Source organism: Strix uralensis, chromosome 9, assembly GCF_047716275.1.
Source record: "Strix uralensis isolate ZFMK-TIS-50842 chromosome 9, bStrUra1, whole genome shotgun sequence".
In the NCBI taxonomy this organism is placed as follows: Eukaryota; Metazoa; Chordata; class Aves; order Strigiformes; family Strigidae; genus Strix; species Strix uralensis.
This window is the reverse complement of record NC_133980.1, coordinates 21,572,620-21,716,798: the sequence shown is the minus strand read 5'-3', so window position 1 is coordinate 21,716,798 and position 144,179 is coordinate 21,572,620. Positions and strand designations below refer to the sequence as shown.

Genomic DNA, 144,179 nt, shown 5'->3' with positions numbered 1-144,179 from the left:
ACCTTCACAATTAGCAAACAGGAAAATAGAATGAGATCTTAGGATGAGCTTTTCAGTGTGCATTCTTCATCCAGTGCTACCAGTTTTGCTTCAGATCACACAGAGGCAAACGTTAAAGCCAGTATAATCTCTCATCTTTATCTCCTGCCTTGTTTTTCTTTCCTCTGTTCACAGTAGCAGCCTCCCCAGTGTGGAATAATTCCCTATAAAGATCTGTCTTGCTTTCTGTGTCCTGTGTTGTTTTTCTCTCTTTTCACACCACAAACATCCCTTGAGTGGAATAATGCCCTGTAAAAGCTTAATAGTACATGTGCTACATGTTGTCTATTTGTATTTTAAATGCCTTCCCTAGTGTGGTATAATACCTAGTAAAAATCTGTCCTGCCTTTATGTTCTGCATTGTTTTCTGATACCAGCAAATTCTGCATCTGACAGTGTCAGGTACCTTCTAAATGGCAACGTCATAAAAGCAGGTACTAATACCATGAAAACAAGTGATATTCTGAAATGTTTCTCCTTAATTTCTAGAACAAAATGTGCCAGTAAGAATAGGTGGTACTCTGCATAAACCATCACAAGTACGTACTTGAACTGTAGGACGCAGAGAGGTGTACTAAGAATTTGGGGACAGACATTCAAATCACATAGGTATACAAAGCTCACATCTATTCTCATCCCAGTTTCTGCAAGTAATAATAAGCAATAATTAAACACACAGTTGTGCTTACTCCACCCAGAGTGCAGAGGAGAAAAGAAGAGGGTTTGATCCGGGATGGGTATTTCTATCTGCTATCTTCTACAGCCTGCTGTTCAGGGAACAGAAAAATTAAGTGGTAGGGCTGTAGACAGACAGCTCTCCATAATCCAGAGTAGCAGGAAGCCTGGATACGATAGACGATGCAAAAGCATGAACAAAATAGGTGCTATATTCTGCAGAACATGGTGCTGAGACAGCAGACAAGCTCAGGTCCACCAAAGCTGCTTAGCTCCTGCTCAGCTAGTTCTCATATCCTGTTCATTCCACTTTGCTTTTTCCTGTTCTCTCTATCAGCACTATGCATGCTCATCTTCTTTTTAGCTAAAAACCCTTCATCACCACAAGTGTAAAAAACAAGTCCCAGCAACGCTGGAGTTTGATGATTGTTTTCAGTTACATGTTACTGCTTTATATATTTTCGGTGGCAAAACAGCATTTATTCACCAGTAATTTCCTGCTCTAAACTAATGAGCAATGAGTGTGACAAATACTGCTGTTAGTGATTGTGCATTTTAAGGCAATTTTAGAGTGCATGATCTCTGTGGGAATAGCCAAGTGCATTTTGCTTCTCATATATATATATAACTTCAAGTCTCAGTGATAAAGTCCTATTAAAGATATCCACCCTCTTGACTGGGGTTTTTATCTTTGCTAATGTAATGCACTAGTGGCTCTGATGCAATGTGGATGTCCTTGGACTGATTTAATTGGGCGGAAACCTTTGAAATATGCCACAGGCTAATTCACTTTGAGGGTTAAACCAATGAATCCCTGTAGAAAATAATATATTAGTGGGTAAAAAGATGAATTAATGGCAGTACTCGAATATCACCTCTACGGCAACCAGAACAGCTGAATTAATAACATACCAGGGTTTTATTATGGCTTGAGAATTACAGCTATGATGACACTATGAGTAGCTCAGCCTTCCCCTTTATTGGACCTTTGTAGTCACGGTAATCCTTTGGCCCCTGGAGAATTTGTTCTCTCGTGATGTTCAAGCAAGGTTACTCCATTTACATGATCATCTCCTTCCTTAACCATCTCTCTTTCACGTGCATTTCTCTCCCTCCTCCCTTTCTCTCCTTCCAGTTCACACACAGGTCACACAACAAAGTATCTATGTTATACCTGGACTCATGCAAATCAGTAGCTAGGAATTTGATTGCCCTAACTTCAAATCATAGTTTTCAAGGGAATAAATGAACTCTCATTCTACTCACAAAAAAAGTTTCTTGCAATGAATATATAGGCATAAAAAAATCCTTTCTAAGTAGTACTAAGAAAAAAGGAGGCAAACTCTCCTGTCATGTATGTTAGTAAAAGGCTGGCATGGTTGTCCGTACAGCCAGGTGAAGGATGCCAGATTTACACTGGAGTAACAGTGGGCAGACTGCACTCTGTGTTTCTATTTTTTTAATCTAACGCCACTGTTCAACAAAGAGGCCTCCTTGTGTGCATCTGACACTGGAATATTTATCTTAATGTACTTTTTTCTACAGCAAGAATTTCAGGGGGAAAATCCTTCAGCTACAGCGTTATCTTCAGTTGGCTAAGTGCTTCCTTGATTGATAAAAGTGCCATCTTGTATCACAGAACCAGGGAGACATTTTTACCAATATGTCTAGCTCTTGCAAGAGCAGGATGAGGCTGTTAAATACTTCAGACATCTGCTAATGTTATCTATCACTTTGGTCAAGAACTTCAGATTGTTTACTCTATGAAAATTGGTCCAAATGCTCAAAAAAAAAAAAAATAAACATCAAGTTTCTTAAGATGATTTGTTTAACTTGAGGGACCAAAGGGGTAAAAGGTCACTTATCATACTTTTTAAATCTTTCTTTTGGTCCGTTGGAGAAAACAAGGGCTTTGGGAGGGACTAAGGGGACCCGAGATTCTTGGCTAACTTGGTTTTTGGGGTATTTTTCTAATTAGGAGAGGAAATGCTTAGTGTATTTAGGAATCTGTGTAACTACTTTTGACCAGCTCCAAATCATAAATTGAGCTGGACGGAGCTGTAGGCAGAATCACCATTCAACTTCAAAATCCCTAGAAGAGCCTGACATGAAAAGGAGGAAAAAGACCTGAAAAAGCAGAAGAGGCAATGGTGGAAAGAAACAAAAAGGAGAGGCAAGGAATTCAGTGTGGTAGCTTTACCTTTAAAGCTAAAATTACTTTCTACCTCACTCAAACCCTTTTTACCACACAACGGTCACTTGGCCATATGTCTGGATATTTCTGTTCTATTTCATACACATTTCCTGTAAATGGGGATTGGGCCATTTCAATTGTGACCTGCTCACATAACAATTACTCAGGCAAAAGAGTTATTCAAATCAATGGGAGAGTTTGGCCCATTTAGAGAACGTAGAATAAAATCTATTACTGCTGGCATTTTCCTAAACCTATGTTGTTATGGGTACTGAAAGGAGTCTTTTACTGTGCAGGGTTTCATAGAGGAAAATCTCATCTGTAAAAGACTGCTATGCTAGGAACAGCTCAAAATGACTTGGGCAAAAGCGATGCCTAGAGCTCTCAGGGTAAGACCATGAAGCTTGGTTTGGATCCAGGTGTTTCAGATATATGTGTGCTGTCACTAACTTCTCTACAACTGGATCCCCACTTGCCTTTTGCCTTTACTGAGATTGGTACTTCTTCAGAGAGGAAACAGTGTTTGTCTACACTACAAACAGGTATGAGTTTGAAGCATGCATGGACATACAGGAACTAGCACCTACAGGAGCTAGCACCTACAGGAAAAAAAAGATCTAGTGGTAATAACAGGAGAAAAAAAAGCCATAAAGAAATGCAACAGCTAGAAATTAGTAATTCAGTTAATTCAGACTAGAACTAAAAGGCATATTTTTAAATAGAGTAGCTAATTAAGTCATTAGAAGACATTGCCAGAGGAATGGTTTAGTTTCTCAGTCACTTAGGTCTTTGAACTCTTTACATTTGAATATGTTTCCAGCACATTTCCCCATGTACAAATCTTTTCAGATGCAGTATCACTCAAACTGAAGTGGTAATCTTGATGTCAAAATTGCTAGTTCAAGTGCTCTGACCTACTTCAGCACGATACCAGGTACTCGTTAAAGGAGGACTCTTCTTACTTCCGAAACCAGGAATTTCCTGATTAATTCCTGAGTGAAGTTCCAGAGACCAAGTAGGAAAATATACTATCAAAAAATTTCTGGTCAACTTTGTAGATTGACAGTGCCTCACATTTTGTATAACTATCTGAATTCAGGATGTTTACGCTGAACAACGCCTTAGTAAATCTCATCAGTCTCCCACATCCATACAAGGAAATATCTCATTTAATTTTGCAAATAGATATATGCGAGACTGAAAATCACATTAGAATTGCTATCAATGGGCCCAACAGAGAGAGAGAGAGAAAACAAGAACTGTCACTCATTTGAGATAGGGCAAAAACTTCATCCTTTGCTATTATAAATACTGCCTGTGTCAAAGCAATGAAATTATATACCTTGAGAAGAAATGTGAGTTGTTATGAATCTGCCCCAGGCCAGTACGCTATGAACAGTGCATTGTCAGTGTTGTGAGTGTAGTAGGAGCCGGTAATCTTCAGAGATTACAGGTTAGGGGGGAGGCCTGCCATCTTAAACTAACTAAATGCACGTTGTCTTTAGCTTACAGTTCTTCACAAACACTACCCTACATTCATTTTCAAGCCTTCATAAATTTGACCCTCAAAATCAGGTTTTCTTTGAGGTCTAAAAGTTGAGTTATTGGCACTCCTCAGGGGAACAGGCTACTAAACTTTTGCATCAGAGTAATCGGGAGTGTTTTGCATGCTGTTTTCAGATCAGGTAGTTTGTCTAATGAATGAGATGTGAAATGAGTTCCTAGGGCTCAGGAGAAAGCTGAAGGAGGATTTCTCAGTCTCTCTGAAACTCACAGCATTAACCTTGCATACACTATTGCATGTCAGTGTGTAACAAACACCTAGACAAACCAATCCATCACCAAACCTTCTGCAAAGCATTAGCAGCCAAAAGCAAGAGAAAGGGCAGGATGACTGTTTTTTGAATTCCAAGAATTTTTAAAGAAAATAAAGCTTGACACATGAAGCTTTTGCCAGCATAACAGTGTCTGCTGAGGTTCTAAGTTTTCTATGCTGAGAAAAGCTGCATACAAACACAATGTAAGATATCCCTAGGGCTGTAAATTGTTTCAATCCCAGAATGATACACAAAATAAAGGAGCAAATGCACTTTTTTGATGGTATAAAGAGAGTCCAGACTATGCCTGTTTGCCTGTTCAGGCATGTCAGTATTGCTAAAAAACATCGAAGGCGTTTGAAACTATTTTCAAATACCACAGTCTGAACCTTTGCCACAGCTACATCATTGCAGGAACTGAACGAGGACTCAGACTAAAGAAAAAAAACCTGTGTCTCAGTTGCAAACTGCAAATGCTTTGTCACTTATTTGCATACATAAATATAGAGCAGAGCATATGGGTGCCACCCTAATATAAATGTTGCTTATAAATTATAATAACATAATGATTTCCATATATAATGTCCATATATAAGCACTGAAGAGTTTCTTCCCAAATTCCCAGGCCTGCCCCTACCAGCCAAGCTGGGCTCTTTCCTCCTCATGCAAATACTGTATGAAAAGTGTGTGAGCAGAGCAGGGAGATGCAGTAGAAAGATTCCCCAGGCCAGACTGGAACTTCACTAACATCTGTGACAACCCCTGGTTTTATGCCTGTAAAGCCATCCTCTTTGCTATTTAGCTGAAGATGCACACCATGTAAGAGAAAGCAGGACCTGCTGTTGGTTCTCTCTCTAGAGCTAATACAACTAACAAGGATGAGGACTTCAGAGAATTCATGGACAACTCAAATGAGGGAAGTCATCAGATGTGGGAAAAGACTTATTTTTCTAGTAGAATAGGAAGAAAGCAGGCTTTCAAAAATCAGAATGGCATAAGCTTGTGGAGAAAAAGGAGGGAGCCAAAGCTGTCATTACTGCTGTGTCAGGTATTATGCTTCCCTCTAATTATCAGAGAAATCGTTATCGTCAAGTGCCATCAATCATATTTATGCATTGATATTTCTAGATGAGCGAGATGCCCCTCTTTCTGGACAGTATAAAAATCGGATTATACCTTCACAGTAATATAAATATCTAAGAAGGCATTTCCCAAAGAGCAGATGGATGACTAAAACCTAACAAAATCATTTATTAAAACAAAGCTCCATCAAAAGCATCAGATTCACCCAAGGTTCATATTAGAGATTCTCCTGTGGCTATCACAGTTTTAGGATTTAGGGACTTGCATTCTGATATGGAACTCAAGAAGAAAAAAAAAAAAAAAATCACATCACTTTGTGAGCAACTCTGAAACCAAATCCTTTGAGTACTGCCCATCGTTTGAACTCTCTTACCACATAGTTCTTCAGCAAATAGCCTTTGTTACTGAAGTCACAGTTAAAGTGTTCCTATTTGTCATTTACACTTCATAGATATAAAGATGTATAGATAAAAATCCGTTAGTACTGTATGGCACCCAACCACCATTCACTGGCAGTAATTAAATCCTGCTGTAAAACTGCTACAAATATTTCTCAAAAGCAGGAACAGATGTTTTTTTGCAACCAAGCAATGACGAAAATCTGACAAGACCCATAAACCAAAGACATGGGCACTTCAGAGAAAACTTCCTCTATGATTTTACTACCATGCTGTCTCAATTTGCCAGCAATATAACAGAGATAAAACATGACCATTTTCTGGTATTATTATTCTTGTCTTTAGTAACACAGTAAGTGTCAAGGGAACTGTAGAGTAAAAAAAATAATAATCATAATAATGAGGCACAAAGCTTACAAATTTACTTTTCTGTTTCCAAACCATAATAAGTTAGCACAATCATTTAGACTTAGTTACGATTCACAAATCATATCCTCATGTGGCTTTTATGAACTATGATTGTCTAATTAATATTGGTACTTATAAACATCTCCTGGTTATTCAGTACTACCATTTTTTTTGGTAGGTATTGAAATTCAGTTACAGCACATGAGATGTTCTAAGCAGTGCCCAAACTGTGAGACAGTTAAATCTATTCAAGTTGTAGTGAGCAGGGTATATTTTGCATTTTCCTGGTTTAGGCCTGCTGCAAAGAGAACCTTAGTCTTTCCTTCAAAGCATGTCACTAAGCCACCCTGAAGAATTGCTTTACGATAAAACAAACCTCCCCTCCAGTTCCAGAGTGTGTATATTCACCACGGAGTTGTCATGATAGCTTGTCAGTACTGTGAGATGAAGAGAGCTATTTGATCTGCAGGGACGTAAATTGATAGCAGAGATACCATGTTCAATCAAGAGTCAGGTAGCGACTGGAAAGCAAAATTCTCAATCAAGCTGGCTTTAATCCAGTGAAATGCAGTTTAAACAAAGAGGGAGAAGACAGAGACCAGATTTCCAAGAATGCTCAGCACCCCCAACTGGGATAATATTTTTAAAGAAAAGGCTCAGATCTGAGATAGGCACCTGTAAAAACAAAGGATTCTGCTTGGTGTCAAGAATTTATGAAAACTGGGCCACTTGGACTAAATGTCGTAACAGCAGCTAGAAAATCTGACACATAAATTACCCAGAAAATATAGTGCCTGCATAGGTTCCTTGCTGAAAAGCACGATGACACCAGCTACCACTTATTTAAACTAGTGCATTTCATTATGTCAGGGCAATTGCTACCCTGGTACATATCTTATTAGCACTTATTTATTATCAATGTTAAGGAGGTTAACTGCACTGTTATTTCCTCTGCTACTGGGCTTTATTGCATGTCTGAGGCACAGCATTCTGACTAAGCTCAGGCAGCAAAGGAAATAACAGAGGCCGTGACTTAACAATAAATATCCTCTAAAGGAATATAGCAATCAGGTAGGGAAAAACAAAGCAAATTTCTTCTGATGAATATCGAGAGAAGAAACCTAAAGCACACACTCTGATGAGAGCTAGATGAATAATGCACAAAGGTCATTTATCCAAGAAATTGAATCTTTTTTTCTGTTGCAAAATATCTGTAGGGAGTGTGATCTTCACTTGCTTGGCAAATTCCCAGTATTCTTTGATTTAACATTATGGGTTGATTCCTATCAGTAGCTGTGGAAAGTCATTTCTCATTGTACAAGTAACATTAATTAGTTGCTGCCTGGTCAGAAAAGTTGCCATGCACTACTGCTGATCTATCATTGCATGACCTCAAAACCCCTTCCACTACTGATACTCATAGTCAATTGGAGTATTCACATGCTTAAAAGCTTTCCCATCACACCTTCAAACACTTGCCAATGTGATTACAAGGGATAGTGATATCAATAGGAGTCCATCTCTCAGAAGAAAATCATCCAAAAAAAAAAAAAAGGGTTGCATTAGTAGTAGCATTTTTGTTTTATTCATCCACTTAACAGGAGCTCTGGTACAAGAAAACAGTGTGACACTTAAGTTACCTGCACACAAGTAAAGGTACATTAAATAGACCATGAAAAATTGAAAAAAATAAGGAGAATAGCTACAATGTTAATCAAGCAGTAAACCAACAGCTGAAATTTTCTGTGCATTTCCAAACAGTTAATGGTGAGTGTTACATTTTTAATTCCTTTCTGTATTGATAAAATTAGATTAAATCACATAGATTTTTGCAAAAAATAGTCTTAAACAGATAGGAAAGCACAGACTCATCATTTCACAGAATAAACCACTTGTTTATTACACAAAATGATGCTTGCAGTCTCAAGTAATTTACATGATCATGGTTGGTCTGCACACACAAACAGCAATCCCTTCCCCACTCACTGTAGTCCCTGCAATATGTGAGTCAGGAGTCAGGCCTAGTGTTTCTTAAGGGAGAGAAAAGTCCCAGTTCTAAACAGGAGAAAGATTTGATGCATGATATGAGAAAAACAGCTTGCAGCTTTCTGTGTTTGCTGAGACAGAAGTGAATATGCAACACACAGATCAAGCAAACATACAACACACGGATGGGGAATCAGAGCAGCACCTTAGTTGTTGCATGCGGTTTCTGGCTAAATGGACATTTTCCTTTACAATTATATTGGGAACACTGAAGCCCAAAGCGCATATCAGCCAGCAGTTCATACAATGACTACTTTAGCTGTTGATTTTTACCTAACATAACATTTGGGAATATATTTGTTGGATTTACTGTTACATACTCAGAAAACACTTCACTTCTCTCAGCTTTCGATTCCCTCAAATACATGCGCACGTATACCCATGGATACGTTTTGTATGCATGTCTGTAAAATAGCTCTTCATTTTCAACACTGATCTCATCAAATCCTAGGAGCAATATAAACAGGAGTAAGTTCCCCCATCCTGAGGAGAGGCACCCACTGCTGGGGAAGACCTGGTGCCCCAGTGGAGGCAGACCCAGAGGGGTATCAGGGTTCAGTGCTCGTCCACGGCAACCCATGCACCCACTAAGCAAAAATAACTGAAATAGAGGAAAGAAAGCATCCCCTTTACCTTCAGTTAGTACCCAACCACTTTGCTGAATGCTATTTGCTCCTGTGGTTTGTTTTGCTATAGGGCTGCCACAAGCTTTCCACAAGTGGTGTTAGACTTGTGGCATTAATACAACCTCCCAAACAGCCATTATTGTTTCCAAAAATAAGGAAAAAAAATTACTAGGCTTGGAGAAAAAAAAGGATGCCTTGAGCAAATGAAATCACCACTTACCTTTCCTTTGTGTTTCACACAGCATGGACAGACCTTTCCAAAAGGGCGGGCAGTGGGTTTTGGTGGGAAGCACCCTCCTGCCCCCCAACAGCTTTGTCACAAAAGCACTCACTGTGCTTGTTAACACCAAACCAAAGACATTCACCCACCAGTAGTTAAAATACAGCTCACAAAAGAACATGGTGCTGCAGGAGGCACTGCGTCCCCTCACCACTGGGCTGGGCCCGCAGTGTGTTGCTGCGCCTCAGGCATGGGCCAGCAGCCATGGCCAGCCTGGGCAGCCCTGCCAAGGGCACCCACCATCACCTTTCTGACTGGAAACTTTCCACCTTCAGCTTTGTTTATTTGGGGTAGAAAAAGTTTCTCTCCGTTCCACCAAATTCTCCTGCTTTTTCCTGTCAAATCAGTCTTCCCGTCACTGCCTGTCATGGCGCAGCCAGTGTTGCCCTGGCAGGGTGAGGCTGCTGTGGGGCCGCTGGGCTTGAGGGCAGCAGCTGCCAGGCTCAGCGGAGTTCCTGGGCACTGCGGCAGGGTCCCCAGCTTGGCTCCCCAGGATGGGACACCCTGCACAGGCCAACGCCACCGCCCCAACCCTGTGGAAACTTTCCTGAATCTGCGGCTCACTTCTACTCAAAGGATTGGGTTAAAGGAGGGAGCGGACAGGAGCTGCAGCTGTGGGGGTTGCGGAGGGAGGAAGGGTTGCCAGGGCTCAGTCCTCTATGCCCGCTTCCCAGGGGCTTCCAGGCAGCGTTGGTGGGGACAGCTACGGCTGCACACATTTGCTCATTTACTCCCAAGCAGGTTTCTGTCACTTTTCCTCTCATTGTTCCTTCCCTTGTAAAAGCCTCTGCTCCACTTTGCTCTCTTTCCTTGGCACACCTCTTAAAAGAGTACTGTGTTTGTACCTTCTGCTCTTCTCCCCTCCAGATGCCTCTTTTCTTTGCCCTTTTCCATTTGGCATCTGCATGCTGGCTGACTCAATGTTTCACCGACAGCCAGGTTACCACCTGCATTGCAGACATTGCTACTGCTTTTGCTCTTTCATCTGCATAAGTCAGAGGTGGTAGAAACAAAATATATTGCACAGATCATTTAAACAATCCCTCCGGGAAAGATTAAGATTGCTGTCTATTGCAGGTTTATTGGTTCTTTAATTAATACCTATAGGATCAATTTTAAAGAATCCCCCACAACCTCACTTGGGATGTTATTTGAAAGGCTAAAGGCAGTCCAGAATATTTTTCCCTAATATTTAAATTAGTTTTTTCTTTTTATGTTCATTCTACTGCTCCTAATTATATCATGGCTTCTATGGTGTGACTGAATCCTTCCTTTTCGTCAATATACATCAATTACCTTATTTTGCTCCTTAGCTGGTATCCTGCTAAGCATGTAATATTTACCAGAATGTCTTATGTTTACCTCTATACAGCAGTCCTTCCAGTTCACTTTATTTCTCTGTTATCAGTCTTTTTCAGGTCACTGATAACTTTACAAGATATCCCAAACACAAGTACATGAGGATGAATGCGAAGATATCAAGGTCCCAAGATACCACTATGAAAGACTGAGGGCAGCTACTCTGGGGAAAGATAGATGGCATTAAAAACCCAAGGAGTTAAAGCAAGATCCAATCTATAGTTTATTTGCTCCAGGACACATTCCACTGAATACAGACCCAAACTGTGTTAGCCTTTCTTTCTGTTATAACATATTGTAGATCAAAGTTAATTTTATGAAAACAATCAATCGCAAGTCTTTTTACTACATCATTTCTTGCTATATCCCTCCCAGGTTGGAGCATGCTGTAGATAGGTTTTGTTCTCATATATATTAGTTTGCATTTTTCCACAATATATTTCATTTTATTTTCAGCTCTGGAGTCTTATCTACCAGTGGAATTAATAATTTTCACTACATAAATCAGATTTTTTTTCCATAGGCAAAAGTGGAGTGGGGTGGATAATGCAAAAACAGGAAAAGAAGATCTCGTAAGAAAAGAAAAAGAAATCTCGTAAGAACATTCGTTCAGATTTAAACACAAATTGCTCCAGTTATATTGGCATCCATGATACCTTTGTTTTCTACAAATACGATTGAATTTGAGTTTTATACGATTTTCTCTTAATGCTTAGGAAAGCAAATCTTAATTTCTATAACATGATCATTCACAAAGGGATCTGATTAGAAGGCTTATGTTCATCTAGTTAAGAAGTAAAAATAATAACCATACACTTTGTGGCAATCTGTGCTGTAGACCCATGCAGAACAGCATGGAAGTCAATTCCCTTCACTGCAGGACTGATATACAAAGTGAACAAACAGCCTGATAGGACTGCTGAGCATGGAAATAGTTAACTGAAGTGCAAACAAAATTCATTAAACGTTAAATCATTTTAAAATATGAATGAGCTTTAAAAATAATCAGAGACTATATCCAAACACTGTGAAAGAAAAAAAAAAAAAGACGTTGGAAAGATACTATTCCTGGAGATTTCAAAATTTTCTTCTGTGGGACGTTAAGTTGGGCTACACAGTGTTAGACAACAATCATATGAGAAAACTTGTGAGTTATGAAAGGATAAGACTGGGGAATAATAATCTGATCTACTTCATTTGTATGAGAAACGCAAGGAGAAATAGATGGGAGGAAAGTCCTTCTGGAAGTCTGGACAAGCAGTCCCACAGGGAGATTTCTAACCAAAGGAGATGCCCAGTCAAGCCCCATCATGCCAAGGAGCACAAAGATGTTCAGCAGTTTGATCTCACTGACATTGCAGGGATGCTGCAGTTTCCTCCCTTTGACCTTGCTTCCTGCCTGGAACATAAGAGCAGGGGTGAACCCTGCTCTGGATTAAAGCAGCTCAAATTTATGTCTAGATGCAGGGCCCAGATTTCCAAATGTCTTCTCTTCAGGATGCCTGTGTACCGCTTACCTCAACAAGCTGGTGGACTTCATAGCTTGCTTTCTGGGGACAGCTGCTCTGCAGCAGTTGAAATCCTGTTTTAAAGTAACAACTCTTTCTGGAATAATGCAATAGAAAAACAAATCTGGAATCAAATTGTTCTGTCAGATTCAAGGCTTTCCTTCCAACAGAAGCAGCCCAGCTGCATCCTGAGTCCCAGCGTATGGATAGTGCGATCACGTTGCCATTGTTCTCCTTCCCTGTTAAAAATGGACACTGGATACAGAAAACGTATCTCTCAAGCCATTATGGATACTATATGCTGTAATAGAATACTATTCCTGTAACATCTCAAAGGGGACATGAGATATCCCTTTCTTGCCATTCTTAGGTGACCTTTGTTAAATAATGTATGGGCAAATGGGTGGATTGCCATACAAGGAGGAAAAATATCTTTTTCTATGACTTCTAGTGTTACGTCAGTGAAACACTGGAAGATCTTATTTATTTGGGTGCTTTTTGAAAGTGCCTGAACACACCCCACCCGGGTTGAGAAAAGAATGAACCAGTGTCCTCTGGAAAAGAAGTTCCTGAACTAGGGTAATACCGGCTTTAATGGAGTTGTGCCTACGTTCAACATGTGTCCTGCAATTTTGTGTCTTGCCAGCCTAGCGGGAGTGCTTTGCATTGCCATACAGGTGATTCCAGGTTTTATTTTCATTTCCACTTCCCCATGTCAGATGAAGGTGCCAAATCTGCTTAAAGATAGTAATCAAAACCACATTCTCACTCCCAACCACATTCTCAGCTCATTCAGCCTTCAAAGACCAGCGTACCCCACTATGAGGTCAAATTGGCAGGCGCTCTAGGAAAAGGCCTGGCAGGATGAGAAACACCCTGCTCATAACAATCCAGAATCTGCCAGTTACTATAGCAAAAAGAAAAGCCCAGGAAAACTGAGGCAGCTCTCAACTCATTTTGGTACCTGCTTTGCTCTGTGCAATACAGAGCTGAGGAAATCCCTGCTTGGAAGCCCAATTGATAGCACATAGATTAATCACATGGGTGTGAAAGAAAATATCTTTAGCCGTGCTGTGCATTTCCCAGTGCAGACTTCATTCACTCTAATGCTGACAATCCGTTGATTTTTTTAAATTTTTAATTATGAACCAAATTCCCTTTTGTTATCAGTTATAAATATAACAAATAGTCTGCTGTTTAACTTCAAATTCCGTATCGCTCATGCAAGTTGTAAGTTCAGCCAGCTTAGTATCTCTGAAATAAAATATTTGCTGGCAGGAAAATGAAAGGTTATATTAAATAAATACATAGTGATATGACTTGCTAGTGAAAATTCCAGCCAGATGACTAGTGTTAATCTTCTAATACCATTAAACAAATCCACAGTCATAAAGAGTTTCTCAGCCCATTTCAAACAGTAAGAATTCAGGAGGAAAGATATCCTTGTGGTTAAGGAACAGGTTTGTCATTCTAAAGATCTGATTTCTGTTCCTGGCTTTGTCACATACAGTCTGGGTGACCTTTAATAAAAAAACTACCTCTTGGTGTGCCTCAATTCCTACTCTGTAAACTGGGGATAATGAAACATTCCCTTTTTTATAAATAGACAAGAGTATTTTTAGTAGAGAAACTGTAACTGATGTGTTTAAATAACACAAGGGGACCCTCAATGAAAGACTGAGATCTGACATCTTAATAGAACTAACCTATAAAAATAATAAGAAAGTTATCACTGTTTTCATCTGGGGAAGTTAGTAAACTGCTAAATGACTTTTCTTTTATTTGATGCATTCCCAGATGTCAGTGTCTGAGGCAGACTGATCCATTCTGCAGCTGCAGTGCTCACTGCTGCCCTGCTCTGAGAATCAGCCTTCCTCCTCCTCCTCCTTTCCCTGCCCTCCCCTCAGGTCCTTTACCTCTGTCTCCTTCTTATGTCTCCTTTGCTCTATTTTCAAGACTGTCAAGGCTACAAGAGGTTCTCATTTGAGAACCTCTGACACACTCAGAAGTCATAAAAAGAGGATGTCTGCCTTCTGCAGAGAAGCAGATAATCTTTCATTTTTCTTAGGACAGCAGTTTTATAAGAACTCGCTTTAACTCACCTTGTCAGCTACTGGGATCAACAAATCTGTGAGAAGAAAATGCTGTTACCAAAAATATATTTGAAAATCTGACTGGCCTCCTTTTTTTTTTTTTTTTTATTGGAGGAGGAACAGAAAAACTAGCCAAACCCTTTGCTTACTCGACAGACGTGCCATAGGAAAGAAAAAAAGTCTCCAAAAATGAAGCGCTGTTGAAAGGCGGTACAACACTCACAACTACAGCGAGTGGCAATAGGCAGCATGCAGGAAAACAAGCTTGTCTTGAATTCATGAAGCGACAAACTGGTTTTTTATAATAATTATGAATCATCATAAACTTCAAACTTCTAACTCATTATATATTATTAACTGCTAATTCAGCTCTTCTCTTTCTTGTCTTTTGTCTCTTGGGAGGAATGGGAAGGCGTTTCAGAGCTTCCTTGGAACCTATGCCTTATGGTTGATTACTTCAGTGCTATCCCCAGAAGCATCTAGTTACCATCTCAAACGGGGTTATTACTCTAATTTAGAACAGTATGAACAATTCTGTTAACCCATCTATGCTGCAAAAAAATGTGTCTAGATAGTAACTGCACACACTGATAAGGAAGTTTTTATAGCAGAAATATGCTTTCATATCTATTATTCTATTCTGAGCTTTTGAGGGTGGGGTAAAACTGTGGCTTTGTTATAGTCTTGAAATAGGAAATAAAATATTTACTAAACAAAGGCAAGCCTTCCTGGGAATACACATTGTTAGTCATCAAACCTCACCCTTGCTCCAGAGAATCAATGTCACAGAGCAGTTGAAGTTCTGTTTCAGTGAGAGCAAGGCATTATCAGGTTCACAAGGCCTCCTATAGCCTCAGCAATGTCAACAATCTGTAGCATCCTCTAAGTAAGTAAAATGTACAAACACAATAAAAGCTATCATTTTTACTGATAGTGAATGCATTTTCTTTAGAGAAAAACTACTTATAAGCTGAAGGTAAAGTCTGTAATTTTTGCATTTTAAAAAGCTCATCACAACAGTTATGCTCACAAAAGACCATATCCTGCCAGTGAAATCAAGCAAGACTATTTTCCAGTAATTTCAGTGAAGGGAAAGCAAGACCCAAGACCCAGATCTTACATTAGTTTAAGCATCTAACCCCAAAAATGTTGAAATTCAAGTGAGGTTCCTAAAAACCACAGAGGCACCCAACCTGAAATGTTCATAGATCTAAAAAGACATGTTTCTGATGAGAGAAACCATCTAGGTTCTTTCACTACCCATATTGCTTGGTAATGCTTTGATAACCTTAATTGTTCTTGATGCAGACCTGGTTAGAGATCTCTTAAAGGAGCTGGAAAGAGCCTATGGACTTGATTTCTTTGGATCTTGAGTAAAAGCATATAGCCTTTGCAAACAGCCTATTTAGAAAAAGTTACTAAGTTTAATTACAAGTTCTTATCCTGTCTTTTTAAAAAGATCAGCAACATAAAGTACTCAAGCCTCCAACCAAAAAATAAAATCAAAAGCCCCACAAAACCTCTTTAGTTCCCAAAGGCTATTTTGCAAAGTAAGACATGAAAATGCAGAGAATTATTTGGAGTAAGGAATATAAACTTTTAAATTGCAACTAGGGCAATATTGTTTGGGCCAATGGCATGAGCATGGCCATCTATCTACAGATCAAGGAATGAAAAGCTATTTTACAGGCTACTGGACAGGTAATTTCTGTTACATCAACTCAAAGATCAACCTTTATCTTTCTTATGGTATTCATTATTCTGTTCAGATAGTTCATAATACAGTCCAAACAGCAAAAAGATTAGCTGTAAGAAAGCATTACTTGTTTAAAAATGTTAGAACAATTACTTCTTCATTTCAAAATCTGTATGTATTTATCTGAATCTAATATATACCTGAGACAAAGTAGCTCAAATAGTATGCAACAAAATGCTATGCTTCTATTAAAGCTAGGTGAAAACAGAGAGGAAATGAAGCTAGCTTATCTCATTATCAGTGTGTGCTTCAACTGTATCGGGTCACAGCCTTGCCCACCTGTACCAACACTTCTGTAATTGATTCCTACAAGTCCTCATATGCTATGGCTTCCAGTTCCATTTAAATGCAGATGTAGACTAATGGAAGGGCTGCGCATTTTTGAACAGAAACTCGGGGAACATATTACTTGCCTATTCAGTGATCTGAATGCTTTTATTCTTTTCCTTAACAGCCTTTATTTTGTTGTGTGTACTTTTTTTTTAATTTAAACAACATGGGGTTTTTTCCACGCTCTGTTAAAAGAGGAAGGGGGAAAAGAGCTAATTATATCTGAAGTGTAACCATGGCCCTATTAAATAGGTAGCAGTTATGGGCTATTGATCGCAGTTCACAGGAAAAGCTTGTCATGTAGTGTCAAGAGGTTAATGTAATTACAAGAGCGGGCAGCAGGATCAGCTGTGTCCTCGAATAGGCGAATAACTAAAAGCTGCTTTAGAGACACATAATGTTGTCAAAGCATAAATAATTCATCCCAGCATTCGAGAAGAAATTACTGCTCCGTTCCAGAGTATTATTCAGCCATTAAAATCCTGCCCTTGTAAAGTCTTTTGATGTAGTCATATTTTCAGTTCTAAGAGCAGTTTTGGAGCATTCAGCTTTTATTAAGCCTTATATTGTGCAGTTTTCAAAGTATTAAAAAGGATATGAAATAGACTTACAATTTGTTTAATAACTGCATTGCGATTCAGATAAGAGGGAGAGCGCTGTGTGGATTTATGGAGTGCCTGTGCAGCGTAAAGAGGAAGCTGTGGCATGATGCGATGGAATTTTTAACTCCCCTAAGGTGGCCAGAATGAAATGGGCTTCAGCTATTTACTAGCATTGATAGCTGCAGCAGTCTTCACAGCATTTGGTGACCCATTCTCAAGAGCCAGTTAAGTAGAAGAGCCATGAGAAGTATTGGTGTGCCCAGCTGTTCTCCTGTTACAGCCTCTCGACTCCAGCTCTTTACTTATCCCTGCTAAGGTCTGTGGCAATTTAATATTGAATGGCTTGCACTCTGCATTTGTAGCCTGAACTGCGTCTGACTGTTGGTTGCAATGTCTACAGTTGCCCACATTTACTGTCAGGGGCTATAGTGCTAATTTATGTTAAATTACAAGAAAAAGACCCTAAGTAATTGCTTCTCTACCAGACTGCGGCTAGCCCCATGCAGATGGCTAGTTTGGTGGAATGACAGAAAAGAGAGAGAAAAGACAGGGTGTTACAAGGAATTACTCTCTCCTCAACCCTCTCATCCCCATACCAAGTTAATCTGATGCTCAGACACTTGTTACACAGCCAAAGCCCCTAGACTGCCCTCCGCTAACAACTCCTAAATTAAATTCCCAGTTGAAATTTGCAAATAAAAGAGAGCTTTGGGGTCTCAGGCCATCTATTCACAAACTTAGGGTTGCTGTGAATGTGACCGCACATGTAAAGGAAAAAAATGTGGAATCTGAATATATAATTTTTGTGTCTCTTATTTTTTTATTTTAATATTCAAACAGAAAAAAACTAATTGCTTGTTTGAGAACAGACTAAGCAGTTAAGAGATTTAAGGAGAAGCGATGTGGCTTGACAGAGAAAACAGGCTTTCATTTCAAGCTGACCAAAAGGAAAGTCATCCTCCATGCACACCCCCAACCAATCTTTCCCCACCATAATTATTCATCTTATTCTCCTGCTAGCGCCTAGTCCCAGTCCTTGCCCTGCCCACAAATGTGGCTAGAGCTGGAAAGCTACAGCTGACAGACATGAGCCTTACCCTCCCCTCTGCTAACAGCACTTCTGCAAGAACATTGCCAATGTTATGAAGTCTATAGCGAGCTTTCAGATAATGATGGCTGTGGACCACTGTTCATGTCTCATAAAATAAAGCAGCAGCCTGTATTTGGTATACAATTACAGAAACAAATCATAGAATTAAATAATACAGCTCTCAGATACTACAGTGATTGGCAGCAATCTGATGAAGAAAGGAATAAAAATTTAGTTACAAAGTCAGTACAGGAAAAAAAGGAAAATAAAACAGAAACTAAAAGTGAAGCTTAGAAGACCACAATGGCATGAAGTACAAGCTTAGAAACAATTCCAGGGAAATCTTCACCAGCAGAGGGAAAAATACAGAGAAAACATGAAGAAAGCAAAAAATACAGATTCTCCATTATCTTTTGCCTTGTGAAAGCCCTTAAAACACCACTATTCTGGCATAGCAGTTACTCTTCTGGCTTGTTTTCAAGAAATAAAAAACAAGTGAAGATCTGCCAAAAAATGCTATTCTAGTTTTAAATCAGTTTTTGAACAAGACATCCCCAAAAGTTAGACATTTTGACAACAGCACCTAAAGAGACCACATTTCTATGACAAAGAAGAGTTAGTTTTTATCCAGTCATTTCTTTTCAAGAACAAAAAAATAAACAAGTTCTCAGGAAGAAAAGACTCAGAACAAGCAAGTTGGTCCTCACCATGAATATCCTCATCTTTGAGCCATGTATATACTGCTTTTCCATGTCTACTTCCCATGCACAAGTGTGTAGATGTTTGCTGTGTTGTGAGGGGAGTTTGTCTTGGCTTTGTGTATATCTGTATGGTGTTGACAGTGGGATATTGATGTTTCTTGCACTATTTCATTCAGAGCCTGAGAAACAGAGCCAAGTTTATTCCTAAGGGAAGTTGAATTTAGTATCTTAAATTCACTGTACATGAGTAACATAATTAGGATGTCAATATTCTGTATCCACAGGTTACAACTCCACATAGTTAAATAGAAGAGGAGGAATGTTTGAAACTGCAAAACCAAGCCCGAATAGCAAATTAAATGCAGCTTTCTCACAGTTCAAAAGTTACAAACCATGGAAAAAACATAAAAGATGCAAAAATACGAGCTTTATGCTGGTTTCCTGTCCCTTAGGGTTTGCGTGGCCTGGTGCAGCCCTGAAATCACATCAGTGTGCATAGGGACAGCTAAAGGCCAATCCCACATCGACTCCATCAGGTAGAGATTTAGTCCAGCCGAGGACTGTACTTTTTGTCACTCCTGTCATTAATTCTCATCACCCCCAATCAGCTGGCCTGGTCCACACCTTACAGTAGTGTTTATCTTCCTTGAACTTACCCTGTGATAAGCAAGAATCAACACTTGCTTCCTATGCATGCCATGCAGTGAAAATGAGATCTATGCACGTGCTCGGTTAACAGCAGCTCGGTTGTCTACCATGACTATGTGAAAACACATTATTCATTGCCGTAGGTTGGACATAAACCCAAACTCTTCTTAGGAAACAAGACAAAACCTAAAGTTTTCACCTGGCTTGGATTTGAAAATTTGGTAGTTCAGGAGTTTTTAATAACATCTGCAAAAAAACATAAACTACTAAAATTAGACAAAGGCTTGTCAGAAGGTTTTTGACAATTTTTCCAGAAAGCTAGTTCCACATTTCTAGTTCGTAAAGCAGTCTGAACCCCATCCCTCCCGCAGGGGAGCACTGGCTGAGCTGAGTTCTTTTACTGTTAAGAGATTCACTAGGTGACAGAATAAAATAACACACAGGTTCAAATCTTTCTTCTTTTGAAGACAATGATAAAACTCCCAGTGGGGCTGGGATTTAACTTGAGGATTACAGCTGCTGTGAATCAATCCTCTACCAACGTTAGAGGAGTTAGGCCAATTAACACCAGCCAAGGGCACAGCCCTTTCATTTTACCCAGAAAGCAATAATATCCATTATTGTTTTTCCCAGCCAGCACTCTGTCATTCTTCTTCACCACAATTCCCCCTCCACCTCCCGCCTTTTATTGTTTTCCAGTTCTGACACTTGACTTGCAGAGCCTTCCGAACTCTTAAAAGTGTTTTCTCTCTAAAAAGTAATAGAAAGAAAAGTGTTTGGATTTTTGCTTTGTCAGGAATCTGCTTTACTCGCATCCAATTAAAACAAAGATAAAAAAGTAATCTCCTCATCTTCAGCAAGGAAGGACCTGGGGCTTTTAAAATATACAAATCAAGTAAAATTACAGCACAGACTGCCAGCCCCAAATCAGATGTGGAGGGATGTATGCAAGGCATTACAAACATCCGTTCCACATCTCAAGCCACATCCACGGACGTCTCACATCCATTGTTCATGTTCTGAACTTTTTAACATACAACAAAATTCACATTCTTAAATTATTTTTTGCTTCAATATTTAGTATAGTTATGCAGTTTTGATTCATCAAAACAAAGTGAACATTGTTAATTTGTGACTTTACTTTTCATTATGACAACTCTAAAAATGAGTAAATTCTCCTCTTGAAAAAACTTTGTAACATGCTTTTTTCCACATTTTAGTGTTACAAGTTTCTCCTCTGCTCCTTTTCCCCTCCTCTTTCTTAGCTTCCCTTTTGTTTCTCAGCCTGTCTGCAGCTCTGCCCCAGCTGCCTCGTCCTGCTTTCAGACAAACTTTTCACAGCCTGGAGCCCAGACTGAAGCAAAGACAACCTCCTAACTCATCAGGGCTGCGCAGATTTATACCTGCTTACAATGTTTGGTCTGAACTAAAGTGCTGTAAGACAAACTGCACTTGCTGTGTGCTATTTCATGCCAGGAAAACCCCAGCTGACTTCTTAAGCCATCTTTATGGCTGCTTCGCACTTCTAGAAGTCTGGGCCTTAGAATATGAACAGGGTTTTTCAGTTTTGTGTGTTTTTCTTTTAAATTACGGTTTGTCACTAAGAAAGTTTGATTGATTCAGGCAACATAAAAAAAATCCCATGCAACTCAGTTGCCCAGTCACACACTGAATTTCAAATAGCAATGAATCAAAGAAGACAGTTCGTGAGCTAAATGCTTGGCTGTGCTCTTCAGCAAACCCATTAAAACAATCCGGTTTGCTTTACAAAATGATATATAAACAAAAAGACCAACACCATCTATATCAAATATCATCTACAAACGAGCACACAGCTGAAATGCAGCTGCTTTAACTGGGTTGCACTTGAACCAAAGCCCCAGAATGCAACACTGAGGCCGAAAAGAAAAAGCTGTAAAATGAAACAAATGAAAAAGCTGTAGCTCCAACCCCACCAGTTCGATACTGCCCTAGGTAAATATTCAACTGCAAGTCACCTCATCTACGGCAATAAACGCTACTTCACGCAGGTACATATGGAAGAGGCATGGGTTTTTTTGCTCAGACTCAGACTTTACAAGGAACACACTTTGTTCAGATATAAGACCTCCAGTTGCTCAATTTAAGATTCTGTATGCTGTTCCTGCTGATAATGAGATATTAAAGATTATGAGATAAACCAACATGTCATTACGATTCAAAAAGGTAAGCTTCTAAGTCCATGGAAATCCCTTTTTAATACAAGCAGAAAGGGCTTATCATTAGTATAAGTTTGTTCGACAGTCAGTAAAAATTAGAACCAATAAGGAAAATAGTAGATGAACAGAAGATTTATAGTTCAGCAACAAAATAAGGCCTAGTGTTACAAAAATAATATGGTGACTTATCCTGTGCTAGGAAGCTTTTTGGGTTACATGAACAGTTGGGATTGCTTGGGTAGTCCTGTGCCTCTTGACAATACCACATACAGCTTCTCAGTCACCCACAAGAGGCAAATTCATCCTCAGAACACGAAGCACATGTATAGAAATGTGCACGATGTTTAACAATTGGGGTTTTTGTGAACAAAGGGAGGAAGCGCTCCAGTACCTGACAGCACATTGTCTTCATTTCCTCAATAATTTAAGTAGAGCTGCTTTTCATTTATTCCTGAAATATGTTTGCATCTGCATTAGATACTTCAGGGATGCTCTCTGGATGTGTGTCATTATGACAAGCACAAGCCTCTCCAGTCCTGTAATGAGAGCCAAGCTGCCAGGAAAGCACAGTGTGTTCAGGACTTGGGAAAATGGAAAATCCTCACCAGTGACAATTTAAGAGTGGGGGATGAGGGAGGTTTAATGGTGAAAAAGAAAAAATCCTGACATGAACGGGAGCTGGAGAATAGGAAATAATAATAATTTGGGATGAGCATAGGAAGGAAGCAATCAAAAAAACAATAAATCAGAACTTTATCAGACAAACTTTGACTTGAGGTTGTCTACATCAAGAATGAGTGCAGTGAGGGACAGAAGACCCAAGCACAGGTGAAGAAAACCAGTACTGGCACTGCTGATAACAGTGTGTGGAGTAAATACCAGCTAACGTAATTTTTCAAATGAAAACATGCAGGTTTATTGAGAGAGAAGAACAATTTCAGGTAAAACCTGCCAAGCGTACCTAGTGATTCTTGTGACAGTCTAGACTAGGCCCTTGCTTTATTTACTGCTCTATCTGGTTTCTTTGGTTAGTGCAATACGTATCTGATCTCAGGCTCAGAACCGGCCATATGCACTTCTGGAACACAAAACGATTCTGTTCGGCTTTTCTTCCTCCACTGTGAATAACAAAAGTTTATTTCAGTTGGCTCAGTGTTTGAAAACAATCAACTTTGGGAGGAGGGAATGGAGACCACATCATTTTTCAACAAACTGCAAAACTGTAACCTAAAAAGCTATATGTCCCTGCTTTCAGTTAAAATACATACACACACATAAACTTAACATGATTTTGCAGGTGTTTCTGATTTAAGCCACAGTTGTTTGTTGTTTGCTGCTTTCCCCCACCCCTTTAGTAAGCAAATGACAAGCTAAAGGCTTGATATGATACAAAACATACCTACCACAAAAGCACCAGCCAAGGCATCCGATCTGTTGCTCCTCAGAAATACCATCCCTCAGGATGCCCCAAGACACACAGGGCTCAGGTCCACCCCTGCCTGAGCCTAGAAGCACACGGTGGTCGGGAAGGGCTTGTGTCACTTCCACAATTAATTCACATCGAGACAGCATTTGCATCTCCTGATACTGTAACAACTCCCAGTTCTGCTAGCCAGTCCAAAGAGTTAAAAATTACTTTGCATCTGCAGGGAACTGGCTCCTTCTGAGTTCCTTCTCCCCTTCCAACCAGCTGCTGGCTAGCATGGGAGCACTGTAATTGTGGCTTGCAATTAAAAGAGATGTCCAGCAGCTGGGATACACCTTGGATAATTTGCACAGCTGGTAAAGGCTAGATAAACATTAACCACAGGTGGTTTTATACACCTTGCAAAGGCTATGCTGAGGACAACCACTTGCATTTACCTCAGATGGAAGCAAAAATAATATAGCTGAAGTCAGGGTAGCAAAAAGATGAAATGTCAGCAGTGTATTTGTCTTTTCTCCTTAACCAGACTACACCTATGCACAGGTAAAAAGCAGCCCCAGGGAAAGAATTTTACCAACCAAATCTCTATCATTTTAATATTTTGTCAGTCCCACTCAAACTCTTCAAGTCAAGCTCAGGGACAGATTAGTGTGATTTCTTTTATAAGAATTACGTTTATTTTTTTTTATTAAAATGTTCCCATGATATTTCTCATTGTTATTGGAGAAAAGAGGCTGAACCAGGAAGAAGCCTGTGCTTTATGGGGAAGGTGATTGCTCCCAGGGACTCTGATCACTTGTGGCAAAAATTCACACAGGTTCAGAAGCGTTTTTTTAAAATGTTCTCCATCAATCCCATGAGAGCCCTGGTCCCAACCCATCACCAGACACGTCTGAAAGCTGAGAGTGATGAGTGAGTCCTGGTGAATGAGGGCCTGTACCTTTGTCTGGATCTGAGTCACCTTCTGACAGGTTGCTCTGTGTCATACCAAAAACATCCCTGTGTACTATGCACATTTGTTGTCAGCTGGAGTTGTCTTATTGTGTTGAAAATAAACAATAACGACATTAATGATTTGCCCTAGAACACACACTGGTAGCAGCATTGCTGTGGTAATTGTACTTCAGCACTTGACAGGTTCATTTTCAGACGTGAAAGTAAAAGTAGTTGCCAGTAAAGTAAAAATACCAGTAAAAATCTGACACTGGTATTACAAAACCTATCTGAATTGTCTCCTAAGGGTGGTCCTGGGACAGGTAAGCCCATGCACACAGTGAGTTTATGGTCATGTCCTCCAAAGCAAGCTCTTTCACACCAGCACGCTTGGCATGCTAGTGCAATGTCAACCATGACTGCAGTGCTACCTCCAGCAGTTCAGCCAGACAGACCCAGGTGGCCTGGAGGTGAGAGCAGAGGTGCGGTGCTCAGCGCTGCACCATGACAGTCAGCCAGAACAACACTCTTTTCATGCACGTGTGTGTATACAAACCAATTTCATATACACATAGATAGAGATAGATTTTATACTACCTTGCTGGGACAAAAGGAGCCTCTTTTTGAAAACTCCATTGCCAGATGCTACCAGGCAATATTACAGGAACTTTTTACTCAGAAAAACTCCTCAAACTCTTTTCAAAGGATACATGAACTTATTCCTCCCACCATTTAGCTTGTTACTAAGCAAGAGAAAAAAACCCACCCACTCTTATCCAGCATAGCTCTTGCACACCCATCTGTGTATTTTGCTTGTAATACTCAGTACTGTTGAATTCAAACACAGGTTTAACACATAACTTACAAGTTATTCCCAGAATTGAAACAGTTGTGTGGACTTCCTTAGGTTTCAGAATAACTCCTTCATAGAAATGCCACAGTCAATCAATTAAGAAAGCTAAAAGTAATCAGTCACCCACGGTTGATTGGATTTAGCAGTTGGTGAATGCTTTTTGTTCTTGGATCAACTACACCCACTTTCAAAGCTGATTAAAAATTTTTGATGATCTCTTCCACCTGTTCAGGATGATAAAGTGGCTCCAAAACTAATCAGCCCCAAAACTAATCACCTCTAAACCCTGGGTAAGTCAAAAGTAGCTCTTAGCAGGCTGCAGCCTGGTGTGGAGACAAAAGCAGGTGAAAAGTAAAGCAACATCTGTGTAAGAAAAGTTTCTAGACATCAGTTTTTGAAGCCAGTAACACTCAAGAAGGCAGTATCCTTGGGCACGGTAAGAGCAGAGACACTGCCTGCAAATATTCAGTAACTGCCCCTGGTTTGGGCTCTCCTCTCTACCTCACCCAGGGCAGTAGGAAGGCACCACACAAGTGCACTGGTGTGGAACAGTGTCATCATGGGTGAATCTTCAAAACTTGACATGACAGAAACTGCACTGCTGGTACTTCTGAAAAAAATAACAGCCAGCTTATTACGTTGCTTCCCCTCTGTGTGGGATCAATGAAGTCAGAAAAAGACCCTGGATCCTGGCAAAAGCTGAGCTGCTGCTGGCCGTTTGGACTGTTGGATGATTGGGAGCATGTCATGTATGTGTGTGCCTGCTCAAGCCTGACACTCATTTAACGGCATGAGGGGGCTGTTTAGTTTTCCATTTCTTTCTTCCATCTGTGGATACTGGAGATCAAAAGTTGGTGAACGAACATGATGTCCTGCCTCTTCAACAACCATAGTGGAGCACTCTGAGAGAGTTTGCAAAAATGACAAAAAAGGTCTCTGAGGACGTCATGTTGCAATCCTAACCATTTGGCCAAACAAAACCCATCTGCCATCATAATATGAACCTGAAAACAAAGCTGACAAAGAGAGGAGTTGCAGGACCCTACAGAAACCTTCCTGTCTGTGGTACCATTATTTTGTATTGTTAAACATGTACTTCAAATATTTGCATGAGTAATGGCCACATAAAAAAATACAACAGACAAAAAGACCAACAGCAGTGTGCTATCACTACTTGAGCCATTGCCAAAACACTCTTTAAAATATATTTTCTGCTGAAAAATACAAATAAAAATTACCTAAAGTTTCATGTAGCATGTAGCTAAGGACTAGATCCTTAAGCTGATGCAAGTCAGGGCAGTTCCCGTGAAATCAGCTCATACCACCTGCGGGACCAGATCAACTCATTTATCCTTACGTTCTTATTATTGTCAGTGTCACCTTTCCTAGGCCTTTCACATTATGCTGCTTCAATCAACCCAGCAGCCTCTTTAAGTGGAACATCATAATTCAATTCTAACCTCACATTTTTTTTCCAGAAGCATTTTTTTCCAAGGGAGTTTTAACCGATTCTTCAAAAAGGTGAAAGTAAATGCTTTCATATTTGTCATATATTGCAAATCTGCTGGTTGGAAAGTCCCAGGTAAGCTCTCAGACACAGATTAATGAGGTAAGCAGATGAGTTGGGCACTCCCTCAATTCCCTGGGGATTTCCATTGAGTTTCCAGGTGATCCCATTGGCACATGGTAACAGAATGGCACCGAGCTGCATAGCACTTCTGAAAATTTGAGGCTGGAGTTTTTAAGGGACTTTTGGATTTAAACCTACCGAAAACTCTCTCTGATGCCCGCTCACCTCCCAGATGTTTGCATTTTCAAAGCATGTGTGACTTTGGCCAGCCAGAGTTGCTGAACAGCCTAAATGCTGATGCCGTCCCAGAGCTAATGACCTTCCCCCAGCCTTCAAATGAGTGGGAGCTCAGAGAGTATCTGCCAGGACAGGGGACACCCACCCATCCCCTCACTCGCTGAAGGACCCTCCCGTACCTTTGACCCTGCTCAGGCCAGGTGCCAAGATGCTCAGGTCAGACCACCATTGCTGGTGAGGAGGCAAGACGACACCTTTCATGAAAGCCACCATCCAAATAATATTTTTAGTGTCAGAGAAGGGCTGATTGTGAAGGCCACAGGAGGCAGGAATGAAGAAGGGCCTGCAAGGGCAGGACCTGCCTTGGGCAGCTCCCACGGAGGCTGGCTCAGGGCAGCGTTTGCAGCAGGCTCCAAGGCGTGAGAGGCACCAGAGCAGCAGAGCAGGTCCCTCCATGGCTTTCCAACCTCTCTGAGCTTACTTGGCTTCTTGCTGTGACAGTAGGCTTCTGAAAAATCCCTCCCCCAGGTGATTATGATGGAGACATTTTGGAACATTCATCAGCAAGACACTTAATGCAAGGCTGAAAATCCAACCAGGAAGCGGGAGCTCGTTACGTGAGCTGCTGCATCCCTCGGCTAAGCAGCTCCAAAGCAGCATTAAAAAGTTGGCAAGAGGCACCTACCTGCACCTGTAATTGCCTAACAGCCCTAGACTGCCCAGCCCTGGGATTTTAGTTATTGACCCCAGGGGAGGCAGGTTACCTTAGTAGAAATGGGAGGAGAGCAGGGTTCCTGACGGTGGTTCTGTTCTGCTGACCAGTGCTTTTTTTTTTTAAAAACAGTCTTCAAAAAATGTATGCCAAAATGCCTCAGCCCATTTAATTCATTACAAGATTTTATAGAACAGAATCATGAGTAAGTTCAAGAGCACTATAAAAACAAGGATTTCATTATCTTTTGTTGGTCTGGTTACAGGCTAGTAATCCACAGCAGATTACTGGAATATAATTGCCCTATACATATATGCATATATGTATAAAAGTAAGTTAGTGTAGTATATTCCTGTGGCTACTCTCTCCATCCACCCATGGAGAATACATTTTACTAAGCTGATTGGAATGGAATGCTTTAGGTTTTAATTTTATTTTTTAAAGAAAATGTCTACATATTCATGTAACTTTCTCAAAGGCTTCTGTAAACAAAGAATTATGTTCAGGGCCACTGCCAGAAATAAGATATGTCAGAGGTCTGTAACCCATTCAATAGAAAATCAGTCAGTGGCCCAAGGGTACTTCCTTGCAAGGGAAAGGGTAAAATAACTGAGGTCAAGGCCTCAAACGCAGCTCTACTTTTAATCATGTTGTTGCTTTAGAGCATAACATGCTTTTCTTTTTTTCTTCCCGATTGTCAAAAACCATTTTGTTTTTCTTGACATGTCTAGAACAGCCCCAATGTCTCTAGATAAACCATATCTGTTCTTTGCACTACTCCATACTCAGTCCATGGGCAGCTATATACATTGCCATTGAGATGCAAATATATAGGCTTTATATGTAAATAGACTTGCTTGCCTCACACTGTTGTATAAGTGAGTGGAAAGCGTTAGGGGCAGAGAGAGAATGAATGCATTTTTGGTAAGGCAATACTTCAGTAAAATCCATATACTTGGAAGAAAATTAAACCATTGGGGTAAAAAGTTATGATAGGATGACTTCTTAGATTTGAGAGCTAAAAGGGAAAAAGAACAGAGAACCAGAAAGAGAAGGGAGAGTACCCAAGTGTTCAAACCTCACAGGACATTTTAAGAAACAACTGTTTCAAATAGATGTAAAGGTTTGCCTTTCATTTCACAATAAAACTAAATAATTGGTAAAACTTCTTTGTGTGTATGAAATGGAATCTGTTTTTCCAGCCATAACACATTCTCTCTTAATACACCGACCGGCTGAATAAAGGCACCAGGAGAAACACCCAGTTGGCTGGTTTACTCTGTCAAGTACAAAAGGACACAATGAACTTGCTTTAAAAATTGTGTCATCATCAGGGCTTTCCTTTTCAGCACTGTACGATACGGTTCTGCTGGCATCACTGGAATCTTTCCCAAGAAGAATTTGGTTCAAAATGTTTTTCAAATAGACAAGTCAAAGCTTAAGAAAATTTGTAGAGGAGCCACCATCCTTTCTGCAGTACCAGTGAACTGTGTACATATATAACTCAGATAATGAAAGTGCCAGAAAACCTGTACATCCTAAACTAAGCAGCATCATTGTAAGGACGCGATGGTTAAGGACATTACACCCTCGGCACTCAGACTACACGGCACACGCCCATACGTGTGTTACCATTACACAGCAATATCCATCACACAATATCCACATTCTCAGTATCTGGCTTGGAGCCCTCGTCACAGAAACCGTCCCTCTCCATTTTCTGCCGCTCCCAACGCTCACACGGCTCCGGTTTGTGTTTTGTCCCTCAGCTTCTCCCTCCCCTCTCTCCTGCTCCTTTCACGTTCTCCCTCTCTGCCCACAAGTCTCCAACTCAAGCCCACCAACCCATGCCAACGCAGGCCACAGGCAGAGCAGCAAGTGCAGTAACTCAGCAGCAAGGTCACGGTTCCCACATTAGAGGCGAAACCCTGGCCCAAAGGAAGCTGCGAAAACCGTAGGATTTCTGCCAAGGTGACATCTGGCCCCAGGCAAAGTTCAGACAGCAGGAGACCAGGGAGGGAGACTATTCCCAGCCGTGCAAATGAAACATTATGATCCTGCAGGTTTTTCCCAGGCGTGGTGCCCATGGATACTACCTGATCTCCAAGGAGAAATCACTGAGATCGTTAACAAGGTCAGCCTGACTGCAGCACCCTTCCCACATTACAAATATTCAGCACACCACACAATCCGGGACGGCAACAAGAAAAAGTAACGTGCTTTAAGGTACACACGGGAGTTACGCACTTTAAATGAACTTGGGGAGTGCGTTCCTGTGAAATCTACTGAAGAGAATGAATCCCTTTGGGGCAAACACCAGGATTATTACTCTGACTTGTGTATTCGTATCTGTCGGGGAATAACACTAAATTAAAAAAACATGCAATAATTAGAAATAGTCCGTTTCAGGTTTGTACAGCAACTACTTTATTATTTTCAAATGCAAATGTTTGCATTGTTTGCTATTTTACAATTTTACAAACTAGGTATAAAAGACCATAAATAAATGACATAAGTTATGTGTACCTAAAATTCATGGAGGGGGAAAAAAAATTACAAATTAAAACAAAATAGAAAAATCTATATATCTAACCCAGAGATCGTTCAAATGCACGAACCAAGAAATGCTGTTAGATTTTTTCAGTATGAACTAAATTATAATATGCCTCATACATTCTAATTTTAACCACAGTCCTTGCATATTCCAACATACTTGCAGTGATACAAAAAAATAAATGCACTCTCTTTTTATTTGTCTGATTAGTATTTCAGATTTTTTTTTCTGGTTATGAAAATGTCACATAAAAGAAAAATACTGCTTTTTAAGTCCTGTTTACTGGTTACTTACCAGCCTTTTGTATTTTATACATATATATTTTGAATACATAAGATCCATCACAAAATTAGTACAGCAAGAAACCTGGACAAACATCAACCAGTGGTGTGTGAGCAGGACAATTTCGTAACAAACAGAGGCTGAGCATGCGGGACAGTGCTGGCGGTGACCTCTCCCGAAAGGGGCAGCAGCCGGCGGCCCTCGCCCCGCCCGGAGCAGCCTCTCGGGCAGCCCTGCCCGTGCCCACCGCTGCCGGCAGCGCCGCTGCCCCCCCGCGGGGCGGCCGCTCCCCGCCCCAGCGCAGGCCAAGTGCGGGGGGCAGCGCGGAGGGAAGGAGGAGGACGCCGGAGCAGCTCTGGGACGCCGCTGTACGGCTCTGGTCAAGGCTGAGCCTCTTCTAGCGGAGGGCACCCGGCCTCCGCCGGCTCTGCTGGAGCCAGCCCCTCGCCAGGGCTGCCGGCTGCGCTGCCCTGGGTGCCACGGCCGGCGCCCCGGGGAGCAGCGCCTTGTCCCCCCAGCGCCTGCCCCCCCCCCAGCGCCCAGCGCTCGGACCCTCCCCGGGCTCTAGCGCACAGCTCCGCTCAAACGAGCTGGCACCACGTTAACGGTGAATTCTCCAAACACAAAAAGCTTCTCTAGGTAGTAAGTTGCAGCTCTGTTCCTCGGGCCACGGAAGGAAGCGTGCCTTCCCCTGCACCTCACCAGCTCTCCATCACCCGCACGAGGAACAGGGCACATTTCACAACTCTCTTGCTAACTACTGTAACCTCGTTACATTTGTGTTCCTTAACTGTGCTGGGAGCAAATGAAGTGGTTTGATTATTACAAGTTTTCACAGCTTGCACACAGAGCAAGGTGCTTCTGTGAATGGAAGAATTGCATATATTTGTTCGCATTCAACAAGTCTTTAAAATCCTATTTTTGCAGATAAAAAAGACTACTTAAGAATTCTGTTCAGGGTTAGCAGATGGATGCCTCCATCACCTTGCCATTGAGACTGGTCGGTCTTGATCATAAACAGGGCATTAGTACGAATAAATGACACTTACGAAAATCTTTAGCACCCTTAGAAATCCCGTGATCCACAACTCCAAAACTAACTTGAAATTGCCCCTGTTTCAGGCTGCAGAACTACGCATAAAGGTTAGTGTGGCAGCTAAAAAATACACTTATAGATACAGAAATTTAAACATTTTTTCACGTGTGTGTTCTTGCTACCGTTGCAGACAAGAGCTACGGGCCTGCTCTCACATGACAGGGGACTCCTGCGCTTCCAGAGGTGTGTTCGGCACATTCACAGGCAGTTCTACACACGAGGTGACTCGCACACAAACACACGCACACAAGCACACATACGCACCTTTCAGAGGAGATAATAATCCATTATCCACTCAAGGAAAAAAAAATATATTTATATCACTGCAATGGCACGTTTTGTGTAAAATGTCACTTCAGCAATGTATATAGGCAGCTCACAGGAACTGGGTTCTTTGCTGCGGCACCTGGCCTGGCGTCCATGGTAAGATGTGTAGTGCTCCGTCATCTGCATTCGTCCGAGATGCAGCAGTGACAATCAGGGGGATGAGGAGAGAAAATAACAAAATGTATAAATAAAACTGAAGGCAGGAAGAGAAAGCAGAAAGGGAGGGGAAAAAAAAATCCAGAAGTCTGCACGGCTTTGACACAGTACATTCCTCAAGTGACAACTGGGTGCTGAGTCTTAACAACTTAGTTATCTCTCAATGAAGAAAAAAACAGAGTGGGTGGCATGGAAAAAGGAAGATAAAGTAAACGTCACGCTCTCTTCAGGGACCGATAACTGTTCAGCGTGTGTTTTCCAGAATCAGTGCTACGGAAGACGCAACTGTGGATCCAGAAGGCTTCATGTCTAGTCTATGTTCCTCCATGGTCAATATGATCAATAGGACGGGCTATGAGGCCGTGAAAGCAAAATCTAATTTCCCTGCACAAAGAGAAAACACAAATATATTAAACAACATGCAACAAACCAGACACGCACGCCTGCCCGTAATGCCTCCTCTCAGATTTCCCAGCAGAAGCACTGCTGCATGTAACCAGCCCCTCCTTGGCTGGCGCAGTTGCAGATCCACATCAAAGGAAAAGACCCGAACTCCTCTCTGCCGCGGTGAGGCAGTGACATGGCAGCAGGTTAATGGAATTAAACCTCTCCCCAGAGAGGGGAGAAGGACTTACTAAAGGACAGAGAAGGAAGTAGGAAGAGATGCAATTCTCACACAAACAGGGGGGCTGAGGGCAAATGCAGGAGGCTGCAGGGCCCTGCCACGCTCTCGCTGGCTGGTTCGGCGGCTGGGGACAGCGAGACAAATACAACCAGCAGTTCTCACAGGGTGAGAACCCTTTGCCTTCCTTGTCCCTTTGCATTCCCTCACATTATTTCAAAGTCTTAATTCCATGACATACCTTATAAACAGATATTTAATCTATCTATATATATTTATATGTGTCACCTATTTTTTTTAATCTGCTCCCCTCCACCTAAAACCACTTTCAAGAGGATGGCCCCTCACTGGCCAGATTTTATCACAGGGAACACAACCACCAGTGGCAGTTCTGAAAACCTGGCACCTGAGCTGCCTTCACAGTTTTCATTCTACAGGGACAGAGCTTTTCATTTTGTGTGGAAAAACATTGGAATGTTTTGAATTACTGTTACTAGACTCCAAGAAAGCAATTTTACAAACTGGCCAGAAAATTTGGTGTATTTTGTTTTTACGTAAAAAGACAATCTCAGCAGAATGCAACAGATTTACAGCATAAGGAAATTTAAAGTTTCTCTGCATTTAAGAAGCAAAAGAATTTTTGCCGCTGAAAGTACAAGTATCAGGTCTTTAAAATGAGTAACCACTTCTTATGTTGCCTGGTGAAATGACATTAAGACATGCTGGTTTAAGTAGTTTTTTTAAAGAAATCTTAAATTTCTTGAAAAGGAAAAGCCTTTATAAGTAATACTGCAGAACAGTTTTTACTAAGCTGTCATGACTTGACAGGATCCACATTTAGCATCCCATATTCTGAACAAGTTGTTTTCTGAGAAAGTTGGGGGTGAGGGAGAGTTAGTCGTTAAAATCAGCAAGTTATTGTTAAAAGTGACAAAAAGTGATGTGAGTGACGATACAGTAAGTGTGACTTGTCCAACTGAGTGAGCTGTTTTTGATTTAGAATAATTGCTATTATTAAAAAAATCTGGCATATAAAGCCACTAAATCTCTTCTGAATTTGTTGACAGGTGCGGAGTGGGACCAAAATACTATAGACCAAAGAACCAGTCTTAGCACCATCAAAATATAAATCTCACCTTTCTGACATTGTGCCTGGCACAGCTGAAACACAATGTCTGTTCTAGAGGATGTGTCATGAAAATCCTCCTCCTACCCAGCACAGCATTACTCAAAAAGAGTAATAAAAGCTTCAATGTAAATAAAATTCAAGCCTAAATGTGTTCAGAGCTTTACTGGATAAAGCGTTATCCTATGTGACCTAAGGAGGACAACCACATTCCTATAGCAGTCACCTCCACCCAGTGACCCAGGGGATGCTTTCATTCACTCAACTTTCCATCTGTTTCTCAGAGGAGTTGGAGGGCAGCTTGTCAAGCAGGTCATGCTCCATCTTGTTTGCCATACTTGCAGAGGGGTGCTGAGACCTCAGCCATGCAGCCTACACCTGGCACTCACACCCACACCCGCCTTGATAATCCAGCCTATGGGGCTGGTTTCAAAAGTGAACTTGGTTCCCACAGCTGATGAGACTGGATCACTGTGTCTGAAGTGTAACACTGATGCACAACAGAGCTGTCACCATGCCTGACACCCAAACTCTGCAAAACCAGGCAGGCAGCGTGCACAATTCCATATCTTTCTGCTCCCCCTCCCATAAAACCACTGGCACAGCAACCGAGACTGAGCTTTCTAAAATACAAATATTGGTTCTGCTGTTGCTCATGAGAGGGCAGAAAAAGTCCTTTGTTCTTCTTGGTACATTTATGAATATATGTACTTTACAAGGTTATTCTTACTTTCACGGGATCCATATGTGTGGGTTTTTCCACCCAAAAAATAAGGGCATCCCTGCTGCTCTCAGCGCAAAGTGGGGTCAAGCTCTTAGCACTAAACTGAGTGAGCCACAAGACACACTCCTACACCTTGTCTGCACATCCTAACATGCAACAGCTTGAGAGCAAGACCAGATTTTGAAACAGTGCAATTTTCACTGTCATCAAATAGAGCAAACAATGGGAAACACAAAGCAATTAGTCTGGGTAACCAGCACAAGTTTATACAAACGGGTTGGGAACCCCAAATAATACATACCACAGCACCTTTTTTTCCCCCCCAAAACAGTGATAAAATCCTAGCACAGTTTAAGAAATAAAGCACCATGAACATTTTGGACACTGTACTTCCACTGACCTTCTCCATGTGTCAAAGGGAACCGCTTCTTGAAAGAGAAAAGAAGTCTGAAAGCTCCACAGCCACGATTGTCACAGCTGACTACTGGCAAGATGTTCACAAAATGTCTTTAAGTGGTAGGCTTCAGCACGGCCAATAATCTCCCCAGTTTTGCCCAGTAATCCACGAGGTGGGTCATTTCAAGTCTCAAGCCCATAAATGGGTAGATCACTCATTGTCAGGCACTGATTAGCCAAATAATATTCTCACTGAGGTTTCTGCAAGGTATTAGTGATGCATCAAGTCTGCAAAAAATATCCTAGGGCAGATTCTTCATTCCAGTGAAAGATGCACAACGGTGGTTTCACCCACAAATAAAACACTATGGTTGTAATCCTACGGGTCACAGGGAGAAGGAAAGTAATTTTGTTTTTGTTTTTTAAGCACAGTATCTGTCAGCAAACATAGCATCAAAACTTGAATGTGATTTTATATTTATATAGATACATGTATTTTACATATCGTTGATCAACAGAGAAGTATGTTTCAAGAAACAATTTGTTCCAGGTCTGGTTTAAAATGACGGCTTGCCATTTCTGGAGGCCCCCCTCCCAACACACACGCTCGGTTTCCACAATCTGTACATCAAGCAATGCTGCAGATCTTAATTTCAACGGGCAAGGAGACGAAGTAAAAAAAGTGCAGTTCTTCAATTAAAGTGCATGGATGAGGTAAACTAATTTCAAGAGTTTTGAGTTTATTCAGTACTGGCTCAGACGGGAACCATCCTGCCGTGCATCTGTTGCATTTGGGTGCGCATTGCTTGAACGCTGCTCAAGATCTTGTTCTGGTGCGCGATGGCAGTGATCCCGATCCTTGCCAGGTCACTGTGGAAAGCAAGAGAAGAAGCAGGGGGCTGAGAATCGTGGATCAGACTCTGGTACAGAGAAAAGTATTAAGAGTCAACCGCAAGCAACAGCAAAAGCAAGGCAGATGTACAGAAATGTTTAATTAAATAAGTGAAGGCATTGTGGAGGCATTTTAAAGTTATCCTCCATCCAAATGAAAGGCATTCCATTCCTTTAATGAATGTAATGATATGCAGCACAAAGCAAAAGAGGCCGATTAAATCCAGATTTACCAGTTTTTTTGTTATATCGCTGAGTACTTACTCCTGGTTCATATGCACCACAGCCTCTAGGGTGGTATAGCCAGCAGCTGTGAAGTTATCCTTGTATCGCTCCATTTTAATGGCTTGGAGCCAGTCACCAACAGAAACAACCGCCGAGAACTCAGGGGAGCTCGGATCCAGCAGGGCTGTGCTAGGTCTGGATGACAAACAGTGAAAGACAGAGAAATGGTGTCAGCTGGATCATGAATTGCAAACCAAAGCTTGGTCTCTGTGACAATTACCCTCAATGATTAGGGAAAGTAAGGGATAGACGTTGGCCCAGAAAAACTGGTGGCTCTCTGTACAGCAACATAAATCAATGCAAGAAACTTAATGAAATGCAGAGTAATAGGCCAATTTTTGCAAAGAATGAATTTGACCTTAGGTTTCTATTTTTGCTTTCAGATCTAATTTGAACTGCAACGCTGCTTACAATTTCCACCTCAGATGCAACCAAGTTCATAGAAAATGCTTTTATTTCAAAAAACAAAGATGGCAAAGCTGGAAGGTGTTCAGCCTACTGGGTCTGTATCTCACAGGCAGCAATGCAAGACCTTGCCAATCCTGCATGTGTCAGACCTCAGCTCAGCAACTATAGAAACACTACTGAAGTATGTGCAAAGAAACTGGGAGCTCACAACCCGCCAGACTGGTTTGGAGGGCAAAACTCAGGGTGGGTTCAGATAAATCCTGTTTCTAGCCAGGTTCGAAGGCAAGCTCAGTGCATTCAATCAAACTCAGGACAGCAGGGAGTTAATCCCCTCTTTAATCAATCCATTCCTGACCGGCGCGTGTGCCAGGAGTGGCAGGAATCATGCAAGCTTTGATCTTTGTTTGCACTGTGGAATGTGCTTCTCATTTTCCCTTGCACAAATTTGTGAATAATTATTTTTACAAAATTTGCTTCTCTTATTAATATCTCATTTATTATTTCATGTATATTGTAAATCACAATTTTATTAAACCATTATAAATTACTACTATCTACCTAACCAAAACAATTATCATTTAGCAATTTATTTGAAAATGCGCATCATCAACGATTATGTGTGCAATAGCATAGTTATGTCTTGCCTAAGGCACCGAGTAGATGCTGGTAATACTTGGTACAACTCTTTTACTGTAGTATCTAACATAAGACCAACGATAGCAACCTAATTATATACAATTATGCTTCACATATAAAGTCATATAATATATTAATAATGTTACATGCATATTTGAAATTCATATTCCAAAGAGAAGAAAAATAAAGATCTATAAATAGCCATGAACATGAAATGACCTTGAATAAGCTATTAACTCACATACACACACACAAAATGACCCTGAATGGGCTATTAACTTTTCTAAAATCTATATATTTTCAAAGAGCACCTGTAAATTGGAAAGAAATCAAAATGGAGGAGTTCGTACTGTGATTCTCAAATTAAATTATCACAGCAGATCTTATTGTGATTCTCACCATGTAAATTATTTAAGCCTCAAGTGTGGATACACTTTTGCCAGGCTACCAATGCAGTTAGGGCAATCTGGAAGATATGTGGTGATAGTGGCCTCAGAGGGTTAATAATCTCTCTTCTGATAATGTACATTGTAAGCAAGAGTCACAAAGGGACCTACAAGTTTAAAAATTAAAGTATATTTTTCCAGGATGTTGTTCTGTTGGAGGCTGAATCAGAACCTCTGTTACTCCTTCACTGATTCAAGAAACTTAATTTTGTATTGCCCAATGGATATTTTTGTACCTTCCCTTCTACTGAAAAATATTTTCCCATTATCTTCCTCTTGTTTCTTTTCTTTTAAGCTTTTTTCCATATTTGCTGTAAGCAAATTTACCTGACAAAGCAAAGATATTTGAAAAAAATAGAACAATGCTGGTGTAAATTAGTAAAGCTCATATTACTTCAGTAGTGTTTCACCAGGTTAAACAAACTGCTGATCTGTCCCAACAAAGATATTTTGGTTTTACCCTACAACTCTGGGAGTTTCCTTCCTACCACACTTCTGCACGTACCAGGTATACCATGCTTAGCAAACAAAACAAAACACAAATGTAATGTGGGATCGGTGGAGACATGAAACTGGCTTTCCACAAAATTAAATTCAAATTCACATAAAAATTAATCCACACCTTCCCAATGCCCGCAAGGCGTTGGCTGTAATGCCGTAACGCTCATTTGCAAATCCTACACAAATCTAGGGTTTATAAAACTTGATGATGTATTTTTCCTGCAGAAAACCACATCACTCCTGTTAGCTACACTGCATTAAGGCTACCCACTCAAGCCCTTTCACTAGGGGGAGAGGGAAAAGACGCAACAAACTTTGTCTTCAGACAGAGCTTGCCTGCATCAGAACTTTTTCAGGACATGCTTAAGACTGTGCTATAAAACTGGCTAGCATTGGTGTGATAACAGCAACAGCTCTGCTCATTCAATTTTCCTTCTCACAGAGCTAGGAGAGTCTGGGGTGCCCAGCGGGGTTCAGCAGTGTGCCAGCACAACCCCTCTGCTCCCTTGCACCAACGTCCGCTGCGCAGTCTGGCTCTGCAGAGCTACAGAGTGCCCTTTAACGCCAGCGCAGAAGTTTAGGTGACTTGCATCTTTGCCAGTCATCTCCACTGTGCTCCCTCGTACATCACCATTACAAAAGCACAGCTGACCTGGAGCTCTCGCTGCCTGTCCTCTTCAGGCTGTTGGGGTTGCGGATGAGTTTGTCCAGCATGTTGACGATCTGTCCAAATTTAGGCCTGTCACTGCGTTCCTTCTGCCAGCAGTCTAACATCAGCTGATGGAGAGCAATGGGGCAGTCCATCGGGGGTGGCAGCCGATACCCTTCTTCAATGGCTTTAATAACCTATAAATGGCACAATTAGGAAGGCATTAGAGAACATCAGACACTACTCACATCTACCAGCTGAGTACCATTTATCCTAGGGCAATCCGAAGTATGGAAACAAATCCACAATTAAGGGAAACAACATGGAAAATTGCACTCAGACTCAGGCAGTTGGTGGTCTCAGAACTGTCATTTCTCCTCAGCAATTCAAAACTAAAAGGGTACAGCATTCAAAGCAGACATCAGATACAGCAGGGCAATGTATCACAAAGGAGCACATGGAATACAGGGATGACAAAATAGCCCAGGTTAGAATTAAGCAACTATCTTTGTTGGACTGGGCATTGGAGGAGCAACAGCTCTACAGCAAATTTTTAATATCTATCAGTTTTGGGTGTGATATGTTGAAGATTAAATTTTCTCCATCATTTTAAGGGTACAGCACATCACCCCCTCCTCCCTCTCCTCCTGGGCTAGCTCATCTCTGTCAGTAATACAGGCCTTGTAGAGAACTTGTTCTTTCACCATTGTATGCTCTGAACCAAGAAATGCATAATGTGCAGCTTTATCAAGAAAGTTTACAGAGATCCAACGCAGCAGCTTAAGTATGCATTTCGTGTTTAATAGAAACCAGAAAAACTCACAAGCTGAAGTCATTTCAAACCCTCCAAGAAGAGCTCCAGAGCTCAGTACTCTGATGGCTTCTTAGCCCTCTCAGGAGAACAGGACGTGAGCAGGACTCAGTTCTGGTATGACAGGGACATGACCCAAAAGCCTTCAGGTCTTCGTTAATCGATATGACTTTGCTGGCAGGATTCACCATGAGACTAGAGAGCAGGAGCGCACACAGAGTGAATTGCACTAAATTCCCTCTTTCTGGTCTTGTCCAATTAGTGGCTAAAATCCACTAGGGGACAGGGTGAGGGATATGCTTGCCCTATTAGCAGCTATTCAGTAACCACAAACAAAGTGGCTCTCACCGCTCCAGAAAGTATGAAGATCCTTTTGATTTCTCTTGATTCAACAGACACTGAGAATAATTTGAAATCTACTTCTGCTTTGTTGTGAAAAGCACTGCTCTCACCATGGTTAAGGAGAAAAAAATGGTATGTCTAATCATATGTTAAAAAGAGGATGCAATGACAGTAATATTGGCTCTCGCTGTCCCGTTCAAGCCAGGTTTTTGACATGGTCTAGCACCACACATTAGCAGTGTACACCAGCCTAATACACTAGCTCTGCGTTTGTCTGTGCTGTGTAGACATGCCTGGTACAACTGAGACACATCTGGTGTTTTATTTTCTTGCTAAGTCTTGATGACTTCCTGTTAGCAAAGGAAGGCAAGATTGGGTGCCAGAAGAGACATTTCACATCAGAAAGAAATTAAAATTATATCCCCTGTTTAGATTAAATGCCATCCGCATCTAGACGCTCTTTGAAAATGTTCAGCTCTACATAAGAAAGCAGATGACTTGTAAAATGACTTAACCACTCCCATGACCATATATTCAGATTAACATTTTCTGCTTCCTTTATATGTTTGTAAATCCCCTGGGAAAAGAATTATGGATAATCTATGCCTCATTTTCACTGGAATTTTTTTTCATTTAATAAAAATTCTATTAGCAAAACCTCTTATTAGCATTATTATTAAATACTCTTCTGGAATAGCAGCCATTGTGCATGCTCCCTCTTGGAAGACACTGAAGTAGTCCAGATGGTATGGTTAAACAGGACATGCATAATTTAAGAATGGTCATTTAGGAAAGCTGCTTTTTAATGTCCTTGGGGGGCAGCTATGCAATTGTCACAAGAATGCTCTGACTGATTATCAGAATTGGATTTCATATGCGTTGTTTTACATATCCTACAAGAAATAAAATCATCTGGAAGAATTATAAGCATACTGGGGCTTGAAGAATTAACTACTAACAGGAAACCCCATTAAATTCAAGTGTTTTTTCTTAAAGATTTTCAATAAAGTTAAGATTTAATATCAACATTGAAATCTTCCCTCTCTTGACAGTATTATGATTATTTTCTCCATTCTTCTTTCTTACTTTAATTGCTTATAATATTTTTCCTAAAATTAAAAAAAAAAAAAGAAAAAGAAAAATAAGGAAAAAAAAGGAAAAAAAAGAAAGGAAAAAAGATACACGCACAAGCTGCAAACCCTAACTTGAGAATCCCCTACTCCCTGACCATAGACCAGGCTTGAAGTATTCAAGGAATTAAGTGTTAGTTCCAGAGAGGTTCCCTGAGAAAACAGGAATCTACCACCCATGATATCCTTTTGAAAACCTAGAGTAAATGTCAGAAGCCATATAGTGATTGACAGAATTCAGAAGAACCATATAGTAATTGACACAGAAACACATCAGCAGACATCTAAGGACAAACGCACAGGGGGAAAGGGAAAGAAAAGGAAGAGGAAGCTCAGAAGGACACTCACATCTTGATTGGACATATCCCAGTAAGGTCTTTCTCCGTAGGACATCACTTCCCACATGACGATGCCATAGCTCCACACATCACTAGCTGATGTAAATTTACGGTAGGCAATTGCCTCCGGTGCAGTCCACCTGATGGGGATCTTTCCACCCTGTCACAAATAAAAGAAACCACAGGCTAGTGAGTCACCAACCCAGTAATGTGCGTGGCTGACACTGTTCTACACTGCCATTAAAAATACAAAATGATTTTCTGTATGCAATTCCAGAATCCTTCTTAAAAAGGCATCCACTTTCTCTTTTTCTTGCCATAAAACTGTCAGATCCAACCAGGAGGCAATGCTGCCCATCTGTTTTCTTTAGTCACAAGGAGGCAAACCAGTAAATTGTTAAATGTATTTTTATCAGCCCTCTAAGAGATCTCTGCTTAGGGCTATGCTGAAGCATGAGAACAAACCAGGGGTTTTACAAAGTATATATTAAGAGATTTAGTTGACAAAACAAATAAGTACATGCTGTTAATTACTATTTCCTTGCTTGCCTGTCTGACCTGTTTGGCCTGTTTCAGAAAAATGGGATTATAAACGTTTTGCTTTTCAAAAAGGTAAAATAAAGAGAGGATAAACTGGGAAGATTTATGAATACTGTGGTGTTTCCCATGGGCAATATCCCAACTCCTACCAGAGATGTGAGATGGCAAGCAAGCCTCTGGGCTCTCCCAGTCCCTGTGGGAGGAGTTCAACACCAGACCACGGTATAAGGCTGCTTTTGATACCTGTTGGAGAGAGCTGCCTCTTGCTACAATACTTCTTTTTAAACAAATAAAAATACTTGGGCATCTGATTTGGGCCACTGGAGTCCTGCACTGTTTTAAAAGGAACTCACTCCATCCTGTTTATCTGATATTGCCTTAGCTGAGTGATCCCAGGCCAGAGATTTCTCCTTTTGTTTATGCTAATATGCAAGGTGTTTTTAATTGAGCTTTTGGTTTCCTGCAGTTCCATCTGGGGAACGACTTAAGCTGAACAAAGGTTTTAGGGTTTTTTTCATTTGCTTTTATGCTTTTTTGATTAAGTTTATTTTGGTATCTTTTTCTCAGCAATCTTCTAGGTAGTTTTTATCCATAACTGAGTGCAGTGTGTGCATACTTAATGGTTTATTGTTCTAATATCTCTCTCAAGTGTTTAATATGGACTCGTGCCAAAGCCAAGTGAAATCAAAAGGGGTCCTTCTCCTGGCTTCTTTGGCCTTTGCATCAGGCCCTTTGTGAATCAGGTTGTAGCAGTATGTGCCTTGTGTGGATATAGGATGCTCTGTCTTTAATGAGTTATACTACTAATGGGGAACAGAACAAACCATTCTCTTAAAAAAGGATGCTTTAAAAATGTCCTCCTATTGCATAGTCTCTGGTTATGAAAAAGCTCTATTCCTCCTTTCAGGCACAGATGCATGGACATTGTTTATACATGGTTGTCATTCTAAAAATTGTCAATAAGCTCTTTTTATTTAGCTGCTCGAATTCAGTGGAGTTCATCCAAATTTTCCTGATCCTTCATTACTGATACCAAATGAAGACAATGCACTGTAAAGCAAATGTCATTGATTCCCTGTAGTTTACTCTTGAGAGCAAACATAATACTATATCTCCACTCATTAAATTCAAAGAGAAGCTTTTCAATCATTTCTGTCTTGCCCTTGTGTGTTTGTCTAAACTTTGATTTCCCTGAATACAGCTTTTCAGACCTCTGCTTCTGCTTCTTCCACTTGCCACCTTTATGAGTGAGAAATACCAAGGCTGGCCAGCATTTAATACTACATGAGTCTATCCTTCCCTGTAATGAACTGTGAATCCATTAAAGGATGAGTGTTGGGATTAAACTGCAAAATCTGAGTGCTGCAAACAAACTCTGCACTAGGGAGAACAGATGGAGAATGGCAGATATTTAAAAACGAAGAAAATAAGCAATTAAAAAAGGAGACTTTATAAACTCTGACTTCTTTTTCTTCGCATGCATGTTAATTACAGAGGTATTGGTACAAAGGCTGGTAATGGTTGGGATGTTGTTTCGTGGCCAGAAGTGCTTGCATTAGTACTATTCCACATGCAGCATATTAAACTGGCTTTAGCAAAATTAGTTAACAGTGGGATGCTGAAATACAGATAAAATGGGAAAGAAACAAAAAATGGGAATGCAGGCCTCATACTTTTCCCAGTCCAAATTATTTAGGTCAAATTTATGACTAACTTTGTGATGGGCAAAAGTGGAATTTTTTTTTTTTGATGGCATATCTACACTTGCTGTATCAAACCTTCATGGGACTAGCCACTTGGAAATTGTTATGCATGTCTATAGCTATCAGAAGGAATAGAAGCCCAAGTACTAATTTCTGGCATCAGATTCCTGTCATGCACTCCAGCACACTGAAGGAACCAGAGGACTAGATGCGTCACATCCTCAAAGGAGAAATACTGATGTAGCCACTGATGTAGCAATATCACTACATCAATCTATACTAGCTGTGGAGTCTGCGACAATGTTTATTTTTAGGTTGTGATATAGGTTTTCACTTGTGACTGAGATTATTTTAAAACAAACCATTGTCACCTCCCACACATTCAGACAAAACCAATATGTAGGCAAGAAAATCCACTGGATATTTTCTTTCCCTCCTTACCCGTGTGGTATAAGCCGCTTCAGGGTCATCTTCCAGGACCCGGGACATGCCGAAATCAGACACTTTGCAGACCAAGTTGCTGTTGACAAGTATGTTTCGGGCAGCTAGATCCCGATGCACATAGCTCATGTCAGACAGATACTTCATTCCTGAGCCAATGCCACGAAGCATCCCCACCAACTGGATGACTGTAAATCTGCCATCATTCTTCTGCATATGGGGAAAGGAAGAAAATCACAGAGCATTAAGCTAAGAGCTACATTATTGCCATTGCTGAAATTGGCAAAGAGTGTATCTCTGGATTCCCATCTTCTTTCAAATAAAATGCAATGTTATTTCCTCACTCTCCTGACTAGTGTCTATAATTCACCAGTAAAGTAAAAACCCAGAGGTTCTGTCACAGCTTCCAATGATGCAGTATCCAGTTTGCAATGAATCTGATTTTAATGAGTCTATAGCATTGCAATGCTTTCAAAAATGGAGCAAATCGGAACTGTTCCCATTAAACATGGATTATTTAAGACCCTGCTATTTTAAACATTACATTTATTGTATATTCTTCCACTTTACATTTATTCTGGTTTTCAATGGGAGCAGCACCAGAAAACAGAATTTCCCAAGTACAAACATAATTTCTTTGAAAATGCTGAATTTTCAGTATCTTTCTGGGAAAAAAAAAAAAAAAAAAAAAGAACTAGAATGAAAATCAGAAAATGTTTCCCAGTATAAAATCTCCTCAGCTTATTATGAAAAAATCACCTACCCTGAGGAAGGCATCCAAGGAGCCATTCTCCATGTACTCAGTTATGATCATTACCGGTTTACCTAGAGTTCGCAGAAAGAAAAACACAATTCCTTGATGAACACCGATGTTAATGGGATAAAAATGGGTTGCACATGATTTTACTGCCAAGACACCTGGCTTACACAATCTAATTTAATTTGAAAAGCACCGAGCTTATGCCTCAGCTGTGGGGAGCAAGAGAAGAAATATTATAGAACAGAAACATTTAAAGGGCCCCATCTGGAAGGTTAACCCTTTGGTTGACTCATTGACAAGGTCTTTAACTACCGTGGCTCCTGTTCTCTAAGGAACATATGAATTGATAATTGAGAGCTAAGAAACAAAGATCTGTTCAAACTTGACAAAAATCTTTAGTGTAATTAAATTGCTTGCAGACTAGCAAGCCTTCCTCTTTCAAAATGGAATTTGTGAATGTTTTGGTCTCTCAGCGTCTTTCAAAAGATGAACACTTTAGGTGAGGTAGAAGCTGTCAGCAGCTACAAGGTATTCCAAGACAACTGGATTCAAGAATGCAAAATACAAGCAGTTCCTCTCAACTTTCTCTGTCCTGAATTCGTATCCTGTGTCTCTCGTTATTTATAAATGAGCCAAAGCCATTTGCCTCATGAAGTCAACCACAGGATAAAAGATTCAATGAATTGTGTCACATGTGGGGCACAGTGATTCAGCAGCACTCAATTTTCCATGCTGCAATACAGAGAGCCAAGCTGGGCAATCTGAAGAGAAATGTAATATAATGTTACTGACATGGGGATGTTTTCTAGGCACTTTCCTGCCTAAAACAACAGCAAATACATAAATAATGATTGATGTTGTCTTTAAGAGCTTTACCAAGTCACACAATGCTGAAACTGAAAACGTTTAAGTACGTACAAGTAACACTAATTATTTCACAGGGTTAAATCATGCTGGATATTCAGCATCTAGATATTTGAAGAAATAGGTCCAATGTCATCTTCATTCTAAAAGTGAGCAATGGGAGATGTAGAGAAGTGACATACCAAAGCTCGAATGGCAAAGGTCAGGTCCCAAGATGAGCACTGTTAAGCTCACCTGAAGCCAAGGGAGCACCTGATGATCAGTGCCAGGCTGGCATGGCAACCCTTCCTCCCTCAACCCCAACCCCAACCCTTCCTCAGCTACAGGAACTACAGAGTTTCTTCCTAAATAAAAGATAGTGTCCCAGAGAAACTCTGCTTTTGTACTCCCTGGAGCAGGGAACATTAGGGGGAAAGAAGGGTTCAATGGACATGTCACCTAGACTGTAGATAGATCAATTCTGTCTTGGTATCAGAGGTATCAGAACTACTCAACATTTCCTTGCTTCTGTCACCAGCAAGTATCTGCTCCAGAACAATCAGCTATGAAAATTACTGTACCATGAAACATTGAAGCACTGAAAATTCCCCTAATTATTTCTACCTCTACCTTTTTCACCACAATGCTTTTCTCTTCATTTGTCAGGGACTCCTGTTTTTGAAGTAACCTTTTTTTTTTGTTTAGAAAACAATATGCTATAAGGACTGGCCATACTGAAAATTTTACATCATTTCACTTAGACCACCGTCTATGTGCAATACATCACTTATTTCACTCATCATTACTTATTTCACCTTTTCAATCCCAACCTATCCTTTGCAAGCCTACTTCTCCTTACCTTCCCAGCTGATACCAAAACTCTTACTGTTTTGGTCCCATGCAAACTGGCATGCCTGTGAAATGCCAGTCTGGCAGCTGAACCCTTTCTGATTTGCATGAACGCAGCAGAGAAGCAATGGTATTGCATAAAACAAACTGCTCCGGATGAAGTGCTTACTGACCTTGGCTGAGTACTTGCACCCTTAAGGAAAGGGATGTGATAAAACATCATTCTCCTTCTAAATCACCTTTGCAAGCATTCTTTGGTAGAAAGAGAAAAAAATCCAACCAAATCTGCATATGTCACTGTTTCATTTATCCTTTGCAACTGTGACCGGAACCCTTCCACTGAACAAATACAGCTAAATGAGTTTTAATTAACCTTCCTCAATCAAAAGATACTATGTCAACGTAGAAAGGAAGAAAGGGAGACTCTTTCAGTGCATTAACATCTAATTTCATTACTCAGGCACTTCTTTAGCAGGGGAGGGGGATAGAGAGAGGAGAAGTTACCATCAGTGAGTCAATTATTAAAGTACTTGACTAGCAGCCAATAATGTATTCATGGTTTTTTGCTGCCTCTCTCAACCCCCATCTACACCACTATTTGTCTCACATTTTAATTTTCAGTTTATTAAATGCACTCATTTATCACAGCATTCAGAAAACCTATGGAGAAATTGAGATAAATGTCTTCTTAAGCAGTCCTGTTTACCAAACACACCAGCTCGGAGGTAACCAAGCTGGCTTGCTGCAGAAGCATCACTTACTGTGAGCCAGGCAATGAAACATTCTCGGGTCAGGCTACCACCTCCTCGGTGAAAATTTCAAATCATTTTAATTCAGTGACAACTGCATTATGCAAATGCACACAGTCATTTATAACTGCTACAGCTGTAACAGCTCGGGGCTTTCCAACCTCGGTGGGATTTCAACACAAGGATTCCCGTTGCATTTCTTTTACAGAGGTGCTAGAAAAATCACTGTAGCAAACACTCTGGCCTGACCACACACTTTGTTACAACAACAACAAAAAGAGAGAGACTCAGACCTTCAAAATTTAAACAGAGTATTATCTTTTAATTTCACTTTTGAGGGAGGACCTCAGTAAACAATGGTCAAAATTAGTCCAAACCCCTATTTCCCCTAGCAGAATTTGTCTTGAAAAGCAAATAGTGACACACTGTATGAGCCATTTTCAACAACTGTGAGAGAAGGAAGTCTAGGAGAGGGAAACAGAAATGAGCAAGGGTAAGAAGCATCCGGCTCCTACTGACATTCAAGAGGGACAGGGTTTTTCAGTGGTATTGATGGGTTTGACAACCCTCTACGGAAGATACTTTGTTCTTCTAGTAATATTTCAGTTTTTCACTTTTCATCCATATCTAATTTTAATTCCTCACACTATTAATACCCTGCATTCATATTCATCATGCACACAATCAGCTGCAGAAGGTAAACTTCACAAATTCCACCCTTTAACAGAACCACGCAAAGATCACTGTCTGCTTTCTTTGCTACCCTGAGCATGAGACCCTACGTCTAAAGGATCTTTCAGGATTAGCAATCAGCGCCAGGCTTTGCGAACATGCTACCTATGGCAGTCAGAATAGAGACAATAACTACACCATCCAGTGGCACCTTATAAAGTCAGACCCAAGCACATCTGTCTCACAGGTGTATTTTCAGTTCTAGCCTACAAACAGCATCCAGTGAGCATTGTCATTCTCTTTCTAAGGCAGAGTTCATGGCACAGTGAACACTAACAGACTTAAAAAAAACCCCAAACCAAACAAACAAAAAGATCAGCCAGGTAAATTCTGCAGAGTGAAATTATCGCACCTGTAAATCAGAGAAAACAAATAATAAAGTTTCACACTAAAATAGCTGACTTCATTTCAAAGGCTTGCTCCTTACATCTGTGCTTTGTACCTTAAACATATGACTCTGTAGTTTTGTTTTGGTATTTTTCCCCCAACCATTTAAAATTCTTTGCTCACCATCTGCTTTTGCCTATCCTGTAACAATCAGCTCAGTCTAGCAAAGATGTGAAAGATGCCTGCTTGGCATAGCAAGAAGGGGAAAAAAAAGCCAACCCCTGCAGTACTAATTCCCCCTACAAAATCTTGTACAAGCTGCCTACAGATAGAGTATCAGTTGAAACCATAAACCCATTTATAGCTGACAAGAAGATTAATGACTCGTCCTGCACTGATTTCCTCCTATTAGCTATCAGTGGATCTGTTCCATCTGTCATTTCACAGGAAAGAGGGCAAAAAGAAAAAAAAAAAAGCAGTACACACCACCACAGACTTAATTTCTCAGTGACTTCCAAATTGACCTTGTCATGAAAATGACCTACTTACATTTAGTAACTACACCTTCCAAGTGGATGATATTGGGGTGGTCAAATTGTCCCATGATGCTGGCCTCACTCAGGAAGTCTCTCCTTTGTTTGTCAGTGTAACCAGCTTTCAGAGTCTTGATAGCAACACAGATCTCTCTTTTTCCTGGTACTTTGAGACGTCCACTGCATACTTCACCAAATTCCCCTTAAGGAAAAAGGCACAAGAATCCATGGTCATGAACACGAAGCACACACTTGTGTTGACAAACTGTTATATCAGCTCATTTGGGGGAACTGTTGTAAAAATCATAGGATCCCATGTTTCCTAAAACCAAATTTAAAACTATATTTACAGAAAAAAATGCAAAAGTTCTGGCACTTACCCACACCAATAACTTTTTCAATCTTTATGCAGGAGGCATCAATTTCTTTGGCAAATTCCCTCACAGCTTGGTTTGGATCCTCATATGTAAAAGGATCCACATATGTTCTAACACCTGCAAGGCAGAAATGTTGTATTTGAAGTCACTGATCTACATGCTGCTGAACACAGAACATATGAGACTGAAGCCTTAATGATACACAACAGCAAAGAGAGTGTACAATAAAAATGTACTGTAAGCCAGGAATGACTGATGAAGGAAGGAAGGACAATGTATTTTTGCCCCGATGCAATTTTTTTTAATGTAAACATTTAACATTTCCCAATGTTGACGTAAGGAATAAAGCTTTTGCCAATAAATGAGCTTCACAAATCACTACCACCACTACCAGGCCAATAGCCTGTCTAAGGACCTGTGAGACTAAAACACATCCCACTTCCCTTTTGGGAGCCAAGAAGTTCTGAGCTCAGGTCCTGGGTTTGATACCTAGATGACTGAGACGGAAGTAATGGCAGGATTCAGTCATGGAAAAAGGGTAGTAAAGTTCACATTCCCTTTCCTGCAGGATTGCCTCCAGTCCACCCAGAACCTGCTTTAGCAGAATATTGTGGGGAAGAAATCATGCCTAGATATCACTGGCCAAAACCAGATATCTTTCAGTGGAAAGGAACAATGGAAAAATTGGATGAACCTTTCTCTTGTTTGTCTCCTCAAAACTTTTTATCCAGATACTGGCATTCCTCAGGGGTCAGTGTTGGGGCCAGTGCTGTTTAACATCTTTGTTGGTGACACTGACAGTGGGATTGAGTGCACCCTCAGCAAGTTCACCGACAACACCGAGCTGTGTGGTGCAGTTGACACGCTGGAGGGAAGGGATGTGCCATCCAGAGGGACCTGGACAGGCTGGAGAGGTGGGCCCATGAGAACCTCATGAAGTTCAACAAGGCCAAGTGCAAGGTCCTGCACATGCATCAGGGCAATCCCAAGCACCAATACAGGTTGGGTGATGAGTGGATTGAGAGCAGCCCTGTGGAGAAGGACTTGGGAGTAGTAGTGGATGGAAAACTGACTACGAGCCAGCAATGTGTGCTCGCAGCCCAGAAAGCCAACTGTGTGCTGGGCTGCATCCAGAGAAGCGTGGCCAGCGGGTTGAGGGAGGGGATTCTCCCCCTCTACTCTGTTCTTGTGAGACCCCCCCTGCAGTGCTGTGTCCAGCTCTGGGGTCATCAACATCAGAAGGACATGGACCTGCTCAGATGGGTCCAGAGGAGGCCACGAAGATAATCAGGGGCTGGAGCACTTCCCCTGTGAGGACAGGCTGAGAGAGCTGGGGGTGTTCAGCCTGGAGAAGAGAAGGATCTGGGGAGACCTTCTAGTGGCCTTCCAGTACTTAAAGGGGGCTACAGGAAAGATGGGGAGGGACTCTTTATCAGGGGGTGTAGGGGTAGGACGAGGGGTAACAGTTTTAAACTAAAAGAGGGTAGATTCAGATTAGATCTAAGGAAGAAATTCTTCACTGTGAGGGTGGTGAGGCCCTGGCACATGTTGCCCAAAGAAGCTGTGGCTGCCCCCTCCCTGGCAGTGTTCAAGGCCAGGTTGGACGGGGCTTTGGGCAACCTGGTCTAGTGGAAGCCGTCCCTGCCCATGGAGGGGTTTGGAAGTACGTGATCTTTAAGGTCCCTTCTATGATTCTATTTTCCTTGTTACTAAAGTACATAGTTTTGAAGAAGGATATTTGCAAGAGAGGAAAACAAAAACATATTAATCTCAAAAGAAGTGTCATCCCTTATTTCCCAAGCATCAGAACATGGGACATGTTTTATGAACCAAATCAAAAAACCCAGTCACCACTGTCTTTTACCTTGGTTCAAGTGTTTCTCCTCATCTGCCTCTTGCTTAGCCTTACTGTACTTACTGCGCCTGTCAGAACAAAAAAAGAGCATTACAGTTCAAAATAAGTATCTTACTTTGAGACAAGCTCAGTCTTCTCAACCTGCTGAGACTTGAGCTGTTTGCACCTGCCACGACCTGTGCTCTGCAGCTTCCCTACAACCCATGACACAACATATACTTACCAGCAGGGTAGGAGACTCCTCTCCTCAAACTGCTCTAAATGTTATTGGCATCAACAAAGCATTAAGGGAAACACAGATCTCCATATTTGCATCTCAGCATTTAAAGAAAGAAAAGAAAGCCTGTGTTTCAACTACTTTTTCTTCAAACTTGTATTTCCAATTCTGTGCAAAAAGGGGCCAAATTGCTTTTTAGCCCTATCATATATGGATTTAAATGCCACAACAGAGGTGTTTTGGTATATTGATTGTCAAACATAATTAGGCAAATGCCAATACCAGAACATTTATTTAACTGCAAATTTAAAACTGAAAACAGTCTATTAACAGAGAAATCAGGATGTCAGCAAAAAAAAACCCCCTGACCATCAAAAATGCAGATCCCAAGGATTTTGTTTATTCTTTTAATCACTGTATAATTGAAGGGAGCAAAGAACTCCTGACGGCAGAGCTCCTCTGCTAACCCTCTGAGTTAAAGACAATAATGTAGTATACTATGTTAATCCTATAGATTAGTGTTTCTACACCTACACATGATACTGTATCCAGTTATGTATTTAATTAGTTCAGCTTTAAACTTCAGTGGATAAGTGGCATTAAGAAAAATTAGTACAAGAGTTTAGTCTGTTAGGGAAGATATTGAGGAGTCAGCTCAGCAAAACGTGTACTGGGATTTGAAGTTCCCCAGCATCTAATGGTATCTAGATGTAGAAATTTGATTTGGGCTTTTACCCAACATTCATTGAAAGTTCAGAACTAGGTGTAAAAACAGAGATTGCCAAAGAGAACGGCTTATTGTTGCTTACTCTGCAGTTTGCCTGTCCCTAGGGAAGCCCAAGTCTCCCAGTGTGTCAGATCCAGGTTAACTAAGAGTCTAGGCTGGAGTGAAGAAGAGGGAAAGGCAGAAGGAGAAACCAAGCCTGGAGAAAAGGAGGCAAGACTGGTACTGCCTGCAACGTGCAACCCGCTGCCTGGAGTGAGGCAGGAGATGACCAGGCCTGCCAGGGACACCGGGGTGAGACTGGCTTAAAAGCCTGAAAATGGTGAATAGGTAAAGGAGGAAAATGGGAGTGGGTGAGAGAAAGACCTATCAGAAGGTGTGAGTTAAAAGGGGTCAAAAACTCACAGATAACAGGAAGAAAACAAGTGACTGAGAGACTCGCTTGCAGCAAATCTTCCTGAGCCTCACCATTTCCCTCCCGTCAGCAAAATCCTCCTTCCCATTAGCAAGAAGTATCTCACTTCCCACTCTGTGACTGGCCTGCGGGGAATGGCAGCTTCCCATAGCTGTCAGCTGAAAGGCCATTTCCCAGCCTTTGTCTTTGCAGTTTCTTAGTGCTGGGTGTTAAACACACTATGCCAATAATAAAAACTATAAATTAACCATGAAGCAGAAGGAAAAAAAAATCCTGTTTGACATGTGAAGACTACCTGATCTTTGAACCAAGCCTCACAGCTCCCAACAACATCAACAGGACTTGTGTTCAGACATAAAAAGCAGGTACACATCCAACCATAAACAGTTGGGAGCTTCTTTTTTTCATGAAAGTCAATTAAACACAAATGGCTCCAAATCACAAGAAGAGCATTATTAAAAACCACACTGGATCCAAACATCAATTTAAACCATTTATTTGCCTGAGGAGTTACAGCACTGGTATAACAGAGCTGAGTTAAACAAAAGGACTATGTTCTGCTCCCAGTTATTGAACTGAGTAAGAAGGAAGAGGCAGCACAAATCTCACCCAGTGCCATATGGGACCAAGTCAGCTAAGGGGATTGCAGAGATGGTTTCAGGTATTATACAACTTCTCTCAGAGGAAAGACAAAAAAGGTGGTGGGGGGGGGGATATTCTGCATTTTAAGCAGGAATCCTTCAAATTCATTTCATTAATGTTCAGGCACAGATGGGAAATATGAAACACAAACATGCTTTGCATGAAAGCGTTTTAAGTATGAAAAAATGCTCTTTATCTTATTTTTAAAAGTACAAGCACCCTCACAACAGATAAAAAAATAACCTTCCCCCACTAAAACCCAAAGACATGCAAAAAGCAAAGGGAAACAAAGGGATTACTGTTCAAGCAATATAATTGTAGCTTATTAAGTTTAAATAATACCTTCCAAACTAACTACCTACTTCCACTTGTCCCTGTGTCACCTGTTGACCTCTGCTGCTTGGCTGGGGGCTGGCCACTCCCACCTGCCATTGTCCCCAAGAACAGGCCCCGGAGCCCTGCACCACGGGGCACGCTCACCTGAGTGGCAGAACGGAGCCTTTGTCGCGGATTTGAACCCCCCATAATTACAGGGATTTGGGCAGTGGTGATTAAATAGCCAGCATTCAGGAAAAGAACACAGAAGCTCTCAGAAACCGTGGGGATCTGAGACACAGGCACATCTACAGGTGGGGGCTGGCGATGAAGAGGAGGTAACAACAGAGGGTATTAGCACGCACTGAGGTGAAACAGCATGGGCCCGGCGCCACACTGCTGCACCCACCTCACCCACCTCCTCCTCCCCAAACAAAAGAAGGGTGGGGGTGCTGCAGTGCTCAGGCACAGGCTGGTGGAGCACCTGATCCAACACCATCAGCAAAAGGTGGGCAAATGCGTATCACTCTATCAGCTGGAAGGATTTCTGACCAAAACTTTCAGGTGGCTAGAGGATTCTGTAGGGCCATCTTACTCCACCCAACACCTTTTAGAAAGTGGCTCTTTCTGTTTTACAGTTTCCCAAACCCTTTACAACTCTATTTGAGATATTATAATTTCACTCAGCATTCCTGTAGGGCAGGGTTTAGAAACACTCACGCTGCCTCTGCTCTATGGATACGTTCATCTTAACCTCAGCAAGTTTACACTAACATTTAGGCAGATTAGTTCTCATGTTAACACAAATGCCGTGGTCGCAGGACAGAACCAAACAGCTCGAGCTGCCTGAAGGCAAAGTCCTTTGACAAATTCTGTTCTAAAGATGAATTTTGGGATTTGAGCAATGACTTGAAAAAACGTAATGCTAAATTAGTAGTAATAAACCAGGGTTCAAAAGTGGGCACCTACAGCATATGCCCAGTTCCCACATTTGGCTCACAGATGCAGAGAGGCCATGTCTGCAGGCCAAAGCACAGTTTTGATTGTACAAATAGGACTTTTAGGTTATGGCTAGATTACAAAGCCTCCTCATGGGGACTGTATGGACAGAAAAGCTTTTTCTCATCTGAAGTCATTTTGGAACAAAGTATAATTATTTTGCTATTAACGTCTGCTGGTGTAGGAACATCATGAAATATCCCCAAAGCCCACACCTCTAAATGACATTGGTAAAGTGGTTAACATTGTTAGAGTAATAGTGAATATTAAAGTAGATTCTGTTTATTGAGAGCTACTTCCAGCTACTGGAGAGCTGTGTATTGAGGAAGGCTATTAATTAGCAAGGCACCAAGCATTAGTATGCACAGAGCAGCTTCACTGTCCCAGTATTTCATTCATCTTGCTATGTCTTTCCCCTTCCACAGCCTCTCTGAGACCTACCAGTGCAGAGCTATGGGACATCTCTGAACCCATGGACACCAGGATACTTTTATCTCTATTCCCACCAGTGCTTGGACCAGCCTTTTGTCCCTGCTGCACACCTGATCTTTGTCTTGTCTTTGTCCAAGCTGACCACTTGTGGGCAGAGATAACTGAACAGGCAGTCTGAGTGGTGAGAAGACCTGGCTGAGTGCGCACCCGCATCAGCGAGTCTGTCAGCTACCTGGCTCCAGGCAGCCTTTCCTTTGACAGCTTTATGGCCGATACTAAAGAGAATCAATATGAGGGCAAGGGGTTGACATTTCATTTTCTAAAAAGTGATCCATTGAGGGCCAATCACCAAGCAGTGTTTATCAGCCTTGGGAAGTGACATTTTTTTATAGGGGGAGGAGGGGAAGGAATCATCTCAAAGCAGCTCGACAGGCTCAATTCTCCAAGGTGGCGACTCATAATTAGAAATCCAATGTATCCTGCTATCAATCCTGCCTTAAATAATAAAGTGATCAATAAAAGCGGAGAGGAGATTAAGTCATCAAGCTCAGTGATGCTATTTTCTGTTGCAATGACTTTTAATAAACCTGTCTCTCCGCATTACATTTTCATATGTTCTGCTCTTCTTTCTTCTTGCCAGCATGGAGGCTTTGAGTGGAACACCCACAGAAAGCTATAACAATGCCTGTCTACTTTCCAGATATTACAATCATAGTGACTTAACTGCTCTTTAAGACAATTTAAAGTAAGAGAGCAAATCAAGAGGAATTTGTGCACATTTATGGCTGATGCCATTAAACTGATCAACAGAAGAATGACAAAACGTGCACCCCTCAGATCCCAGGCTTCAGATGCAGTAATGATACGTCCAGTTTTATCTCAGAATTACACTGAGGCAAAATCATGCTGATCTTTTTAAATGAGACTGAACACAAAGATGAAGACAGAAACACTCACACTGTGTTTCTGCTACACTGTCCTCCCATTCGCAGGATTGTTCCTGATGCCTGGGTTGAATTTAGGAGAATGAACAAGTACTTGGTAGAAGATTATGGTCCTACTCTGATGAAATAACCATCGATCCAGTCTGCTCTATTACTGCATATGACACTGAATGACTGTGGCTTCTGTTTTACAGTCATATTCACTCACAGTGGAATGTCTAACCCAAAAGACTAATGCAGACTCATAGAGACTAACAAAAATCACAAGCATAGCAGTCTGACGGCTTAGTTCAGAACAGAGCAGTTGTTTATTCCCTGCCTATCAGGAGTCAGTCCAAGAAAATCTACTGTACCCATACCCATTAAACTTAACTTCAAATTACACTAACCACAAATCTCTAGCTGGCTTGCTTCTCAATGCCAGTTATTGGAATCAGCTTTGCATTTGAAGGGCAAATAGAGCTGGAACTATTGCCATTACATCACATGCTGCTTGGTACTAATATTGAGAAGATCAAAGCTACATGGGAGAAGGCTTGTAATGCAAATGTACTGTTTATGATGCTAATCAAAGAATTTAGTTTTGTTTGGAGGAGACAAAAAGCTCCCTCATGAAAGAGAGAGAGGGAGAGAGAAGCTTAAGTTCTTACCTCCTGCTGATGACAAAGGCTGCAATGAGAATGACCACAAGAACAACACTGCCAGCCACTGAAACAAGAAGCACTGTGGGATTGGTACCATCGCCAATGATGGGGGAAGGAACTGGAAACAGAAAAGGGAGCATTAGTATCAGACACCCTCAAAAAATCAACCTAGGTAGTACTCAATGAGGCTTTCTGGCTTGTGAAGGCAGTCTAGAGTAGCACTCAAATCTACTTTCAGGCCTTTATTATACAGTCATTTGACACAGTTTTCCAGCAGGACCCTAATTAGCTGATGACATGATGTTTGATAATGATTTGGGGAACTTCAGTTCACTGGGAACAAGGACTCCCTCTCCTTCTCCCCTTCATTGTTGCTCAGAGGGTATAATGGCTATTTTTTTGCCTATCTAATTGCTTTCCACTCTTCTGTCCTCCTCCTTTTTCTCTCAGTGGGGACAGATGATCACTCCCCAGCTGACACAAAGAGAATAAGTTATTTTAAAATGTCTACCCTCTTCCTGCTAGATTGATTATTTTCAGCTGTTAACATCCTGAAGGATATTGCCACTAACTGGCATGACTTGAAATTGATTTAAGCAGACCTGTATGTCCAAAATAGAATAGGCTTGGTCACATTGCCTTCCTGTCACCGAAAAGCAAACATTTTGGGGCCTAAATTTGCATGGTTCCTTGAGCAAAGTGAAAAGCTCCACTGACAACATAATTCGAACATTCTGTCTTTATATGACTGTCTAAGGAAAAGTGCAAATATGTGAGCTGATGTAGGACACCTATGTCAATAGCTTGCAAAAGGGAATAACAGGGTTCTATTCTCCTGCAAATCAGATATTCCAAAAACATGTGCAAATATCTACATTTACAGTAAACAAAATAGGTACATATATCTCTCAAGCATCAACGACTTCCAAGTGTTTATAGGGTGCGTGTCTCCTTATGCCACACTGAAGTGTTTTCATTGCCAGAATTTATATTATAACATATCCAAATGGATGTCTCGGGTCAGATTCATGGCATCACTAACAGTCATATGGCAATGGAAGAACATTTTCCCACAACAGACACACCACAGTTCAAGCAACCAACAGGAAACTCCCAACACACAGTTACATTTGCACTCCTTACTCAAGGAAAAAAAAATAAATCAGTGGACATGTCATTACCTGTGTTAGTTGTGAACTCAAATGGTCCACTGAAGTCTCCATATCCTGCTGCTGTCCTGGCCCGCACGTGAAATACATATGAAGTCAGGGGGTTCAAGCCTTTGATGTCAGTATTCCTGGAAGCTGTCTTCACAATGCGATAGCTGCGCTCATTTTGGTCCTAACAACAAAAGAACACAGTGGTGATCAAGTAAAATGCCTCACTGCACCATGAACCATGGAGCCCCACTTCCTTGCCAAAACTGTCATGGTGAAAGAAGATGAGTAACAATGATGGAATTCTCAAAATACATCCCAAGGGCTCTTGCTGTCAGCCTTGCTCAATACCCCTAGCACTGCATGCTGCATGGAGCTCTGAGCAAGCCAAAAAAGGATGATGAGGTGGTAGGTATGATGCTCATATATCACTGATTATTTAAGAAAATCACACAACAAAACCCTCTGGAAAATAGCCAAGCCTTCAAATAGGATCCTCTTGATGAACAAGCAACATTTTACTCACACATGCTGCCACTTTCTTTTTCTTCCTACCAGCCAGAAGCCACATGAAAAAAAATTATAAAAATATTTTAAGAAAGAAAAGACTTAGAAAATATCTTCCATAAAGTCCAATCTTAAAAACCCTTCTATTTTTGGCTGGAAAATCCATCAGAGAATGTAATAATCTAGCTTCCTGGCAAATCAGATGCCTTTTTCTGTATGTGTTGGGGAAGCAAATAAGTGATTATCATTATAAAAAAAAATTAGAAGTATGCATGTGTGTGTGAGAGAGCAAACTCAAGGAAGAGCAGGTAATTGTTCATTTTTGCAGAGCATCTTCAAAGAAAATAGCTCTTTTCATAGTTCCATACTTGAGAAGTTATTTGTAGGAATAACATCTCCTTCTAACTTGGAAGTATGAAGAATGTCATTTTCTTTCCTTATTCTCTATTAAAAGCCATCCAGCCCACACTATCACTCTAAGCAGAAGCTATCGGCAAACAGATCTTATTATTATTACTGTGTTACATACTTCATTATTATACTTCTGTCTATGAAGTAAAGCTAATGTCTCACTTCTGCCCAACATTATTGATTCTCATTATAAATATGCTTGCTACAAAAGCTCAGTTCCTAGGTAGGAAAAAATAACAAAATAAACTCTTACCATACCTCTGAAACAGCCTGAGTCTTATTCTTTCAAGCAACCATTCAAGTGCATTAAATCCTTAATTGGATTTTATTAAACTGAATCTATTTGGTTTCAAATGATGGAATCCTATCTGGAAATAAACCGTAATGGAATGAAGTAAAATGCTCTCCCAAACCCAAACAAAACTCCTTGCTCATCCGTTTTTGAACAGTACCTTTTCATAATATTTGACTTCGTACTCCAGGATGACTCCATTTGGCCTGTCAGGCTCCAGCCAAGCCAAGGCAACGCTGTGCCTTGTTATCTCTTTAGCCTGGATCAAAGCAATTGGCGATGGAGCTGCCAGAAGAAAATTAAAATTATAAGCAATAATTTAGTTTTAATGAGGAACATATATTTTTAATCATAGCTGTCACAACATGAGCACTTCCAGAAATTGTTTTTTTCTTGCGCGGGTGGGGAGGTTAGAAGCATTAAGTATTTTTCCTGTTTTCTCTAACAAAATTGCATTCAGTCCTCTGTAATAAAGCTTGTTCTTGGATTCTGGGCAATATTAGATAGGTGGAGTTCGAAGTAACAATAGAGTTGTCCAACCACTGCAATGTTCATGACACCCAGGTACAAACCTCCATAAGAGGCTAAGGTACTAAAAGATTCTGCCTTATTTTTGTCCTTTGTTAGGCACGGTGCATAGACTTGTACTCTTCTTTTGGACCACAGTGACTCTCTTCTTCCATCTCCTAAAATTAACTGATGTTACTTCATTAGCTATTTGCTTTACAGGAACTATGAAATTCCTGAGGGCCAATCTGGTTTTCTCTAAAGCTGAGAAAATATTGCTACTGAATTAAGTGAGACCAGAATAAAGCTGAATACATATGAATTTGGACCCTCCCATGAAAACCAGGAAACTTGTATTTCGAGAATCTGAGCCAATTTGTGCTTCCAAACTTGCCCTGCTTTCACCTGAGTCTGTGAGCAGTCCCTGGAGAATGGGGAAGCTCGGCGCCCAGGGGCCAGATTCTTGCTTTGATACCGCCTTCCCAGCCAGAAGATATTAGAGATTGGTCCATTGTGTACCAAACTGGCATCATCTGACCCTGTCCCATATGGCGCTATATCAATGTGATGATTAGAAAAAGTAGGATTACACTGCCAAGAGTAAGGGCTGCACAATTTTTGGAAAAACTCTACCTAGCAACCAGCTAAACTCAAAGATCCTTTAAACTGTATCTGTGTGCAGTAATAAGGGCTGCAATGAAGAAGATAATGGAAAACATCTCATTGTGCGCCCTACACTTTCAATAGAGCCCCTGCTAATGCTGAAGTTCAGGTTTTTGACTGGCTGGAGGACAATGCATCCTCCCTTTGACTGTGATAGCAGCAGATTCATGGCTGCGCTGGGGGAACGGGTTTTCTGAGGATTTATGAACCCGGCTGCCCCTTTCTTGCTGTTGTGTTGCTGTGTGGTCACATCTCTAGCCAGCTGTTATCAAGCTCTTTTGATGCTGACAATAGCTAGTATAAATGGTGGAGTCTCCAGGGATAAAAAGGGACATTCATGAAATTTTTAATCTTATCTAACAAAGCTGTCCTGTATAACCAGAGATTAGAGGTCTTCCTAAATTGAATATATTTCTTCTTTTGTCCACTGAAGCTGTAGCCATGTTGCTCTTTTTTCCCCCCCCTCACTTTTTTTGTTTCTTTTTCTACCCTCAACTTCGGGATGACGATCCATGAAAATGTTAGAGAGTAAACATGTACCCTTGAAAACTACCAAGAAAGACAAATACATAAAAGTCACAATAAATGAAAGGAAAATTGAATGTTGAAAGCCTCAAACCTACTTGACCATATCAGACAGTTCTGATGGAAGTGAAAATAACCAGTAGACGCTGCACAGTCACAAAAGGGTGCTCCTCTTGATGTGAAACCATCAGGGAGCTGCTTCCCGATTTACTATTTGACAGTTTGGCATCTCTGTTAGAAATGCCTGCAGAACCTTTCTCTCTTTTTCCTTGTCTGTCTCTCACACGCAAAGGCAAATACTGGATGACAGAGGAGACTATAAACACAACCAACAGGGAGGATCCAGGTGTGCTCCATCAAGTTATATCTGTGGCATGACTGAGAACCTGCTTAATAACCTCACAGTTCCTCAACAGAGAATCAGACTTTTTTTTTCTTCCCCTTTGCAGTAAGAATACTGCTCAGCTAATAAATCAGAAATCAGATTTGTTACCCTAAAACACACACGTGCGCAACATTATTGATAAAGCAACCAGAGAAATTTGCTTAGTTAATTGGTGGCTCATGCAGGGCAGACAGGCAATTCTTTTTACTGAGAATGTCACTTATGCTGGTCTGACCTCAAGAATTGTAAAGAGAAAGTTCACTTTCCTTTATCCTCTTTTTAACCTCCTTGGTTTCCCATTTCATTTCTGCAGGCATTTATATTGGAATTTAAGTGAGTCCTTCAATACTGGGCTGGTAAGTGCTGTATGAAAAAGCATTTCTCCTCTGTTGTAAAATGGCTATTTGCATCTTCTTGTGAAAGACGCTTATTAGCTTTATACAGTTTAACAAGTGCTTTCTCATGTCTCTCAAAAGTAGACAGCTGATCTTGGGCACTACACCACACTGGAATAAACAACATGTTCCTGGCCTCCAGGACACAAAGAGGACTTGTACATCAATTCCTCTGTCACTTCTGACAGATTACAATTGTAAGAATGGCCCTATTTTTTCCTTCCTGTCCTTTATATGTAAATTCATCATACTTAATGTTTAATCTCTTCTTTTGTCCTGTATTCTGCAGATGAGCATTTGTTTCTAAGGCTTTTTTGTTTTGACTGTGCATCCTGCCTTTCCATATGCTATACAGAAATCCTAAGAGTGCTGAAGTCCAACTACAGGATGAAGTACCAGAATTGCAAGAGGCTGTCCAGGAGCTCTTTGACATTTCTACAGCACAGACCTATAACGGTCTATGCAATAGGATGGTGATCTGCAACTCTGTGGGCCTTGAGGAACTGAGCTCAGTAACCATAGGGAGTACCACAATTATCCCATTGCATGGACAAAATCCTCCATTACTAATTCTCTCTTTTTTCTGCAAATAGCCCTACAAATCAGTTTATTTGTGTCCATGTTTTCCAGGATCCACCAGGTGACCTGAGTAGTTGAAAGACAGGGTTTCTGGAAGAACAACACGTCTGGGTCTCCTTGGACATATATTACCAAAAGGGCATAAGAGTCTGGTCAGTAGAGGCCAGGACAAAGAGGACATCACCACTGCCAGCTCATCATGACATTCCAGGCAGCAGCGACAATCTTCTGGGTGAGCTTCTGCAAAACATTTATATTCATTGTTCTTCTCCCTTTTGCCTCTAAATTGCCCTCTTAGGGATGATGTGAAGATAAACATGTAACAGGTTGTAAAATGATGCTTTGATCATGAGCAGAATAAAAGACATAATCTTCTCTTATACGTGCATGGGCTAACTGTTCATTATATACACACATTCCTACACAAAACATACGGAGGACAGCTTGACCAAAAATAATAATGTACACAATTAAGATGTTAGCAATAAGATCACATAATAGTTTTGGAAGAGAGTGGGAAATCACTTTTTCTTTCACTTTTTGAACTTTCCTCCTCCCCACTCCCTGATATTTGGAAAGGAACACTAAGCAAAAACTTGTTTCTCAATCATCATTGCTTACAACAGCAAGTTTTTCTGCCACACATGCTCAGCCTGTACATACCAAGCACCAATGCTACCAGAACAGCCCATTTCACAGGGAAGAATGATGAGGTATTCTGGTGTCTAAAAAGGGTTCCCCTCGAACAAAAGCACCAAGTGTAACTTTCCCTAGTTCAAAGCTCAGCAGTTCCTCTCCCTTAAAAACCCCACTCCCTACTGATGTGAATGTTGCAATTTTCTTTTATCTACTTCCTCAATAACCTGCCATTAAACACCTACTAGTAGTTTTATTACTGTGGTTCTGAGCTTGTGGCCTACAGAGAGAGAAAGAGCACAGATGTACTACAAAAACTTCACCCAAATGCCATAAAGCCATATCCCACGGCTAATAAGTGCTGAATTGTAACAGTTTTGAGGCACTTTAAACGATGGCAGAAGCAGTGTCAGTGTTTCATTACTGGTTCAAATTAGGAGAGGGGAGAGAGGAAAAAAACAGGAAATAAATAGATGCAATAAAGTCTCTGGCATGTAGACATCCATGAGTGAAAACAGTCCTTTATAAAACTACAACACATGAGTACTCAGATATCAAAGATACACAATGCCCAGTGTTTTAGTGAAGATGCCTTCTTAACCACAGCAGGGTTTACTTTCCACTCCCCATGATTTGAATTTAAATGGATCATGTTTACTCAAGGGGTCTTTCACTGATTGAAAAATATACCCACAGTTTGTACATTATCTCAGCTAAATTCAAATAACATATTTAAATTTAATTACTTGAAGCTTAGGGGTTTTCATGCTTTTCTTTTTTCTCTCAATTGTACACAACAACACTTATTTGTTCTTATCAATGGCTATGCACTTTGTCAAGAATCAAAATTAAATGCTTGAAAGCACTAATGATGTTACTGTGATTAAGGGTTTTTACCTTCCAGGGTAGATACTAAAAGCCTACTCCATTATTAATTACTTAAAAAAAAAAGAAAAATAGTATTTCTGAAAATCTAACACTGAAGAAAAGTCCTCTTAGAAACCAAAACAAGACAATAAAAGATCTTCTCTTAATTGGGACAAAACACATTTAAGAGAACCTGGAACATTTCAGGTTTTCTCTTTGAATATTTACCTTGTAATATTATGGGTTTTTACATGGGATTTTGTAACCTATATTATCAAAAAACCTCCCAGAATATACAACACAAAATCAAATACATTTTTAATCATTTCTAAAAACAACATTCTTCGGGCCAGATTCTGGAAATTTTATTCATGTAAGAGCGCAACTTACTCTACTAGCTGTCGCACTGACTTAAAATCAAGCAAAGGGAGAAGTATCCAGCCCTATTTAGTTACAAGTACCGGAATAAATTAAGAAGAAAGCAGTTCTGCTCTTTCCTAAAATGTCGGCATTCAGTTCTGCTTCCCGTTGGTCCCTTGGGCCTTTTACCCACTCCTCTCTCTTGTCCAGGCAGAAATGCTCCTCTTTCTGAGTAACATCATCCCTGTGCTCTGAGTACTCCTGGCAAATGGCTTTGCAAACAAAGGAGAATGCGTTTTAGCATGACCAAATTTCCAAACATATGCATAGCATATGCATAAACCATGTATGTGCATAAGGATAAGCACATGAAAGGCTTTTGCACATGTGAACCTATGTGCACAAACGGATTAGATGTCTGTGCACGTCCGAATAACTGAGCTAGAGTTTGGCATTCCTGTTCTTCACTGCTAGCATGACAGCTATGCCTTTCTCCTAGGGACCAGCAAGAGTCTGCATGCTGGATGTGCACTTTAAAAACTAACCACATGCATATTTTTTTTTTCATTATTCCCTCTGTATAAGTGGAACAAACATTTGTATTAGTGATGATTTGGCCAGGTTAGGACTTGGACAAGGATCTAGAGGCCTGATTGCTCAACCAAGCCACTGGAAGCCTCCCAAGACATTCCCGAGTCCTCTGTCTTCCCACCGTCTGCCTCTCCCTCCCCCAGGAATGACGACTGGTGAGGAACACCTCCCAGCTTGGAAACTGAGACACGCCAAGATTCAGGCCAGCATTTTCAAGCTTTAGCATTTAAAGCAAAGACTTTAAATCTACACCACTAGAGTAAAGCGCCCAAGGTTATCCACCCACACTTGAAAATCCTGGCCAACATAATGTGAAGCAGTGTGACAGCAGAGCTTGGCCTCTTTCTCTCAATCCCTTCAATCAGCTGTAATACTTCTGAACTAAACTTTCCCTCGTTACTAGAAATTACTCTGCCCAGGAAAACCACCAGCTTGGCCACAGGATACTCTTGTAGGACACCTTCATCCCAAAATGACAGGCACAAGTGATCTTCCCTTTCTTTCCAAGCTCCGCAACCCAGGCACTGACAAAGAGCTCTGAGAAAAACAAGCGACAAGCTCTCAAACCTAGCGACCAGCTATGTTTGTAATGATGTGTTCAAAAAGGGGCTAGAAAGTGAGATTTTAAACACTGTTAACACAGCACTATTACGTTTTAAACATTTCCTCCATTTTAAACTTTTCATTTTTTGCCTCTCCCAAAAGAACCTGTGCTACAAATCTTGCCAAACCACAAAAGCTGGCTCTGACTTGCATCAAATCAAAAGCTTGACGGAAAACCCAGGCTGTTAGCAGCAACAAATAGTAGTAGTTGAGGATTATTAGAGTACTATATTTTTACCACACTACTCCAGATTCAGTTCTTGGAGACATGCAGTAGCTGCTGAGGATCCACAAAGAGCCTGTGTATTTTCTGGGTGCACATCCAGCTCTGGGTCAGTTTTAGCACAGACTACTTCAGCATACCAGAACTGCTCTAATTTAGATCAAACGGGCTGGCCACAGTTCCTTGTGGTTTACATCAGGAACTGCAATGAGACAGGGGTGACGAAGAAGATTTTGCACACATGGGAGACAGCTCGTTCTGGCTATTAATTTCTGAGGACCAGCTCTTGACAGCAATACGTTATTTTCAGGTACTGGCCCTCCAATTCTGAAAGCCAAATAATGATGTCAGCTAATGCAATGCAGGTCTGGAGTAACTCCAGAGATCTGAATCTGCAACCTGCAATCCCAAAGATTGCCTTAAACCAAAGGACTATAGAATCTACATTGCATTTAGCAAGAGATCTGTATTACAACTCAAGCATAGAGTCTGTTTAGTCTGAGAACTGCTTGTTTTCTTTCTGCTAGCTTGCTAAGAAATCCTGTTGGCATGTTCTGACAAGGATAACTTCATAGTTGCCAACAGAAACATGGCAGAATACTGTGTATTTCCTGTATGTATGAATGCCAGTTTAAAACAAACAGGAAAACAAGTCTTTCAGTTGGAAGGCAATTTATAGAAATCTGCCTGAACATTACAACCACTTAAAAAACCCAGCACTGAAACATTTCTAAATGCTTAAACTAGAATGATTAACACAAGAAGGGTGAACATACTTAGCACTGTGAATTGCTCTAAGAAACTCTAGAGCTATAAGCAATTTGTTAAGATGGGGAATTAGTCAGCAGCTGTCTGACCTGAGCAGGTTTGGAGCCGCTGGTCACAAAGCAGGTCACGTTGCAGTTACTCTTCCCTGTAGTTGAGGTTAGAATCTGACCCAATATAAACAACAATAAATTTTGTAGCCTAAAGAAGCCAACACTGATGCTCCACTGCATTACATCAGATTGAGAGAAGCAGAGAAAATGGACCACACAGTTTGGACAAAGATTGCCGTAACTCTCAGAGTCCTCCTTTAGGGCCTGGACCCGTCACGCTTAGAGGTAGGATCCCACGACCCAAATTTGGGTTGAACACTTCTGGGAAGCATGTACTGTAATTATCCTTTTACTTCGCAGATGCCGGACCAGAAACCACCGATGCTGGGACACAATGTATAGCACCCCGTGGTACAGTGGCTCAGGGAGAGGCCCAGAATGAGAAATTAGAGACCATAACCTCTAGTTATTAAAACAGATAACAATGTTGGAAATGGGGCATTCCCCAGCTGCTCAAAATAAGTTGTCCGGAGCAATCTGACCCACTTAACCACCCCCCGCTCAGGGCAACTCCACCTCTCCCAAACAAGCTGCTGTTCCTCCCGGGAAGCCCGAGGTAGCCACCAGAGCTAATCCCTTCCCAGAAATAGCCTGTCCTTCACCTTTGTATTGCTGCACAGGAGGAGGATCTGCTGAGCTGCCTTTTCAAAACAAACTCTTCCACTCCTCTTCTAGCCCCTTCCACAAGAATATCAAAGCTACCCTCAAAGACCCATCAGATTCCCCCAAATGAGACCCCTGACCCATTCTAAGCCCTTCCTCAAGTCAAGGAACCATCCAGCTACTCCTCCTCACGTTTTCCCATCCTCCTGCCCACAGTCAGAGAAATTAAGACACTTCATGAGTCAATAGCCAAGGGGGGTAGAGCTGTTCTTAAATTGTACAGGACCAACAAAATAACTTACTGTATCTGTGTCCTGCAAAGCAGTTCTTACGTGCAGCTTTTGAACCACTTACAATAGCGTATCAACAATCCATAAACCAATACTGAAAATATTGACCCTGCTCTATTAATATCCCAAAGGGGCAACCCTTTGACTCACATTGCAAAGGACAGCTCTCACCTGATGCATCATCTCTATATCTATTAACAAAAAGCCTCATTTCTGCTCCTTGGTCCTTTCTTATACTTATCACCTGAGCATGTGGTTATCCCAACAGTTCTGGCATAAAGCTTAACCCACTAGGGGGCAAATGTGTGATTTGGTACCCAAGGCAACACATCTCCTAATGCTGTTCTCCTTGGTTCTCGCACAGTTACTTTTTATTTACTTGAAACATGGATGTCTAGATGATATATACACACATATGTGCTAAATAACTTTCGTTGTCACTTACTTTCAGCATTAAGATTATTAGATTTTGTAAAAAAAGATGCTTAAAAGCCTTTCTGAAATCCAGACAAATAAAAGCCTCTGCCCTATATGCCACTTAGATGCTTTGGAAATACTGAAGAATCTTCTAAACAAAATAAATAAATAAATGTATGACTCATTTTGCTAAAGCAGCATTCACTATTTTAATGAATAGATTTGGCCACATTGTCTCATCCTGGCTTCTGAAGTGCTACGGTAATAGCAGAGTCAGACTTTGCCATTTGGGTTTCTCAGATCAATCACCGAAAGTCAGAAATGGCAAGAATCTTGGAGGAAGAAAAGATAATAAAATTATACACATTTTACTTCAACTGTGATACACAGCTACAACAGCAACGGCAACCTGGGTCTCAAACATGCCCTCCTGAGCCTGCGGCACCCAGAAGAATCAAAACCCAGGACTCATCTGACAGTAAAAATCACAATTCCTGTCTTAACACTTGCAAGTAATAAATCATTTTGAAGCCACCAAAGTTAAGAAACTTCACCTTTATTTACTTTAAGCTCCATCACACAGAAGCAGCTAGTGCAGAAGGTTTGCATTCACGTCATTATATTTCAGTTGAACAACCTATAAATTTTAATTATAGTTGATATCCAGAGCATTCAGATGGAACACCAGTAAAGAACCTTCTATACAAAGGTTAGATGGATTCAACATGATACGATCTCTGTCACTGGGCTGTTGAGAAACTCCTGAGATTAAAACAAGGTTTAGGTTTCCTGGGCTCACGTTAGTAGTGCTGTGTGAAGGACACTGGTCTGACAGCACGTGGAGATCCTCAGTTCTTCCAGGATGCTGCAAGACACCCTGCCATACTCCCCATCAAAGTTCCTCTTCTTCAGTGGCAAAAGATACTCTGTGCTTTTGGAAAAGTGCCATAGAGAATCGGACCACAGCACACCTAACTCTCACACTCAGAGCTCTTCTACCAGGTCCTTTCAGTGGAACTGAATTAAGCCCCCTTTCCTTCATCCGCAATGGGCAGATTTCTTCAGGAAATTAAAAAAGCATTAATAGACCCAATGAGAGAGAAAACTATATTCTGCACACAGTATTGCTGCAAAAAGCAAAGCTACTTGAAGTTTGCTGTTAAGAAAAAAAAAAAAAAGTGATGAGGGACAAACTGGGGAAGAGTCTTAAGCTTCCTGAAACACATAAAACTTAAAATTAAAATCTTAGTTCATGATGTCAGTAACCTATTACATCATAGGTGGCACATAATTAAACTTATAAAAGGGTTTCATTATTTTGGTTTTATGCCGGATACTGAAAACTAGTGCATTATTCATTTAAAAATTGTGTCAATTAGAAAAACCCCAAATGGAATAAGCAATTAAATATTAAAGGTGGCTGCCTCAGTGGAAAACAGTCAGAAAGATAATTGGTAAAGTTTCCTGTGCAATGCAAGTACCATTACAAAGTCTGAACAATTTCCTAAATAAATAAATAAATAAATAGCTTCATGAGGTTATGAAGATTTGAAGTTGTACAAAGAAATCAGCCATGTTTATTTCCTGGAGAAGTACTGAGCTACAGTCTAGGCAAATAAAAGCCCATGAAAACAATAATGCCAAATTAGATCAGCTATCACATATATATCTATATTCTGAGCCTGGACCTTCATTTTCAGTCCCAGATTCGTAGCAGATTGGAGGACACTGAGAGCCCTCCCCAACTTCTGATGAGAAGGTCTCTGCAGCAGGTCTCCCCTCCAGTCTGAGGCCAGGGCCCCAAAGGGTACCTACAGGGTGGAACTGAGAAGTGCACAGGATGGGGACTGCAATGGAAAATATAATCTTCATTCAAAACCTGCAATTTAAAAATCATTTCTTCTTCCAACAGCATGCAAAGCACTTTTCACTGTTATGTTTCTCCTCCCTGTAAGGTTCAGTTTGTTTTTCATTCAGTTTTGTCATCAACAGGTCCAAAAATTTGATTATGTTCTCATTTGATCCCAATGAAGCTGGTAGCTTCCATTTAAGAATCAGTCAGACTGAAAATAAGCTAGGAAACTTGTGTGTTACAGAGCCCCTCTAACCTGGGATGTTAGCAGCTTGTTGGTGTAACAAATAGAAATAAAAATATTCTCTGGTTAAAGAAAAATGCCACATCTGCAAGAAGTGCTAAAGAAGTCTAGTCTCCCTTTGAGCCCAGTCCACTCTCTTCAAATCAGTTCTTCGCAATACTTGCATAATTGCAGTTTTAACCTTCAGCATAGGCAGCAGTGAAAGCAAACGGCTGAAATGCTCTTGGAAAGGTACCGCTGGATCTGCACATCATATCTGAAGTACAATGGAGAGCCCAGAAATCTCTGCAGGTCCTACAGGACTCCGCTTGGCCACCCTGTCCCAGAGTGCCCAGGGAGCCTGAAAAACACAGGATTTAACACTCAGGCACTTACATATTCCAGTCACTTTCTGTCTTATTTATGTGCATGCACGATATCCTGATAAACTAGAAGGGAGGCTGCAGCCATTCCATCTGCATTCCCTTTTATGCTAAGAAAGATAAATTGAGGCTGATTCAGAGGACAGATTTAAAGAACGCAGTATGTTATCAAGACAAGCGCAATCTTCCCAGGGAGCCGTTGTAGTGGGCTGTCTTGAGATCATGCCTTTATTTGTTTGCTAAAATAAATGGACACCACACAAAACTCAATTCATATATGAGACAACTCTTCCAGCCCACCATACCTTCCTATTTTGCTTAGCCAAAACTGTCCTATTCTATTATTTATGAATGGGACTGTTTAATGGCACATAGAAAATGAAAAATAATAAAAAGATAATTAAAAACTTCAGTGCTTTCCTTTTAGTCTTCAGTAATCTATGGAACTGAAAGACATTTATATCTGAAGCACATTACAGTTTAACGGTTTTTCTGTCTGTAATAATCCATGGATACTTTCAATGGATTTTAATACATACAAAACCAAAGAGATTTTATGGAACAGTGGAAGTATTTAATAAAAAATCAGAATCAGTCGATTGTCTTTTTAAGACTAGGTGATAGAATTCAATAGCAGAGATAAAAATACTAATTCTGCAGGAACAGTTCAGAAGTCTGAAACAGAAATTATCATTTCCTTTTAAATTAACCGTAGGACTTTTCCGTAAGGTATGTTTTGAAATACAAATGACCAGAGGAATAAAATACAAATGCTTGAGCTTCCTACACCTCTCTAGACTGTATTTAAAAAAATAAATCCAAAACCAGGATCAACTTTTGTTATTATCAGTTTACAAATCACAGCTGTCAGAGACCTCGAATCCATTCTCGGAGTGCACTACTAAGAGTTCTGGGACTCTGGTTCTTGAATTTAGTAATGAAGGCAGATTACCTTAATCTAAGAAGACGCCATGAAATCCTTCAAGCAGATGCAGATAGAGGCTACGCATTTGCCTGCTTTGTTTGGGAGGGGAAGCCCACTGGAGCCCTGCCATAATAATAAAGCTCTCCCTGCACACCAGTTCACACGTGGGGCTAAATCTGAAGTGACATTTCTCAATGAAAGGAGCAGTATTCACTCGTGTGCTTAGCATTTTGATGTCCGCCAAAATCTGGCAAACATGATTATAAAGATCCAACAGGCATGCCACAGCTCTATTTAGTCCTCATGGTTTAATGCAATGCTATGCAAAAAATAAATAAAAAATAACAGGCTGCCTTGGGATGGCATTCTGGGACTATGATTTCATGCATATGGATGGACTCGACACATGTTTTGCAACTCCTCATACGAAGACAGACTATCTGAACCAAAGGGGGCTGCTTTACCCACCCTTATGGGGTCAGTTCAGCATCCTGCCCTCCAAACTATGAGCTAGTGCAGAAACTTTGGGCTTCAACGACTAGCAATGTTTATTTGTGCTACTCTGCATGGCATTTTAATTAGTAACTGTGCGGATTTAAAATCTTTGAATGGACACACAGGGGCAGTTGTGCAGCCTAGCTTTTGTGTTTCCACTCTCTCAAAAAAATCCTGTTTGAGGACATCAGCAGGGGGTTAATGGAAGCTTTGATAAAATTCTCCGAAGCCTTTTATTGTTGCTCAACTACAGACCGGACTCTGCTGTCTCTCTGGCTGCTTTCCAATTAATGTAGTCAGCTGCAAAAACAACTACAAAATTTAGAAGCCCATCTAAACATTTGGTAGCCACAAACATTCTTGGGCAAAATCTTCCACATGAAAATGTTTCCTTGCCAATTGTTTAAGGGAAGCACTCAGACTGGATGGCAAGCTTCACAAATGTGAAATGTCAGTGCAGTGCCTGCAAAAGGCAACATGCAGTTAAATAGTCCAGAGCAAATAAAAGCTGTAGAACCATATCTTCATCTCTGTCAGTTTGGTAACTATTCATCTGTACCAACATCACCGAGACCAGAATTTGATCCGATTTGATGCCTCCTAAAAGTAAATTTATATAATTTAAATACGGTCAATGCTACCCAGTCCTGAAATTAAATGCCTTTTTCCCCAGGAGGATATGTAACTAACCTCCATTTTCCATAGCAAACCATGAGATGTTTTTAAAAAGGTGACCAAACTTTTATTTGAATGCTGCAATTACTTCTTGGCTCTATCTGACATGCAACTTGTCTAAGCTGTTCATTGAACCCTGAAGCTAGTTATTTACTAAGGATCTTTAGAAAGCATTTTTTTTTTCCTTCCGACCAAGACTTGTATCCCCCACCTTGAATACAAATTCATGGAAATGGGTGGTGCAGACAGCTTTGCCAGAAAGCAGGCAGTTGTTATTTTAATTATTATTTCTTTGTGGAAAGCTGTAGTTACCTTAAAATAATAATTTAATCCCTCCCAACAATAGTTTTCCCGGTTTTGTTTTTAAGACGGGAGCACGTATACTTATAACGATGCATTTATTACAGACCATCAGTTAAAGCCTGTGCAAGAACACAGAGTTGTTAATAAGAAACTCCCACTTGCAGCTGCCAGCTTGGAGAAGCTCCCTTCTCAGACACATTATCTTACACACGTAACTAAACACGCAGGAGAAGAAATCTGAAGTGGTCAACACATGACATCTCCAAGGTTCTAAGAAATCTCATGCTCAGCACTGAAATTTGCCCATTCAAAAGTATTCCTAACTGTTTGCTTCCATGCAGTTCCCAGATTTCTTGCACTGGGACCACTTATCTTCTTTCTGGATCTCCCACTGCGTTTATATTTGAAAGGTCTGTGGTTTCACAAAATACATTATTTGGTTTGCTTCAGAAGTCCTCGTGGTAACCTCCTGCCATGTAAATCTTCAGACAGCAAAAGCCAAAACACAACTCCCTCGGAGAAACAAAGCGAGGGAAGAACCAGGCAGGTCACCAGTTACAGCAGGTGAAACCCTACAAGAGCTGACCACTTGTCCCATCCCTTCTGCTTGAAAATGTGTGTATGGGGGGGGTACTGCTCTAATAGATAAATGTGAAGACTTAGAAACCACACTGGTTTAGATTCAAAATGAGAAAGTTGCATACAATTAGCCTGGAATTCTGCAAGTTGCTGCAACAAATCACTCAGAGTGTCACGCTCACGAATCACCCCTTTTTCAAGTCCCCGCTTAGTAGTTGTGAATCTCTTTCTCTATTGAATTCACACTTGACACAGCTCTGTTTGAGGAACAAGGAGACTGCTGATCCATCATCCTTAGTGCAAACACCTTTAAAGCAAAATAAAAACACCCCTTTGTAACTCCCCTTTTCTATTACCCTAACATTTTACAGAAAAAAGAATGCTGCAGCTAGAAGTATCACACACACATCCCATGCTCTGGACATCTGACATGTATCCAGACGTTTGCCAAGAGATTATTTTAAATCAGGCTTGTGGGGAACTGGGTGGCCAGGGTGCTGTGACCGTTTATACACACCCAGCTACATGCACGAGTTTCCTCCCGGGTTTGTGTGCCTGTAAAAGGACTCCTGGAACAGGCTATTTGTATCCTTTGGCTGCAGGGAACAAGTAACTGGAAAGGGTGGGACCATGCTGGTAGCAAGTACTTTGAAAAAAATAAAAATAAAAAATTGAATTGACTCCTGGATGTCTGGGAAGGCTACAGCCAGGTACTGCTGTGTCCAGCATCTGGAGTGCCACTCGCTCCTCTGTTTAGGCAGAGACACGAACTCGGCCACCTTCACAGCTTCCTCGCTGGCCCGTCCAACTTGCTGCAAACCTCAACGCTTTCCAACTGGTCCAAAACACTCACCCAGTAAGAGCTTGTCCCAGCACCTTAATCCTGCCCTCCACAATGACCTGAACCTCACCAGCACTACCCTGTCCTTGCACCACCCAAGGAAGCCAGGCGGGGAGCTGGACTTGAAAACCCACCAGCCATGAAAGGGGAGCTAACCTGCATGAGCCTCCTGATATCCTCAACAGGCACCAGGGAAGCGTGATGTCAGAATCAGACCAGCAGAAGTAGGGAGGTGATAGTCCCCCTGTACTCTGCACTGGTTAGGCCACACCTTGAGTATTGTGTCCAGTTTTGGGCACCTCAATACAAGAGAGATATCGAGGTGCTGGAGCGACTGCAGAGGAGGGCAACGAAGCTGGTGAAGGGCCTGGAGAACAAATCCTATGAGGAGAGATTGAGGGAGCTGGGACTGTTTAGTTTGAGGAAGAGAAGGCTGAGGGGAGACCTCATCACTCTCTACACCTACCTGAAAGGACATTGTAGAGAGGTTGGTGCTGGTCTCTTCTCACGGGTGATTAGTGACAGAACAAGGGGGAACGGCTTTAAACTCCAACAAGGGAGGTTCAGACTGGACATTAGGAAAAAATTTTTCACAGAAAGAGTGGTCAGACAGTGGAATAGGCTGCCCAGGGAGGTGGTGGAGTCACCATCCCTGGATGTGTTTAAGGGTCGTTTAGACGAGATGTTGGGGGATATGGTGTAGGGGAGAACTTTGTAGAGTAGGGCTGATGGTTGGACTCGATGATCCCAAGGGTCTTTTCAACCTGAATGATTCTATGATTCTAACAGAAAATTACTTGTTTTGCCAGCTTATGCTATTTTAGAGGGTCTGTGAAACTGTGACACAACTGTACAATGAATCCTGTCTCCAAGTTCACAGAGCTCCTTCTCTGGCTATTTGGAAATGACATCTTCCTTGGGGTTATACAGCCCTTCAAAATTATGTTTCAACACAACAATAAACAGCTCATCACCAGGATTGCATTAAAAAAAAGGAAAATTTTTGAAAGAGCTGAGCATAATACTACAGCAGTCTGAACAACTACAGACCTTGCTATTTTTGAAAGCAAAATTAACTTTTTTTACCACTTCCCTATCGATAAGATTCTCAATATGCACATAAATTCCACCACATAAAATCAAAAAATGTTATGTTCACTCTCAACAAACAAATTATTGGTTGTTACTTATACTGAAACCAGGACTATACTCAAAGAACATGATGGAGTTTAGAGAATCAGATGGATGGATGAATCGTTAGAGTATCCGTTAATTTTATTTTCCAGTAGTAGTTTAAGGGTGTTCATGCAGTCACCTAAAGAAAGCTCTGCGACTGAAATCTACTTAACAATGTCTTTTGATGTTTCACTACAGAGCAGTTCTTTATAGATAAGTTATAAATATCCAGGAAAGTAGCACATTAAAAAGAAAATACTAAAAACCTTAGGTTTCCTGGCCTTGGCATGTGTTGCTTTTGATCTGCCTGAGCAACTATTACTTTGTCGGTATGAGGAGTGCACACTGACCAAGGGCAATGCACATCCATGAATTTTTACTGACTGCAAATTTAACTCTGCACAGGCTAAACCACACTGGCAGAATCTAAGACCTTATATGCATTTTCTGTGCTGTTCTGTACAACATGTGAGGAATGCTAATCAGCATTTGAAAGGAAACATGGGCTTTCAAAGAAAACCCACCGAAATGCAAAATGGGAATATATATTCCCCTACCAAAAAGGCCAGTAGAACTTTTGAGTCATCTGGAAGCAAATAACTCCCACTTCTTTCCCCCCTGCCATTTCTAACTTAAAACACAATCATCTTCAAAGGATCAGGATCTTTCGGATTCTGTTTTCCTTTTAGTAATGGAATTAAGAACATAAACAACAAACAAACCGAAAGGCTAAAGAAAACTGAGTAACAGTCGACACTTTCCTTCCCTGCACTGAATGTCAGTATTTCGGGTTCATCACATTTTGGTCACCACAAGTGCAGCCTGTCTCAGAAGAATACTCGAATCACGCGGGTCTTCTCGGCGGTGCTCAAGTGCTGATGGCACCGTGACCCATTTTAGTTCCTGCCTGGAAATGGATACCAAACAACCGCAGGGCTCTGAGTGACGGTGAGGGACCGGGGGAGCATACAAAAGAGGGGGGGAAGGACTGCAGCACCGCCAGCCACACTGCTCTGCCTCTGAGATGAAGCAGCTTTGAGACAGGCGAACAGACAGCTAGACAGGCAAGGTATGGGGGATCGCAAAGACAAAGGAGCTGGGGAGAGGACCGAGAACAGAAAGAGGAAAAAATGGGACAGAGAGCCTGAGATATTCATAGGAAAGATCAGTTCTTGATACAGAGCACAGGCAGCTTCAAAACATCCAGTCTGATCAATGGGAGAAAGAGTAAGTTTATTTATTTATACTGTATTTTCATCCTAATTGGCACATCCTGCCTCCATCTAGCTGTGCCGGTCCACTTAAGGAAACACTGAGCCCAAGGTAACCTAACAAGGTAACAAATCACCAGGCAGTCTGTTTATTCAGAAATATCAACCGGTGTAACTCCAACAAGCAAAGGAGCAAGAAGGACACCCATCCCTCATAAAATGCAAACAAAAAGAAGGGAGCAAAGCAAGCAGCATAATGAGTTTGGATTTTAAATCTCATTTAGAGCTCGTGTAGGCTTTCCCCCCCCCCACCTCACCGCTCCCCTGCCTTAGTACGCCTTTAGCATCCGTGCAAAACCTTGTCCTTCAGTGCTGCCCCCTCGGACATTCACACAGACGAACTTAGCAGTGAACCTGCCTGTCAGGCTGGAGACCTAAACAGCTCGGCTGTTATCTTTAATAAAAATATAAACTGTTCCGTGCCTCTTCAAAAAAACCCAAAAGCTTCCCGCTTGCTGTGAACAAGGTCTTTACTGAGAGATTTAATTTTGAACAGCTTCACAGCATTAGCCTTAGCAGGAAAAAAATAGAGCCCAGAGATTTTTGAGCTATTCAGTCAACTGCCTGGTAGAGTTTCTCATTGAAATTAGCTTCTCCTAGCAGCATTGCATGAGAATTGCTGGTTTGCATCTCTTCCACATGTAATTTCACATTTTTAAAAGATGGACAAAGTGCTGATTTCATTTGATTGAAAACAGAAAGCCACAAAAGTCACCACTGCTGGTAGAGAGACCCTTAATATCAGCATTTCCCAGTATTCATTGTGCTAAGGGCGGTGGCTCTAAGTTTCAACAGCTCAGTGTTCCATCCTCTGCTTTTTTTAATTTCTTTTTAATATTATATGGGAAAAGAGTGGTGGTTCCTATCTCAAAAAACTCAGAAAAAATATACTAAACATGTAGAATAGCGAGCTGAATTCACCATTCAAAATTCTTAAAATGTCACAACATTGAAGTATTTCACACTAGGAGATATAAATTTTTATTTGGTTCAAAGCCTGAAATTTAGCTTCTCTCTTTAAAAAAAAAAAAAACAAAAGCTATAAAAAACAGGACCTTTTCAAAGGAAGCAGGAAAAATACTTTGTCAAATGCTTTTTGATCCTACTTTGAAGGGCAAAAGCTTATTTTCATTTAAACATTTTTCTACAGTATTGGAAACTGAAAAGAGTTTCTAAACAAAGGGGGGAGGTAAACTGCCTCATTTCATTATCTCCAGGAGTAAAATGGCAAAAGCAAACAGAAAACCACCTGTGCCTTTCAACTTCACCTTTTATGTCATTGCAACACATTTCTTCAATTTTGTGCTGAATATACCAGTAACTGATTTCCCATTGCTTTCTGTCTGTCTCCAAATGCATACCTTGTATAGGGGCTGGCACCAATGCAAGCACACACACAAATATTCGGATTTCTGATTCTGACATCAAAAACTGTGTTCTAAAATTTCTGTATATTTTCTTCAGATTATACGGTTGCATATTTGGAAGGTCAATTTGAGACTGCTGTTAAGAGGAAGGATTTTCTGGTCCCTTGAATACTTATCATTCCTACTGAATTTAACTCAAAGATCTATCTCTTGCAAACAGTTCCAGCAAATCCCCCACAATATGACCCAAAAGCATTGCTCATATCTAAAGAACTAAAGAACCAAAGAACCACATTAACAACATATTTTTTCTATCAAATGTTGGAAAACACAAGCAGGTAGAAAAACCAATAAAGTCATTTACAGATTTTCAGTGTTGGTAGTTTCATTTTTATTAGCAAAGGAGAGAAAGAGCATGTTTAAAGGAGGAGCTTGGCTCTAATCTGAATTTATAAATTGCTGCAAAGAAACCAAGGTAGCTTTACATTAGTCTAAGAAAGGTACAAGATCAGAACCAAGCCTGTGGCAGTGCTCTATCATGACATGATTTCTTTATAATGAAATATAGTGGAAAAAAAAGAGTGGCACAAGAATTTTAATGCACCCCAGACACACATTTACAATGATTAAACAGATCACTACTTGTAAAACCCAAGGGTCCAACTTTACAAACCTTTACTCAAGCAAGCAGTTTCACTGAAATCAATGGGATTATTTGCATATGTGAGGACTATTTATCTCAGTTGAGATCTGTAGGTTTAGACCACACATTTCTATTTAGATCTTCTATGCAGCAGAATACACAAAGTCCTATGAAGAACCAGAGAATGTCGGCATCTTGGAGTTAATTTTCATTTGTACCAGTACAGTTTTCTCCAGCCCTCTGAAGCATTTGATAGACTGGGCATGTTTCAAAATTGGAAATGTTGGCAAAAATACAAATTTCCTGATGTGAAGAACTGCTACTCATGGATAATAAACAAAATCAATTCCTATTTGCATATTCAATCAGATTTCAGTTTGCATATTAAAGCATAAAATGGTAGAATTTTCACACGGTAGATGGATCCCACTCTCTTATTCATGCATATATGCATCCACTAATCCTTACACATGCCAAAATCAGTCAAGAAATACTCTCTTTGCTAGGCATTCATAGCACAAAAACACCGTCCCTGCTGCTGTTCTCAACCTTCTCTTTTCGTATAGCGTATGACAGCATTCTCTCGCAGCTTTCTCCCAAGACTCTGTAATAGCCCCTGTTCTCTATTAGTCTTCTTTTCACTAGGCAAAGTGATAGTTTGAATTTTTGAATCATAATTTAAAAGGGATGCTGTCAACTGTATGTGTAAAGAACAAAAAACACTGGACCAGATTTTCAGCGGAGCTCCACCGTGGACTTGACAATTTTGCTTGTAACTGTCACTGCAAAATTGAATGTATGTCTCACTGTTAATACTGAAGTCTTCTGGACTACAGCTAAAATTTGTAGATTTAGACTATGCAGAACTATTTTTCACGTGCATCTACTAGGAAACAGAATTCAAAATATTTACATAGTCCGGTACTATCAAAATATACAATATTAATATTGTCCAATATACCATAAGACTAACGATAAATGATAACTCTATAAACTATGCTCTAAGGTGCTGAATGCCTGCAACATCTGTGGGACCTGAAGGCAATCAGCGCTGCGAGAGATTAGATAACAGGTTTGTCGGTCTTGTAGCCAGTCTGACAGTCTGGATATCTAATTTGCATATAGAAGAGTGCCATATTCAAATGTATATAATTGTGTGCATTAAATTAAAAATTCAACTGGAACCCTGCGCTTGAAACCCTAGCTAGCTGCAAACAAGAAATGTTTTCATGTAATTAAAAAAAAAATCATACAAATTATCATCAAAACTAAACTGCAATCTGCTGCAGCAGCCTTTACTAGGTCAAGCACAGGGGACTGAAAAAAGTAGAACCACCTGGGGTATCTGAAATAATCAGGTATAAACAGAAATAGTATTTCACTCTCCCAGATGAGTGAAACACAAAAATCACCCAGCATGAAGATGAAAGCTCATATAGAATTTCTAAAGTAATGCCAGCTCTGATCAATTGAAACGTTGTTAGCAGCCAGTTAAGGAGGTATTTATTTAACAATGGGACAGAATCTAATTGACTTTGCAGGAGAGGAGAGAGAGCAGGCAGGCAAGGGAGCACCAACGCCTTCCTCTTTTTTGAATTTTACGCAGCCCTTTTTTGGAAGGGGGCAGAAGCACAGTCCTGTGCTCCCCGAGTGCGTCTTTTGCCCCCTGTAAACACCAAGGGCGCATTCGTGTCCATGTGCAGGCTCTTCCCTCCAAAGGGCCGAGCCGCTGGTGGCCCTGGCTCGGTCCCCTCGCATCGCCCAGGGCAGCTGCGCTGTTCTGCTTCTGCAGAATGCTTCCCAGCGCCCTCCCAGCCTGCCGCAGCAGAGCTCTGCTCCCAGCTACAGGAGTCAAACCCTCCTCTGTTTGTCTAGCTCTAAAGAATTTAAACTAGCCATATAAATAACCAGAAAATAAGGGTTTGACCCAGTTACACATCTTAGGGTGCCTTACATTCATTTGCTAATGTTAAATGTAATGGAAATCACAGCTTTCCTAAAAAACAGTCAGAAGACAGACGAAGAGAATATGCGTTTAGGTTCCTACCTGCTTGGTTAGTTGTCACAGTGACTGACACAGCTTGGTCCTGGCTTGGATTTTGCTTGGACACTCCATTCACCGCCCAGACTTCAAAGGTGTAGTTAGTGTGTGCCAGGAGGTCAGTAATGGAGACTTTGGTGGTTTTCAAGCCGTTCTGCTGAGGGCTGAAGTGCACTCCGCTGCCACAGGACCGGCAGCGGCTGAGGTCGCCAGCACCACACCTCTTGCACACCACATTGTAGGAGATGTCTTCCCGCCCACCTTTGTTCTGGGGGGGGCTCCACTCCAAGTTCACTGATGTCTCATTGACATTGGAAATCAGGTTCTGGGGAGCAGATGGAGGGCCTAGAAAGAAAAAGTCCACATGTTTTTAGTAACTGGAAGAACCTTACATAGTATCTTCAGATTTAGGGTCCTGGGTAATACCAAGTGTATGCAACGCCCGCTTCAGTCAAGGACAGCAGACACCACACAGAGGCAGACTCTCATTGAAACTGTTGACACCCCAGTATTTTTTCCTTAAGAATAGAAGAGCAATATTTTCCAGACAAGTTGATGTCAGATTGCATTCAGTGAACAGTGAAGCCCATCAAGCAGGGAGCTGGACATGACACTTTGGGGTGCAGGATGGAGATCAGAGTAGAAGGCTGGACACAGAACTGCAGCTTTGAAGGAGGGAGAATAAAGGTCACAATAGGGGAGTGCTGGAGAATGTGAAAGAATTGGGGATGAAAATATGGTGAGCGGCTGAAAGAAGAGCTGAAACAAGAAAACTGGTCAGAAACAAGAGACCATACAGAAAGCTTGGAAATAAGACTGAAGCTCTTATACCACAGGGACAGGAGAGTCATAAACACGCTGCCGAACAATCCCACCTGGTTCCAGGATGGGGACTATGGGATCTGGGGACAAAGCTGAAGGCAGGCTGGGGAGAGCCTCCCTGGGCAGGAGAGGACAGCGCTGGGTACAGGGAAGGGGCAGCAGCAGCAGAGCCGAGCCCACAGGAGGCAGCTCCTCCCAGCACCTCCAGCAACCTGCTGGGACTGTACTGGCCAGTTCTGCCCAACCGGGCAAACTGCCTCCAGCAGTGCCCTGCCTTGCTCTGTAACCAATGCACAGGCAAAAATATTATTTATATGCTTAAATCCCCACAGGCCCAAAACCAATAAGCACATTGAAAATGCAGAAGAGCTAATCCTGCGACTCTTAATCTAATTTCAATACAGTTGAGGTGAGACACATTTTTTGTATCCTTAAATTTAACAAGGATGATTCAGAGCAACCCCATGAAAGAGATGGGTATTTTACACATCACGAAAGCTTCACTGATCATCGAAAGGTAGCCTATTCTGGGGTAGAGCACTGACTACACACACAATACTTTGGGACAGGACATAAGGTAAATACTGTATGGAAAAGAAATGAAACAGAGAGTGAGAACAAAGCTTGCAAAAATGTAATGATCCAAACCAGAATACAGTATAAATAGCAGTCCTTAGTAATTACTCCCAGTTAGAGCTTTAAATACAAATATTATTACCAGAAAAATACTGAAAATAATTTTGTAGAAAGTCACAAATTCAATTTTTATTCAAGACACAGGAGAGCTTGTGAAAGCTTCTACATTTTATCAAAATACATTTCATGGTTGAAATTCAAAAAAAGTTCAACCAAATCTCCTGTCAGAAAAGGAAAGGAAAGAGGAAGTTTTGGCAAGTTTCATTCCAGGTTTTTCATTTCTGTTATTTGTCAAATGTTATGAAACTGGAAAAAAATTCAGCCAGCACCAATAATTTAATTAAATTTATAAATACATCAATCATAATCTCTCATATGCCAAAGGTACAAAAACAGCCATTGGGCTAAAATGGGAACTGAACACATTATGGTGAAATTCTGCTGAAATTACAAAGTAACTCAAGTGTAGCAGTGAAGAGGTTAAACCGTTAAGAGGTGACTAAGGTGAAGATTAATTCTAGCTGCCTCAATTCATCAGGTGCATCTAAAAAGAAGCTTGAGACCTGAGCACACTGTGGAGGACAAGGTTTTGAGGGCTGCATCATGTCATTGGGTCTGTGCTTGAAGCCGCCAGGATGTAACACATGTTCAACAGGAGACAGGACTTTTATTTTAGGAGAGGCAGGTAGGTTAAGAAAAGGGTCTTAAACTACATAGAGGTCAAATGTATCCATTTATCTTCAGTACGTAAATAAAAGCCCTCTGCTGCAAGTGTAGCTGAGCAAGGATTGTTCCTCTGTGCTCACTTCACAAATACGAAATTAATATATTCATTTTGAAAAGAGGGAAATCCTCCCTTCCTGCCAAACAGTCTCTGAGTTAATCAGGGCTGACAGGTAGAATTACTGCGAGGAGAAGAGAGAGCCTGGGCCAGCCCCTGCAACCGGGAGCTCTCCCACCTGCTGCACCACTGGGCTGCCATTCATGACTTTTATTTATACACTGGCAGCATTTAGGACTCCTAAGGACAAAACCCTTTTACTCAAAGATCAGCTACCAAACACAGTAAGAGATGTTTCCTGCTCCAAAAATGCTTAGAGACTAGCAGAGAAAGAAAATGGAAAGAAACTGTGTTTAATCTCTGTCCATCACATGAAAACTGAGACAGAGAGAGATGCGGTGAGATGACTAGGGCACACAAGACGTGCCTTGCACATCTGGCCATTGGCCACAACCCTCCCAAGTCTCAGCCCAGTAACCAGCTTTCGTTCCCCTGAAAGCTGGGTTTGTCAGCTCCCCTGGGCAGAAGAAAGCGGTCTCTGCTTAGCCTGCAAATACATGAGCCTCCTTTTCAAAAATACACTCAGAGTGCAATGAGGTGGAAGACACTTCTCAAATCATGAGCTCAAGTGGCAGTGCAGGAACTGCTGAGCAGGAACTGATCTAAATGCCATCTACCCCAAAACTCCCCAAAGTGCCTCACACCAGGGCTCTCTCTTCAGGGCAGGCAGGTGCACAAGGTGACAACACTTGTCCCTCCGCACTGTCAAGGGGGCAGGAGAACAAACAAAAGCCTCTGGAGGACACCAGCAGCCTCAGTATCTGCAAGCCCAAGTCCACACTGTGCAGTGAAGGTCTGACCTCGCCAGAGCGGCTGCTGGAGCCGGTGGGAGCTGAGGACACCCACCCTTCCAGAGGCCATTCAGTACCTTGCAGCAGCAAGCCCTAAACAGAAACTGCTCCTGTGGGGAAATGGCAAGAGCTTTACAGTGAGAAAAAGCAAAAGGCGTTTTCTTGCTGCAATCACACAAGTGAGAACATCAACCCGGAGCATGGCCAGGAGAGCTAAGATAAGGTGGTGCCAGTGCAAACACCTCCCCTCCCTGAGCAGCGCCCGGCTCTGCCAGGGCTGCCTTATTTCAGGGGGATATTTGTGAAGCAAAATACCCCACGCAAGGAAGGTTCATACTGCCACAGCTACAGTCTGAAAGAGGTGCCTTTTAGCTCAGATACAGCAGCCAGTTTGGGGTTAACTCAGACTTACTCCGATGTCCATTAAGATATTTTCCAAGGCTCTAGGTCCAGTTTCACATGGGAAAATGTGCCAGAATGAATCAAGCTCCTCGGAAGCAAAAAGTCAGTAATTAGTATGTGGGACAGGGCATTGCAGTGTCTAAACAGAGATGCAATGAAGCAGAAAACCAGGGAAGCAGATGCTTGCAGGTCACAGAAATGAGTGCACCACCTCCAGCATGAAAAGGAAGATGTGGGGGCGTCTCCAAATGGTGGGCTGCGATTACAGTGAGGGGAAAAGCAATTTCTTTTCTTTCTGGAGCATAGTCATCAATGGAGCTGTTGGCACTGGGAGTGGGGAATAGTTTCAGATTGATGGGCTTAGTTTCAGATGTTGAAACACAGGGCGTATCTGCTCCTTCAATGGTGATCAGGATTTGCTTTGTTTCTGACAACAGAGCCGCTGCCGATAGATGAGATGAAAACCCTTTCAGGGCCGTGGCGGGCTGGAAATGCCAGCACTGTTTCAAGATGAACCCAGCTAGCAGGATCCCACAGTAACAGCATCCTGCCTGCCAGACCACTGCCCTCACACAAACCCTCCGTCCTCCTGCAGAAAGATCTAGCTACAGGGCAGATGACAGGGGAGACAAGGAGCTGCACCACTGAAACTGGTGCCAACATCTGTGATTTTGTCCCAAACCCCATGATTTACAACATTTTTCTTAGAACTCCTGCTGATGGAAGCATGCTATTGCATGAGCCATTCAGCAGTCTGGAAGCATGGAGCTAATCGTGCCACATCGCCCAGAAGAGCTTAAAAATGTGATGGTCCCTACAGAAGAAAAAATAAAAAATCTAGACATTTTTATTTTGTAAAACAACTAATTTTAAAGTTCGTTTTATGATGTTAGGAAGCCAAGTGCTCTTGTTTTCCTTGCCCAAGACAACAGAAACTAAGAGATGGATCTGCAGAGCCGATTGCACGTCTACCACTGGGGGACTGCAAAGAGGTCACGGTTTGATCATGGGGCCTGAATGCCGGATTCCTCACCCAGCCCATTTACCAGCACTGTGAGCAGACACGGGGGACTCCTCTGTGGGAACACAGGGAACGGAAGTTTTTAATTTTATTCCTTCCTGGGGCTCCATAAATCTTGCTTCACAATAAACCCATCAAAATCAACTGAGCCATGAAGCAAATGGAAAGGCCCTGGGTGGAGCAGTTCATTGTATGTGTCAGGGCTGAGGGAAACACTGAAGAGTCTGTTTAGCAACAAATAATCTTTGTCAAGCTAATCTTGCTATCTTCCTCAACCCTCCTATTAGATTTACTTAAATGTATTGGGTAATGCAGATTGTTTGGCTTTCTCTTGCTGCAATAAGCTATAGCCATTATATCTATCTCTTTCACCCACAGATATACAGATCTGTCTGTCTGCATATTCAAGACAACTAGAGCTTTTAAGGGGTTAATAGCATAAGCATTACTTGTACTAAAAGGATTGATGTATTTTAGCACTCTTATCACAGTCTCAGACTGCATTTTAACTTTTCATCCATCAATATTTCTCTTCCTCCTTTCCTACAAAACACTCAAGTCCCTCTCCAGTCAGAAGCCTCCCGCATGCCAATGCAGGTCTGGTAAGAGGCTTGATGAAAACCATGACAAGGGCACATATCAACACCTGACCTACCTTCTGGACCACATAACGTCTCCGTGTGCTACGTTACCTGTGTGCCAGCTCTCTGGGGATTACAGGTCTCCGTGGGCACAGTTAAGGAGCCTCTGTGATTCATACCAGGGATCAAGTCTGGTCCCAGCACTGAAGTGACTCACAATACAGCTTCTGCAGCAAAGACCCTGTAAAGAACTCACTATCCAGGACTGAACTAGCACCTGTGGGGTGCAGATGGCAAGGGGCCATGGCTGTGAAGCGAAGCAGGCTGCAGACTAACACTGGGCATAATGACATTTCATCAGTAAACTGTTTATTTTCAAGGAAAATAATATTTTGCATTTAAATCAGCTGCCCTGTGCACTGAGGGACCATCAGAGGTTGTTTGCTAAAAGTCTGCCTGTTATTTGGATACCATCCTGCTGAAGAAGTTATCCCAAAGCCCCTTTCTTCCTGTCACCAAAGGATAACAGTACAACTGTAGGAGGTTCAACCCAGTGAAACTGGTATAATTGTTCCACCAAGGAAAAGTCTATCCTGAACGCAATAAACAATTTCAAAGGCAAATAGCACAAAGACAATTAGCTGCAACTGAGTGAATATTCCTGCTGCCCTCAGGAATCAGTCATGCCCAGCCCTTCATGCATGCCAAAGGGAAAGCACAGACACCAGGACCCCCGGCATGCCCAAGGACGGGGTCTAACCAGGCTGCACCAGGACTGCAGGTTCAGCACCACCGTCGAGCCACGAGTCCAAAGGAGAGTGCCTCTCCCTTGACAAACTCCATATACTACAAACCCATGTCAAAGGGCATGCTGTGGCTGGGCTCCCGGAGCTGGAGGGACTCCAGCGAGACCCGGCAGACAGGCACGATTTGCAGGCGTGCAGATAGACTCCAACCAAGTCAGCCCATCCTTTCTCTCCCTACAGCTGTAAATCCAACCAACACAACTGAAAAATACCTCTGGAAACTAACCCTGGGATCTGAGGGTAGAACTGTAAATGCACTGTGCTGGGGAACTGTATTTAAATGGTTATGACAAAGGTTTTAATGTCCCTGGTTTTACATCTTCCTTTTTTACTACTGATCTGCCCAGCAAGGTGCTGCTCTAAAAGTCTCTGTGGGTGTATGCAGTAAATTCAATTACAGTTTTCTACAACTGGACCAGACAGACTTGTTTGACATAAAGAACACTGTCTTCACTAAACCAGTTAATTTAGTTCAGCAACAGTGTATGCTTAGGAGGCGTGGATTAAAGGACAGTAAAAGGAGAAGAGAAAGAAATGATTCCCAGCAAAACAGCTCCCAAGTGACCCTCTTGTCCCATAAAATGACAAGAAATAAGGACCTTGAATCTTGGTTCTCTGCTGCTCCAGCTTGATAGGATGCCAGAATCCCACTTTTAGACAATTAGCAGCTCCAAATTTTGGGTAAACAGCTTTTGTAAAAAAATTCTTTTTTCCTTTCCTCAGCAGTTCCATGGACAAAGCACTGAAGATAAAGTTCTGGGCTTCAGTTTGGCCAATTTTATCAGACCTGAGTAACCATTATATACAATTTTCTTAGGTTAAAAAACAAAAACATCACAAAACAAACCAAAAAGCACCTCAGCACAGGGTTCTGACAATGCCTTTAAAGTGAATTTAGCACTTAGAAGAAACCCACTCTGACTGCACTCAAAATAAAGCTCTCTCTAGCCACAAACAGCCACCTGCCTGCACTCCTCTGTCTTAGCGTGCCCCCCCTGGCAAAGGGTTCATTACCAGGAGCTCCTTTTTTTGTGCCAACTCAGTCCTCAGCCATTAACAGTGGATTATTTTGGCAGCAATATTAACCATTAAGGGCTAAACTGATATTATCAGTATTTGGACTGTAACCACATCTGTTTACTACTAACCTATGGTATGGTTAATATTCATTACCTTGAAAGCTCTATTTGTGGGAGGAGATCTATTAAAAACGCAAGCTGAAACCCACACTCTCCATGGAAGTGCTAATGGAGATATTTCAAATATATACCCTCAAGAAGGCAAGCCTTCGTTATGAGCATCCTGTCAGTCACCAGATCAGTGCATTTAAAATGCACCATCCTTTAAAAGAAAGATGCTTTTAAAAGATACATATGTGATTAAGTAACAAGCAGGATGAAGGCTTCGAGCCCTGGAAGGAGAAAATTATTGAAAAAATAATTTACTCGGTCTGCGTGTGCACATGTGTAAAAGCACATTTCTCTATCAGGTAACTGATGTCTCTGCAGCCAGGGCAATGGATAATTATTTTCAAGTGGGTTGTCACCCTGCATTCGGTCTGCGTTTGCCTGACAGTGTGAAATCGGAAGGAAGCTTCATTGGCAATTCCCACCAGACATCAGAAAACCTCAAGCATGTAGAAAAGACTTTAATCTTCTTTAACCATTCCTGCACTCTCCTTGAGGAAAATATGACCTCTCTTTTTTGAGGCAGAAAAAGTAGACCTTAGCCTGATAAGGATTAAAAATTATCCTAACAAACACTAAAAATATTACAATAACCTGCTGCAGTTCAAAGCTTTCTAACTTCATCCTCAAACTGCGAAAACCCTGTAAACATACTGTTAAATGCAGCAGAGTGCCAGCTATGGGTGTTTGTTGAACAACGTCAATCAGGCAGACCAGCAGGCTTCAATGGGCTTTGGACCAGGACTGACAAAAGGATCCTCCTTTATGAGCCTGCCCCAGAGCCACTGGCCCTCTTCATCTCCAGTGATTTCAAAGGGAACTCAGGGTATTCAGAAATCTTAGCTAATTTGCTACATAATAAACAAGATTCATACAACAGGGAAGGTTGCTATGACTCACCGTTGTTTAAAAGGAGCCTAGTATGAACTGGCCTATTTTGAATCGGCAACTTGGCCTTGGCTATACTACAGAGGAGCAGTTAAGTCTTTGATAAGTTACACGAGCAGCAGGCACCTGGGAGTAAGCATCCAACTGTCTAATAGCAAGAAAACCTAACTAGAAATGCACTATCGGAAGCGGTGAAAAGTTTAGCACATCTTCTGCTACACGAGATCTGAAAGCCAGCTTTTGTGTACAACACAGCAAGAATAAAGAGAACAAATAAAGAGGTGCAAAAAAGAAAAGATCCATACAATGAACCAGTCCAAAGACCTTTGGAGCATATCTACAGAGAGCAATGAAATGTCACTGGAAGTACATCAAGTACCTTTGAAGGGGCTAGCTCAGGCACTAAGAAGCAGTACGACTCTGCTAAGGCTTGTAGTCGTGTTGCCAGCCTCACCAATGTGACCATACTGCTACTCTCTCAACAAGGCGTCAAGATGCCGTTATTGTACAGATAGCCTTTAACAATTCTAATCAATACTCTAACTTGATCATGATCCTAAAATTCATCTCCCTGGAGGCAGGGCTGAGTGTGAAATTGAGAGTGTACTATTTTCAGAGTGGATGCAAAGAAAGTAATTATTAAATAATCAATGTCTTTAAACTCTTTCAGTTCCCTCACTAAAACGTCTGGCAAAGCGGTGCCAGGCACAGCCTTCAAGAAAAATCACTTTGGCCTCCTCTTTCCATCTCATAAAGCTTCATTAAACCTGTACAACTGAGGAGCTGTCAATAACGTTTCAGCATGTGAGCTGTAAAGCCCTTCAGATAAGCCTTTGCTGTTGATCTTTAACCATCTGAAAGACAAGTTATAACACAGAGTAAACACCTGGGCTGTGTAAGTTTAGGCTTAGAAATAAAGCCCACACTTTTCTGTGACAGTTGTATATGTTGCTGCTACTAATTGCTTCTTTCAGCAGTTGTGGACAGGTCTCCTGTTGCTGTGGGCTAATTTATACAAGCACTGACAGTTCGGACAACCCTCGTTTCTTGTCTGCCTGGCTATTCCTGACCATTTATCATTATAGATTACGTGTTTTTACAACTGGTGAGTCCAAAGTCAACAGTCCGCAAGATGCAGCAGCCACTTGAAGTATCAGTCATCTGCTCTATTTCTACCCCCCTTCTCCTTTCTGTGCAGAGTTAGCATTACAACAGGGTTTTAATAAGGCAACTGATTTGGTAAACAATTCTTAATTTATTTACTCGGGCAAGACTCCTTTGGCTTCAGTGGGAGTTCTGCCAAGCTAGGGATCTTGGACCAGCGCCAATGATAAAATGCCCATTTTACTGGCATGTACGATTTCCTATTTACTTGCCAAAAGAACCCTGGTTACCAGCTTCACAATAGGCTTTGTTCCTTTCACGTGGAGAACAATCCAATCGATATTTCCTCTTCTCTCCAGACTAAGGGAGTTAAGCGAAGAGGTGCAGTTACCGCTGGCAGAGGTGTGGGAAAACTGATGCTTGCAGGTGCCACCCCTGTGGGCTCTGGGTTTCTCTTTCAAAAACTGACATATAAGAACATTTTGCATTGCCACATATGCTAAGACACATTATTGCATCTACTCTAATACACTGTGCTGCAGACCATATCACCTGTGTTCCCTCACTCTTTCAAGATAAAAAGAAGAATTCCACTGCGGATACCAGAAAGTTATCTGACAGTCTGACAGGGAAGAAATCCAACCAGAAAAAAAAGTTGTTCTGTCATTGGCCCAGCTGCTGATTTCTTACTCTGTTAGCCCTCTAATTTACTTCAACGACTCTACAGAACTGGATCCTGACTCACCAAATCAAAGCCCCCACTTAATTGAGTAAATGTCTCTGTTAATTTAAGGCTCTGGCCAGAAAATCAGAAGACAGTTAATAAACAGTTGCTGTATTTATAGGAGGGATGATTTTAAGTCTACTGATTATAAACACACATTGTCAAATTACTCCCATCTCTTCTCTTCAAGTCATAACCACTCCCCTTCTTATTCAACATTTTCTCAATTCCTTCAGCCCATCACCACAGACGACAGGAGACAGCCTTCTCCTTTGAGATTCCCATCACTCACAATCCCTTTCTCTCATTCTGGCAGCAATGCAGCGATGGATGGTCTATTTTCCCAGCCTATGTGTAGAAGAAAAATCATTCTCTCCATACTGCCTACCCACTGTTCCCTCTGCTCTTGCAGCTGCCATACCGCACCTTAAAAGGCATTTTGACATACTGTTTACATAATGAAAAACCCTATATCATGTTTTAAGAACAAAATAATTTACTTAAGATACAGACATATATAAAGACATGGAAGAATTACCATGTCAGAAATTTAACTTCTGAAGATCAGAGGTTGTATTGGCATATATTTGATATTATAGAGAATGGGCTCCAACAGCAGGTTAGACTGAAGTAGTGCCAGAACAAGCACGCAAACCCTGGGAAGGAAAAATGGCAAAGCTACATACCTACAAGATACTAGCCGGCATGACCGCTCATTGTACCCTACTTTCTTATTCTTCTAAAAGCTAGAACAGTGATAATCAGCGTCTGTCTGGAAATTTAGAAGAGGCAGAAGTTGAAGGAAAAAGAGCACATTTGTTTATTTAGAAGTCTAAGCAATCATAATAAACATAGGCTCAAATAATCAGCTCATGTGTAATTACTCATTTGCAAGCACAGTTATTAGGTAGGTAAATTCACTCTTTTTTGAAAATGCAGGTCAAATATTTATCTCAGAAATATATTAAATGCAACACAAGATTGTGCTAAGGGCATATATTAGACTGCAACATTTACAAAATTGAAGTGTTTAGACCTTTCAGACCTTTTTTAAAGCCTTGACCTTGGAAACAAATAAGGACAGTGTTATTTTAATGTGCATTCAAATTTTAACAACACAGTCACACAGCTCTAGTGGAATCCACATTGAGTTTCCACTGTAGATTGCTCATCATTTCATTATGGTTCATTATGCTGATAACTGTCAGAAAGCATTAGAAGCAGGAGCCTTGAGTAATAGCACTGAAATGGTAATTTAAAAACAATATACTTTCTGGAGGAAATACAGCAGTGCACTAAATTCAATTAGAAGAGGCGAATGTAAAGACAAGTAAGTGATGTTTGCTGTTTGAAGTCAGGCTCTTCGATTTCTTGATAACCTAAACTGGAGAAAGCCCTTTTAAAGCAGGCACTTTTCTCTTGCATCTCACTAAATTTGCTCTCATTATCTCTAAGCTTCTCTGGTATAAACTGTCTTAAATGCAACCGTTTTAGAAATATTTCAGGCCACGCCAAAATATCAATCAATCAGTCACTGTTTGGGTGGCACAACGGACTAAATTATTCAGGGTCATTTACTGAGACAGATTTCAAGCTGGACAGTCTATGCTGGTAATCTCTCTTTTGTAAAGGGCTCCCAATTAAAAATCATTAATAATCAGAATTGAACAGACAATATAAACAATACAGAACCATCCCGTTCTCACTCATAATGTGAGCATTGTTTGTTAAGAAATAGTTAGAGAGCCCAACTCATTAACAGTGGGGACGCAGGACTAACACCCATTAACTTGGGTGGGAACTGCACCTGCCCACGCCAGGCTGCAATTCACAGAGTATCTCCTTATGGAGAAGGAAATTCAGGGATGAGGACCATGATTGAGACTGATTGTTTTCCAGCCTCATGGATTTGTGGGCTGGTAAGGCAATTTATTCTCCATTAGATTGCTAACCTTATGAAAGACCCATCCTCTCAGCAAGTACTGAAATATAATGAAGGTCTGAATAGTTGCCTTAACATTATTTTTGTGATGCTTCCAAAAGGGAAAGGCATCCCTGTTTCCCACAGCTTGTGTTCAAGTGTATTACAGGTCAATCATACCATGTCCATGCCCAAGCACACAGCTGACAAGCCCATTGCTTCAGAGTTGAAACTCTAAATTCCTGAGTTAGGTCAAAGCAGCAGATCTGGGGCAGCTCTGCTCCTCAGTGGCGACAGACATGTTGACGATTATCCCCATGAGGCCAGCTTGAGAGAGAAGATGCATCAGTAAACATGTGTATGTCAGGGTGTCTGTGCCTTCCAACACCGCCCACTCCACCATCTCCTACACTCACATCCTGCCACATTCTACTCTTACTTGTACAAGCTTTAAGCCAGGCATAACTACACACTCTAGCAGACCTAAAATAAAGCAGAACACTAAAACCAGAGTTTAAGCTAGCTGTTTAGACTGGATGCCTGGCTTACCTGAAGGTTAGGCACAGTTTTTACAACTCAACAATGGATGGAGATGTCAGAGAGTGGTGTTATGGAATGAGAAAACTCTGGAGCACCTCTCCTGACCAGTGCCTCAGGAAGTAGGTGTTGCTTTTATTACTTACCATGGGAATTGCGATAAATGAAAAGGAAGGGGAATTCTCCAATTCCCTTTCATCCACTAGTACAATCAGGCTAATGGAAAGTCATAACGGTCTTCCTCCCCCAACCTAGAAGGCGAGATAAGTGACGAGGCCAGCCAGTTTATTACTAAAGGAAATCAATAGCCAAGGGTCAAAGCTTTACAAAAACACCTCCTAAGAAGGCTGAGGTTCTTCATCTTAAAAAGTGTTTAGAAATAATAAAGAAAGGATCAATCCACAGTCCATTCCAGGTGTTCTCTCCAAATTACCCAATGTAACTTTTATTCACCTGGTCTAATAGTTCTCCAAGTGAACAGAAACCTGATTTTACAAGCCAGTGGAGCAGAGTCTATCTTTTTGCTAGAAGAATGGATCTCAGATACTGTGTTTTATTTCTTCATTAGTGCACCGTCACACTGAGCGATTACTAAATGCAGGGCTGAATGAGAATACCAGGGTTAAAGAGAGCATAATGAACAAAGAAGGTGCCTGATTATTATGGCTGTCAGCACAAGGGAATTGGGTTTGTCACCTGGTTTAACCAACTGGTAAGAACTGATTAGAGTCTGAATCCATCTGAAAGAACCTTTGATGTTTATGCTCCCTTCTGTCTCCACATCTTGTCAGGAAAGGCAGACAAATGGGGATCTTCTTCCGGAGGGGCTTCCTTCAGCAGAGACCCTCTAAACGCTTTCTGTCACTTGCCTCGAGTGCATGGGCAGAAGGCTACTCAGCGTGAGGAGCACAGCAAACGAACAGCCCCCCCAAGAGCCCCTTGCACCCCACTCCTTGTGCAATGCAGATGTGCACTAAGCACACAGGGCTGCATTTTGTGACTGTGCAGGTACCACCATCATAGCAACGTTCAAACACTGCTAAGGCAGACTTCAAAGAGGGATATTAGCAAGCACAGCAGTGAGTGGGGGAGCAAAGCTGCCCCACAAGCCATCTCAGAAATAACCTCTGTGTCCTCCTTCACCTTGGATCACAGAAAAAGAAGCCCTTAACCTATGGGACAATTCAAAGCTATGAAGTGGGACCTCCAGAGACAGGCCTGTTTTCCTGGTGTCCATGGGATTGTGGTGTTGCCTTGCCTCCGCCTGTAGAGTCCTCCTAGACTGTTGCAAAGATGAAGACTGAGGCCAGCACCATGGCCCTTGCCTTCTCGTCCTCCTTCTTCACATTTTCAGGGTAAAAGACCGAGATCAGGGACTTCAACTTTGACTGACCTCCAAAGACTGGATAGGAAAGGGTGCCAGAAGTGGGCCCAAGACTTGACAAAAATGGGGTAGGCTTGCAGGGGTACATTTCGCAATAAGAGCAAACATACATATCATTTGCTCACAATTCCCCCATCTGGAAGTGTTTTGCTCTCTCCTCATACTTCACTCACTGCACATGCCTATTTAAATTCAATCAATTCATTACTAATTTGATTTCAATTTGGTCAGGATATCACTCACTAGGACCAGGGCTTTATGAGGGAAACTTTAGCTGGTATAATGTTATTTAGGGTGTACCTTCCAAACAATAGTTTTATTGTTGCAAAAAGACATTTTTCCTATCAAAATGGTCAAGCTTTATATCTCCTAGTGTAAATTATATTATAAAAAGCATGTTCCTACCCATTTCATCAAGGCTTCACAATACAGTTAGACCTCCATCCCCAGTCAATGTTTGGCAAGGGATATATAGACCTTTCTGCTTTCCTGCTAAGCAAAAGCAGCTGCTCCTGGCTATGCCCAGACCTGCTTAATCACCACCCAGCAAAACTCACAGCTGACAAGGAGATCACTGAAGAAGAGCTGGAATTAAGGGGGTGTGGGGAAGGGATGAGTGCTGGCTTAGTTATGGACATACTTTGTTTCTGCCTTGTAAGGGAGAAATTAAGATTTAAATAAATGTGAGTCATCTCTCCAAAATTAATTTGGAATATATTAAAATGTTACAAAAGAAATATCTCAGCCTTCCCTCACTCACAGACACACACACTCTCTACATAAACATACAGCTGAACTCCAAAAATCTGGAAGCATTTCCAATAGCTTTCAGGGAAAGCCACACATGGATATCCCCTGGTAAAATATAGCCCTTTCACTTACTGTTTCAAACTGTTCTGCTCCTATAGAAGTGAAAACCGAAGAACTAGATGATCACGATTTAACACCAGGGTATGCCTGGAATCCCAGGTCTTCAGCTGCATGAACTGTTAAGCAACACTTAGGACAAGGAGTTGTTCCACCAACCCCAGGGGTGTGCTCAGTGCACTACACCTCTTGTTGTCCCTGCTGAAGGCATTTTGGTGGAACTAAAGCAAATTCCATTTGCTGTACATGATGTATTTACCTACAAAGCATAAAATAAACCATACTTTGGGTGTTTGCTTCATTAAGGTTTAAGCTTCATTATTACCACCCCTTTCAGAGGAACACTTTTATGTTCCTAAGGGTGACCAGCTATATTTTGAGCAAATTGGATATATAATGAGATTATAAACATTACCTATTTACCCTAGATCATACAATTATGAGAAAAGCTTTAACAATTTCTACAGATATCAATATTTAAAGAGATGAAAGGTGATGTGATCTACTGGACAGGTCCTCGGACTGAACTTAGACCTGTATTTTATTTCCAACTCTGCTACTGAGGTGTGCGAGTCACTCCTCTTTTGTGGCTTTGTCTCCTCTCAGTCTCCTGATTTATTTAGACTGTAAGCTCTCAAGGGTCAGCGCAACCATGTCACTGTTAGGAATTCAGGGCTGAGAACTAATGCTTTCTCTCCCAGAAGTGTGAGCCAAAATGCAAACTGCATCTGCAAAGGGCTGTAAGAGCTACTGAATGCTGCTCTCAGAAGCATGACACATCTTAAAGACATAGATCTCTGGGCGGTATTTCCTACATACACAGTGAAAGAAAAACAGGAGAAGAAATGGATGATAAAAGGGGAAGAGACTGTTCGAAGACCAACTTACGAGTGCAGGGCATGGAGGCAGCATCATTTTCAGCTCGGAAAAAGCCCCGATCGCAGGTGCAGGAGGTAGAGCCTTCCCAGATGGAGTAGCTGTGAGGCGGGCATTTGGCACAAGCAGCATCTGTCGAGAGAGCCTTGTAGTATCCGATTTTGCAAGCTAGATGGAGGAACAGAAAGGGAGAGTGTTACTTGCCCAGGCTGTGATCATAAATTGCTAGCTTACTTATTCAAAATCAAGGCAGGAGACATTTCAAAGAGATCTAATGATGTCCTCTTAGCCCCAGGTGAAGAATTAACAATCATCACACTCTTAATGAGTAATCCTATGTCAGGGGATACTGATTTCTAATTCCAACAAGAGCCATTTTAAAAGCTGGCTTGGAGATGGTAAAAAAACCCAAAATTCTTCTATTGACACTGCCAGAAAATCAGCTGCCTTTTTGTGCTTACTGCAGAGTTGCATGTTGCTTAAGGCATGTCCACCTGCATTCACACACACACACAGAGCATGACAAAAGGGGTGCAATTGGTTTATTCTATGACCACTTAAGGAATGGCAGCTGACAGTCAGACACTGCCAATTTTTAAGAGGGAGTGGGACAGGAACCCACTGGGATTGGCAGCAAGGCCTTCAGACTAACATGCCTGGAAATGGCACGTCTCCCTCCTGGCAAGCCAGAATTCATTTGGCTCTTTCTCCCCAAGGGAGGAAATCAGCAGTGCTCTCCCCTCCTCGAAGCCAGGGCATAGCAGTAACTGCACCACTGCCACCAGGTCCCATGTGCAGTTGGCAAGCTTTCGGTGACATCATCTTCATAAATGCAATGCTTACACGAACGGCTACTTTTATATCACTTGGAAAAAACTCATTAGCATCATTAATAACACATTTTAATAATGGCTAACAGGTATGTCATCCTAGAAATTTCTCCCTTGGCTAGAGGTAAAAGCCCACCATCACCACTGGCTTTCAGCACTAAAAAGAACAGACAAAATACCCAGGCATGTAAACGTGTAAAAAAAGGAAAGGTTGTTCCCAGTATTTACCTCGTGACTCACACATCTCATCATTTATCACCTGCGCTGCCTTTAGGGTTCTCCTGCTATGCACAGGCTCCAGTACGCGGGGCACAACCGGGGCTCACTCTTTCTGTTTTACCCTTCCCTTAGTCTCCCTCGTTCTTTCCCTCCTTCTCTTATGAAGCCGTCCAATGGGGAATGGAGGGGGATTTTAGTAACACATTTATAAAACAGCAAGTTACTTCGCTCTTATTAACCAAAGCCATTTATGGAATTTCCTTAACGAGTCCTAACTTTATGACGTGCTGTGAGCCATCTGTAAGAGCACTGGGAGACCAGTCCACGTTCGTTCGCTGTGGCTGTCACTGGACCAGAGGATCTTATAAAAACACATTGCTCAAGTAACTAAGATTTATGCTTGCAGAGTTTACATGCATCACATTATTAGATAAGGTTCAACTTGCAAGGTGCTTTTTGGCCATGCTTCAAACGGCCTTGGGGTTTCGATTAAAATCAGAAACCACAGATTTGGCAGGAAGAATCACAGGGGTCAAACCCAGCCTCCCCACATCAGAGACAATTAGTCCCTGAACACAAATACAAACCCACTGGGTACAGCCTATCAGCCAGGCAGTCGCAGCACACAAAGGCAACTCATGTAAAATAGCTTACTCTGCTTGTGATGTGAATTGGCCAGGAAAAAAGAAAAAAAAAAAAAAAACTGGAAAATTACCTTTCATTTTTTGATATGATTCGCAATATCTGGTGAGTTGTACTATCACTACATGTCCTCTTGTGCCTCATTTAACAACAGCAGCAGTCAAGTGGCAGATGCTGATCTGAGATATTATTCTCAGTTTTCACTGTCACAGCTCAGATCAGAAATACGCCTAAGCCTGTATATGACCAGGACAGACACCGACAGGCAGAATCTTGCTGCCATATATGAAGACAAGGCATGGAAAAATAGAATACAAGAGGAGGCCAGGCTGACTGCTCTTATCCACAAAATTCTTTCTATTAGTCAAGGTTTTTAAAATAAAACATGTAAACTCTACCATTACTGTTAATATGAACATCATAGTTCACAGAAATTATTAAACAAAGAGCTGTCTTTAGCATCTTCCTAGTATTAAAATGATAAACAATCTAGTACAAGGCTGAAGATCCTGCTTGGGCTATAACACGCTGTTGGAAAGGTAGGAACGTCACAGGTTAAGATTTTTGCTACCATTCCTCCTCCTCACTGTCTTTTCAGACTCAGTGGCTTACAAGGGAATAGATGGACTCAGTGGGTACTGCAAGGTCAACAGTCCATAATTCAAGGATTTTTTTTTCCCTTCATTTCACCCACTGTATTTTGTTTTCTACTATATTAAGCCAAGATCATTAATATTTCAAGACCTGAAGAAAGCTCTCCAAATGCAGTGGCTGCTCCTAAAGCACACACAGCCATTTTGCTTCAAAAATCACCTACTCCTGAACACTCAGTTTTCTTCATTTTAGTGTGCTCAGAGATTCACCACATTTCAGCACTTTGCATAAAAGGACATTAGAGAATGTGTTGCATTAAACCAGTAGTTCTTTGCCCCTAAGAGCTCCGTGGTACTGTCACTTAAAAACTCGAATCTAATCCTGTAGAAGCTGTTTTTAGCATGAAATACTGCTGACACACCTATTACAACCAGTGCCTGTTAAGGCTACGGATGAGCTTTTTTTGAAGGTTAATGATTTAGTAGGCAAACAAGAAGCCTGTACAGAACCTGTTCCCTGAAAGTCTTTATTGCTTGCTCACGACAAATCTTCATGTGGCTGCTTTTCTGGGAAGGATTTGCTGGGTGAGACCCGGCATGAATGGGGTTCTTACACAGTTTTCGAAAGATACCATTGTAAAAAGATTAGTTCACATGTGCAATGCAAACTTTGAATTCAATTCCGTAGCTTTGCCTTAATTAGTTTTTTTCTCCTAGTTGTTTTTTTTTTAAAAAAAAGAGAGAAAAATCTTTTCTTGTGTTCAGATCACCCACAAACATAACAAGGTTACAATCACCTGCACTACATCAAAGGAAAATTCTCAAACAAAAATATTTTCAGTATGAAAAAGCTCACAGTTTTCCTCAGAACAAATCACATTTATTTTAAATGGACATCAGCTTGAAATAATTATGCTGATATCTTTGAGTTCTAATGTTAAAATCTAGTTGATTTCTATTTTTCTTAAAGTGAGACAGAATTTGTCAAACATTGCTGGCATCATTATATGCCTTTTTTTTTTTTTTTTAATTTACCAGAGTAATACATGTTAAAACTGCAAAAACTACTCTGAAGAATAATGGCACTTCAGTCAAATCTGGATGTAAATTTTCTCAAGCTGTTTTTCAAACTCCATTTTCACATTAAAACCTGATTTTCAGACTCATGTCTTTCTCAAAAAAAAAAAAAAAAAAAAAAAAAAAAAGAATGCCTGTGTGGGCTGGAAAGTCTGCTTTCTTGGTTTCCCAAATGCTGAATTTTCTATTAGAAAATTTCAGCCAGCAATTTCAGAATTTAAAAACTTATCTCATAGTGGACGGGATTCTAGTCACATTCTTTTTAGTCACAGCTACAACAAAATACATGTATTAAATTGTTTTTAACTATTTTTAAATAAGCTATGGTTTTTTCTGACTTGGGGGGGGGGGGGGAAATCTTTAAAAAAATTGTTCTTGCAAATTTAAAGTTGTTAAAAAAATCCCGCTACTTGTTCTGAAATTGTTCCTTTGTCCTTGTTGAAATGGCAATGAATCTTTCCATCATAGTTTGGAAAAGGCTTGACATGCTTAATAGTTCTTTAAAAAGAAAAAAAAAGAGCATAATGTCTTGGAAAGGCAGGGAGAAAGAAACCATCCCAATCTCTTCACTAGAAGTTCCTAAACCATTAAAAATGCAGCACATATCTTTAAAAAATCTCAGCCAGCTCCAAGTAGAGGCTTTGGTAGTGCCATAGAGGCAGTGCTCTGCTCTTCACCCCCCAAGAAGGCTAAGCAGGCCACTGAACTGGGGAGCAAAGAGACCCTGGAGCCAGGCGGGGCTGGCTGAGCTCTGAGCAGAAGCCGGGCCTGGGAAGGTCCAACCCAGCCAGCCCTGAGCTGACAGCTGCTGGGCAGGAACTCTGGCAACCAGGGACCAAGCCCAGAAGAAAAAGTTTCTACCTGCTGCCTCAGTTTCTGCTGAAGAGAACTCACAACCGAGAAAAATACTGATTTCCAAATTAGGAGCTAATAAAGGGAATGGGGTGAATAAACAGGCACAGAAACATGGTTTTTGGTCGAGTAAATCTAGTTAAGTCAATGAACGTGTATTAGATGAAAATTTTACATAGATGTTCTAAAGTGCTTATTTGCAGCAGCGGCAAAAAAGACTAATAGGAAGGCATTTCTGTACAGGGGGAGGCACAGAACAGGCACAGGAACGCTGGACTGCAGAACCATCATGCTACAGATCATTATGCTAAAAGCTGCAATCTCCAAATAACTTCTGCACAGAAAGGGCCCTCAACCAGGGCAGGAGCAGCAACTAAACACAAACCATGCTCCCGCTGCACCCCTCCTTCCCAAAAGGGACCGGCACACCACTGAGAACATTCATTATAACAGGGAAGTGAATAAGATAGCTAAAAATCTGTGGAGTTAGCTGAAATTTCAGAAACTGCATTTAATAGTTTCCATTTTTGAAGCAGAAAAATATATCAGCTACATACTCAGGAAAACGTCAAAATTCCTTGAGATGCAATTTTGAACCAAATCTCCCTCCACACACAACAGACAAGGGGAAACTTTTTTGAAGTCAATGATTGCAGTCAACTTTAATGAAAAACCCTAAAATAGTATCCTTGGTGAAATGAAGGACAAAGCAAATAATTTAAGAAAAGATATTTCAGTGTCAGGCTTATAAATTTCAGTGAGAAAACAAATTTGTGTTTAAAGACTTGAAAAAATACCTTGATAGCATATTTCATGTCTTTCATCACTGGTTACTTTTTCTACAGCTCTTATCTGTCTGGAAATATTTTAAGCTCATTTTTTAACTGCACCTTAGGAACAAAAAGTTACTTTTATTTTTCCCCTCTAATGTTGCTCTTATTCTTTAAAAGGATGGATTTTCTCTCTCGGATTGTAACAAAACCACATCTGCCACAAAAGTAGGCAGCATCTTCTCAGTTCTCTTTTACTGTTATTACCATTTCTGAACAGATTTTTGTGTGTTAATTATAGAACTCAATTGTTTGGATAGTCTCCTTTGATGAGCTTTCTGCCCCGCACCATGAACCCCTCCGTTATTGTACAGCTGTTTTCCTTCCAAATGCTCATCAGGGTTTTCTAATTGTCAAGCTGTCCCAGCGACTAGTTCTTTTGACCTAAAAGTCAAAGAAAGGGAGTCACCCTTGTCTCCCCGACATGAATACCGCAAAAGTCCCAGTGGCCCCCCTAATACCTACGAGACAATGCCTTTCCAGATCATTGCCACTACAAGCATAATTGGGTTTTGGGTGAAATGAGAAGATTTTAAATAGGATGAATTAATGAGTTTCTTGTAAAATTAAGTCGTTCTCCTGGTCCAATCTAATTACTCCCTGTAATGCCCCTGAGGGTGATAAATAAAGATCCTTAGAAGCTAGGGAAAAAAAAAAAGAAAAGGTTTCTCTTGAGCCTTTCTTAAAAGTCAAGTTGTAGAATTTGATGTGATGTACCAAATGCTGTTTCCAAATAACGTCAGATTCCTTTGATGTCCACATTATAAGATCTTTGACTCCTGTTAATAATGACTGTACGATTGCTACAAATTAAAGAGTTCTCCATCTTTAAGTCATATCTCTGATGAGAAAATCAGTATTTCTACACACTAAGCATGTATTTCTGTTGCATGAATGACACAAGGAAACACAAACACAGTCCCACTAGGAAAAGAGCCTAGACTGTTTGACTTCAGAGCACTTTTATTCCATGATTGGGTACAAACCTGGGAAGTTCAAAACAGAAATAAAGGGACCTCAGAGCACAAACATACTATGATGTGAAATCCAAACCCTGTTTAAACCACTGAAACTGCACACGCAGGTACACTTGCAGGTACGCACACAGACCTCCAGTGCAAAGCTGTAGCATAAACTGAGTGGAGGAGCTTTTCACGCAGTCAGTCTGAACAACCTTTAAAAAAAGTAAATCTTTGGTTATTTTTTCCCCAGTGTAGCAACCTTCGCAACAAGTATGCAGCTTGCCCTGTGGTTTGTTTTTCTTTTTTAAACTCTGGGGACTGATCCGGTGATGAGAGGAGAGGTGCAGCCCTGGCAGGAGCAGAGGAAAGCCCAGATGCCCCGGACAGCCCACAAGCACGCTCCTCCGCTGGGCTGTACCAGCCTTCCCCCGACAGTTCCTACAGTGGGGACCCCAGGTCTGGCAGCCAGTCGCTGTGGGTGATGCGACCCTGCTGCTGGCCTCGCACCCACATCCCTCCCCGAGCAAGCTGCAAGCAGAGCGCAGCCCCTCTCCCCCACTGCCCTGGACAGCCCAGCCTGTGCACCAGGCAGCTTCCACTCAGCTGCTGAAGGCTCACCTTCCTCCGTCCCCAGGCACCCAATGCCATGAGAGGAGAGGGGTGACAGGCACCCAGCCCCAGCAGAGCGCAGGATCCCCCAGGGGCTGCCCGGAGACAAGGCCACCCCAGGCTGGGCTAGCACTGCCGGAGGTGGTGGCCACACAGCTGTGCACGGGGCTGTTCCCTTCCAACCCGCGCTGAGCATGACCCTTCCAAGGCCAAAGTCCACATCCGCCCAAGGAGACCTTATCAGGATGGATTTTTCTCAATGCAGTAATTCTAAACATTAGAAGACCAACACCAGGCACGTGGTCTCCAGCTGCACAGCATGACAGAGGCAACTCTCCATCACCCACCTTCACCGAGCACCGAGGCAGCCGCTGTGGGAGGGCTCAGCCATGCCAGGCCAACCGATGGTGGCTCTGCTGGGGATGACTGTTGCAGCCCTTTTGGCCATCAGGAAAGGCTCAGCTGCAGACAGCAGGATGAGGAAGAGGAGGGCAGCATCCCAAGACAGTGGCTGTAGGTAGTCACAGCAGTATTCAGAAACCTTTGGCAATCCAATGGTACACTGCCTGGTATGTGTCCATGGTGAGGTGATTATCACCTCATTGATAGCTGGCCAGATTTTTTTTTTTTTTTTTTGGCTCCTAGGAGACAAGAAATTCAACTGCCTACTTCAGTTTCAGAAGTTAAAAGAAGTGAGGAGCAAGGAGCTAGAGAGATTTTTGGTGCAGAAATGAATCACAATCACCATCCAAGGTCTCTTCTTGAGTCCTCAGTAGGGAAAGGGATGAGGCACTCACTGCTAACTGCAAGGTGCCAATTGCCATGGCCTGTCAAAGACAGCAGGGAGCCACCCTCTGCATCCTCAGACACATCCCATCAGGTCCCACAGACGTCATATATGTCCTCTTCACTTAAGTGTCCCTTAGGTCAGTCCTCTCCACAGACTGCTGGACCTGGAAGGCCAGGCAGCCAACCATATCAGTGAAAACCAAAGCAAAAAAGCATTCAGTACCTCAGCCTGTTCCATGTCCTTGGTCACTAGGTCTCCTTCCCCACTGAGTGGTGGGACCATATTTTCCGCAGCCTTCCTTTTGTTGCCTGCAGAAGCAGGTGTCCTTGGTGTCCTTCATATCCCTCACCAGGTCCAACTCCCACCAAGCTTTGGCTTTCCTAACTGCTCCTCTGCATCCTCAGGCAATGGCTAGACTATACAGTCCTGGGCACTTCTCTTGTGTGTCTGAGCTGTGCCAGGGGCTCCCTGCCCATCCACCCTGGCCTTCTGCTACACCTGCTTTGCCTTCTGCAGCTGCAATGGGCTGTTTGTGTGCTTTCAGCAGCTTGTCCTTTGCGACCCATCGGCTCATGTGGGCTTCTTCACTGCCCTCCTGACAAGCAAATTCCTGAACAAGTCAAAATCTGCTCTCCTGAAGTCCAGGGTTTTAGGGTTTTTTTTAATATACATAAAGTCCAGAGAAATAAAACAGGAGAAAGTAGGAAGTTGCTAGCTCAGCAACAGGCACAGACACAACAGGACAAGACATCTGATATAGCAATATGTTCAAGAGAGAGCTACAGGCACAAACAAAATCGCCAGGTGTATGATACAAGCACTAGAATGGCCTGTTAATCCCAGCCAAGGAGGTCTTGTTCGCCTGGATATCATTTTTTTGATACAGCCTTCAGAGTCAATTGCCAGACATTTTTACCGTGCAGCCCTGCACTTGGACACTGCATATTGCAGGCACAGACCCATGGCACCGCTGGCATTGTTACACTTCCAAATCCTCTCTGCAGGGACAGAGGTTTTATTTTTGGAGTGCCACTCCTAAGCTGTAACAGTTCTCCTGGGTTTTACACAGAGAAATGCTATGCTTATCTTCTACAGAAACTTTTCAAACCAACTTGTATCTCATAAAAAAGAAATATAATTATACTGATAACCCAATCATTTTAAAAGCTGAAACCTACTTTATCAGTCTCCTTTTTCTAAGGAAACTAGACAGTCAAAAGCATGAAAGAAAAAATTAAAAATATATACAATTCATATGTTAAATAAGTTCAAGAGACACATACATGGTAAAGCCCAAAAATGAAAAATTAGCTTTTATTCTTAAAAAATATTAAGAATTATTCTGAACGTTGCTACACAGCTGACTGATCACAACTGCTAAAAAACTCTCAAAAAATATACAAACTTGAAAATCTCATATTTCTATGAATTAATAATAATAGCTTATATATGCAACATTCATCTTTGCTATAGCTGTGGTAGTGGGGGCAAAATATTGGGGTAAGTTTGACATCTTCCATATCATGATAGCTACTGATCTTTGACAGCATCCTGATCTCGCGTTAGCACTGTCGACACTGCCTGCATACACAGTTTCCAGCCCCATGCTAGGAGGGTCAGCTGAAAAGTCTCATCAAAATATCGTAAAAGTAAAACCAGCCCCCGGACAGAATATTTGCTGCATTGGGGTTTTGTCTGAAATGAAAACAAAAATTAGCTAAAAATTCAGGGTCTGGGTGAAACAATTCCTGACTGGAAAAAAAAAAAAAAACAAACAAACAAACAAAAAACCAACCAAACAACAAAAACCGTTTCTCAGTGAGAAGTCAGCACTTTCCACAAGGAATGAAAATCCCAACCTGCTCTGCTCTCTACAGGAAGATATTTGCTAGGACTGGCAATCGCAAGTGAAGTGGCCGGCACTCCACCAGCGGGAAACAGAAAGGACTGTTTGTCCTTGCAGTGTCTCCAGGAGGTGTCCCTTCCTTTCCAGGAAGCTGTAGGATCAATTCAGCAGAGTATTAAATGTGAAGTTATGCGTGCTTTTAAGTGCTTTAATGAGGAGGGATGTACTGCTGAACTGGAGACTTGGCACCTCAATGGTCTGCATTTTGCTTTCTTTTTTTAAAATATTTAAACAATACACAGATGCCCTGGTATGATAAAGACCCCACTTCTCTAAAACAGCAATTGAGCGGCTGCGTCCTTTTTAGGTGCAGAGAGTACTCACATTGCTAGCACGCTTGTGCAAGTGCTAAGAGGATCTTTAAAATATTACTGTCTGAGTCAAGTGTTCGGATGTTCTCCATTTCAGAGTGCTCAAGCTGTCACTGTGCTCTATCACAGACTTCATCTAACTTTGAAAGTTTAATCACCTTTATACAAGCTGTGAGATTTAAGAGATGAGTCAACTAATCAGTTTCAAATAATTACTCAATTAGAAAAACAAATTGATGGTTTCCCTTGAACAGAAGCAGCACAAGGAAAATCACAAAACAGATTTTTAAGCAAACCTAAGAAGTTAAGGGGTTTTTTAAATTTAAAAAAAAAAATCCAAACATAGAAAATTGTTATTTTTGTTCTTTAAGCAACTAAATTTTACAGAAAAAAAAAAATCACTACTGAAGTTTTACAATATACTCCAGTGAAAGCTGATTAATTGGCCTGAATCTCCACATTAGCAAGCCCTAATCCTCTTGTCAGGAGACCTGCTTACAAGCTTCTCTCCCCAGTTCTGCAAAAGCACTGACGGGAACAAAGATCTGTATCTCAAAGCACTGTCCAGCCAGCCTGGGATTATCTCTCATCTCCTAAATCTTAACAGCTCCGTAGAAAGGCAATTAAACTTCCAAAGTTAGATGAAGTCTGTGATAGAGCACAGTAGCAGCTTGAGCAGTTTGACATGGAAAGGCCTAACATGTAGCTCCAACGTTACTGTTTAAAATGTCTACTTGCTCCTAACACAAGCTGGCATCAGCTGAGTGTCTTGGAATTAGAAAGAGTGTACTCATAAGGTATTAGTGAGGATCTAACATGTTATTTTCAGTTATTTTAAAAGTACTTGTATTTTATACATGCTAATGAGACATTGCAAATTGGCTGAAATAATTATTACATTAATACCCTTTAACGGATTGTCTATTGTCAAGAATTTGTGGATTGATCCTGCACATAAATCCTTTAATGCTGTCTCCTTTGTGCAAGTGGAATTTCACTCTGCAGCAGAACTCGGCATAGCTGTAATGTTTTCTGCTACTGTTTGAACTTGTATCATGACTGTGATGGAGCCACATCATGCCAGCAAACTAAAAACTAGGGCTTTTTTATTCTTGGGTTAACTGTGAACAGCCCAGAACAGAGTTCAAATTCATATCTCTGGAGCTATAGCAAGATGCCTTAATATGGTTCACATCCATCCTCTCTAAATGGCCATATGACATTATTAAAAAAAAAAAAAAAAAGCTACTTTGATCTCCCCAGAGAATTGCTTGACACAAAGATTTTGGAAGATGACTAAATATAGACAGTTCTGGTGAGATCTGGGTCTGTGTAAGATAACAACTCTGCACTATTTTTGACCGTTTAACAAAGATGCTGAGAACACAATGGCTTCAAACAAACACTGCTTGGCTCTCCCCAGCACTACAGAAAATAGATGGAGGTGCTTCTGAGAGACTCCCATCAACATCACTGTAAAAAACTATCAATCCTCTACTAAGTAGTACATCAATCAAAATAGTGGCGTGCAAATCATGATCCATTAAGTACTTCACACTTGATTACCCATGACATTTTAGAGAGGGTCATACATTGATGAGTTGCTTCTCTCTTCTTTGCCCTTTGCTATTTGGAGTGCATGACCACTTTTAGTTCATTACCAATGCAAAGTTTAGTGCAAAGCTTAATTTCAACAAGAGGAAAACAGCAGCTCAATTGTTTGTCCTTTTCTCCTTAAATTTGCTCAAACTGTATGTTTCTTTATTCCATGGGGATCACACCTTTTCAGAAGTGTCGGACGTGGGGCACGTGCAGGTGCACCCTTGTTTAAACATGGCATTCACTACCAAAGACATTCTGAAGGTGGAAGAGGAAGACTCAAACCACCTAGGATTTCTCTTGATATCTGAGTCTATCCTAGATGTGGAAATCAGGCTGAAGCTTTGCTCCTCATTGGACTAACGCAAAACCCCAAACAGGGAGTCATCTGGAAGCCATCCTTCTACATTTGTTCTCACTTACGTCTTGATGCCTCACAACGAGGTGTGATCTCATGGCTACTGGGGAGACCAAAACCCTTAGACCCAGGTCTAATTTGTGGCTCTGTCAGAGAGGCTGAGAACAGCTTGCCTGACCTTCCTCTGGCATTCACGGACACAGTGTGTATCACACTGTTAAGAGGAAAAATCACTCATTTCCATCCCAGCTGGTCTGGCCTCACCAGCTCAGTAACATCTAGTTCATGTCCCTGCGGATCACGGGAGGTTCTTGGGTGTGGATAACCCTTTCTCACGGGAGTTAATGGCAAGCAAGAAGCAGGGAGCAGTGGAAGAGAAAGCAGAACTTTGGGCCTCTAATTTGAAGAGTGTAACTACACAGACACCCAGAGCGCAAACTTCAATACCCCTGCCTCAGTTTATCCACTTACGAAGTGGCAATAAAATTCACAATAGATACATCTAAAAGCTGTTTTGAGGTTTAATTAAGCAATAAGTGCATACAGAGCACTTGGAGATCTCCAAGATAACAAGGCACCCGTACAAGAGAGGAGGTGATTACTTCTGATGAAACAAAATTTCATGGCAACAACCCGGCATACTCAGCAGGGAATATCCAGGGCTGTCTCAAGTCCCCTTTTACAGCCTCCATACAGGAAGCTTGTGGAGATTGTTTACCTGCTCTTTTGCATCACAGGCTTTGGCAGGATGTTCGAGAGGATGCAGAGAAATGCCTGCATGGGCTGAGCGCTCAGAGCTGTGAAATACAGTCCCTATTTAAAAAACAAAGAGCTGGGAATCTGCTCCTGTCAACATGCCTTTCAATACAGAAGAATAATTTAGCAAGAACAGATGAAATCTCCCACCTTAGGGTGAGCTGGGTGGCTGTGAGGAGAAACGCGTTTTGGCAGTTCCCACATTCTTTTGTCAAACTTCTGTTGTCTGGGAAAGAGTGGAGTGCCAGAAGCCCTTGCAGGTGAATACCTTGGCTGTTTCAAGCTCACTTGATTCAGAGCGATAGCATGTTTATCTAGATGTTTGGAAAGTTATTAATGAGATCAGCAAATCCTTTCCATGTATAAATTATAAATCACCTTCAGCAATGCCATGTAAATTATCAAGTCAAGTGAGAACATGCTTATTTATCTGTGACAGTCTTTTATCACCAATAAATAAAAGCAAGAGAGGGAATTATCTGGGGAGAAGAGTATCACTCGTAGCGCTGAAGCGCAATCTGTTAGGTCACGAACAGATACACTGGTGCAGCAGAACCGCTGTTAAGTCGCATATCATGACATCCTGAAGGAGATGCCAGCAGTGGCACTGCGCCAATCTAGGAGGAGTGGGAAAGCCGCATGCTTGCTGTCCAGGCTGCACTGCTGACTCTGGGCAGGTGCACTCAGAATGGTGTCCATCACACTGGTGCATCAGCGCTTGCTCTGCAGAGAGCAGATGTCTCCCCCCAAGCCTGCACTCAGTGCCTCTTCTCATCAACACACCTCCCTACAGACTGAAGGCACTGGATGTACAGAGGCTGGTTTGGGGGACCTGTTTTAGCAGCCCCAGAAAACAAGAGATTCAGAAAAAGAATAGCCAGAGAGATACCAGTTTTATGAGTGGCTGCTGCAAGTTTTGGATGAGAAGAATTACAATTTGAGCCAGACTTAGCATTTAAATCCTCTCCTATCCTGAATGCACAAGACACATCATATACTAATTCCTTTTAGCTGATGTATAGAACCTTTGTATCACAGCTCTTGTATCACAGCTACCTCTACCCTTCTACATCTCTGAGGTCTTGTATCACAGCTACCTCTACCCTTCTACATCTTTGAGGTCCAGATAACCCACAGATTTACAACACAACTGCTGCTCTAAGAGTACAGGATTTGGCCCAGTTGTGCAATGGGCATATCACCTGGTAAAATTTGAAAGTAGGTTTGTTTATGGAGGCAACCATTTGATGAATGCTTTAAGCCAAGCTTTTCTTCAAGAGTTCTGCAGAAAGTCTCCCTTTGTTTGAGAAGGTACATAAAAAAATATATGAAATCAAATAAAATCCTGGGGAAGAGGACTGCAGAAACTGATGTTAGGCATGAACAAAAATAGTTGTGATATGTCTCTTCTCCCCCCGCTTAGCCTGTACCAGGCAACTCCAGGGAGGCTCTCAGCAGACACACCAGTGAGCCAGGGGAAATGATGAATTAGGAGAGGGATGGCACAGGCTCATTCCAGGTAAAGCATCCAGAGTATGAATCCATCCATACTGGAGCAAAACTACACTGGCTGAAAGCTTACACAGTGGAGGTGCCTATTGGTCCTGTGGGAGATGGAGCTCATGCTCTGAGCACTGCAGGAAGCACACAAACCAAGTCATGATAAATAATGCAGCTTGAAGACAAAACTAGCTCCTGCACAAGGAACGAGCCCACAGCTGACCCAATCACTAAAGCAAATTAAGACTTCTCAGGTGGCTGGGTGAATGCTAGCCAGCGCTGATGGACAAATGACAGGTTTACTCCCTCTCTCCATGCAGACCAGTGGAATCCAGTCCCGTCCCTGGCAGAGGCAGCTGATGAGCCGTCCCCAGTGGGGCTCTGCCACATCGCTCTGAGCCTCGGGTGGCCCTGGCCGCCAGAGCAGGTACCCGGAGGCACAGCCCACGGGCTGGGATACAGGTCAGGACACAGCCCAGCCTGCAGAACCTTTACCCCAGCAGTGATGACGCACAAGAAGAAAAGCTTCCTTTCAAATTCCTGCTGGATGTCGCACAGCTGCTAATTAGGAGAAAGTGACAAAACAAACACAATTTTGCTTCTAATCTGGAAAAGCATCCGTCTCTGATAAAACTATTGGCAAATAAACCTAACAATAACATCCCATTTTGGCTCAGAGGCCCTCATGGCTGACATGATAGAGCTATTTATTAAAATATCTACATGATACATAAATTAGTGCAAGATAATAAACAAAGAAATTAACTGTGGTAACCATGGAGCTATTTAGAAATGGCCAAAAGCACCACTGACTTCAGTCCAGGCCACAAAAATTTACTCTGGCAAAGAAGTCTGGTGGCAAGTCTCACCAAGGCTTCACATGCTCTGGAGGTGGCGTGTGACTCACATCCGTCCGGATCGCCCCATGCTCCTCCTGATACGATAAGTTATCAGTTCATAGTTCTTACGAGCGCTACTTTTATCTACTCTCACTAAACCATATCAAGACTTAATTTTGCATCAACAATTAACAGAGTGCTATCAGCAGCATCCAAATTGCATCTAAGATAGCTTAGGAGAGTGAGGTTTTAAAATATTGTCGACAAAGTGATCTTATACCAGTTAAACAAATATACTTGGCTATGCAAGAACATCTATTTTCAGCACATATCTTTCACTTTTCAAGGGATCCCAAATTCACACAGAGTAACGTCCACTTCCAAACTTCAGCCAAACAGACCTGAGGCAAAAATGTTCCCCTTTTTCTCTCTGCCTTTGCCAACTATCATTGGATTCACCCCAAATTATAGGAAACCACCCTGTAAAACTTCACTGCCTTCCTGGTGTTCCCGTGACTGTCAATTTTCATACAGTAAGGCACCATACAGCCTCAGATGGATGATCCTCAAGAGCAGCCCCAGCAGCCATCTACAGCCACCAGAGACTTCTCCCCTGTGCCCACCCCACAGAAGGGTTACTTGTATTCTGCCTTTGTCCATCAAAACCAAGTTGACTGTGAATTTGTTAGGTTGCCCCAACCAAAAGTCCTTCGATGACCGTTTGCTTGAATGTTCAAGTGCTTTGTCACTTGATTACCAAAATTTTTATTAGCTTATCAAAAAAATACAGGAGAACCTGTTCTTTCAAAAACTAATGCTCAGATCAGCATATTAGTTTTCCATGTTCCTTACTTGCAATTACTTAACACTTCTTGCCTGCATTCATTCATTAAGAAATATACACTCAAATAAGTAAACCCAGGATTTTCTAACAGAACCAAACCACGAAATTTGTACATAATCAAAACTTGAGGAAGTTAAGCGGTGCAGGAGGAAAATGGCTGGCTGTAATGAGTGAGTTATGGCGCATCTGATGTGTCAAGTTTATTTTCTAGACGTATTTTTCCTTTGTGAAGGTGCAGCTGAACAGCAGCCACTATTGGGTCGATAAATTTGCACTGTGCCAGGCAGAGCCCCAAATACACAAGATCAGCAACCAACTAGGGGACGAGGGGAGATGGTTATTTTGCTGTATCTTATTCTTATGCATTTGCTTACATTTTGTGAATGTGCCACTTAGAACTATTTTTTTAGGTTGTGCCCGACTCATCATGGGATGTGAGCAATCTTTTGAAAGACCCGTATGAATCACCTTTGTTATCATTATCTGCGTTTTGGCATTGCAAATGCTTAGTATCTTTATTCTGAAATACGCAAATAGAACTGTTAATCTGCACAGTAATTTTAGGGCTTCAGAGGAATATGGGGTTTGAGTATTTAACTAAAGGAGAGAAAATTCTAGGCCTAAATTAGATGTCCGCTACTCACATTGCCTTAAAGCAACAAGGAAAGAAGGAAAGTCGCTTCCATATGGGAACAGTTACACTGGACTCATCCATGGCCTTAAAAACTAGTTCACCAAGACCCCTGGCTGAAGACCTCCTGGGTCCGTGGGGGTGAAACAGGAACCCCCCTGCCCGGGCTGTGCTCCACACCGGGCTGCCGCCGCTGCAGCGGGCCCCGGTGAGAGGCCATGGGCCGGGGGTCCCGGCTGCGGCCCTTCCCCGCTGCGCACAGGACCCACAGACAGGGACCAAAGAAGCCAAGCCCAGAAGACAGAGCAGCTGCCCTGGAATATTAAAAAGTTTCCCAGACCTGCTGTTAAGGAGCAGCCTCAGCATCCAAATACTTTAATAGTTACCTGAACACTTGCAGAGCTGCCACTGACTCATAAACCAACTGCACTCGAAAATCTGCAACTGGGGATTAAACGCACTGCCTCAGAGCTTGTCCGCCTTGTTACACACACAGAGCCCATGACAAAAAGCATTTGCAATTCAAAGCACTCACGGATTCAAGGTCAGAGTTTTCCAGTTTCAAGAATTCTTCATATGTGCAAAGTCTAAAGCACTGGCACCAACAGATTGATTTTTTAGAATCTACCTCAAGAAAGCAAAGATGAAGGCAATCATTATTTCAGCTTCTTGAGGGGGACTTCCCTGTCAGTGTGTGTTAGCAACTTGTTAAACAAAATGTTTTGCAGTAAATCACATGGAAATGTGAACTCAGCAAATGCCAGAGGCAATGACAGGCGGATATAAATGACAATTAGAAAGGTGTGTCCGGATGCTTGAGGTATGAGCCATGATAAAGTGCTTGTGAAATTTCACCTGCCCAGATTGGGACAGAGGTTGTGGCCTTCGGGAAAAAAAAAAAAAAAAAAAAGGAAAAAAAATCAGATGTGCTAATTAAAAAGAAAACTATATGTCTGAACAGACATCCAAATATTCCAACCTCAGCAGGGAATAAAACCTACAGATTGTGGGAATTAGTCTGAATCAGATCTCATTAAATGGTCACAGCAAGGTTGGAGAAAGACAGTACAAGCCAATGGCTACTGCAAGTACCTCTTTAGCTGGTGACAAGACTGAATTCTTTGCACATAATCATTCATTTGCACTCACAGGCTTTATAAAATGGATTTAGCAATCTGTTCACCTTCTCGAGCTGTTTTTGACTTTTTAAGAAAATATGTGGAACTGATAACAATTCTTGAAAATTTTGAGAAAGAAAAACAGACAGACGTATACTTCAGGTGATTAAATGTTTAACATTAACAACATCCATTACCATCACCAGCAGCTAGTGATGACTAACAAAGAAGAACATGAAATCGCATTACTGCATTCAGCAAACCTTCAGAAAATGCTACTTTTCACAGTCAAAAATAGCATACCTTACCAGCCAAGATTTCATCAGCCCATTCTGTCAGCAGTAAAAGCTGTTTTCTAGGCCACGGCATTTTCCATTAATGCAATCTGATTTGCCACTGCCTTTTTAGAAAGCTAAGGTGAACGTGTGATAGTGAGCGAGGGCAGTCAGTAATCCAGAAATGAAAGTCTAAAACTCCTCATGTAGGGCAAGGTCAAAGAACAGCTGCCTACGGAAAACCCCACGCAGAGGAACTTGCATGCCACATTCTAGCTGTGTATTCCCAGGAGCTTTATACTAAGGATATTTTAAATAAACAGTAATATACTTCTTAACAAATGATTAAAAACATGGAGATAATGACTTCTCATATGGCTTTATTACTGCTTGCACTTATAAATACGTCACCTGGGTAGTTTTATCACCCACATTAGTTGATCTTTAAGAAGTTCTGATTATTGCTCACATTGTTCTGAGCGTTATATCTGTTCCTAGTAACAGAGAGAGGAAAACAAGCCAAAACAAGACATAATGCTATTTTTGAAGCTATAATGTAACAGTTACCTAGGATAAAATCCTGCCTGCATGTTTCTAAGAACTGTGGTACTATATAGAAGTAGTGACAAAAGAGCTGGTGGCAGTTTTTGATAGAGACAACTATCAGTCATAAGCTACCAGCGAACTAAACAAAAATTAACAAGCTCCATAAAGCAATTAAAATCCAAAGTGTAAAGTAGATGTAATGACTCAACAGCCTGATCACTACTCTCATAAAACCAGACTAATAACACATGGTCTGAGTCTCCTCACATTGACATCAATATAAATTTAAGTAACAAATTGAAATTCTCATTATTAGTGGAGTTTCACCAACATAAAAGTTGTAAGGCAGCAAAAGCAGACCCAAGGGCTGTGCACAGAGAAGACTCCGAAGAAACCAGATTTATGTACAACACTAAGTCTCAGTGTGGTTCCACTGGGTGTCACTTTATGGGCCAGAGGCCAGCTATCAGCAGTTTGCTGCACGATCTGCACAATATCTGTTGCTCTATCAAAATCTCACTCTCTAAAGACAACTAAGTGGGTACCGTCACTCTGATCTTAAAGTCAAAGCACATCCTTCCTGACAGTGAAAAAAGCCTGGAATGATGGCCTAAAAATTCTTCAGTTGATTTGAAAAGAATCAACAAAACAAACAACCTGACCCCCCAAACCACAGCAGGGAAAGAACAGCATGTGAACTCCCAGTTTCTGCTTTTTAAATCTGTCCATTACTGGGAAGACAGTCCTCCTCCCTCCACCCCCTCTTCTGCATTGATGATAGTAATACTGCTTACGAACTTGTATGTGATTCAGACTTAGAAATCATTCTCATTCCAGACTTGTACCCAGCTGAAAAGTTTCAAAGATGTTGTGAGACTCAATACAATAAAACTGTCCTTGTTCTCCCAGATAACAACCAAGGCTTTTCTAGTGTTTAAAATAATTAATGTGCATTCCATACATATTTAAAGACATCTTTGTATCGTTTCTTTATAAAGACAACTTCGGACCTCACAAAAGAGGCTGCTCATGGTCTTAGGTAATGCAGAGTATATTAACTGGGCAATACCTCACACTTAGTTTGGAACGCTAACTCGGACAGTCCCCAGTTCTCACTGCACTGACTGGTCACTTGCTGACTGTAGAGGGGTGGCAGTGAGTTAGGAACACAATAGCATGTTTGCGAGGTGAATTTCAAGCACGCTCAGGTGTCACAGTATGGTTTGAGCAGTGCCCCTGAACCACAAAATCTGACGGGTTGAGATTTAACAATCTAGTTTACGTGCCAGATGTCATTGATAGTTTGGGATCAGCTTTTAACTTTGGATGGAGGAAGAGAGTTCAAAAATTAACTAGATACTCCCTGCCAATAGCCATCACCAAGCCTCTGCCAGGAATGAAACAGCTATTATTCATTGCTTATGCAGTTCATATCAAAGTTAGCCCTCGAACTCATGATATTAAAAGAGTCCGTGCTACATAGTAATTTGGGACACCACCTGCCTTCAGAAAATGCAAGCAGGATGTTTAAGCAAATGGAACAGCCCATGAATCAGAAACCTCCACAGCTTGGGTTTGAACAGAGGAGCTCAAAGCAGCCGAGGATTTGCATGAATGCCACTGCACCCTTCCCTCCCACTCACCTGCAGCCCTCCCTGAGGCTGTGCCCAGAGCAATGCCTGGAGGAAGGCTGAGGAGGGAAACTCAAGCACCACCCTGCAGTACAAGCAACTGAAGGAAGCAAAGCGGTACCTCTCTGAAGTCAGAAGTTGCTGAAGGAGCCCACGGCTCCAGGATTAAACAAGGCAGCCTTAGGCTGCTTCTGATGTGTGCTCATTGGCACTGGCTTCTCAGGACCATAAAACCTACCCCTCCTTCGTTACTCTTGGGACTGCAGATGTTGACTCAGCAGGGCTCAGGGCACTTCAGGCTGAGGACAGCTTCATGGGAAGAGGCAGGTTTTTGTAGAGCTTCCAAATCCACTTTTTAGCAAAGCCTGGTCTATAGCCCAGTCCACAGCCTCACTGCTTTCCTTTCCTTCCCTTCAGTATTTTCTGGACCAGCACCAGTGTTAGTCAAATACCTTTGCGTTAACAGTTACCTTTACTTAACAGTTTAAGTACCTCGATTTGCCCAGCTTATTTTGTCCTAGTACAGCCAGCAGCTACATAATATGGCTTGCAACATAACCTCCCCTCACATACATTGTGTTGTCTTTCCTCTTTCTCAAAATGAAACCTTGTTAAATCACCACAAAATAAATGCAGATAACCAGACACTTCTTTCCTTTAAACACTTGCCACTGACAACAGACAAATATTATTGGTGACAATGTTTTTGAGAGTTGAGCAATCACATGTCAGTCTACAAAAGACCACTTTCAGTTTTTGATTATTTATGTGCTTCTTTCTTACACAGACAGATGCACAGAAGTTCAGACAGAAGCTCCCACTCGAACAAAGCCGACACCTCGTTGGGCCGCGAGCTCCCTGCCCACCTGGCACTCACCCAGCTGCCGCGGCTCAGGTGAGGGCTTTTGGCCCTGGCACCTCTGTTCTGCTGACACATCCCTTCTCACCGCTCAGCGCTGTCACTGCTCACCCCAGCCCTTACTTCCTGATATTCCTGCCCTGTTGCAATGCCATTCCCAGCAAGAGCTTTAAACAACAGCCTAGGGTACAAAAACAGTGACTAATTCTTTATTCCAGTCATACGCGGTGATCTCCTAACATGCAACGGCACTGACAAGCCCTTCCTGCAATACTCTATTTAGCAGACGTTTTCCTGTGGAAAGGTGTTCCTAATCATATCTTAGGGCAATTAGAAACCAAATTATTTTTCCCTTTCTCCTCCCAGTCACCAGAGGGCTATGCCTTAGATGTAAAGCCGACCCAGCCATCATGCAGCAGGACAGGTAGGGCCAGCTGCCTGGGGGAGCAAGGAAGGAGGAAGGGCTCAGGACCTCGACATGAGTCCCCAGGAGATGCAACTGTGGCTGAACCTGCTGGGATTCGCCTGGATTGCCCTGCAAATGAGAGTTCAGGCAGAAATGGCCAAGTCAGAAAAGGATGAAACTAAACACATAAGCAAGAAAGACTGACTTTTAAACAGGGAAGAGCACGCCAGCAGCCAGGGCAGGTGAGATGTCAATATGCTACCTCCATAAGTGTTCAGTGGTTTTCAGACTGGGTTAACTAGACAGATACTAGGGGGAAAAAAGCACCTTTACCCCCCCCCCATCATGTAGTGAGGTCCTAATATCAGGTAGACAGGGTTACTGTAAACTTGTCATATTTTACCATATTTAATTGCCCTGATATTGCAAGACAACACATTCAGACTCCTGTGAGAGCACTGTGATAGTCTTTGAGTTAGTATTAACATTTTAAAGTTTCCTAAAATCAGTAGGATCTCTCAGCTAAAAAAATTTAGAAACTAAAACTCTGATTGCTAGCACTCACATAATTCAAAGGAATAATCCTTCCCTGGCACTTGACTAAACTCCTGAGTTTACACCAGAAAACGAGTGCTGTAGGTTGAAGTTACTCTTTGATCTGGTAAATAAATCCATAGTGAATGCAGGTTCAATTACAGTATTTAAATTTATGACATCTACAGTGCTGTAATAAGTTAGTGACAAATTCCAGTTTCATATAGAAAATATGCATTAACATGCACAAGCTACAAAAAAATCAATTTACTCTATGTAGATGTATCAAAACATACTTTGGCAGTTGTATACAGTCTTTTACATGTATTTGTCAATACATTCGATTGCAGTTCTAGTTACAATGAACAAGCCACTATTACAAAGAAATTTCTAGTTTGGTACACTGAAAAGTAATTTGCTTTACTGATATTTGTGTATGCGCACTTACATGCATATTCACAAATGCAGTCATTGTTACTGCTGAAATTTCATTTGCATGCAAAATACCTCTGGTGCAAATTACCAATAACATAAGGGAGCCCATGAAATGTTAAAGACTTCAAAGGATGAGAGAAAAAGTATTTGCATTTTGGGCCTGATCCAAAGCACATTAAAGTCAAGGGGAGTCTTTCCATTGGCCACAACAGATGTTCTGACTTGAGGAAGTTTTGATGCAAGTTATTGACATAACAGTAGACCAGCGAGACCACAAAATCCACTTTCTGAAGAAACCAACAGTTAACTTCGCTAAATACTGATTTACTGCTTTTTGTCATGGCAGTTGTGTCTCAGCTTCTCCTGGGACAGTCTTTGCTGGCTCTCCCAGTGTCTGCAGCACATCTTTCTGTTCGATATCCCACGCTCATTCCACTTTTTACACCTACACATTCTTCTCTCTTGTGGATGGCTTTTGAATTCTTTCTTGCTCTGCAGATACTTAGCTTTGTAATAGTGTTGTTTAATTCCACAAAAATGACTTATGAGACAAGTACCTACAAAGGACAATATAAAAACTGACAAAACATGTTTTGATAGATCAGTACCTATAGAGCATACAGATAGCAACTGCTTTCAGTCTTTGAAAAAACTGCTAATGGTTCTCATAACAGAAGCAAACTGCTAGCTGTTCTCATCTATTTGAGAATAATCAGCTTAATCAATATTGCTTCAGCAATCTCTGTACTATTCCATCAATGTTTTAGTGCAATTTTTCATTTGGCCTAAACATAACAACGCCTTCTACACCAGGGCAGGAAAAAAAAAAAAACACCTGTTCACGTAAAGGATGGGAAGCACATCGTGGTAAAAGAAAACAAGTGACTGGACTTGCAACAGTGCAAGTACCAGGTAGAGAAATAAGAAATAAGACCAAGTTTATTTAAATAAGCTTGAATAACTCATTCCTTTTAGAAAGGAACATTTTTCCTGGCATGACCCAAAAAGAAATGAACTAGTAAAAGAAGCATTTCTCTAGCACAAACATTATTAACAAATGCCATATCTATTCTCTCTGTGTCACTAGTAAGCAAAATCAAACCCACTGCAATAGAACAAAAAAAAAAAAAAATGTACTTGAACGTAGTGTACATTTTTCTTCCTCTCTATACTTCAAAGTCATAAGCACTCCTCATATTTCACGGTAAAAGGTTTTATTTCTTGGTTCCCGCAGCTCAGGTAATGATATCGTAACTCAAAGGTGGTGCAAGGCTTGCTATAGCTCTGACCTCGTAAACAATTTTAATATCCCTTCTCCGCATCCCAACAGATATAGGACTGCACCTGAGCAGCCAATATCTCCTCAGTAGGTACCTGTTTATTCAACTTGTAAGTGAGCACATGTGCTGCACATTAAAACCAACCTGGATGCAAAGAGAAGGTTTCTGTCTGCATGAGGGAGGCCATCTTTCAACAAGCCAAGATAAATTTGCCAAATATCTGAGGTGCGTGGGAGGGAATGCAAAATTAAGCCAAAACACAGCACAGACTCACAAAGCAAGGCGCACAGCACCACATCTGCTACACACATCTACTCTGGGCTCCTTGAAGTGTTAGAGATGGCGTGTTGTTTTGGCACGATGAAAGCAGTACTGCTGCAAACGGGGGCGGAGGAAGGACCCAGACAGAAGCAGCATTTCTGCTTGTCTTTCCAGGTGAGTCAGTAACAGGCAGAGCTCCTCGCGGCTGCTCTACAGCATCCCTGCCAAACCATATTGCAACCACAGGCTCAGATAAGGAGGGGACACTAAGGCCAGTAAAATGAAGCTACGAACCTCATATGTTGAGCCACAATCCTTTGGAAAAACCAGGGCCTGTTCAGTGTCGCTCTGGCTCTGTGGCAGACTGGAACAAACTGACAGAGGGGTATATCCAAGACACCTAAAGAGGGTTCTGGTTAGCTGAAACTTGCTGGTTAGTTAACTAGAAAACTAAAATGCAGGGCAAGAGCTCTAGCAGCCAAGAGACCTCTTTAGAGTGAACAAGTTTCTCTTGGGGGAAAGAGATCAGGAGACAACACAATCAAGTGTCTATTTCTAGGTCAAGACCTCAAGAGCTACCTTTCAGCTCTAAGATGATGGTGGCACCATAGCAACTGTACAAGAGCATTTACCACAAGTGATGAGGCTGGAGATGATCCCACTTAGTCTATTCCCCTGCCACACAGGAGAACAACGTGTACTTAAACCATGCTACTAGATGTCTACCCAACTTGTTCTGAAAATCCTCCAGTGCAGAGATTCCCCCACATCCCCGGGCAATCTGCACTGGCACTACTAATCTCCAATTATGATTTTTTTTTTTTTCCTCCTCAGGTCTAGCCTAACCTTCTCTTTTGGCAGTTTAAGCCCATTATTTCCTGCCCTATTACCAGCTCCATCTTTACAGCCAACTTCTATGCACCTCGGGTTAAAGAGGAAAGGTAAGAGACATTTTTCAAGATATCCTCAACTCTAAGCAAGTCCAAACTTTAAACTCCTTAAAGTGAGCTGGACAACAAGTGCTAACAGAGGCAGAAGGGATACCTTAGTCTCTTAAACCTGCATGAGGGCTATGAATCCATCAGCCAAGGTGTGGACTAGTTAAAAAGACACTGCTTAGTATTTCAATTACTTCGTTCTGGAATAAGGCCAAAATATACTAGTTGATGTGAACTGATAAAAGAGAATCCACTACTGTCTGAAAAACCTCTTTGAGAAACAAATTGAAAAGCGCTCTCAAAGGATATTTTTTCCTTATCACGTGTACTTATTTGTTATCGAAGGTCTGCTTGCAACACTCATGACACTGAGCTCAGGGCAATAAACAATTTATTCTGAGAAATCGCATACAGGCTGAATGAAGATATAGGAATTTCAAGCTAATACAGAAAGAAGAGGCAGATCAAATCGGCACGACAGCATCTCTATATAGCATCAGTAATGCTTAATAAAATTAATCTTATACAAGGCTTCTGATTCTTACTAAAAAACCAACAAAAGTATCTGGAAGAGGACTGGGGTTTATTCTTCAAAAAGGTCTGATTTTCTGTTTCTTTGCCACAACTCATCCATAGCCTCACTACCATGGTTGACAACTTCCCTGAACAAAGTCAATGAGGGCAGCAGCACCAACCAGGTCCAAGTCTCCAGACTATGGGAGCATTAGGAGCCTTTTTCCGATACCTGTCAACACTATGGCAGGGGTAAGGAGGAGCTTTCATCTTTTTATGATGAAAACATGCTAGATTAAATTGCCAAAGCACCACATTTCCATATTCACTTCAGATTATTTTATTATGGGCAAATTCTGCCCTCCCCTATACTTCAACCACCCCTACTAACTCTGTCCAAGTGACATAGGTATAATATTTGACCTAATTGCATTTTAAAGCCCAAATAAGTTTCTTGCACTCTAAGCTGAGACAGGCAACTTTTTTCTTTGCCTTACCCACAAGTCCCTGTGACGCAATACTTCTGACATATTGCAAATTTCTGAAGAGTTATTCCTTCCAAACAAGTATCTTCCTTGTTATTTAGTTGGGCTGAAGGGCAGTTCACCATCATTTATGACAGAGGCACAGAGACAAGTGAAGAGCAATTACTCAGCATTTGTTAAAACGAAGGCCTCACCTTTTATAATTGCATAGTCACATTTCTTTGCGCAGGGTCAACCAGAACTCCGGAAGGGAGACTTGCTGATTGACACAAATATGTTTGTATTTCAAAGGGCAAACTACAAAGTCAAATAAAAGGCAGCGTTTGCACAAGAGTTAACTTAGCCATTTGGCATTCTCAAAGAGCTCAACAATCCCACGGAAAAATGTCTCTCCTTTGCTCTGCTACCGTACTCTAAGTCAAACTTTAATACAGGTATACTGAGAGGTCAAATTACCATGATCCCTGCAGAAGGCTAGCTAAATGCACAACCACAAGAAAGAGGAGTTAATAGCAACCTTTAAAGAAGCAGAGCAATATGGTGGGCTGAGCTCCTTCCCACCAGTATCCCCACAGTGAGCTAGCGGCTGCTAAAAAAGTTAGAGCTACAGGGGTCCTCTGATTGCATGGCAGGACAAACCAATGTCCAACCAAACACAAAGGACAGAGAGGAGACCTCCTCACACTTTCATACCCCAGTTACAGTTCATCTTGAACTAAAAAGGACCAGCTCTGCACAGTCACTGTTCCAGTGCAGCCTAATGAGATCCTTAATAAGGCCACACACAGCTCTTGGGACTGCATCATTCCTGTCACAAGAGCAGTTCCCTGTAGTGCTGGATCAGACCCCTAGTGCACCTCCTTCAGCCTCCATCAGAGCCAGCACTGCTCTTTCACAGTGGACAAGGTCTCCTACCCCTTGCTGGAGCCAGCCAGCTGCCCTCCGTGGCAATGCTGTGGCTGTGCTCCTTCCCCTTCTGCTGCCACTCCACACCCTCCTGCAAGTGACCGTAGGTGGATTTTGTTCTCCTTTCTCTCATAAATTAAAGTGCTCTATCTATCCTAAAGCTATAAATGGGTGCTTTCAGTGCCCACAACTCTTTGAGCTCACTTTCCCAAGCTATTGGGTGTGTTGAATTCAAGGTTACCAAGTACATTAATTCTGGCTACATTAAAAACTGGGTACCAAGTGCATGTCTTCAAAGAGCCACCAAGAACTTTAAGGTGAATCAACTAAATGGATGAAGAATCTGCACATGAGTAGATTCAGCCAAAAAGGACGGAAATAGTCTCACGGGTGATTAGCAACGCACCTTAAGTTATACACCCTGACTTCACCTCTTTAGTTCATTCCTTTCAACTTCCCTCCCCACACAGACATGTCTTTGAACCTCAAAGCATTACAAAACAATGTACATTATCAGCCATGTCTATAGGTATGCATGTGTACCCGGCACCCACTAAAGAGTCATGTCCAGCCTGAAGTATTGGATCCGGTATATTAGTCTTGTACGGATTTTCAGAAGCAATCCAAATTTGGGTCATCCTGACAGAACTGTGCCTGGGATTAGCAGAGGACAGTTTCTAATGTGCCATGGGAATGACTTCAGCAACAAACTGCAAAAAAAGTTCTTTCACATTAAGTGTAACTATTGCTACTCTGAGATTAAATACTACCTGGAAAGTACTCTCATTAACTGCAGAGTCCTTGATTAATGAGCAGGTGGAGTGCGTACAGGGACCTGGTCCTGATTTCAGCTGTCTTATTAGCTCTACCTTGGGCACTTCTGATCACCACAAAAATAAATGAGGAAATCCAAGAACTAATTATGAGTGGACAAAATGTGTCAACCTAATAACTGTGTTACAGTACTTCAGAGATTAAGGGGAGGTTAGCAGATGTGCAAGATGCAAACACGGAAGCCACTAAAAAGAAACAGCAACAGAATTCAGCTATCTTCTAGCATCTCTAGTGAGCAAGACCACAGGAAGCCTCAAAAAAGTCTCCATTTCAGAATGGCTCCAGTGCAATTTTGTCTACTGCAATCATTTGGTCATTATTTTAACACCGATGGACACAGGAGGAGCCTTCAATGCTCACCCCACTCCCAAGGAGGGGTAGAAGGTCTGTGTCTCCCACCAGGGCACAGACACTGAGCACAGCCCAAAGGCCCCAGGGAGGCCCGTGTCAGAGCACAGGAGTCTGGCAACCAAAAAGCCAAGAGCAAGGGAGAGCATCCCACCAGGAGCTCCTGGAGGGTGCCACTGCAGGGTTGAAGGTGCATAGGCTGGGGCTGCAGACTGCACACTGGGAAAACCAGAACCATCTTCGGTTTGTCGGCAAACAGTTGTATCTAAGCATCTCCTGCTATACTTATCCAGCAGCCACTGCCCTCAAGCATTTCTGTGAAACAGTAGGGACTACCCACACACCCTCTTTTTAATTTGTGTTTACTTGTCTCTTGAAAAAGCCCAAAGAAATCTTTAACACACACCAGCTAAATACAACCAAACTGAATACTTCAGCATCTGAAGAGGAGTTCAGGCAACTTGTGCCCTACAACTGATCTCCCATTTCTCCCTACACTTTCCTTCTAATCCTCTCCATAATTACACGAGCTGCCTGATCTTCCCAAAGCTATCAATTCCCTCAAATCCATTTTCAAATTGCCATCCTTCAAAGAGCTTGAGCACTGGATCAAGCTGTCTCAGCTTGATGCAACCCACACGGCTATTGATGCCTCGCCTGAAACACACAGGTGCAGCTGGCCAGACCAGGAGCAAGGGTTGCCCAGACCCAGCCGCAGAGAACAGAGGAGAGTAGACGAAGAGAGGGTATTGATCCATTCCTTTTAACATGCTAATTTGACCAGTGGCTGCTTCAGTCATTGCCAGGCTGGACACTTCAAAAGGAAACTGTTTTCAAAGCAGCGATGTCTTTTTCAACTGCAGAAAACACTTAAAACTGAAAACAAATGAATTCAAGCACCAAGTTCACAGAAGCACTGGTCGGTATTCTTCAGCTCCCCAGACAGAGATGTTTGATGTATGGAAAGACAGACTTGTTAATTAATATTATTAAAATGTGGCCTGGCAAAAAGCCTCTGGGATTTAAAATAAGAAAATCCACACCCTTTAAGTGCACGTTTTAATATAAAGATAGCCTGTATTAGTACCAACAAAATCCAGTCAAAACCTCTTGAAGTGTTCCACTGATTTCCCCCACCACCACTTCTCAGAAGAAAAGTAAAATGTAGTTAAAATTAAGTTTCTGCAATTCAATTTCTGTAACTCAGCATCAACGCTGGAGAACATTTTGGCCTTTCTTAGCATTGATAATGGGGAAAATAAAGCCGATTGTTCAATCCCTTCAGACAGCTGAGAATGCACAGCGAAGGCCAGACAAAACCCTCAGTGTGACAGAGGCATTACTAAAATATTTCGGAAAGCAGCAGCGTTATTGACTAACGCCTTTGCTACCAACACAGTCTTCAATCACTGGCTAAATACAATGTTAGGAATAGATACAAAGACAGGATTTAATTAAGGGTCTGTGAAAGTACTGAAATATGTTACATACACAAGATTTGCAGACAGAACAGAAATCGAGTGTTTTGCATCCATGTTTGTGGCTCACATTATGCTTCTAGTAAAACCAGAGATAAGCTGTGAAAACCAGGAGTGCTCTCCAAGCTAAGGGAGATAATGAGTTGTAGCTCTGACCCACAGCATATTATGCTGCTTTCAAAGATTAAAGAGCTGAAAACTTGAATTTCCCTTCAAGTATGTCTCTAATTCCAAGGCTAAAAAGTCAGCTTTGGTCAGCAAGCAAGAAGAGCTGAACCCAGATGAATAAAGAGCCTCTGCCACCAAGCTCAGCCTGCTCCTCTGGAGCCTGGCCCAGGGCAGCCGCCATCCACCAAGCCAAGCCCCGGCTGCCCCTGCAGCACCACGCTCACCTGCCCCACAGCAGGAGGGGCTTTGGGAGGCTGCCGACCTCTAACCCCTGGCCGCTGGGGACAAAGAGCCCGTCGGAAGCTGCAGGAGAGCGTAGGCAAACGGGGGAGGCCAACTGTCAACCTGACGCTGGCTCCGGAGCAGGCAGCATCATCAGAGCAAACTTACTCACAGAAACAAGGCATGAAGAGATAACACCAGAAAATATGAACAAAATGGAGCTTGTTTCCTTGCCACTAAATTGTTAGCTTTATGGGACTTCATGCTGAACAGTATAAAAAAAAAATCCAATTTGCTTTGAAGCGCATTAGTCTAACATCCTAATTATTGTTTACATTGCCATTTGCCTTCTATTAAGAATTGAATAATTACCCAGCACTCCATAGTTTAAAAATACAAGCAAACAGGATTATCTGGGTAATTAAGACACTGTACTGCAGCTTTGTACTGTGGCTGTACAAAGTATTCACATATACAAGGAGCAGCAATAGTTATCGATTGCCTTAGTTCAGACGATGTTTTAAGGAGTTCCAGCGTGCAAGATGGGTAACTCATTAGAGAAAGGTGACTGATGCCTTTTGATGAGCATGGAGGGGGTAGAAGCTATCCTGCAGCTAGGACACCAGACTGAGTCTTCCCTCTGGTCTCATCTCAGCCACAGATGTCCTCTGTGCCTCTAGGAAAGTCTTTCTCCCTCTGCCCTCCAGCCACCACAGCACAAGAGCATTCCTCTTCCTCCTCCTGCCCAGGAGCCCCCGCTCTGCCCAGGCTGCTGGAATCCCAGCCTCTCTGCAGCCTGTGCCCTGTTGCCCAGGCCCCCCGTAAATCCAAGACCTGTTCCTGAGCATACACACCTCTTGCAGTAGGTTTGTAGAGTTGAAAATTTTACAGATTCTTTTAGTGAGACTTAAACCCAGCCATCTAAAAAAATAGACTAGCAAACTGAGTTTTCTCTAGGCATCCATGACTAAATGAGCCAAAGCAAATACCAACTGTACAGTATAGCCTTTTTTTTTGCCCCCTTCAAACCTTAATAGCCCATCCATATTGTACTTTAAACAGCATGACCTCCCCTTCTGGGTGACTATTAGGACAAAAGCAAAGTTTTGCACGTTCCTTTGTTGTTTTAAAGAGCCTTTCCTCCGTTTAATTACGCCACCAGGTTTCACACTGCGCAGTTTACTACCCCTGTGAAATTACCTTCAAGTTAAACACTAATTGGACATCCAACAAAAACGAAAACCCCCCACAACCTTGTTTTTCCTTCTGGTTTCTTATAGGATGTAGCCCCAACACAATCAGGGTCCCAATTTCATACCACTGATTTATAAAGACACAAAATGAAAACAGTACTTTAAAGAAATACAGTACATTCATGTAGCATGTGTTCTAACTTATATCAATAAACCTTTCAACAAATCCATTCTGAACAAGCCTGTGTTTTGGGAGCATTTAATGAGCCTCAGCTTTATTTCAAGCCAAAGGCAATTTTAAGTAAAGTTGAAATAAAGAAAAGTTAAAAAGAAAAGAAAGCCACTAAAACCAAAAATAAAATAAAATATGGGTTCTTGTGTAATCATGAGGCTTAAGAAAGCAGAACTTTTCTCACAGATTATTTTCTTTCAATAAATAAAGACAGCAGTTCATTTGTGCATGTTTACCCAAGCACTACCAGCCCCTTTTTCCCAAACTACAGCCGTAGGCCAAGCCCATTTCTGCCACCAGGCCAGCAAAGGGCACTACGCCAGGGCTGAGCAGGACAGCTCAACGCATGGAAAATGTCATAACATGCAGTGCTTTCTCATGCACAAGTGTGTGTGCACACTTATAGGACAGGGGGATCCCACCTTCCAAAGATGGTCATTCCCCCAGCTGAGGTTGTAGCTACAGAGGGGCTTCATGGTCACCGGTGAGTATCTAGAGGAGATGACACCCAAAGGCCTGCAGACCTACCAGGCATGAGAAATGGTGCTCCCCACGCCTCCCGCCAGCGTTTTACAAACAAGGCCAGCGTTTCAGAGCATAGCACTTTCCCACACGCCTGCTTGAAGTGAGCAAGCAGGCTGCAGAGATCAGGGAAAGAGTGACAATCAGTCATAGTCAAGAGGAGACCTCAAGGCACAAGGAGCACACTGTGCAAATATTACACTATCTCTTAAACAAAGAGATCAAAAAAATCAAAACAGAATCTATTTGCATAAAATCCAAATCTTTGAGCTCTGCATAAACAGAAGGAGATTTTGGCTGGCGTTTCCAAAGGAAGCTCTTATCTCCTTTGTGAAATGGGGAAATGGGTGTGCTACTTTGCATAAGGGTGTATACAAAAGATGTAAATGAGGAATTTGCTGCATGCAAAAGGCAAAGCCCCGACAGCTGCCAATCCCCATTCACAGGGAGAGCTTCCTTAGTCTCCAGCAGGAGGAAAGAGAAGGGAACCAACATGTTTGCTTCCCAGGGAGGTGAAGCAGGCTCTGAATATTCATAAAATGGCCATTTAGTCATGGGAGTGTTAATTGTCTCTGATTCACAAAACTGTGTGACCTCACCTGCTCCCTGCAATATATCAAAAGGATGTGGCATAATGGAACGAAACCAGATAAGATATTTATCTCACAAGTTTGGGGGGCTTTTTGATGCAGTCTCAAAAGACTGTACTGCTGATCATTTCTTTAATCACTTCTCACAAGCGCAATAACGACCAAGCTCAGCGGAGCATATTATTAGACAGATAATAACCTTACCCAGCCAAGATCTAAATACTGAAGTCATCACACACAAGATGAGTTGTCTGGAAAGTTTTGGGTTGCCCCCCGCCCCCCCCCCCTTTTTTTTTTTTTCCTTAAAAAAAGCACGCACAAAAACCAAAAGATGATCTATATGCCCCACACAGACCTGCCACGAAATTCACACCACCACAACAGCTCATCTGGCTTTGATTCTGAGGACCATGCTTTTTACTAGTAAGATGCAGAATAAGGACCAGATATTGCTCCCCTGTGTACCGGCAGAAATTCTGTCAGGAATTCAGAAGGAAGCAATCCCAGTCTTTCTCCAAGGGATACATGAAGGGACAATTGCTTGACAACTGTAGCTTGACTTCTGAGGGGGCCAGGGAGGAGGAAAGCAATACAGAGCCTGCAGTGATGTTTAAATGCAGATTTTGAAATGCACCAGGTGGTACAAAAATCAGAGGGAGCAACCCTTGAAAGATCTATTGAGCTACATGAGAACATAACCAAATCACTCCTTCAGCAGAGAAGAGAACCAACTAAATTTGGTTCAGACAGACTGTGTTTCACTATCGCTCTCATGCCCCTCCTGGTAGCTTCCGTCTTCTCAGCCCTTTTTAAAACGAAACATGTTGAGTCTGTGCATTTTTTTCTCCCCTGCCAAAAATAATGAACCTGAAAAAAAAAAAAAAATCTTTCTGAAATCTCAAATCTGTACAGTCTTACTCACTCTTCTGATTACCCTTTTGTGCAGCTAGACTGTTCATCGGTGTTATTCTGACAAAAAAAAAGTTGTCTATGACTAAAATTGGAAAGTACACACAAATTACTTCACTTCCCTGCCCCTACAAAACCCACCATCCAAAAAATCTTACCACAGGAAAAAAAAAAGTGTACCCTTCTGATGTAAACTGAACTGCTGCTCTCAATGATCACAGCCACTCTTCAAAGCCTCTGAGATAAAAAGAATCTTATCATTCAAATTATTACTTCTTAGGGATGCTCTTATCAAAGTTTGAAGGAAAATTCTAAAAACAGCACTGATATGAAACCAGGCCTGAGCCATATTTTAAATGACACTGGATTTTCTGCCAATTGGCCAATTCACAACTCAAAAAAGCAAGTGTAGATGAAGACAAAGCTGTTGGCTCTCATAACCTTTACAATATCACAGTAAAAATCTCAACTGTCTCACATATTTATACTAAATGGCAGGTCTAAAATTGAGATTTGTAATTTCACAGCATCAAAATCGTCACAGATGGCTACAGTCTATTGCTTCTTTAATCTGTCTTTTCTCCCTTCCTGCTTGTTTTCCCCCTCCTTCTCTGAGTTAAAAAGATATGTGTTTTATCATAAGGAAATCATAACTAAATCCAAGCCACATTATATTAATATGTAACAAACCAATTTACATAACAATGATGCATACAAGCAAAGTTTAAAGTTACTTTGTCTCAACTTTGCCCTAAAGAACTAATTACCTTAGCCTTGAGATGTGCCACTTAGTTGGGATAGTCATGTTCCATCCACATTATTCCACATTTATACTCTCCTAAATGGATAGCCATTAAGACAGAAAGTTGGGGGGAGAATAAATAGTAATAAGAAAAAAAAAAAATCAACAGCAAATTGGGCTTTTTTTAGCATCAAGTTCACAACTGAAAATTCATCTGTAAGCAAGGAATCAGTGTTCATCTAATATTTCTACTGATGAGGACCAGTTTTGTGGAACCACTCCTATGACACACCTGTGAGACTTCCCAAATAAGTATGGATTAAATATTTGGCTCCTTTCCCTTTCTGCCCCAGGTTTTTGCATATATACATACATATATACACACACACAAATGTTCAGCAAGACAATTATCATCAATAAAGTCAGCTGGAAAAAAAAAAAACAGCAGTCAGAGGAAGGACAGTTTTTTGTCATCATATTCAAACACCTCCATACCACCAACACAATTTTTTAAAAATCCTGTTCAAGGTCAGAGAGTCATTAACTCCCACTACAGAAACCACTTGAGATGCGAAGTGGCTTCCCATTACACTTCCCACACACACATCAGAAATTAAGCAAAAGTAGCTCAAAGAAAGCGTATTATTTAAAAAACAGAAGGTTGTACGAACTTGAAGCAGCTTTTAGGGCAACTCAAGCTCCAGCTGGTCCGTCCCAGCACTGTGCGGCAGGGGACAGGTCTCAGGAGAGAACAGGGAGCTCCGACAGCTCCCATGGATCTCCTAACAAGTGCGAAGACCCGATCCACTGGCCTAAACTATTTCTGCCCACCGAGCTTTTGTCAAACATTTAAGATCTTAATCAATCCTAACTCTGACCCTAGGATCACAGGGAAAGATGGATGAGGAAACGGACAACCTCTGACCTTTCCTTCTATTTGTCCTGCTCAGTCAACCTATTGAAAAACAATTGAGGTGGAACCTGCTCACCAGCTCCAGTCCCAGCTCTGCACCCTTTTACAGCCTTTCCCAAACTCAGAGTCTCTCTCCCCGCCTCCAATTCTCTATATCAAACGCACAGGAATCCTCCCCACTTCATCCTCCTCCTCCCCTCCAAAAACCTGCCAAAGCAGAACATTTGCTGAACTATGAAGTTAAGTGGGGTAAGAAAAGGGGAAGCCTCATTCAGCAGTGTCAAAGGCCAAACTGCTTTAACGGCCTTGCTGGAAACCAGAGTGCAAGCTCTATAGTTCTGGTAAACTTTATGAATTCATGAAGAGAAGCTTCCCGGTAACCTGTTCTGGCTGGAGAATGACAAATGTGAGAAAAGGAAACCACAAATAAGTGCTGATGAAATGGGTTTAACGCTTTCAAATTACATGCTGGCTCAAATCCTCTCAAAATCACTAGTACAGGCCAACGTCACTCTGGAGAGCCCAAGAGACAGAACATTTCTCTCTCCTTTGTAAATATGGCATCGCCTGATCTTCCTTTTACTTGGGAAGCAGATAATGGGGTTTCCTGAGCCCAACCTTCCCCAGGTACAGCTGAGAGGTAACATTCATCCTCAAGGTCTAGTCCAACACCACAAAAATAAAATAAAAAAACCATCCCACTATCACCACTGCCCACCAGCAAAACCTTAAGAGATTTCCCTTGAACAACATAGGATGTTAGGCAATTAGCTCATCACATCTCAGCCACTGACACTGAAAAACGGTAGATATGTGTCAGAGTGACCCGGTACTGACCCAACAGGCCTTTAGTAGAAGGCAGAATAATCTCCATGCAATAACCAACCCAGGCTGTAAAGGCGTCAAAAAGCTTTGCCCAGAAGTTAGAACTATTAGAAAGTAACAGCATCTCCCCAGCAGCACCGTCAGTACCACAGCCACAGGTTTGCATGTTCAACAATACACAAGTTTTCAAGTTTCTATCTCCCAGAGTTCCAGAAAAAACAGAGTTATTTACCCCAGACAGGATGCCCCACCATCATGCTGCTCATCTTTCAGTCCTCTCTACAGCCCATGGTAATTTTGTTGCCAATATAGCACACTTAAGCTTTTTCTATATAGCAAAAACACTAGAAATGGAGGCCAAAGTTTATACTTGCGCTTCTTTCCTGCCAAAGCTTAATTTCAATGCATAGTAATGAACTTCATATTGATTGTAAATTATCATTTAAAAGAAATCAAGTAGTACATTCGAAGGACATCAGGAGACAAAAGCAGTCAGTTACTTGTTCTGCTATCTTGTTCTCAGTCTCAAGATGAAAAAAATGACCTCGTGAAAAACACACCAAGAAGATGTGAAGCAAAGTCATTTGGCTCCAAAGAACCTTTCCAAAAACATGGGTCCAAATCCACTAAGGAGTTGAGCACCTTCAATTCAGTAGCCAGCAAAATTAAGCCCACTGACCTGTGCAAGAATCCTTTTTAGTTTGATCTTAATTTATGCTTACATGAGCAAAACTTTAGAAGCTGAGTCTAAAGATATTTTATTTATAAACTCCCTTCTCTCCTTCCCTAATCTATTACAACTTCTTTTTCCAGAAAGGGGAGGCGAAGAGAACAGAGGTTTTGAGGTTTCTTTCTTTCCAGGATAATCTGTCTTTTATACAAACTTTAATCCCTAATTCTGCAGCACAGAGGATGGTGTGTGTGGGAGGGTGAGGTGGAGACTTTTAGCATTTCTAAGAGTATCCTAGCACCTCTATTATTAAGCTGACAATGGAGACCCTCTGAGAAATGAAAATATTTAACAAAGGCAGCAGTGTCAAATATCAAAGCATTATTTAGTGCTAAAAATTTGCAACAAGTAAAACACCAAAGACTTCCCCTTCCGAAAGTGGGAAGGTAATCCAGCTAAAACACCCATTCCCCCCATCCGACTGGTTCTTAACCCACTGCATTATCCAAAGGAGACTTTGACAGAATTTCCTGCGCTTAAAGTTCACTTCAGATAAAACTTTAAAGATTTGTCTCTTTAAATGACGGTAGCTCAACTGCACTGTTTTGCAGTCATTCACATTTTGGTGACTATCGCGAGCCAATTCACATTTAGGCGCCTGCTAGAAAATGTGTTTCGCCTTCTGCCTATTGTGGCAGTATTATTTGTTTTGCATTATATAATTCTTAGCCTTGCCACCTGGAGCTATTGGACTTCTTCATTAAACCCCTCTGTCCCACCACATCCCACAGGGGCTGCTAATTACTGGCTTTACTCCATTTACTCTCATCTCCGATTCAATTATGCATTCAACTAAGCCCTAATGAAGAGTACAATATGGCTCATCCTACCTTGGCATTCACCATTACGTTCTTCATAGCCAGCATTGCACAGACAGTTGCCAATGGGCACCAGCCATTCGCCATCTGCCCCACAGTACATTTTTGGCACATCCTTCTCTTCCGAGTTGTTGACGCAGGAGCCACGAACCTCCACCAGAGAGGATGTATCAGCCCCGGTAATGGTGTCTGGAAACTGTGCCAGGTTTCGAACTGTCAACGGGCACTTCTTATAGAAGACACGAACAGACACCAAAGCAATGCAGGCACCAACGTCCTGAAAAGCCAAGTAAAACCCTTTCTTGCTGAGTGGTCCCACATCCCGTATCTCTGTATTCAGCTTCATGATTCTGTCACCAATGTCCACCTGGGTGAAGCTCTCATCAGCAGCAATGGTGTCAATCTTGGCAAACTGGCTCTCTCGAATAAAACGCTCCTTATCGTTGTTTGATTCGTAGTAATAAAGGTTGAAAGTCTCCTTGCAAGTTCCCATGACACCTGGTAGGCTGTTGCAGTCTCTTAGCGTGAACTTGATTTCAATATATACCCTTTGAGCCCCCTCACGGGGAATCCAATCAGTTCGTAACCAATTATTCTGACTCGGCTCCATCACATTGCAGACTTGATATGTGCGGATTGGGGTGTTCTTCTCATCCATAATGCTTACTTCCTCCCACTGCGAACAAAAGGGGAAGAAAAATACATCAGCATTAAAAGGAACAACAGAACTACACAGCAAACATAACCTGCACTTCCACAACTAATACGGAGATTGCATTTTTTCCATTAGAGGAAAACAAACAAACAAAAAAACCCCCAGCAGACCAAGCCATAGCCAGGGCCTCAACTACTTGGACATTAAAAGAAGAACCCATTCAGGAGAAACGAGCTCCAAAACAAGTAACAGCTCAAGGAACGTGCATGTGTTTTAAAGACCCTCTGAACCAATCCAAGAATGTTCTACTGACTATGTTTATTTCCTCTACAGTTCAGACCACAGGACCCTGCCTGGATAAGGGCTACACATGGCACTTCACAGACTCATAGTACAGCACTGGCACTACAGTGTTTCCCCTGTGGCAGACAAGGCAGATAATGCACAGACCCCACCTTGTATGTGGAAATATCAAACAGTGATATTGCATGAGTTAGTTGCACAAAGAGCACAGGGCAGCACATCTACGTTTCTGGCATCACTACCACATATTTTAAACTCTTAAGCCACCCCTTATTATTTCTTTAAGCTGCTGACTACTTTCCTGGGCCAGCAATATCCCAAACACACTCAGCAAATAGTCTTTTTGCAGAAATAACTGTCTATAGAGAACTGGATCCTTGACTTGGGTGGCACTTAGAGATGGAAGGACAGGTAAGGCAACACCATCATCAGTCTACCAGCAACAGTGCCACAACTTTGCTATCTAAAAGTTTCTTATTAGTGGGAAGGTGGGAATGTCACTAAATAACTAAATTCATATTATCAAAAATCCAAAAAGGTTAGCAAAGAAGGTAAATGCTGAAAGATCAGGGTAGCAGCATGCTTCAAAACTCTTACAGCCCTCAAAGTTCAGACAGCTTCAGAAATGCCAAACTAACAGGCAACATAATTATGAAACAACAACATATGCAATCTAAGGAAAGTATAGAAAGAAGAGATCTGGCCCTACTTCAGTTCAGCATGACAAACTTATAAAAGGAAAGCACACATAACCAACAGTTTCAAGAAAAAAATTGTTTTAAGTATTATCATAGAAGAAAGTTTATCACAGTGCTGTCCTGGTAGGGAGAGGGAGGGAAGTAGGGGCATTGGGGAGAGATATCTTTCCAGCAAAAAACCCATAGCACTTCAGGATCAGAAAAACCCTTCTTTAAAAAATAATATATTAGATAACGATATACTGCCTGGGTTTGCAGATGATACAACGAAGCATATAAATTTATCCTTGGAAAACAGTAGTAACTTTAAAAGAGACTCCCCAGAAGTGCTTTTTCGAACTACTGAAGCCATGGCTTTGATAAACAGAAGCCTTCTTAACGTTAAGCGGCTTCTTGTATAATATCCTGCATTCTTCTCACAAGGATTGCTCTTATGCAAGTGATTTTTACTTAAAAAGATTCCAGCTTAGCTGAATCCGTTTATAGAATGACAGTAGTTAGCACCATGAGTCACTAGGAGCAGAAAGAATAATATTTTATTTGCTGCCTAGAGATAACTGCAAATTAAAATGAAGGGGGGGGGGGGAAATCAATACTCAGCATGTCACTCCTTTTCATGGAAAAGGAAAAAATAAATCTTAAAAAGTCATCTATCAATGTAAAGTGTAACATGGTGTTAGTAAGAAGACAGAGTTGTTTAATTTACAGCTGCCACAGAGCTAGTTTACTGTTACAATATTGTCTTTATGATCCATCACTTTCCATTCTGCTTATCTTCAGACTAAGCTACCTATATTGTGTGTGGTACAAGAGAAAGGAAGAAGCAGAGGGAAATAATACTTGTTGATGGGATTTCCTTTAGTAATTTATACAATGGAGGATGCTGCTAGAGGATTCAATAAAGAGACCGCTGAGGTCAACGGACAGACTGAAACTAAATTCAGCAAGTTTCAGATCAGGCTCTCAACATGCCCCTGTCTCCTGACAAATACACAAATATATAGAGCTGGGTTTCTTATTTCATAAACACACATACACAAAACAAACCTAAGTGTACGCTACTGCCAGAGATGAAAGTAACTGCAGCCCCAAATTTCTAGCCACTGTAAATGATTTGTAACTCTAAGTACGTGGTCAAAGCTGTAACTTTTTGCTTTCAAGATGAAATTAACTTCTATAATTCAAGTCTTCCCACGGTTTAATGATGCAGAGTAAAACATTCTGGGCGCAAAACCTGCTTTTCAACTGTGAAATGCAAGAGTAAATCATTAATTACATTTATAATGCAATTCATTAATTCCTCCAGGGGTACTATATATTTGATTACTGCTAGTCACTGCTAAATGACTATGTTTATCTCCAGCCCTTCCTACCCACACAGCCCTCACACCTCAGGAACTAGATCTAGAAAAAATACCATTTTTATAGACAATAAGGTACACACAGTTAAAGAAGAACTAGCACTGAAGGACAGAATCTTCCCAGGAAGATGAACGAGTTCATTTCTGCTGCTTGAAATAAATCTGCAGCATATGAAGTTAAAATAAATGCTTTCCAAGCACTGTGTCTCAGAGACAGACCATGTACTCTTAAATTTTTCACTACAGGCTTAAAAATAGAACACACGTATGTAGGTTCAGTGAAACGAGTCACGTCCACAATAAGAGCACACATTTCCTTCTCAAGCTTCCATAGCGCTTTCAGAGAAAACGCGGGGGAAAAGGAGGAATCCAACCGCCATTAATAATACACTGCTGTCCTCTAATCATCAATTCTACTACCGACTTATTAAAACTTGTATTTTAGGTCCTATTTTAATATACAGCATAGATACCCCTTGGAAAGCCATATGAAAGACCCCATCTCATTAACTGACCTTCCCAGGGTACAGCACTAACAAGGAAGCCTGACTCTCACTGAGATAGAGCCGTACCTTTCCACACTGTCAAAAGATGAGGGCAATTGCCTGCAATCAGCACTAAATGTGCACTGTGGGTGCTGCCAGAGGCCCGCCAATCACTTCCCCACTCTTTGGAAAAACGAGCGTCAGGGAGAGCACAGTGGGCTCAGGCCGAGCACAAGCCAGGACTGTTGTTCTGGGTGAACTTGACTACAACCGGGGAGCAAAACAATCCCCCATTCTCCCATGTTATGGTTATTCAGAGCTTATGCATAATGCATCACCAACCAACGCAACCTCGGATTCCTTCCACTCACTGCTGTTTCCTTAGCTCTGCTTCTTCTAATTACGAGCGGGAACACACACAAAAAAGTAAATTTGTAGGTTTCCTGAAGAATCCAGTGCTTTGTTGTGCACAGGTCCTGATCTTTCAGCACTTCTATTTTTCAATCAGTTTGACTTAGTTACTTCTGCTTAAGCACACTAAGCAGCTTTACTCATTTAATATTAAAAGGATTTGAGAGTGGGTTTTTTATATATTAATGTTTAGTGTGCATTGCTGGCATTTTTCTTAAATTGTTCACTTTAAGAAAGAAAAAGCCCTTCTAACTGCTTATTTAAAAAGTCCTAAGAGATCCCATGATGCACAGTCTCCACCAGATCCCACCAACTCCAAAGTCCAGCATTCCCAGGAGTTTCCCACAGAAGCCTTGGGCACCCTGCAGGACGGGGCACAGATGAGAGAGCAGCAAGGTGCCCATCCACTAATCTGAAGCTAAATTAGTGGAGATATCTTGCCTGCAGCTCACTAAGCAGAGGGGCTCTAAGCCCCAGCAATGGATGTGTGAATCTTTTCATGTCATCACATCACCACAGAGCAGTGAATTCAAGCAATCTGCTCTTGCAATTGTCTCTTTGTAAGCACATAAAAAGAAGCTCCAGGGAATCACCATCAAGCACTGGGTGCTTCAGTTTATCTGTTCAGACACCAAAACATATGATGTTTACACCCTGAAATAGGACAACTGTCCCGTCACGCCAAAAGGTCTATCTTGTATATTGATCCCTACTCCTTCATCCAGAAATAGAACAGCAATTGCCCTGAACATCTCCCAGCCGAGACAGCCCATAGATATAATAATTACAGTCAAGAATGCCAGTTCAGTCGCCAGATCACATTTCTTGTTGGTATTTCAGTTTTAAAGAGGCATCTAAGCCCATGCCTCAACCAATCTCCTAATTCTGAAACCTCTTTTCTGCCCTTTTGGTTTCCACTTCTTCCATGACAGAACTATCCAAAGGGAGTATAGAGTTTCTCCAACAAAGAGTAATTCACTTGGTAAGCCAGGGAAGAAATCTGACCTCCTCACCACAATCAACAATAATCGAGCCATTAGGACTCTCTGAAAGTTACTAATCACCCCCTTTACCCTTTTGATCAGATAGCGGTTTAAAACTTACCCCTCCTTCCAGGGGACTTGCTATCCACCCCAGCTCTCCCTGAACTGATCTGGAATCCAGCAAGGTAACTGCAGAAAAGTACAAATAAAATAGATTAAATTCCAGCTGCCAAAAGGCAGTATTAAAATAAATCGTTTACCTGAGCGTTTCCATATGCGTGGCGCACGACCGCATCCACCTTCAACTCGAAGCGAAATGTTATTTCCGACTGGGTCAATACTTTAAATAATTTGAAACTCTCTCTGGTTTAGCGCTGGGGAATCGCACGCTCACTGCTCCGCGCGTTAAAGCCGCTCACGGGGCGCGGGGCCGCCGTGAAACCCCCCCGGCGCGCCGGGCAGAGCGGGGGCACCCGGCGTGTTCTGCCGCCCGGTACGGGCGCCGCTGCACGTTAGCCATGAGCGGAGAAGTGTTACTTATTGGGACCCCGGGAGCGCGGCCGGCCACCGGGACACCTAGCAGGGTCTCCCCGCCGGGGCCGCCCCCACCCCCCCGCCCGCCCACGGGCTTCCCCCGCGGAGCCGCCGCCGCACCGTCCCGCAGGACGGGCTGCAGCTCGGCCCCGGGGAACGGCGCGGAGCCGCCGAGAGCTCCCGGGAAAACCGGTTTAATGAGCCGCCCGCCCGGCTCGGGGCCGCCCCGGCGCGGCGGCGCCGCTGGCGGGAGCGCTGCACCCCTGCCGCCCGCCCCGGCCCGGCTGAGGGCACCGGCTCCGCGGGGGGACGCGCGGGGACCGCTCCGCCCCGCGACACCTGTGCCGCCGTCGGACCCCCGGAGCGCCGCTCGGGCAGGTCAGCGGCGGCCGGGCGCCCAGCCACCGGCCGGGGCAGCGCGGGCCCGGCGGCGAGGGGACAGGCGAGGCGGCGAGGGGACCGTCGCCCGCCCGTCCCGGGGGCACCGAACTTTCCCCGCGGCGCCCCGCCGAGGGGACGCGGAGCCCGGCCGCGGGACGCGCGCGGCGCCTCACCTTCGTTGGCGGGATAGACCCGGGAGCCGGTGACGGCCCCGCAGACGCCGACGAGGAGCGGGAGGAGGGCGCAGAACGGGACCCCGGCCATGCCGCCGCCGCTCCGGCCGCTCTATCCCAGTGGAATAACTGCCTACATGGGGCGCGCGGCGGGCGATAGACATTGCCAAGGGGGCGGGGCGACGCCTGCCCGTCAGACCGCGCCACCAATCGCCGCCCGCCCCGCGCCGCCCGCCCCGCCCCCGCCGCTCGGCGACGCGGAGCAGGGAGCGGGGCTGAGGGGCGCGCTGCCCCGGGCGGGCACAGCGGAGCGGGCGGCCGCGGCCCTGCCGCGGGGAGGGCGCTCGGCGGCGGTCTTTAACATTAACAGTGTCCGAGCACGTAAAATGACAGAAAAAGGAAAAAAAAAAAGGCAGGAGGAAACAAAAAAAAGTTAGAAGCAGCCCTCACGCTCGCCCCCGGCGCCGCGGAGCGGCGGGGGAAACCACAGGCGCGCCGCGCAGACGGATCTTCCCCACGCAGAGCCCGGGGCGGCCGCGGGCCCCGGGAGCCTCCCGCCGCCCGGCCCGGCCCGGCCCGGCGCCACCGTTGAGCAACAGCGCCACCTGGCGGGGGCGGCGCGGCCGGCGCGCCCCGCGGTGCCCGGTGCCCCGGGGGCGGGGGCTGGGAGGGCGCCGGGCTCGGCGGGCGCCGCCGGGGAGCGCTTTTCCCGCCAACGGCGGGGAGGAGCGGGCAGCTCAGGGGGACCCGCAGCAACGCCCGGCGGAGCCTCCCCGGTCACAGCGGCAGAGGAGGCGCCCCCCCGCCCGTTTACCGCAAATCGTTAATGCTTTTATGCACCAGGGCAGCAGCCGGGGGCGGGGGGGCTCAGGGAAAAGCAGGGGTTCGGAGCGACTCCCTCGGAGCGCCGAGACCCGTAAGGACGCCCGCGCGTCCACCCCCCGCACCCCTCCGGGTGGAGCACGTAGGGATAAAGATCCCCACGAACCGGAGCAGCTCGGGCCGCGGAGCACCTGCGCTGGCGGGGGTCTCCAAGGCACTGCAGGGAATGCTTCTAACAAGAGGTCTGGAGCCACATCCCCGCTTTGCTCGGGGCGCTTCGACCGGGAGACTTTTTTGAAAATACTCTCTAAATGCGTATTTACAATAAATCCACAGTTTCTAGCAGTCGCCGGTGCATCAGGCAGCGTCAGCGTGGCAGGCGCTGCCCGAGGCCGGGCTGCCCACGGCCGCCCCCCACAGCGGCGCCGAGGGAACGGGGGGCACCGAGCTCCGGCGGGACCGGCTGCAGCCGCCGCCGGCTCCCGACCCGTCGAAGCTCCGCCTGGCCGCGGCTGGCGGGCTCCGCTGCGGCACTACCGCTGTCCCTAACGCTGCTTTTGCTTCGAAAGGCTTCACCAAGGGCAGTTCGTGAAGCGCCTTCTGCTGCCGGGCACTAAACCCGGCCTTAGTGTGCACCCGAGGTGCTTGGCGGCGGCGCTGCCTCAGTTTCCCCCCAGCCCAGCGAGGCAGCAGTGGGGCCCTTCGCCCGTGGGTGCAGCTCCCTCGCTCCCTGCCCCTCGGCTGGGACAGATCCCTGCCGGAGTAAAGCCGGGAGCGGAGCGTGTGCGCGGTATCGCCCCGGCCCCCGCCGCGTCGCCTCCCCGGTACCCCCCGCCCCCTCCCGGTACCACGGATCCGCCCCGCGCAGGACACAAATCCTTCGCGCCTGCATTCATCCCAGCACCCCCGCTCCATCGAATCGCATCCAGACTCTCTCAAGATTTTTCTGCTGTCTGGGGTAAAACGAATTATCGCCACTATTAACTTTAGTTTAAGCACAGAACCCCGGTGGAAGCTCGAGCAGTCAAAAAAAAAAATATTTTGCATACATCTTAAAGTTTGACTAACAATTTTGCACAATGGGAAACATGCCTGTCGTGAATCAGGTGTTTTCTCTTTAAATCACTCTACTTTTTCCCAAATTCAAATATTTGTAAAACATAATTATAAACACACTCTTCCTAGTAGTTTTTGCTTCAAAATACAGAGTATCTTTCACCTGCTTTAATTTTAGGTCAAGATCTAGGTAAGATGCATTTTTTGGTTTTTAAAGCAGCTTTAAAAAGGTTTGTTAACACAGTATTTACAATGAGGTTTCTATAGTCTGAGGCTCAGATTGTTTTCCTTTGCCTTGAACATTTATTTGGGAGCACCCACTGGCAGAACCTTAAAGACAACTCCGCAAAGATAGCTGGTGTATTTTTCTCCTTCCGTAGAAAATAAATCTTTTAAGCAGCTGCTTAGATAATAGGAGTTAGAAAACAGTGCAGCATAGTCAATGCAACTGTTAAAACTTGTACTTCCTGACTTTAATTATCTACAAGAATTCTTGGTCTAATGAGGAGGAAGAAAGGATTAGTTCCTTTTTTATTATTTACACAAAAATATAGGCAGTCCTCAATTAAAGCAATCTGAGTGTTCTTGTTTTCACATCTTTGATGCATCTGACAGATCTACTATAAGTCAGGCTAAACTTTATGGGAATGGTGGAGCATCAAAACGTCTTCTTTTTTTAATTGAAGTTATTTTTGTTGCCATGCCAGAAAAGTCAGTTGTCATCAAAAAATATTAAATACTTTGAAATCTTAAAAATATTTCTATTATATTAATGCAATTTTAATTTGTTAAAAAAAATCACATAAACACAGACAATTTAAAAAGGGCCTGCAAATGTCATAAACTAAAATGTTTGCAATTCTACCAAATCCACTACATTTTGGCTCCAAGAAAAGTTTTTTTTTTTTAAGAAGCCTTGCCAAAATAATCATAATTTCCTTACTTTGTGTCATTTCAAAGGATCGTAAAAGCCCAGCTTGGTTTTAACAGATGTCATAGATACTTGGACTAACTTCTGTTCTCAGCTTCAACAAGTAACTCCACCTTACAACAAAGTACCTGACATTAAAACTTATTCCTTAAAATTTTGTTACAGCCATTGGATCTGTTACATTTTTTCTTAACTGCCTATTAATTGAGCAGCCTGCACTGCTGCCAACCTGCCGGCTTTTATTATCGTAACTCACTATCAGGAGCGATTCAGCTTTGATGGGAACTAATCATGTTTGCACCATAATCAAGTTTACGCCATTTAAATGGTCAATTTAATGCAGCTCGAAAAAGCACAGCCAGTGTCTCTGATATTTGTCTCAGATCTTATATTTGTTTTAGCTCCTTAGTGAAACTATATTCACTTGCAGCACGCACTGTAATAATTATGACGTGTTAAATGTTTGATCCTGTCTGCTTCATAGAGGTCACCCCCAGCTGAATTATTTGGGGAACTGTTTATAGGACTCAAATGGTATAGGCAAACAGGCACATGAACATACAAACACAGAGCTTTTGAGAAACTAAAAATCATCTTGAAATGTAAGGACTGGAAGATCGTTGTATTTCCTATTCATTCACAATTTGTTTTCCTCTTATTTTAAAACACGAAGGGAATATATTAGTATACAGACAGTTGGGCATTGGCACACGTGGTTTGTCTCGGATGTATTTCTGCAGTTAATATCAGATCTAATGGAGCATTCTGAATAGATTTAAGTGTCTCTCACATACATATACACTGACATAGATGTCGTTGTTTTACATTTTGCCAAATCACAAACACAACATTCATAAGTTAATACATTACAGCCCCTGAAAGGGCTGTGATTTTGGATGAGCATTCTGTTCTATTTTTACTTTATCTTTTCATTCTCCATTTTTCTATGTCCACCTACTCGTGCTCGTCCATCTCCCCAGAAGCTTTTTGCTGTCAGTCAAGTGACAACCTCAGTAGGAAGCTCTGTGTGTTCACGGGCCTCCTGAGGCCCAGCACTACATATAGATGGGGAAAAAAAAAAAAGAGGAAAAAGAAGAAAGCGGGCGGGGGGGGGGGGGGGGCGGGGGGCGCGGGGGGGTAGAAGAAGCACAAGCTCTTCCTTTAGTATGCAATTCCACAGCCTACAGGAAAAAATTCACCCAGCCACTCTGAAAAGCCTTTTCCCACAAAAATGCAATCCCAGTTACTCCACTCCCACACAACTTCCACACTACTCAGCTATTTGCAAAAGAGTGTAAAATAACCCCAGGAAGTTTAACACACACACAGAGTCTCATTGTCAAAGGGAATAATGCCCCAAAGGTGCACCTTTATCAGGCTTGGCACCAGAGACTGCCGGCTCCTTCCCAGTACAAGTGCTCAGATGTGCCTAGCCTTTCCCTCTCTGGATTTACTGATTCTTAATGGACCTGTGAGTATTAAACATTACTTGACAAAATTTATTGTTAGCTATTTGAGAATAACAGCTTTTTATTTGATATGAGTAAGATTTCATTCCTCAGGTCATGTTTATGTTAGCTTTGTAATACAAAAAGCCATAGCAGAGAACATCTACGTGAAGGTAATACGCATTTCTATAAACATCAAGCTGGCAGAATGATTTTGTTTCAGCTGGGATTAGCAGGAGTTTTGCTGCTGACCTCGATAAGAAAAGGATCAGGTTTATAGCTCATTTGCAAATCCACTCTGCAAAAAAGTGAGCTTTAGGCAGTGCAGATTATTTAGACTTCCTTTTCTTAATCGTGATCATCATCACAAGAGTTTCCTATTTATTACTGCCTTGATGCTGATTACAGGACCTGTGACAGTGTATTTATTTTGACTAGGCACATGTGGCAACTTGACAATATACAGACAGACAGATGCATAGATTTTTTGCCTTTTCTAACCAGCAGTGCTAAGGAAAACTAGATAATCGCAGGTGAAATATAACAGGATTTTAATGACAATTGAAGTAGTAGCTCTTATTACATTCCTCCTGATGACGCAATTCAAATCTCATAGTTAGTCTAAAATTTGTAATATGCCATTATCAGGTCTCTGAAAGGAAATCCTACCACCCAAACTATTTACAAAGCCAGGAGCATTTATGATGTAGTTTATGCTTCCTAAAATAAACAAACATTAAAGGGCACTGGCAAAAGGTAAAATCTGAAACAGTACAGAGAAAAGAAATGAGAAATAAATGCACCAGGATGTCAAACCAGGTATTACCTACTGCTTTTCACCTAACAAGCAGATCAAATAAATACAGGTGCCCCCCTCTGCAACGCAGGTGTCAGCTTAGCTCACTGCAGCTCTCACCCTCATTAAGACCAGGGGGCAAACAGAACCTGCAGGATTTTTCCTGTGAAAGTGTGACCAATAAACCAGTGCAAATAACTGTGTGAGGCTGCAGGTTGTTTGCAGTGCTAGCACAGATGCTTGGCAAGCTGGGGAGGAATGTGCGTGCCTACGTTTCATTGAAAGGTTATTTAAAGCTGCAGAGGTTAACAGACACCTTAATTATTACAAACTGCTTTTGAATATCGCTGGCTTTGTACTGCCAGTCCTGAGCAGCTGTGCTTCTTACTCATTCATGATCATTTGGGAGTAGCGTCAGCTTCCAGAAAAGAAAAGTTCCTGGGATGAAGATGTAGGGCTGGCGCGCGCTGGCCTTGTGCGCTGGCAAGCGGCGCTGGTGGGAGGAGAGCCGCTGGCAGTGGCCAGGGCCACTGGCCAGCCGGGAGCCTGCATGGACAGGGAAGCGGCTGCGGGAGAGAGCGTGCTCGATTAATAACGGAACAAGTGTAAGTGAAATAGCCTCAGCCAAAAACTGTAAGGAATATGTTTGTAGCAATTTCAGTGGAGCCTTAGCTGAATTTGAAGGGTAAAGCTGAAGTCTTAGCACTGAGAATTGCAAACTACATCCAGATTTCTTTAAAAGCACACACCCATTTTTCTGCAGTGGGAAAAAATATTTAGTCAGAGAGACAGTCTTCCTCTTTTAAGAACAGGGTCACAGTTTAAGATTTCTGAACCAGATTCTGGCCTGTACTAAGGTAAAGTTGAATTTCAGTAACAGATTAGCTAC

At 42.1% G+C, this 144,179-nt stretch overlaps 1 protein-coding gene across 2 annotated transcripts; it reads right to left on the bottom strand.

Moving 5' to 3' along the window:
* Positions 1-29,985: 29,985 nt before the first annotated feature.
* Positions 29,986-138,868, bottom strand: EPHA4 (EPH receptor A4). 2 transcript variants are annotated; one of them, XM_074877717.1, is made up of 18 exons: positions 138,238-138,864; positions 137,271-137,338; positions 132,266-132,929; positions 95,407-95,562; positions 80,013-80,351; positions 58,871-58,995; positions 57,525-57,684; positions 56,350-56,461; positions 51,021-51,079; positions 49,160-49,273; positions 48,796-48,981; positions 44,750-44,811; positions 43,987-44,196; positions 41,313-41,462; positions 38,685-38,878; positions 36,021-36,176; positions 34,870-35,735; positions 29,986-32,381 (listed from the first exon to the last, which is right to left on the bottom strand). In XM_074877717.1, the coding sequence occupies exons 1-17, from the start codon at positions 138,326-138,328 to the stop codon at positions 35,621-35,623; spliced, it is 2,961 nt and encodes a 986-aa protein (XP_074733818.1). In that variant the 5' UTR covers positions 138,329-138,864; the 3' UTR covers positions 29,986-32,381; positions 34,870-35,620. The 2 variants fall into 2 exon arrangements, with proteins under 2 accessions (XP_074733818.1, XP_074733819.1); XM_074877718.1 differs by lacking the exons at positions 29,986-32,381; positions 34,870-35,735; positions 36,021-36,176; ... (7 more) ...; positions 56,350-56,461; positions 57,525-57,684 and adding an exon at positions 58,682-58,786 and having other exon boundaries at positions 138,238-138,868.
* Positions 138,869-144,179: the final 5,311 nt, after the last annotated feature.

What these genes read in the sequence shown, in the direction of transcription:
- EPHA4 (XM_074877717.1), bottom strand. Translation starts at nt 138,328, where the DNA reads ATGGCCGGGGTCCCGTTCTGCGCCCTCCTCCCGCTCCTCGTCGGCGTC. An exon ending in AAGCGGCTTATACCACACGG is followed by an intron (nt 41,463 to 43,986) that starts GTAAGGAGGGAA and finishes TATTTGTGACAG; the next exon opens with GGTGGAAAGATCCCCATCAG. An exon ending in ACAGGCAGCGAGAGCTCCAG is followed by an intron (nt 36,177 to 38,684) that starts GTCAGCTGTGCT and finishes TTTGTCATCCAG; the next exon opens with ACCTAGCACAGCCCTGCTGG.